The 144,179-nt window shown below is 37.0% G+C and overlaps 1 pseudogene; it reads left to right on the forward strand.

Annotated features, from left to right (window-relative positions):
• Positions 1 to 8,096: 8,096 nt before the first annotated feature.
• Positions 8,097 to 103,382, forward strand: LOC149168875 (ABC transporter G family member 39-like; annotated as a pseudogene).
• Positions 103,383 to 144,179: the final 40,797 nt, after the last annotated feature.

The raw sequence follows: 144,179 nt of genomic DNA on the forward strand, positions 1-144,179 counted from the left end.
AGACTCTCTTCATACGTAGGAATTTCCACCTTTGGTTTTCCTCCTACTTTCGCCAACATCTTGATAACTCTGGTAGTTTCATTTTCCTCCTCTTCTTCTTCCTCAGAAGATTCTTCTTTAGCAATGTCAGCTTATTTATCAGGTGTTCTTCTCTGAGCAGTTTCAATTGTTTCCATTCTCGTACGCAGACTCCGGATCTCTTCCAGCAGAACTACATTTGCTTCAGGTCTTCCTTGACCAGTGCCAACTCCTCTCCTCGGTGGCATGTTTACTGCAATCAATCTTAATCTTTGTGCTCTGATATGAAGATGACGCAGCAGGTTGGTGAAAAAAAGGTTATGTATTCTTATAGAATATTGGTTACTTTAGAACCAATTAGGTGGTCTCAGCAGATTCTATTCGTGGCTAGCTTTACACGGAGGGTCTCCACTTTTTATTTAAAACTTCGGTACCACATTAATTTTGGCTTTATAAATAGCGCTTCAATACACACCGTAGATCTCTTCACTATCAGATCCGACAGTCAATACTCAACTCGATCAACAAAACCCATTGGGATCACTCTGTGTCGTAGATCTATTCTTTCTAGATCCAACGATCCTGACTCAACCCGATCAACAAAGCAATCCGTTAATCCTCCACTGTCAATCAACTACACGCTAGATCCAATGGTTCACAAGGATATCGGGTGAACCACTTGCACAGAGAATACTCACCCGATAAGGAGGTTTTCTCTCTCCACTCGAGTGCTATGTGTCACTTGGTTAGTGGAATCGGGTGACTCCCTTGAAATACCACTTACAACTCTTTGTCTGCCCAATAACCACATTTACTATTTAAAATCCGCCTTTCAAATATAACCACATGCATTAACTCAATACTTAAGCAAAGCGCTTAATCAAGGGTTTTAGCGTTTAATCGCAAAATTAACCCTTAACACAAAATAACCATGATTTATGAGAAAATACATTAAGCACTGAGATTTTTCTTTAAGGCATGAAATTAAAGGAAATACCTAGTTAACTATCTGAACACAAATACACAGAGTAATTGAGAGTCAACACGAGGAATACTACAAATACACGCTGAATCAATTTCATTAATATAATATCTGTTACAGAGTCTTGGCCCTCTCGGCTCAGTTACAGCGATATATTGACCTCTGTCTCAATCTCAAACCCTCTCTAACACTCAAACTCTCGCCTCTCACTCAAACCTCTATCATCTCAGCTTGGCTAATCTTTTACCATTACATTTTTCTTTCTTTTATGAGTCAAACTCTATTCTAACTGCACTAACAACTCGATCTCTATTTTGATCAATCTAACAATCAAATCTCTATCTTTAATCTCTATTACACACCTATGCTAACAACTTAGCCTTAGTCTAAAATAAGGCAATTTCCTAACTATTACAATAATGAAGTAAAACTCATCTTCGAGAGATCCAACCCTCTCTACTAAAACTGACTTTTTGACCACTCAGGTCATGAAATTCAACTCTTTTAGCCACAACATGTGAACAAAAAATCACATTGCTGGCTAAGTCCAGATGCTCCTACATCAGACTCTCAGGGAAGAAAAGAATCGTCCCTTAGACTTTCAGGGTTTACTCCATACTTCTGAAATTCTGCTGTTGTCAACCAACTAGCATCCTCCGTTGGTTTTCCTTTCCATTTGACTAGATATTGAAAATAAACATGTCCTATGGTTCTTTTGGTTACTCCTTTTTCTAAGACAACTTCCACCTCTTTCTTAACTGTCTTTTGCATTTGTTCTTCCCAGTTCAAAGTTTGAACTTCATCTTCTGTAGTCTCCTCCTATAGCTCTGTCTCTGTCTCTTTGTATGGATACAAATCTACAACATTGAAGATAGGTGATATCCCAATCCCTTCTGGCAATTCAATTTCATAAGCATTACTTGAAAACTTTCTTATAATTCTACATGGTCCTATCTTTTTCATTTTCAGTTTATTGTAAGTCTTAGCAGGAAATCTTTCTTTTCTCAAATACACCATCACTAAATCTCCCACTTGGAATTCCTTCTCTCTTCTTTTCATATCTATTCTCTATTTGTATTTGCCACTGCTTTCCTGCAATCTGCCTTTGACATCTTCTTGTAGTCTCTGCATCTGCTCTGCAAACTCTTCAGCTTTTTCACTTCTGATCTCCTGTTTACCCAAATCTCTGAGCTCATACACACCTCTTGGATTCATCCCAAAAATAATCTGAAATGGACTCATTCCAGTACTTCAGTTTGGAGTGTCATTATAAGCAAACTCAGCCTGAGCTAGTGCTAAATCCCATTGTTTAGGACTTTGATACACTAAACTTCTCAATATGTTCCCCAAGCTTTTGTTTACTACCTCAGTTTGTCCATCTGTTTGAGGATGGTATGCTGAACTGAAACTAAGGTTAGCTCCCAGTTTCTTCCAAAGAGTTCTCCAAAAATGCCCTACAAACTTTGTATCTCTATCAGACACAATACTTACAGGCAATCCATGTAATCTTACAATTTCTGAAAAAAATAGATTAGCAATATGTGTTGCATCACTAGTCTTCTTACATGCAATGAAATGTGCCATCTTAGAAAATCTATCTACCACAACATAAATAGAATCATTCCCCCTTTGAGTTTTAGGTAAGCCCAAAACAAAATCCATGCTAACTGCATCCCATGGTCGGTTTGGTATTGGCAATGGCTGGTACAATCCTGTATTTTGGCTTCTCCCTTTAGCATGCTGACATATCTTGCACTTCTCAACAAATATCTTAACATCAGTCTGCATCTTTGGCCAATAGTAAAAAGCATTTACCTGTGCAAAGGTTTTGTCTTGTCCAAAGTGACCAGATAATCCTCCACTATGTTTCTCCTTTATTATGTTTTCCCTCATAGAACATTTGGGAATGCATAACTTGTTACCTTTAAACAATAAACCTCCTTGGATAAGATAATCTAACCACTGACTTATGTTATGAACTATTGGATTTTGAACTGTTGTATAGATATCTTTGAAATCTGCATCATCTTTATACATTTCAACCATTTCTTCAAATCCTACAACACCAACTTTGAATTCTTGCACAATAAAACTTACCCTACTTAAAGCATCAACAACTTTGTTCAACTTACCACTTTTATGCTTTATCACAAAAGTAAAGCTCTGCAAAAACTCTAACCACTTGGCATGTTTTTGGTTCAATTTTGGCTGGTTATTTATGAATATCAATGCATGATTGTCAGAATACAATATAAACTCCTTTGGTAGCAAATAATGTCTCCATTTCTTTAAGGCTTGTACAATAGCATAAAATTATTTATCATAAGAAGAATACTTCTTCTTAGCTTCATTTAGTTTCTCACTAAAGTATGCTATTGGTCTCTGTTCCTGACTCAAAACTGCTCCAATTGCAACTCCACTAGCATTTGTTTCAACTTGAAATACCTTTTCAAAATCAGGTAAAGCCAAAACTGGTTTCTCTGTGATTTTCCCCTTCAGCAACTTAAAATTCTTGTCTGCTGCTTCTGTCCACTTGAATGGTTGATTAGTCTCCTTGATTGTTTCAAGAATTGGTGCACAAATCTGACTAAAACCTCTAATAAATTTCCTATAAAAACTTGCAAGACCATGAAAGCTTCTTACCTCAAATATATTCCTTGGAATAGGCCAGTTCCAAATTGCTTGGACTTTCTCTGGATCCATTTTCAATCCTTCTTTAGAAACTACAAATCCCAAGTAAATTAATTCTTCCTTCATGAAACTACATTTCTTCATATTTATCAGTAGTTTCTCTTTCTGCAGAGTTCTTAGAACCAACTTAAGATGCTCTAGATGTTCTTCTTTACTTCTACTAAAGACTAGAATATCATCAAGATAAACAATAACAAACTTGCCTGCATATTCCTTCAAGACTTCATTCATCAATCTCATGAATGTGCTAGGTGCATTAGTGAGTCCAAAAGGCATCAATAACGACTCATACAACCCACTATTTGTTTTAAATGCAGTCTTCCATTCATCTCCTTCTCTAATTCTTATTTGATGATATCCACTCTTCAAATCTATTTCTGTAAAATACTTTGACCCACTCAAACAATCCATCAAATCATCCATGAGTGGTAAAGGAAATCTATACCTGATAGTGATCTTGTTTATGGATTTGGAATCTGTACACATTCGCCATTCAACTCCTTTCTTTGGACTGAGTACTGTTGGTACTGCACATGGACTAAAACTCTCTCTGATTAGTCCCGTATCCATCAATTCTTGCACTTGTCTTCCAACTTCTACATTCCCTTAAGGAGTTAGTCTGTATGCTGCTTTGTTTGGAAAAATTGCTCCTGGTATTAGATCAATATGATGACTAATACTCTTGATTGGTGGAAATGCGTTTGGCAACTCATCCACAATAATATCAGCAAAATCATTCAACAAAGTTTTGATTTCTTTAGGTAAATCATCTAAGTTTGTGGAAGTCAAAATTACCTTAGGTCTCCCTATGACAGAAAAATGCATTTCTTCACCTTTTTCAACCTCTTGCAATAGCTCCTTTCCACTCATCAGCATAACACTATTTCCAGGTGCTTCCTTGTCAGCTTCATCCTTCAATGGCAGCAGTGTATGTTTATTTCCATCCTTCTCTAGAGTATAAGTATTTTTCCTCCCATCATGAATAGCTCTCTGATCAAACTGCCAAGGTCTTCCCAACAATACATGGCATACATCCATTAGCATTACATCACACAATACCACATCTTTATAAGTACCAATCTGTATCTCTACCTTGCATTATTCTGTCACAATGATCTAATGTCCTTTGTGCAACCATGACACTCTGTAAGGAGTAGGGTGTAATGTCTTTACCAATCTTAGCTTGTCCACCATCTCTGTAGAAACAAGGTTATCAATGCTTCCACTCTCAATTATCACTTTACAACATTTACCTTTAGATTTGCATGTAGTTTTGAATAAAATCTTCCTCTGAGCCGGTTCTCCAATATTTTTCTCTGCTTTAAGAAATAACCTTTTCAACAACAGGGATTCTCCTACTTCATGTGATTCTTCCTTGTTTGCAACTTGAGGTTTTTCTTCCTTTTCCTTAGCCACATTCACATTCCTCTGACTTGTTGTTTTATTATGAGGACAATCCCATGATCCATGTTCCCATTCTCCACATATGTAACTCCGAATATCTCTTCCTCCACCTCTTCCTCTAGGTGCACATCTTCCTCTATTAAAATCTCCCCTCTGTGGTGGTCTACTACTTGAATTTCCTACTTCATGCTGGTGTTGCTGACCCCTTGGTCTGGTAGTTCCTCTACCTCTTACTGAACTCCTTCCTCTATTCCTCTGATTCTGTTTTCTCAACATCTTCTCTTCTGCCTTCAACCCTACTTGATAGGCATCTTCAATAGTCTTTAGACTCAGCAAGCGGATCTCATCTTGGAGGTCGTACCTTAAGCCATTGATATATCTGGCTACCTTCTCCATGTCATCCTCTACATGTCCTGCTTTAATACTCAATCTATAAAATTCTTATGTATATTCTTTAACAGAAATTCCTTTTTTCCTTAAATTTTCCGATTGTTTGAAAAGATTTAACTGATAATCTTTAGGCATAAATTTAGCTTTCATTTTACTCACCATTTTATCCCATTGCTTGATCCTGGAATTTCATTTTCTCGTTCTGGATGTTTGTAATTCATCCCACCAAATAGCTGCATGACCCTTCAATCTGGTAGTTGCAAACTTCACCTTCTTTTTGTCATTAGCTTCCTCTTCATAGTCAAAATATTTGTCCAATGAACTGATCCAATCCATTAGCTCTTCTGCATTGAGACTCCCTTCATACGTAGAAATTTCCACCTTTGGTTTTCCTCCTACTTTTGCCAAAATCTTGATAACTCTAGTAGTTTCATTTTCCTCCTCTTCTTCTTCCTCAGAAGATTCTTCTTTAGCACTGTCAGTTCCTTCATCAGGTGTCTTCTTTGAGCAGTCTCAATTGTTTCCATTCTCGTACGCAGACTCCAGATCTCTTCCAGCAGAACTGCATTTGCTTCAGGTCTTCCTCGACCAATGCCAGCTCCTCTCCTCGGTGGCATGTTTACTACAATCAATCTTAATCTCTGTGCTTTTATACCAAAATGACGCAGCAGGTTGGTGAAAACAAGGTTATGTCTTCAGATAGAATATTGGTTACTTTAGAACCAATCCGATGCTCTTAGCAGATTCTATTTGTGGCTAGATTTACACGGAGGGTCCCCACTTTTTATTTAAAACTTCGATCCCACATTGATTTTGGCTTTATAAACAGTGCTTCAATCCACACCGTAGATCTCTTCACTATTAGATCCGACGATCAATACTTAACCCGATCAACAAAACCCATCGGGATTACTCTATGTCGTAGATCTCTTCTTTCCAAATCCAATGGTCCTGACTCAACCCGATCAACAAAACATTCTGTTGATCCTCCACCGTCGATCAACCGTGTGCTAGATCCAACAGTTCACAAGGATATCGGGTGAACCACTTACACGAAGAATACCCACCCGATAAGGCGGTTTTCTCTCTCCACCCGAGTGCTACGTGTCACTTGGTTAGTGGAATCGGGTGACTCCCCCGAAATACCACTTACAACTCTTTGTCCGCCCAATAACCACCTTTACTGTTTAAAACCCGCCTTTCGGATATAACCACGTGCATTAACTCAATACTTAAGCAAAGCACTTAATCAAGGGTTTTAGCGTTTAATCGCAAAATTAACCCTTAACACAAAATAACCACGATTTATGAGAAAATACATTAAACACTGAGATTTTCGTTTAAGGCATGAAAATAAAGGAAATACCCAGTTAACTGTCTGAACGCGGATACACAGAGTAAACGAGAGTCCACACCAGGAATACTACAAATACACGCTGAATCAATTTCATTAATATAATATCTGTTACAGAGTCTTGGCCCTCTCGGCTCAATTACAGCAATATATTGACCTTTGTCTCAATCTCAAACCCTCTCTAACACTCAAACTCTCGTCTCTCACTCATCTTAGCTCGGCTAATCTTTTTCCATTACATTTTTCTTTCTTTTAAGAGTCAAACTCTATTCTTACTACACTAACAACTCGATCTCTATTTTGATCAATCTAACAATCAAATCTCTATCTTTAAGCTCTATTACACACCTATGCTAACAACTTAGCCTTAGTCTAAAATAAGGCAATTTCCTAACTATTACAATAATGAAGTATTACTCATCTTCGAAAGATCCATGAAATTCAACTTTTTTAGCCACAACATGTGAACAAACAATTACATTACTGGCTCCTCATGAATTATATTTATTCAATTATAATACCTAAAATTAAAACTATAAATAATAACTAGAATTTAAAAAGAAAACATCATGAAAAAATTGACTTTTAAATTTTTCCTGATTTTTTAAATATTCCAATAAAAAATATTGTCCTATATATTCAGACTACAAATTTATTTATAAAACCCAATGCTAAATATTTCTTAATTATTTATCTAATATTCTTTAATAAAAATAAATTATATTTATTCCATTATAATACCATGTTATTATCAAAGATTCCATTCCATTCCATGTTATTAAAAATAAATAAATTTATTTATAAAACCTAATGCTAAATATTTCTTAATTATTTATCTAATATTCTTTAATAAAAATAAATTATATTTATTCCATCATAATACCATGTTATTATCAAAGATTCCATTCCATTCCATGTTATTCAAAATAAATAAATAAAATTGGTTGGATTATCAAAGATTCCATTCCATGTTATTAAAAATAAATAAATAAAATTGTTATTAAAAATAAATAAATAAAATTGGTTGGATTGTCATGGTAACCATCGTACAGAATCTTCCTATTCACACCATCCGATAAGTCACATCAATTGTTAATGAGAATGAAACACTTGTTTTTGAGAATGAATCACTCCGCAGGTACGTAACGGAAAGTTGATTTGACATATTAATATTAGCTTGCTGTTAAATTGAGCAGCTAGATGCTCAATTTTTCATGGCCTCGTCCCCTTTGTAGCTCACAGGAATTGCAGGAGGAAATGGGAAGCTCTGGCAGATCAGATTTGTTTGGAGGCAGCGATCCAGTCCTGGGAGCTGGGAAGCAACTAATTGAGAAACTCCTGGGAGTTTCGGAGCAGGATAATCAAAGCTTTCTGCTCAAACTTCGTCGTAGACTCGACAGGTTTTCAATATTTTTTAAAAAAATTCTGAATATTATACTCATCTATTTATATAAATTAGTGTTTTTTTCTTCTCAAAAAAATTAACATTTTACATTTTTTTGCTTTTCCCTTTTTCTGCAATTGACTCGACAAGTTTTCAATATTTTTTAAAATTTCTAAATATTATAGTAATCCATTTATATAAACCCGTGGTTTTTTCTTCTGAAAAAAATCTAACATATAAACCAGTGTTTTTTTCTTTTGAAAAAAAATCTAACATTTACACTCTTTGCTTTTTCCTTTTTTCTCGAATTTGCTTGAGTTTGTTGTGCCCGTATTTATGTGTAATGCCATCATCTTGTGCTTGTGGTACTCAGAGTGGGAATTATCATACCAGAGATTGAGATCCGTTTCCAGGATTTGAATATTTCTGCTGATGTTTACGTTGGCAGTCGGGCATTGCCAACCTTAATTAACTGGACTATCAATTTAATAGAGGTAATATGTTCAGATTAAATATAAATATGTAGGGTTTGACGAGTAAAATCAGATGGTTGATTAATTGTTTTTTGAAATAATTTTAAAAAGTTGGTTATTTCCCGTCTATGCTTAAACAAAGCCTTTAGAAAATCCACTCAAAACTTTCTAGATTTCTTATACTTGTTTTTAAAAGTTTCCTGCACTCTATACACAGTTCTTATCAGTTATTTATGGAAATGACTTGACACATTCTGAGATGATTCTTTAGCCATCATTATGGACAAACAAAACTTTTAAAATGTCTACTCTAAACTTCGAGCCTTTCTTACATTCTATACCATTATTTCTTAAAGTTTTATACATTTTATATAGTTATTATCAAATTTAAATAGTTGATTAACCATTCTAATCTCCAAAATTCAACATAGTCTCAAAATTTATAAAATTTAACCAAACAAAATTAAATCAAAGGAAATAAAAGAGGAAGAAAAATGGAAGGAAAAGGCTTCTATTGATTTAAATTTTTTTATTTAGTTCAAAGATGCTTCTTTTGTTTTATATATATAATACAGTTAATTTTTAGTTGTATTATAATTTTTTGTATTATAAATAAGTTAATTTATTTGAAAATTAATTATAAATATTGTTCTTTATTAATATTTTGAATTTTTAAATATAATATATATATTTTTTAATTTGTAAAATATGAAAATATTAAAATAAAAAATAAATAAATAAAAGTAAGAGGTTTGAAAATAACTTACTAAAAAGAGGAAGAAGAATCGAAGCAAGAGGTTTGAAAACAATTTAATAAAAAAAAGAGAAAAGGAAAAGTTTTCTTATTTAGTTTAAAGATATTTTATTTATTATCTAATTATTATTTCATTATAATCAAACTAATAATAAAAAAAATTGTTTTGAGGAAATCCAAAAATTTACTGAAACTAATCCAAACAAATCTGAAGATTGTTTCTGTGTGCTAGGTTCTTCAACCTTTGCCATTAGGTTTTTTATTAATATTTATAATTTTTAAATGTAATGTTTTTTTTTTTAATTTGTAAAATATGAAAAAAGATAATAATAAAAGATAGAGGTTTGAAAATAACTTAATGAAAAAATGAAAGGAAGAAAAATAGAAGCAAGAGGTTTCGAAATAAAATAAAATAAAAAGAGGAAGAAGAACAAAAAGAAGAAGATAGCGTTTATTATTGATTTAAATGTTTTTATTTAGTTCAAAGATATATTATTTGTTATCTAGTTATTTTTTCATTATAATCAAAATTAATAATAATAAAAAATATTGTTTTTGGGAATACAAAAAATTAAGTGTAAAGATAGACTCACTAAGAATTATGTACATCATAAAGAAACTAATCAAAACAAATTTTAAGATTATTTCTGTGTGTTGGGTCATTCAACCCATCCATGTAGGTTTTTTATTAATATTTATAATTTTTGAAAAAAAAAAATAAAGAAAAATAATTAAAAAAGGAAAAAAAGAAGTTGAATAATAGAAGAAAGACGTTCCAAAACAATTTAATTAAAAAAAAAAATAGAAGAGGTTTGAAAATAATTTAATAAAAAAAAATAGGAAGAAGGAAGAGTTTTTTTTTGTTGATTTAAATGTTTTTTATTTAGTTCAAAAATGTATTATTTGGTATCTAGTTAATTTTCATTATAATCAAGACTAATAATAATAAAAAATATTGTTTTGGGGAAATCCAAAAATTTATCTAGAGATAGACTCACTAAGAACTATGTACATCATAAAGAAACTAAGCGAAACAAATTGCAAGATCGTTTAATTATCTTGGGTACTTCAACCCCTTGAAGTAGGTCCCAATAGGGCTTGTGAAAGAAGGCTTAAATGGTAGTATCAACTTGTTATTCCAAAATTTTCCAAGTCCTTGCTATCATTAATAATCCTTCTTTGGAAAGGTGGTCGGCATCCTAATTCCTCTCCCTATAAATGTGAGAATAAATGAAAAGATTAAAGAAATTTTTTATTAGCATTGTTTCTTCTATGATAGGATAGACAAAGACTTTACTATAGTCTTGAATGTTATTTAACCAGTCAATAATCAACATGGAGTCCTTGAGTACTTGGATTTGTGTGCAACCCTTGGCCAAGGGAATAGAAGCAAGTTTTTATGACTCGAGAGTTCGGTCATGATGTTAGTTTCACAATACAACCCCATTTTAAGTATGAAGGAGTGTGATTCTAAGAGGTACATGATGAATCCCCCTCCACAGTTCTGCCTTGTATTGCAATATGCACCATCAAATAAATCCCAAGGAAAGGAATGATTAGGATATTTCGTTAAGATTATTCTGGGGGACCCCTTTTTCTTGAAGGAAATGTTCTAGAATAGCCATTTCCTTCAGATCAATATGTTTGGGGATAAAAGGCGTGTCTAGGAATATGGCTCTATTCTAGGCCAACTACACACCTTAGCATAATATCAAGGGGAAAAACTTAAAAGCATGACAAGGTAGATTTGAGAGCCAATTCCTCTAGGCCTCCCTCCATGCTCTCCCCAACCCACACCTGAGAATGACCAGTTATCTATTTTCATACTTTTAGACCTACTAAAAGAAAAGGGAATTCATCATGATATGTTTGGTTGTTTCTTCGTCATTCTTACACAGGGAGCACCAACTAGGCCCAACTATAAATATCTTCTAAACGATGTCCCCCATAGGGGCTTTATTTTCCATCAAGCATCAAATAAAATGTTTGGATTTTGCAGGACAATTGGCCTTCGAGACTACCTTCCACCACCACTTTGTTACAACGTCATCTCTCACAACTATGAGAGAGATATATCTAAGCTTGGGGGTATAAAGGCTGAAGGGAGAGATACTCCAGGAAAGTTCGTTTGCTCTATCAATTAAACTAATGTGACTAGCTAATAGGGCATTGATGTAATCATTCCATGCCTCCCGAAAGCCCTTGGCTAGTTTCAAATCCTTTATTGAGAGCCATCCTTAGCTCCAAATTGATGTGGTGGTTGGATTAGCAATGAGTAAGAGTTTGAAAATTCCTCCATCCCTTAGATTTTCAATTAGAGAGAGAGGGAGGATATGAATGTGACTACTGCCAAGCCAAGGAAGACCTATGCACACCCCATATCCCCTGCCCACTTTCCATGCCATCTTGTTGCTAATGACATTGAACGAATTGAGGACAACTCTCTAGATCATAGAAATATTAGTACGTGGCATGTCTTTCTGTTTGTTCCACTCTTCCATGGGACTAAGAGTGATATACATATGAATGACAATACATGTCCAAAGGCTATGGGTAGAGCTAAGTCCCCACCCACACATGGCTGCCAAGGATTTGAAGAACTGAAAGATATTATTTATGTCGTAGCCTTCTAAGAGCTTTGGCATAGCAACATTTTCCCATTTGACCCACAAAAGAACACCATGATCTTTTTTTCCAGACCAAAAGAGATTAAAATGTGTCTTCTGATTTTTTTCCAAGACAACTTTGGGGATCTATGCCATAGACATCCAATAAATATGGACAACTTCTAATACTGATTTAATCAGAACTAATCCAGCTTCTTGGAAAAGCCATTGAAAGGGCCATATTTTTAGTCTTTTCTCAATATTGGTGATAAGCCAGAACTTGTCCTCCTTACTATAACAATTAGGCCTAAGGTTGAACCCAAGGTACTTCAACCCTTCCTCCAATGGCTTGATTGTGAAGGAGAGAGTTTGAGATATATGGCATGTCTCCCCTTCATCCATATTTTTCATTGAAATGGTGGATTTCCTAGTGTTAATTGGCATGCTAGTGGTTTTCCCATATAAAGAAAGGATGTCTAACAACTCCCTCAACTTTCTTGGAGGGCCATAGCAAAAAATGTGAATGTCGTCAACCAAAATAAGGTGTATGATAGAAAGGATTACTTAATAAGTGTTCCATGGAGAACACATACCCTCTTTTTCTTTGTCAGTACTAGTCAACTAATTCCTTCTGCTACTAATAGAAAAATAAACAGGGATAAGGGATAACCCTTACACAAACCTCTAAAGAAGAAGCTTGAGCTACTGATTAGAACAACAAAAGAAACACTCTAAATACAATTCATCACCCAAGGCACAAAATACAAATTGAACCCCACATGGATCATGAGGAGTTGTAGATAGATCTATTTGACCTTGTCAAAGGATTTTGACAGGACAATTTTGACAATGGCCCCTTTCAAATTCAAAATTTTCAAACTGTGAAGACCCTCCTATGCAACAACTATAGCTTCATGGATCTATCTCCCTTTCAAGAAAGAAAATTGTTCACTGGAAATATTGCACGAAAGGATGGGCTTAACTCTCAAGGAAATGATTTTGGAAATGACCTTATGAATGACTTTAAAAAGAGAGGTTGGGAAAAACTCATCAAGAGATAAGGGATGGTCAACTTTGGGGATCACAGAAATGAAGGATGAATTGAATACTAGAAACATGCATTGCTCCCTTCTAGATTCTTCAATCACCTGAAGGAGATATTGACCAATAGTATTAAACCACTCAAGACATAATTCAATAGCTCAACCATCGAGACCCAAGTTTTAATTTGTCTAAAATCTACGTAATACAATTTTTAATTCTTCTTCATATGCTTCGTCCATGATAGCCCTATTACCACCATCTTCGACCAACCTGGGGAAAATCTTGCCAACCCTTATATCTTTTGCAATTGAGGCACGAGGAGGGGCACAAAAAATATTTTCAAATTGACTCTTGCACAATGTTGTTAGGCCTTCGAAGTGTGATACTTAAGAGCCATGAGGATCCTAAAGGCTCGAAATGGTGTTCTACATTTTCCTCCCCTTTGCATAGGCCTAAAAAATTTCCTTTCCTCATGAACACTAGCCAGCTAGATGGATCATCTTTAAGCATCAGTCCTTTTCATTTTTAGCAAGTAACACTTATTTCCAGCCTCCCAACAACATGAGAACCTCTCTCGTTTCAGTGGAGCTGAATGGTAAGGGGGTTAGAAAACAAGGAAGTACCTATAGGTGTTGGTGCCATGGTGACAAGATCTAGAAGTGACTCCCAATGCTCCATGTGCATCCTCGTTTTGTAGTTACCATCAACATCCTTTCCCTTGAACATAGGTTGAGTGACAACATTGTCTAGTCTCGGAGGATTAGTCATGCTAGGTTCCCTATCATCAAAATCCTTGCTATTAGATAAGAGTTATTTTTGAGAGAGTGATAGCTTACATTCCTTGAGTAGATGCCCATATTTATGGCACTATCTGTAGTGGAAAGAAATTCCTTCATAATCCAGATTTTTTTCCTCTTTGATTTTAATGTCAATATCCTCTAGTAGCCCCTTTCTAATATCGATGTTGACGAGGATGCGTGAAAGCCATGTTACTAGTTTCCAAGTATGAGGAGTTGTGGTCTAAGTAGGTTCCCACAGAGTTCCCCATATCTTGAAAGATTATGAAATCCCAGTAATGAGGGGGGAGACCAAGGAGACGCACCCAAATTAGCGCTAAATCTATTTGTTCCATTTTTTTCATCGAAGAGAGGAATCTAGAAGTTGAATAGAATAGGGATTGCGTCAATCGTCCATACCTTTTGTTTTACCATTAGAGCGTCAACCGATTCCTAGCAAATATGTTTAGTCTAACCTTGAGCTAACAAAACCACCTTTGGGGAACTATTAACAATGGGAATTATATCCTTTTGTACCCATTATATTAGTATTAGGGTTGAAATGAAAAATATCCATCCCCTTGCCCGCCCACCTGACTAGTGATTTCTCAGACATTTCTTCCACTTTGTGCATGGCAATGTCTACTCTAACACCAGATAAAATCGACCTCTTCAATTCTTTTTGACCCCCTAATGGTTGTCTCCTAACCCACTTTTTGATGTGATTTTCCTTCTGAGTCCATGAAGGGTTTCTTCCTTGGAACCCTAGTGTCGATAGCTGCACTGGTCAGCTCTGCTTTTGCATGTGGCACAAGGACATCCCATAAGAAACTATCCAAAGACTGCAAGATCAAAAGCTTCAGGATGGGTAGAGTTGCTGGGAAGTCCCATGGAAACAATAGGCCCTTGCCATGTCTGTTTCCCTCTCAAAACCCTAGAGATATTGAGGAAAGATGAACGTCAAGCTCATAGTTCGGAAGGGGAGAAGGAGAGAGTGACTATGACGAGTGAATGGCTTCCAATGAACCCAAAGACAACTCTGCCATATCCTCACTCCATACTGCGAGACCTAAAAACTTAGATCCTTGTAGTCCTGAACCAAGCAGATCAACTCCCAAGGTTTGGGTCTCCAATCCTCCAGTCGGTGTAAGTTTCCCGATTTCGGGCTAAGGCAGGACTATAGTGGAAATGTCTGACTCTCTCCATACCTTTGAGCTATCAAACTTGTGGCATTAAACAAAGAACCAGGAATTGGTCTAGATTTGCTGTGGACCGTCTTCTTCTGGTTCATAATTGACTAATTCTTCCTCTTCCCTAGAATGCCTTGAGTTGGAAACCAAGAGATAAATCATTTGCTGGTTGACCTAACTGTGGTGAAACCGAAAACAAAGGTTGAAAAATAAGGACAAGTGGCGTTGAAGACTACAACGATGTGCCATAACCCTAGAACGCAACCCGCAACTAGTGTTGAAAGTTTTTAGGCTCACTGCGCCTTCAACACTGAAGCCCTAGGATCCTTGCGAGTTCTCAATCCCGAGACATTGCTTTTTATTAATCTTTATAATTTTTAAATATATTGATAAAAATTTAATCAATATTATATATGATATATGATAACGTTATCTCATATATATTAGGATCCTTGCTAGTTCTCAATCCCTAATCCCTAGACATTGCTTTTTATTAATTTTTAAATATATTAATAAAAATTTGATCAATATTATATATGATAATGTTATCATATATATTACGATCCTCGCTAGTTCTCAATCCTTAAACATTGCTTTTTATTAAATTTTATAATTTTTAAATATATTGATAAAAATTTAATCATTATTATCTATGATTTTAAAATAATTTTGTGGGATGTTGACCGTAGGATGCTTTGGGAACGCTTCGGTTGAGAAAGACAAAGAAGAAAAAATTAACAATTCTTCACAATGTCAGCGGTATCGTTAAACCCGGCAGGTAAATATATATCTTGAAAGATTTTTAAGTTGAAATTTATGCCGATGCTCGAAGCTCTGGGCTGATCTGTGGTTTGTAAAATTAAAATCATGAAGATTGACGCTGCTTCTTGGGCCTCCTGCCTCGGGCAAGACTACTCTGCTCTTGGCACTTGCCGGAAAGCTTCAAAGCACTCTAAAAGTAAGTATGCTTCCAAATCTCAAGTTCATGGTGTTATATTTAATGAAGGAGATTGAATTTATTTTGTATGAGGTTTTCGTTCAGGTTGAAGGAGGAGTTACGTATAATGGACATGCCCTCAACGAATTCGTGCCAGAGAGGACTTCTACTTACATCAGTCAGCATGATACCCATATGGGAGAAATGACTGTTAGAGAAACTCTGAACTTTTCGGCTCGTTGCCAAGGCGTTGGTTCAAGATATGGTATTTATTTTTCTCACTATGGTTGATAGCTATGGATTTAGAGTTTAGGTTGATGGTAGATTTTTTATCTAAATGATCATTCACTCCCATTATTTTTAATAAAACTAAAATATTAAAAATAAAAATGATATTTTTTTCACTAATACATAATATAAAATGATTAGATTATCTTTAAGATTTTAATGTTATTTTGTTATTTTTTTAAAATATATTTTATGTTTTTCACATTATTGATAATAATTTAGTTGTAGAATTATTATTATTACTACTATAATACAACAATGGTAACAATATGAATTCTTATATATTTAATTATATAAATTCTTATATATTTAATTATATAAATTTCTATATGTTTGTTATCAGTGTTATTGTATTTTAGAATTTAGTATGAGGAAATGTGTATGAGTATGTCAAGTCTCTAATAAAATAATAATAAAAATAAAAATTATATAAATAAAATAACTACAATACAATTTAACATAAAAAAAATAGAAAATCTGATTATTTTTTTATATCTCTTTTAATTAAGTATTTCTAAAATAAACATATCCTATAAATATATTAAAATCTTCAAAGACATATATCAAAATTATAATATTTGAAAATATTTATTTAATTTAGTTTTATTATAAATTTTATTATCATTTCATGTAAAAATATCATTTAATTTAATATAATATTAATATATAAATTAATATTATTATTATTATTTAACAATTTTGGATTAATAACTTTAAAAATTTAGATAACAGATTGGAGTTATATAGATCTAAGTTAGTGTTAAATATTTTATATAAATTAAAAATGTGCAGACATATACAGATTTTTATCGTAATCTGTCTCTTTCTATGTAGAAATATTTTCATCCTAATCTGTGTCTTTCTATGTATCATTATAGAGTTGTCTGTAAAATCCAGAATATCATAGAGTTGCTTATAAAATCTAAAGTATTATTGAATCGATAATCAATATAAAGAAATGCGATTGTTGATATACTATTATGAAATGGTTTGTTGATAAAATCTATACTAAAACTTCACTACGTTATTACAGATCTGCATTTTTGCAAGTTGGTAGAAAATCTCTATATTTATGTGAAAATATCTACATCTGTGTTTTATGAAAATTAGTTATACTTCCAGCTTTTAATTTCTATGGATCTTTACTGAATTGGTGTTGTCTGCAGATGTGTTGGCTGAGCTTTCCAGGAAAGAGAGAGAACAAGGAGTGACACCAGATGCCGATATTGATGTTTTCATGAAGGTGTCAACTTCAAAAATATGCAGTTTTGCATTAGTTTAATAGGTTTTAATGAAAAATGGTGGAGCTGATATAAATACCATGAACGGTTGAATATATCTATGCAGGCAACAGCAATAGCGGGACAAGAAACCAGTGTTATGACGGACTATGTTTTGAAGGCGAGTAAGCTTTTTAAAACTCTCGATACTAATGTGAATATTTCTAAAATGGGAAAGTTTATGAGTAGTTTATGAAATTTCTAAAATATTTAATTATGTCATTAACAATTAGACCTAATCAAATGGAGTTGTCTATAATGTTGTTTATAATGTGATTTTTTGGAGATTTCGGTAACAGAATCCAGCAGAAGAAATTGAAGTTAAATCTTGATTTGTTGCAGTTAAAATGGTTTTTTAACTGCATATTTAGATTCAGCACCCTGGAAAATCTCTGGGACGCTTTCATTGTGCAGAAACTAGCTATCAAACTTAAGATTCCAATAAATTCCTGCAAGATTTCCACCAGAAAAACCGGCCAGAAAACCTTTCAAAAAGTCTCGTTATAGACAACTGCTAATCAAATAGTATGAAATCTTTCTTTCAAATTCATCATAATTATAACTTCATGAATAATATCTAAATACTTGGTCCAGATACTGGGGTTAGACATATGCGCGGATACGATGGTAGGAGATAATATGCGGCGGGGCATTTCTGGAGGTCAGAAGAAAAGACTGACAACGGGGGAGATGATGGTGGGAGGTGCCAAAGCTTTTCTGATGGATGAAATTTCGACAGGGTTGGACAGCTCTACCACATTTGAGATTGTCCGATACTTCTCCCAGTTCGTTCATATAATGAGGGCGACAATGGTCATTTCTCTTCTGCAACCTGCCCCTGAAACCTACGAACTCTTCGACGATGTAATTCTGCTGTCAGAAGGTTATATCGTGTACCAAGGACCTCGCGAATTTGTTCTGGAATTCTTCGAGAGCATGGGATTCAAATGCCCCGAAAGGAAAGGCACCGCAGATTTCTTGGGAGAGGTAGTACTCTAACGTTCCAACTATCAATAGAATAGAGTAGACCATCAATTTGACCTCGCCATTTTTAATTAATTAGATATCTTTACTATGTACTTATTTGTTTATAGAAGTAAATAACTGGTTCTTTCTTTCAACGAGTTAAAAAAAAATTCAGACCACTTCCTCATTTTTAACTCATCTTTATGTCCAATCATTTTTAACATATCTTTCTGCAACTTTATTCTTTATATTCAATTGCTTCGTTATGCACTAAATGACTCTTAAATATTATTTTGTCAAAACGTTATGAGTCTTAGTTAAATCTTTTTAATTTTACATTGAAAAGTACTCTTTTAAAATTATATATATATATATATATATATATATATATATATATATTCAATTTCAACACACAAGACTAGCCATCTTCAAAATTTATTATGGCAAGATGGTTTGGATCAGAGCAAGGGGATAGAGGAGGTTGAATTCACAATGAATATGTTTTTTCATGTGAATTAATTATATATATATATATATTCAATTTCAAATAATCAATTATTATTAGCAATCTTCAAAATTAACCATGGTTTCCATACATTTAAGATTCTCCTTATCCACCACTGACCTCTCCATAGACTGACCAATCCGTGATGAATCTCCCACCTATTTTATTAAATTTGACTCATGAAATCTATGATTTCATTGTGATCATCTTGCTAAGACCAATTGAGTTGATCCGAGGAAATACTATGCTGTTGAATGATACTAGCATTGTCTTATGGCGAGGAGGCGTTCACCACTGAGGGAACAAATTGAGAGAATGGCTGCTCCACTGTTTCTCCATGGCCCTTCTAATTTTGCTGCTGCCGCATCTGAAATCCCCTTGGCTCTATTCCTCGACACGCCCAACCTCCCTAGAGATGCATATTCAATCCCCACTTAACGTTTTGCCCAAGAGAGGAATCATCTCTATTGCTCCAGCTATTTTGATTAAACAATAGAGGATGCACCAGGGAAACCAATGCAAACCACCGCAAAAACCACCCAAACTTGCAATATAACAATCGCTACACTGTGACTTAGTCTGTGTTGGGTATTTTTCAATGGGGAAATACCAAAACCAACTAAATAACCAACACAGAGACAATGCTCTGTTTCCACTGTTCTAGGATCTTTGCACAGGAACCTCTTAAAAGCAAATAACTCATAACAGAGTATTACACAGCCATAAAAAACATTTCTATTGATTTAAATATAAAGCCTCAAACAACATTCATCCTCTTTGCTGAGAGGGATTTACCAAAACTTACATTCACCCATCAAAACTCTGTTTTCACCTGAGAAATTAGGGTTTACTGCAGTAAAACCCATTTTTACATTTGCTGGTGTAAAACTATTTTTACACATACTGCTGTAAAAATATTTTACACATACAGTAAACTTTACATTGCATTCACAATCTCAAAAAATATTTGAGCGCTCTTTTTCATTTGCATTTCAATGCAAATCCAACCAAAAAAAAACTTACTCAAAACACATGCGCTTCACTTCGTTTCTTTTCTCCATGCACTACTGTGCATTTTCTTCTTTCACACTACACGCTCTTCATTACAATGAGCAACTGGCAACTGGTTTTTATGCAATGGTGTGCATTTACAAAAATCGCACACTGTGCGGAGCCACCACATAACACCATTACATAAAAGGATTGTGCGCAGGCACATTACTCATCACCAAAAACGCGCACATCACTATATGCTCCCACAGCCACAATACACCACAAAAAAAAACAACTCCTTACCACACACTCGCTTACATAGCATATATAAAAAACATATAAAAAATATATATATAACGTATGTGCCCATAACCATTTAAGAGGCCCACCAAAAATTACGCAAAGCATTAAAAACATTAACTCCTCCATTCTCGGCGGTCAACCAAAACTTGACTTTTACTTTACGCAAAAAAATTGATTTGATGCAGGCAGGGGAGCAGCTTCGGAGATCGACGATGGAGAGCGAAGAGCCCCATCGGACGGCTGACAACAATATCGGAAGACATCATGTGACTGAACAATACCTCCCGAGAAACTTACGTTGCGTTACGTCAGTGGTAAACCACGTGTCAGCTCCATATTTTCTCGGAGCTCCTTGCCGGATTATTCCTTCATCGGAAAGCTGGTCCGAGAAGTTCCAGGCGTGTATGCTGAACGGATTCTGGCGATGTTGCCGCTGCGTTGAAATTACGATTTCAACACTCCCCTTTAATTTCAACAGCTGGGCATTCAATCTTACCCAAACACTTCCTCACATGGAGGGATTCCCCAACACTGCTGTTACAAAAGTATCTTCCTCACATAGAGGGATTCACCAACTGCTTCTGATGCAGTTCACAAACAAACAAAGTTGTCTTCCTCTTAATAGAGGGATTAACCTGAAACTGTGCTTAAGAGCACCTTCCTCATGATAGAGGGATTCACCATAACAATGTGCTGAAGAGCACCTTCCTCATGACAGAGGGGTTCACCAAACTATGCTAAAGAGCATCTTCCTCTCAACAGAGGGATTCACTAATGACTATGCTGAAAAGCATCATTCTCTTGATAGAGGGTTTCACCAAATGACTGCTTCAAATGCAGTTCCAAAACAAACAATCATTGCACTGCTGTGTGTGCAAACTCATTACATTGTTCTTTTATGCTGCTGCATATTCTTTGCTGCACTGTTGTGCCATCTTCTTTGATGCATCTACCCCACACTGTTGTTTATACACTTGCACTTGTGTTGCTACACTTCTCTTACATTTCTTTGCAAACTCTGCATTGTTGTGCCTTCCCTTTCTCACATTCACACTGTTGTGTGAGAATTCTTTACTTGTGCACTTATGCATGCTTCCCTTCTTCACAATGGGAAAACTTTTCTTCACGCTGCTGCGTGCTCCCCTTCACTCATTACAATCATACTTCTGCTGTGTCTCACTTGCATTTCAGATGCAACCAACACACTCACTGCACTTACATTTACTATTGTAAAGAAAAAAAAATTCTTTTACATGTGCTGCTGTCCATTACCTTTCATTTCTTCAACAAAACTTCATGCTGCTGCATTTTTCATATTCACTGTTGTCCATACCCATAACCATAGACTGTCATCCTTGGGTTTTTATTTGCTGCTGCGTTGCCTCTGCAATTTGCACTGTGGCTGCCTTTTGTTTCATCATACTGCTGTGCCCATACTCTTGGCACTTCATTCTCCACACAAAAAATAACACGGGCTGTTACTTTTTACACCCTTGCTTCACACAATCTTCAGTTTCATTTTTTTTAATTACACAATGCACTACTGTGCAATTCCTTTGGCTTTCTGCTGCCACACACATTCTTATACATCCAGTGTGCATTAAAAATCTGTTGTCCTTGTTTTTCTTTATGCATTTCTTTGCATGTTGCATTGCATACAAAAAAAATATTACATTTTTCATTGCTGTGTGAAAAATTTCATTGCATTCTCAGCCACTGGGCATTTACGTTCTGCTGCGTTTCGCGTTCTTCTCATTTTCTTCTCACATTACATAGAAGGAAACTACCTTCCATTGCTATGCATTTCAATGCATGTGCACCACAAAAAAATTTAAATTGCTGTTCATTCTAATCCATGTGCTCCAAAAAAAAATTCCAAACTGCTGTTTTATGTTCTGTCTTCCCACTGCTGTGAGGGTCTCTATGCTTTGCATTTTTCTCTTATCTCGCTGCTGCTCTTTACATTTCAGCGCTGCCATCTTTTCTTCTTTATGCATTTCTGTGCATATTGCATAAACACAAAGCAAAAACATTGCTGATTTCATCACTGTTGCATATTACCTTTTAGAGGGATTAACGAAAATTTCATTTGCAACTGCTGCGCTGCAATACATCCTCCATCAACAAATGACTGTTAATACAGTTTAGCAAACAAAAAATTACAAGCTCCCCTTTAATGTGTGCTTGTCTTCTTTTGGCAGACTCTTCTCAAAACAAATTTAGATCAGCTGCGTTGCTTAAGGGGCTTTCACACTGTATTTCTTTTCTTCTCCATACTTGTGTAACTTTCTTCTTTTGCATGGGTCTAGCTTGCATAGCAGCCCATCTTAAGTTACAATCTCGTGCCATATGCCCAATGTTATGACACTTGAAACATTCAACATTGTTCATGAATAACATTTCATGATTTCTTCTAAAATTGTTTCTTGGAGATTTTCGGGGACCACAACATTTATCTTTATGAAAGACTCTATAGTCTTTTGCCATATGACCAAAGTTTGAACATGAATAACAATAACCATAAAATGAACTTTGGTACCTGTGAGATGGATGTTTCCTTGATGTACTTCTGAAGCCTTGCTGCCTTGAGATCCTTTGTTGATGACCATTGCATCTTGTCTCTTTGACATCAGCTACATTTCTTCTTGGAGCTGGTTTTCTACTTGGAGCACGATTTCTTCTATTGCAGCCTTCATTTTTCTCCTTGCCTTTGCTGGAACTAGGAGCAACACCATCTCTTTCTGGCTTCTTCACATCTCCTTTGCTTAAAGCATCCTCATCCTTGTTTGAGGGTTCAGCTACATACCCAAGTCCTGATTTATCAAATGGAGATCTGTGATAGCTGAGCATGTCATCCAGAGCTTGAGAGCTCTTCATGATCTTGTTCATCCCTTCAACCTTCTTCCTGAGGAGGACAATCTCTTCTTCTAACTTTTCACATTCATTATTTTTCTTTGCTAGTTGTCCCTCAGTTTCTTCCTTGCTACGAGTGGCTTCAGCTGCTACTACTTTGAAGGAGATAATATCTGACTTCATTTTGGAGATTTCTGCTTGACTGCTCTCCATTTTCTTTTCAGCTCCTTGTGCCTGCTTCTTGGCTTCTTGTAGTTCGGACTTAAGGGAGGAGACCTCTACCTTGTACTGTCCAATCTCTTCCACAAGCTTATTCACTCTCTTGTTTCTTTGCTCAAGTTGACTTGTCAAGGCATCTGCCTGCTTCTTTGCTTCATTCAGCTGATTTGTCATAGATATGACTTCTTCATGATGTTTCTTCTTGCATTGGTCAAGCTCCTTCTTGAGCTTGGCTAGCTCTTCATCCCTTTCCTTTACTTGAAGCTTGATGAGGTCAAGCTTTTCATTCTCAGCTTCTATGATGGGTTCTTCTTGACTCATTGTCATGGTCAGTGCTCCCTTTGCATGAAGGTCATGCAGTCTGTCCCATATATCCTTTGCTGATGAGTATTTTCCTAGATTCCTCTTCACAGAATCAGGCAGTCCATCCAAGATTAGTTTTGCTGCTTGTGCATCATACTCCATGGATTCTTTATCCATCTTGCCATCATCAATCACTGACTCCCAGACTTCAATCCCCTCAGACATTAGGAAAGCCCTCATCTTTATTTCCCATACATCAAAGTTTCCATCAAACTTTGGGGTTTCAAACAAAATGTATTCAAATAAATTGTCTTCTATTTTAATAGAGGAGGGAGACACATTTTTAGCAGGCTTGGAGGCTTTCTTCTTTGACCTTGCCATTCTTATCTAGGCTTCAAATACTTGACTGTGTTTTTTAAATCACTGACTGTTTCTTCAATAATAACTCAAAAACTTGAGAAATACCTGAATCCCTTTGGCTGAAACTTCACACTGCTGGAGAAGCTTTCTGTGCTGCAACCACACCTTCCTTCAGCTTCTTTGAGTCTTCAAAGAGCCTGGACTAGCTCTGATACCACTGTTGGGTATTTTTCAATGGGGAAATACCAAAACCAACTAAATAACCAACACAGAGACAATGCTCTGTTTCCACTGTTCCAGGATCTTTGCACAGGGAACCTCTTAAAAGCAAATGACTCATAACAGAGTATTACACAGCCATAAAAAACATTTCTATTGATTTAAATATAAAGCCTCAAACAACATTCATCCTCTTTGCTGAGAGGGATTTACCAAAACTTACATTCACCCATCAAAACTCTGTTTTCACCTGAGAAATTACTGTGCTGGGTTTACTGCAGTAAAACCCATTTTTACATTTGCTGGTGTAAAACTATTTTTACACATACTGCTGTAAAAATATTTTACACATACAGTAAACTTTACATTGCATTCACAATCTCAAAAAATATCTGAGCGCTCTTTTTCATTTGCATTTCAATGCAAATCCAACCAAAAAAAAACTTACTCAAAACACATGCGCTTCACTTCGTTTCTTTTCTCCATGCACTACTGTGCATTTTCTTCTTTCACACTACACGCTCTTCATTACAATGAGCAACTGGCAACTGGTTTTTATGCAATGGTGTGCATTTACAAAAATCGCACACTGTGAGGAGCCACCACATAACACCATTACATAAAAGGATTGTGCGCAGGCACATTACTCATCACCAAAAACGTGCACATCACTATATGCTCCCACAACCACAATACACCACAAAAAAAAAACAACTCCTTACCACACACTCGCTTACATAGCATATATAAAAAACATATAAAAATATATATATATAACGTATGTGCCCATAACCATTTAAGAGGGCCACCAAAAATTACGTAAAGCATTAAAAACATTAACTCCTCCATTCTCGGCGGTCAACCAAAACTTGACTTTTACTTTACGCAAAAAATTTGATTTGATGCAGGCGGGGGAGCAGCTTCGGAGATCGACGGTGGAGAGCGAAGAGCCCCATCGGACGGCTGACAACAATATCGGAAGACATCATGTGACTGAACAATACCTCCCGAGAAACTTACGTTGCGTTACGTCAGTGGTAAACCACGTGTCAGCTCCATATTTTCTCGGAGCTCCTTGCCGGATTATTCCTTCATCGGAAAGCTGGTCCGAGAAGTTCCAGGTGTGTATGCTGAACGGATTCTGGTGATGTTGCCGCTGCGTTGAAATTACGATTTCAACAGTCTGACTCTCGTGTTGATTACACCTGTCAATATCCCTAATAGGGTTGAAATAACATTGACCTGGGGTGCGCAGAATTCTGAAGTTTCAAGGGTCACACTAATAGTTGGCCAGCGAGGTTCCCCTTTCCAAAAACCCATGCACAAAAAATTCTCATAGCACTCAAGCTCTAATAGCTATGTTTCACTACCCACCAAAAAACCACCAGACTTCCCATCTTCCCTAGTGCAGACATTGAATACAAGCAAAAATACACCTTGCTATACGACCACTCCGCCCAGACATACACAACGGAACTAAATACTATAAGCACAAAATTAACCAGCACAAATTGAACAACTAGGCTGAACAACTAGGATTAAAGCTTTGTACCTTGTGCAATACTATAAGCACAAAATTAACAAGCACAAATTGAAGAAAATACACCTTGCTAGATGACCACTCCGCCCAGACATACACAATGGAACTAAATATTATAAGCACAAAATTAACCTGCACAAATTGAACAACTAGGCTTAAAGCTTTGTACCTTGTGTAATACTATACTCACAAAATTAACGAGCACAAATTGAACAACTAGACTTAAAGAGTTGTACCTTGTGTGTATAACCTACAACAACTTTGTAATCAAATCCATCAATATTAGAGTTTGTCTATTTCTCAAAAACTCTCCTACCGCGCAACTCAATTCCATGTTTCCAATCACCCTCACTGTGGAACTCTTGCTCACTATGGGGCTCATGGAAAATTCCTCTCAGATTTCCCCCCTCTACCACTAGGCTGGGACATGAAGCCTTAGATTTCTCCGCACCACTTGGCATACAAACGTACAAAATTCCATTTAACTTCCCTCCCATTTTACACTGATACATTAGCCATCATGATTAACTCAGGTACGATGAAAGATCTTACTAGTTACTCATTTACAAATCTTTCATAATGAAACTCATGACCTGGAACATCAGGGTCCAGGAATTAAAAGGAAACAAAGAAATCTTAGCAATATAATAAAAGAATAAAAACTAGACATGGTGTTTATCTAGGAAACAAAATGTTCAATAGATAAAATCAGAGAGATACATAGCAAATGGCTTATTAAGTATGAGTATCTAGAATTTAAAGTAGACAACATGATAGGAGGGATTCTCACACTCTGGAATCCCTAGAAACTTGGAATCCTGGATGTTGAAGCATCTAGGAACTACCTTTCAATGGTGATCCAAATTTTGTGTGATAAGGGAATATATATGATCACAAATGTCTATGGTCCTCAAAAGCTTGAAGACAAACTCAGGCTTCTCACCTCACTGGAGGAGTTAAGAGAGAGACATCCCGTTATGCCCTGGATTTTGGGAGGGGATTTTAATATGATCATATCTCTTACAGAAAAAAAAGGCAGGACTAGAACACTAGGCAGAGACTCCATTGCCTTCCAGAACTTCCTAAACAACATGAGGCTAGTGGACACAGAGACAATAAATGGTACTTTCTTCTAGAACAATAAGAGGGGAGTGGATTCTCAAGTTGCCTCTAAACTAGATAGATTTATAATCTCGGAGAACCTCCTTCTCACTAGCCCTGATTTGACTGCATCAATCCTTCCTTTTGGAGGCTCAAATCACTGGCCTATCCAACTTGAAGCTTCTTTTATAGGCACTCCAAGGAATAGACCTTTTAGGTTTGAAAATGTCTCGCTCACCCACCCTGACTTCATCAATAATATTGGTAAATGGTGGGTGGAAGATTTGCCCGTTCAAGGCACTAATATGTTCCTTCTACAACAGAGACTGAAACACATCAAACTCAGGCTTAAAGAATGGAACAAAAAGGAGTTTGGAAATATTTTCAAAGCTAAAAGAGAGGTTGAATAGAAACTACAAGGAATCAATCAGATCCTTATCACAAATGGCTTTACCAAGAAAGAAAAATGCAAGTTGACTCTCTTCAACAGGAATGGGAAGACATATGCCAGCAAGAGGAGATCTTCTGGAGACAAAAATCGAAAGTGCAATGGCTTAAAGAAGGAGACAAAAACACAAAGTTTTTTCACAAGTCAACCATGGATCACAGGTCACATAACAGGATTTCAAAACTCAAAGACACTCAAGGGAAAGAGCTCAGCACCCACAAAGAAATGGAATGTGCTCTGGTACAACATTTCCAAAGCATAGCAGAGGAGCCTCTCATAGACAGATCACAATCTATCAACAACTTCACAAAGTACATTCCAAAGCTTGTAACCAGGGAAGACAATTACAATCTTAACAGGCCAGTGATTGAAGAGGAAGTTAATGAAATCATCAAAGAAATGCAAAATCGGAAAGCTCCAGGACCGGATGGGTTCAATGTTGACTTCTTCAAATCATGCTGGGAAATAGTCAAACAAGATATCCTTGAAGTTGTGGAGGACTCGAGAAGATCCAAAACCGTTTTGAGGGCGCTCAATGCTTCTTTCATAGACCTATGACACCAGACAAATTCAGACCCAAAGGAGGAAAAACCTATGACACCAGACAAATTCAGACCCATAGCTTTATGCAATGTCGTGTACAAAATTATTTCTAAAGTAATTGCAAACAGACTCAAGCCCCTTCTTCCAACTCTTGTGTCTGAGGAGCAAACCGAATATGTGGAGGGATGGAAAATTCTAAATAGCATAATTCAAGCTCACGAGGTGGTTCATTCTCTCAAAAGAAATAAGCAAGCAGGTATGATCATACAGCTTGACCTAGCGAAAGCTTATGATAAGCTAAGCTGGTCATACATCAGGGAAGTACTAAAAGCGTATGGCTTCGACCACAACTGGATAAGATGGATAATGGCCCTTATTACCTCAACTAGTTTTTCAATCCGACTTAATGGCTCTCCATCCAGAACGTTTAGGCCTTCGAGAGGCCTTAGACAAGGAGATCCGCTCTCTCCTTTCCTCTTTATTCTCATGATGGAAGGATTAGGCAAAGTGATCAAATCAGCCAATGCGGAAGGAAGAATCCAGGGTCTCAAACTAACCCTGAATGGGGATACCTTAACCCATCAACAATTTGTGGATGACACTATGCTGCAGGGTACATCCACGGTCAAGGAAGCTAAAGCTTTCAAACAAATCCTGAACGATTTTGCTATGGCCACCGGTACAGAGGTAAGCCTCACAAAATCAAAAATTTTCTTTTTTAACACTGATATTGCTATTCAGAGAAATATCACTAGAATTCTCGGCTTTCAAAGAGATCAACTACCCTCCAAATATCTCGGAATACCTCTCACTGATGAACCTCTAAGTAAGGAAGTTTCGGAGCCAGTGACTAATAAACTGGAGGACAAAATCAGGAAATGGACAAGTAGATCTTTGAATTTAGCAGGACGGCTAGTGCTCACTAAGGCGGTCCTGCAAACCACCCCCATGTTCATGTTTTCAGTTCTTCCTGCTCCAAAAGGAGTTTTACAACACATCAGGAACATCCGAAGAGATTTTCTTTGGGGCAAAGGGGAAGAGAAAAATAAATGGGCTTTGGTAGCTTGGGAAAATCTCTGCAAACCCAAGACCCATGGAGGTTTTGGACTTCATGACCCGGAAACCCTAAGCAAAGTTTTGGGGGCAAAACTTTAGTGGAGATGGCTAAAGGAAATGAGAACCCCTTGGGCCAAGCTCTAGAAACAGAAGTATGCAAATAATTGGCAAGAAAGGGATCATATTCTAATGACAGGTCTCATCAAGGGCTCCCACATTTGGAACAATGCTTGGGAGAATAGAGCCATTGTTCAAAAGCATAGTTTTTGGGAGATCAGAGATGGAAACCTAGCTTGATTTTGGGAGGATAACTGGCAGCAGGAGCCTAACCTATGTAGAGAAGACCTAGTCATTCTCAAGAATGACACTGACAATAAAGGGCTAGTCAGGGTGAGTGACTTTTGGGATAAGACAAGGGACAAGGACAAATGGAGAACATGGAAGGACCTAGTATACAATGAAGAGACCCCTTTGAAGGCCCAGGCAGAAGCTCTTGTAGTGATCCTGGAACAGAGAAAGATTTTGACCTCAACATCTCCTGACCAACTAAGATGGGGAAGAAACAGTGAAGGCAACTTCAATATCAAAGAAGCCAAAAGAATTGCCACTGGGCTTGACTTTCCAAACCCTGATAAGATATGGAAGGACCTATGGCAGAACCCACATTGGATGAAAATCAAACTGTTCATGTGGTTGGTGCAACATAAAAAAATTCTAACTTGGGAAAATCGTAGAAAAATATGTTTAGCTAGTCCATCCAGATGCCAATTATGTGGTCTACAAGAAGAAATGATGGATCACCTACTCAACCTATGCCCATTCACCTCTACCCTGTGGAACTGGGTAACCACAATCTTTAGGCAAACCGACAGGGATGAATTTAGCATCACTGGCACTTTGAAGAACTGGAGGAAGGACTTCTCAGAAAATGAAATAATCAACAAAGCCTGGACTCTGATACCAGGTTTTTTGATCTAGAATGTACGTAAAGAGCACAATAATAGGATTTTCAAGAACAGAATTGGCTCAACCAAGAGCATCATAGCTTAGATTATAAGACAACTTAAAGAAACTGTGAGCAGCCTTCTAAAGCAACCCCTCGAGAACCCTCCTCTAAACTAGGATGCCTAGATACTTTTGAATTTGGGTCTCCAGTTGCTTGTTCCCCTGGGCATAAGCAAGATCATCAGACATACAACAGAGGGGAAGGACTTTTGGCAACCGCCTCCTCATGGCTTTTTGAAATTTAATATAGATGGAGCCTGTAAGGGAAACCCTAGGGTAGCTAGTTTTGGAGGAGTCATAAGAGATGAGCAGGGATACATAAAGTCATCTTTCATAGTCATTTGGGGAATGCCACTAATAATATGGCTGCACTCATGGCCTTAGAGCAATGCCTAGAAATCTTGATTAATCCAATTTACACAATGCCATCATAGAAGCAGACTCTGAATTGGTAATTAATTCGGCCAAAAAGATAGGAAACGACACAACACCAGAAAAGGTATCAAATCACTGGTGGTTATTGCAGGTCTATCAATGTATACAATCCCACCTGAGAGCCCTAAGAACACTTCGATTTGTTCACGTGCGCAAAACAACCAATAGATTAGCGGATCGTCTAGCGAATGAAGGAGTGCTTTGTATAAAAGATAACAAAAGATATGCTTTGGAGTCAACACCCTCAGGGAATTTGCGCGAGGACTGCCACAGACAGGTGAGCAGAGACAGGGAATATTTCCAATTTATGAGAGATAAGTAGTAAATAGACCAATGGAAATAGGAGAAGATGAACCAATAACAAGGAAGACGCAAGGGGTAAACAGTGGGCAGGTTGACAGGCAACCAACCAAAGATGGCAGTGAACTCCAATATCCAACGGATTTCGGGCGGATAGTTGCACGAAGAATATCCCACAAAACAGACCCAAATATTATAAAGCGGTTGTTTAGGACACTCATCGGGTCCGAATGGTAATTTAAAGAGTGGGCATGTTGCCGGCCCGAAATCCACTCTGGACCGTCGGATCGACGAGGGCCAGATTGCATGGCAGTCGGGTCATAAAAACAATCGAGGGCTAATCCACTAAGCAGACCCGAAAAACTATAGAAAGTTGGTTTTGGTTCTTCATCGGGTCCGAAAGGCAATTTATGGAGTGGGCATGTTACTGGCCCGAAATCATCACTGGACCGTCGGATCGTTGAGGGCCAGATCGCACGGTAGTCGGGTAATGTAGCCAATCGAGGGCTAATCCACAGGTTAAGGCTTGTTTTGTAGTCAATTAATGTTTCTTTGTGGGTTGTAGGATATGTGGACCCTCATCATCAAGGGCTGTCGAGCTCTTTGTTGCACGAGACTTATGATGTTTAGTGAACCTAAAATAACCTTAGAACTTTACAAATATATCTTTTGGGTTATGAAGGAAGGCAGGTTTTCCAAAGCATAGCTTTGAGGATGAACAATTCATTGGTGGTTTAAGCATCAATCCTTTTGTAGTTTTGCTTGAGTCAGGTATGGGGTTGTGTCAACCCAACTGTCTGCTGAGTGTTCACAAAGATGGTGTTGTTGTTCTTGGCTCCACTAAAAAAGTGTAAATTATGTATTTTTTCTAGATTAATGGAAGGCTTCACTCTTACTGGATCAAAAAATAATAAAATGGTATTTGACCCATAGGCTTCACCTAAATAAACTTTTCTTTTAGTCTTAATAAATATAAAAAGGTTTGTACAGTGATGTGTGGTTTGACAGTAAGTTTACTTGGGTGAAGCCCAGGAGCCCGCAGTTCAAATCTCATTGAGTACACTGACCTTCTGTGGTGGTAGCTAAAGGGGCAGATTCCCCAATCCCGTCTTGGCGGCACATGAGTCTAGCTCTTGCTAAAATCATAGGATCTTAGTATATTGGCTTGCAGGTAGTTGGATGTACTCCTGGTGCTATAGAGGCAACTACGATGATTGATCCTGGGTCTCCCATATATTAGGGCCGACAGTTACCAATTCACCATGTGGTTATATACATATATATATATATATATATATATATATATCTATATATATATATATATATATATATATATATATATATATAGGTTTATGGAGTAAATATAAAAAGGGTTTTGTTTATTTACCATACCTCTAGTTTATTTATATTTTTATTTATTTACCATACCTATTTTTTGAGTGTTCATAAACCTCTTTATATTTTAAATTTATATTTTGTTTATACATAATAATAATTAGATTGATTTCTAAATAGGGATTAGATTATAAATGTTAAATGTTAAACATTACATGTTAAATGTTTACGTTTACATGTTTATGTGAGATCTACCCCATACTAAGCTATAGAGCGCCTTTTGGTGCAATCATGCTTTCTTCCTTTTAGAAGCAGCGCAAAATTTTAAAACTCTTTGCAGAATTCAGCTTTGACACATTCATGTTGAATCTGGAATGTGATGAGTTGATCTTTCAGTTGCTCCAAAACTTTTACACCAGTATTACATCAGCTCATTCAGACCATGTCAAAACAAGCATGCAAAAGATTGTGTCTCTATTCTTAGAAGGTGATGTTGACATCTGCAAGATACTAAGATCCAAATTGTTGACCATTTGGAGGAAGGAACCACATGGATCACCAATTGCCTATGATCTAGTCGAGAAGTTGGTCAGGAAAAACATAAAATTGCTCAGAAGGGTGCTGACTAGGAAGGAGTTGAGAAGGATTGATGGAGGAAGCAAGAACAAAATCTGCAGCAAGAATGAACTAAGGAGGAGAGGACTATGCTTTATCTGCAAGGGACCTTGGGCCCTTAACCATTCATGTCCAGGTGATAAGGAGGCAACAAGGGCAGATCATGGGGATTCATCCATAGTTGGGTTCACCGGTTTTCAGAAGAGAACCTATGAAGGATCCAAGCAGTCAAGTACAGATGGTGAGCAACAACACCATGTTTTTTAGAGAAACTTGCAAGACAAGCCAATGATAATTAGTCAACTTGACAAAGTACATGGGGAAAGGAAGGAGGGAATTACTCCTGATGATGACGTAGTTGAGTCTATGGATATCTAGGAGAACATCCATAAAGATTATGGTTAATTAGGTATAGATAACAATCCACCAATACATCCATGTTTGACAATCAAAGAGGGTGGACAACTTATCCCCACATGTGGAGAAGGCTAGGAAGAAGACATTCAAGGAGAATCAAATGAGGAGCCAGTAGTAATAAAACAACATGATGAGCATGATCATGCGGGGCAACATGAAAAATATAGTATTCAGGATGAGCCATTTCTGGAGGGTCAACCAAACGTTCAAGTTGAAGTTGTGTTCATGGGGCATCCGGTGCAAACAGATACAGAGACATTCAGCAAGGCACGAGAATTTCCAGTAGAGAACGTTCGAGAAAGGATCATGCATTTCAAGACAAATCTTATGATGTTGAATCAAAGAGTCTGGATAGTCTAAGATACTGTCTTACAAGAGAATAGAAAAAATGAGGAGCTCATAAGAGTATGTGCCAAATCAATGACCCAACTAACTAATGTTGAGGAATGATTCAAGTCCCTCACAAGGCAACAAGAGGAGTACAATTGGGAGTTCCAGAGCAGCCCTCTATAGGTGTACATAAATAAGGCTTGCAAAACTACCAACCCTCCCTTCTACATTGGGAAGAGAAGGGAAGAGTTCTCCAAAAGCATCATCTTGGGTGACCGAGTGGAGCAACATGAGTTAAGTGTCGAGCAACATCAACATAGTAGATTTGAAAGTATTCAACCTTCTCAAGGTGTGGATTGGTGAGAAATTATGAGTTGGTACTCTATTGATGGGTTGATTCCTAGGAGGACACTCACAACCAAGGGCATATTGCAGCTTGGGCCCTTTTGCACGAGCAATGATGGAGGGCTGAGATGGTACCATAACCCACAAGTCCCAGGACTTAGGTGGCATTGGGATCCAGGGGAATCATTGAGGCTAGCATTGGCTGGAGGATTGTTTGGGATCCAGATGAATCTATTGAGGGAAGGATTGGTCGGAGGATCGTTTGGGATCCAGGTATTGAAGGATCCATTCAAGATCACATACCATGGAGGTATGGAATAACACACTAGGTTGTATGGGATCCTAGTAAAAATGCTTATGATTTCAATAACAGCGAATTGCTTGAGGGAAAACAATCTTTGGGCGGGAGGATTTGTAATATTCCCTTTCTTGATCTGGTCAAAATGGATGGAATCTGTCCACGGTATTTTCTCATGGTATTAGCCCATGGTATTTTCCTTCGTTTTTTAGGGAAAATAATAAAATAGGGTCTTTAGAGAGTCCATCAAGCCTATAAAAGGGGATAGAAGCTAAGAATTTGGATCATTCGGGTTTATCTATCTTGTTGTGTTTTTCTTGAGAACTTGGCATGGCTAGTTCCAGTTTGATCCTAGGGACGAAAACCCCGTGGGTGTTATTTTGTCTGGTGGATCCATCTAGGGTCCACGATTGTGCTTCAGTGCATTTGTCTTCTCTTTTGATAAGCAATCGTGCATGCCATTGCAGGGGTTTGAAATTTATTGTATGGGCAAGTACAGTTTTCTTGAGTTATTAATATAAATAAAGGTTGCATTTCCAAATCGAGGGGTTTGAAATTTATTGTATGGGCAAGTACGATTTTCTTGAGTTATTAATATAAATAAAGACTGCATTTCCACATCCGTTTGTGTTTAGTGTTTTGATTACAATTATTTTTAACTAGAACACTTAGATGTGCCACATCGGTTGATTATTTTGTTGTTTGGGATATTACATACTAACGTAAAGTCCTCAACCAGGGACAATGTATCCTCACAACTAAGAAAAGAGTTGTGATCCATTAACATCATGGCCCAATGGTGAATGGTGAATTTGATAAATGTTGCTTTCCCAATAGTAAACAAGTACATAAATCACACTCAACACAAAACTAATACACAAACAAATACTCACACACAATAATATCTAACTTAATCCTACTCTATGTATATAGTAGCAATTTAATCTTTGGAATTATTCCATTTTATTGGGCCATCTTAGGGATGAAGCCCATAAGGCTCTCATACCAAAAAGGAAATTTGAGAAACATACATAATGCGCAAATTACACACCAAGGGACTTGAGCATTTGAAACTTCCGACTTTCTTGTTTTGAAGGAAGAAACCATTTGAAACTTCTGACTTTCTTGTTTTGAAGGAAGAATTTGACCCTTCGCACAAAAATAAGGATGTGGGTGATAAAGAGGAAAAGTTAACTATCAATCCCCGACGAGATACACCACTTGAATATGCACCTCCTATTCGACCAATTCACCGTGCGTCTAGGGCTTTTGTTAGGATCACAAGTCGAGTAATTCCTGTGTTTTTTAAATTTAAAAGTCTTGTAGTAAAAAAAATTTGTTTCGAGGATGTCATCTAACCGTTAGATGAAGAAGTTTAGTCCACACAACCCTAATGACAGGTAACATACAAACTATAATAAAGGACTTGAGCACCAACATTACCATTACTTTCCCTAACGTCTCCACCAAGATTCGCCTCTGGCTATTCAATAATACAGATACCATGTTTTTGATCAATGCCTCACCCAATGTCAAAACGTGAGATAAGGAATTCACCAAAGCTCTTGTTGATGATCGTGCCACTCTTTAAACTTACAAAAGCGGCCCCTACCTAGTTATCAAAAAAATTTGGACTTCACCTGTCAAACTATTGCTGATATGTTGAAAGGGAAAACCGCTGAACAGATGCGTGAGCTTTTCAACATTCGGAATGAAAATTAATCGTTAAACCACTCTGCAATGGGAAGGTACCTCAATTTTTGCAATTCGCTTCCTTTTAAGTTTAACTTTTTTGCACATAATTTATTTTTTTATTTTTTTTTTCAGAGAGAAAATCAACATATGGCCTAGGCTGGAATATTACGGCATAGCCATTACAAATCTTCCTTTTAAGTTTAACTTTTTTGCACATAATTTATTTTTTTATTTTTTTTTTCAGAGAGAAAATCAACATATGGCCTAGGCTGGAATATTACGGCATAGCCATTACAAATCAAAGCACCGTCGAAGGCCAAAGCCAGCAGATACGCGGGGTCCACAGACTACCACCCCAGGATTCGATCGCGGCTGGGGACAGCGAAAGCCATCCACCCCAGCCGGTAAGTCATGCACGTCGCGTTGTATATAGTATTTTCGCACTTTGACTGTTGTTGCGATTTAATGCAATGTTATGTTATTTTACTAAAAGAAAATACTTATCCGATTTAAGGTAAATTTAGTTAGGTTCAAATCCACTTATAGTTAAGATAATTAATTAGTTTTTTTGTTTTTTAATAACTGATTAGTTTCTAGTTTTGACATAATTTGGAGTGTGTGAAATCATAAAATAAGGTAAATTTAGTTAAGTTCAAATCCACTTATAGTTAAGAAGACAAATCCTAAGCCCTGAAAATTTACTAATAATTACATGTCAAAGATAACAACTAGTAATTAGACCAATAGTAAACCCTAAAATTTTTCTAGTAATTACATTTATTATTCATTTATTTTATGTTATTCAATTAGTATTAATATTAAATTATTAAATTAGTATTAATGTTAAATGATAATATAAATAAATAATTTTAATATTAAATATTATTAATAATATTAATATTCAACCATATTCAATTCATCCTTTTAATTGACCTTTCAGCTACATTAAATGGAACTAATTTATTTAAAATCTTAATATAATTAATATAAATAAAAACATTATTTTTCATATTTAATAATAAGTGGTGTTGGTGTTGGTGTTGTCACATAGTGAATCGGTAACTGCCAAGCCTAATCTATGGGAAACCCAAGATCAATCCTCGTAGCTGCCACTATAACACCAAGAGTACATCCAACAACCTAAAAGTCGGATATACTATGTTTCTATGATTTTGGCAAGAGTCGAGACTCAGTAGCTGCCAAGACGATCATGGGGAATCTACTCCTTGAGCTGTCACCACAGCAGGACACTGTACTCAATGAGATTTGAATTTTTATTAATGTTAAAAGATTATTTCCATGGGGTGTAGAGCCCATAGTAACAAGGGTAGGATATACTAAGTTTCTATGATTTTGGCAAGAGTCGAGACTCACGTAGCCGCCAAGACAGTCATGGGGAATTTACTCCTTGAGCCGTCACGATAGCAGGACACTATACTCAATGAGATTTTAATTATTATTAATGTTAAAATACTATTTCCATGGTGTGTAGAGCTCATAGTGACAGGGTCGTCTGTTAAGTCATTATGTGATGTAAAGGTTATTTTTTAAAATTTCTATGGGAAAAATTCTAATCATCTTAAAGAGTGTGATCCTTGAGTGATTTTGAGAACTTAGATGCCTCTCCATTAAACATGCCACAAATTTAGCCTCAAATTACCTAACAAACAAAAACTATATATTAAAATATATATTCATATTATTATTATCAATATTAAAATTTTATATTATTTTATAAATAAAAAATATAATTTTTTAATATTTATAAATATAATAACTAATATTAATTTCAACGTTAATATATTAATGTTAATATTAATCTCAATATTAATATATTAGTGTTATTTTTAATATTAATACTATTGTTATTGTTAATATTAATAATAGTAATATTAATATATAAATATTATATATTAATGTTGATATTGATATTATGATATCTTTTAATATTTTTTTCCAGTGGAAAAAGCTGTAACCTTTTATTAAAAAATGAAAAGTTACAATTGCAGATGCATTAAGCATTTCCTTAAGCTGCCCATTGGGCTCACGTGCTTTCGCACTCTTCACGGTAATACACAACTAGCGTGCAAAAAATGAAAAAAGAAAAAAGAAAGAGGAGAAGAGGGAAGAAGGGGAAGAAACAAGGAAAACTGAATTTGGCCTTCAGGTTTTCCTTCCTTTTTTCTTTTCGACCTTGCGCCACTCTCCTTGAGTAGGCTCGATCGAAGCTATTACTAACTGTGTTTCTACTCTCTGCGAGCCTAGTTCCTTGTCTGAATCTGAAGAATCTGATTGGTGAAGTCGTTTAATCCCTCCCATGCTCTGATCTTCGGTTGTCTTTTCTGCCTGATTTGGATAGTACTGAGGAGTCTTGTTTTCTGATGTATTTTCCTTCTGGTTTCCCGTTGCTCGGGGTGCTTCAACATTCTCCGCAGGGGGATCGTCTTCTTCTGCTTCTGATTCTTCAGCCTCTGAGTTGAGATGGGTGAATTCCCATCCTTTCCTCTGCTTCCCTTTCTGCTTTCTTTTACTGTTTACTTTCTTGGCTTCTGGACATGTGCTTTGCAAGTGTCCTGTTTGTCTGCACAACCTACATCTGAAGGCGGTATTTTCATAGTCTAGTACTTGCAGCCAATCTTGTTGTTTATAGATCAGCCTTATATTATCTGGCAGCCCTTTACTTAGATCTACTTCCACACAGATTCGTGCGAAAGTGAAGATCCTTTCGTCAATCCTTTCTAGATCTGTTTTGATGTATTTCCCTATGCTGTTCCCGATTCCTTCCAAAACTCTTTCACTCCAAAAATGAAGGGGAAGGTTATGAAGGCGTACCCAAACCGGCACTTTTGTTACAGTCATTTTGTTTGGGTCAAAATCTCTGAACCATGGGGTCATGAACAGCCCCGCGGTTCCCCAGAACCAGGGCCCAGCACTGATGATAGTGTCTCTTACCTCCTTTGATGTAAATCTGACTATGAAAAACCCTTTGGAACATAGATGAATGTCGCATTCCATGGTCCAATTGGTAAAGATCCAGTGAAATAAGTCCATTGGTTTTGGCCAGAAGCTGTTGAAACGGCAGATTAGAGCTTGTGATTCATAAGACTTAACGTAGTCATCAAGCCCTGTGTCCTCAATATTGAAAGCTGGAGTTTGTCCTAACTGGTCAACTATATAAGGCCGGGGTGTATATCCACCTTGATCTGGGGAGGATCCTGATTCTCTGTTGCCTTGGAGAATGTTTTTATAGGATGGCGCTCCCTTGGGTTTGTGCTGGGGTGCTGTTTTCCCCTTGTCCCCTCCTGAATTGCTTGGTTGTCCCTGAGATGGGGCCCCTCCTCTCAGCCTGAGATTCAGTACAATGGTTTCTCCAGAGCTAATCTCGTAACTCCCCAGGGTTCTCTCGTCCTGGAGGGACCACCTGCCGCTGACTAAGTGTTGGGTCCGGCCAGGATAGCCAGTGGAAGTACAAATTTGCTGCTTTAGCTGCGAAACAGTGCTATCTGCACTTACCCAAATTAAGAGAGATTTCGTCTCAGGGGTTTTAATAAAGATCTGAAATCGATTTTTAATTACCTTATATCTGCATTTTGGCTGAGCTCTGTCTGAACCGGTGTCTTTGCTGGCTGCCAGATATTCCGGGTGTGTGCGTTCTTCCAGGTCTTGCCTCCTATTGGGTCGATCTGCTGCGTGCTCTCTGCTCAATCGATGCCCATTCCCGCCGATCTGCTGCCTGGGATCTTGAAACTTACTCCAAAACGTTAGATCTGGCCTGGATCTGTAATATTTGAGGCCCATTTCGAGTAGATCCGGCCCAGATCTGCAGAGATTGGGCCATGCCGTTATGTGATGGGGCAGATCTGCGTCATGCAGTCCCCCATCTTTGCATGCAAAGGTCCTGAGCGGAAGACCAAAGTTGGCGTGAACAATCAGTCCAATCCCAGGCGATTTGCCACCTTCAAAATGGGTTATGTACCCAGAAACGATTGTTATGTTCAGATCTCTGACCTCGTGCTCCTTCTCGAGCTTCGCTTCCAGATCCTTCTCTGATGCGTCTGTCTCAGCAAGAAAATGATATTTTGGGCGGAGGGAAAACGCTGTGCCAGAGCCGTCTAATCTTTTCCAGGCGTTTTTCCGCACCGCAGAACCCTTGCCGGCACCTCGAAAGGAGTCTGGGCGCTCCAGCTCCATGCTCTTGAGACCGGTCCTGATGAGAGCAGAGGCTGAGGCCAGCCTTGCAGCGCCGTCTCCAACCACCGCCGCGTCTGTGGTTCCATTAGCAGCGCAGGAGAAACCCTCGTCGGTGGCCATCTCGCGTTCCTCTCTGATATCTTTTAATATTAATATGAATATAATACAAATATAATACTAATAATATTTCTTATATAATTCTAAATATAATATTCTTGACGATGATGGTGGTTAACGTCTGCTGAGATCAAACTTTGGTCTATCAGACCTAAAGAAGCAAATTATTTAGTTTGATTTAAGATTTTATTCCTATGCTCAAAAAGCTTGGAGAGAAGTCTCCCAAGCTCACTGTAATTTTGACAACGTAAAAGGCTAGGAAGGTCAGTATTGCAACAATGATTTTGAAACTGAGATCTAATGTGGTTGTACGCGAGGCACTATAAGAGGAAGTGATTTTCATCTTCAGTGTTCGTATTCTCACAGAGATGGCAGAACCTTTCCATCCATGGTGTTTTAGGAACTGCCCAATGAACTGTTTCACTATGGAGCTCATGAGAATTCGTTCTAATCTTGGCTATATTAATTTTCTTCTTTGAGCTAGTTAAAGCAGAGAGATATTTTTGATCTTCTAGGGTGGGGTTGATGACCTCCTTATAATATCTTAATTTTATTTTAGCTACTAAATCTTTCTCACACCACATTTTTTCTTTGAACTTAGAAGTAACAATATTTTTAATATTATTAATGTTTTGCAATGCAACATTCTCGTCGATCTCCCAATGGTTTAACCAGGCCTTGGTGTCTTTATACCAACCTCGTTTGAGCCTTAGGTGGTTTTGGCTGGAATTTAAAGCTAGCTTAGGAAGTCTATGGTCTCCTATGTTATTGAATTTGTGCTTGTACAAGAGAAACCTAGTCATAGCTAGGCTCTCGATAGGGGAAAGACCCACTTCTATAAGGAGAATAGGATAGGGTGTGTTGATTTTAATTTTGAGGCTATACGTTATAAAATGCTTCTCGATTTGCCCAATATTTCTCCAAGATTCTCTAGAGATGCTACAACCCCAAACCTCACATCCATATAAGATAACCAGAGTGACTAAAGTTTCAAAGTGGAACTTCTTTCTACCCACATTACGAGGTTTTCCATTTTACAATTATTTTCAAGACCAAAATAAACTTTCCATCCCCCATTAATCCTTTTATCATTGCTATAGTTCCAGTTGAGCTTGTGATGAATATCGATTCCTAGGTACTTGTAGGAAGACACTTCCTCCAAGTTACTATTGTCATACATAAAATTAGCGTAAGTTTCCTTCTTGGATTTTATAATCATAACTTTTGTTTTGTTAGTGTTAACAATCATACTCATGGTAGAGCGAAAATCCTTAAGAAGTATAAGTTGCTTATCAAGATCAGATGAGCACCTTGCGAGAAAAACAATATCATCAGTGTAGAGAAAAAGGATAATGACTATCCCAACTAAAATCGTGCTAGCACATCCCACTTCCTCTAAACAACCTTCTTATTATTAATATGGACTAGTATTAAAATAAAACATTGTTAATATTAATAAAAATCATATCTTTAATATTAGTATTTATTTGAATGCTCATATTAATAATATTTTCTTACATAATTCTAAATATAATATTCTTATTATTGATATGAACCGGTGTTAAAATAACACATCGTTAATATTAATAAAAGTCATATCTTTAATATTAATATTGGTATTAATATATGTTAATGCTACATCTATGGTTAAGTCTTCACACATTTTTTTTTAAATTATCATTTTTAAAATTTAATATTATTTTTTATTTAATATCTATAATATTTATCATCTTTAATATGATAAGAAATATTAAATGTATTTATGAAGCATGTTTAATGTTTTTTTTTTTAAAGTTAACATGGTACCATTCATATTAAATCAAGTTAAAGCCTGTACAGACATACATTGGCCTCAACCCGCCCTGAAGGGAAACCGGGTCTGTTGGCCATCTTAAGTTTTTAATTGCCATCCAGAAACAAAATTTACTGAGTCTACTTGTCCATGCTAAATATACTACACATTCAAAGAGACTATCACTGTTTCCTATCTGCATTATAAAATATAACAAAAGGGAGAGCAGGCTCTCAGCTTCCTAACTAAGGAGACAATTAACATATCTTGAAAAATCAGTCTGCCATGGCGCCCGACTGATAATCTTCCTCCTTTGCTTCAGGAATAAGCTTCTTTAACTGTTGTTGTATCTCATCAAGCTTACTATCCTGCATCAGAAGGGTTATCTGGAGATTGTTCATCTCTTTCTTCAGGTTTGGGATGCCTTGGGCCAATTCTGCCATCTCCATAGCCACCTGTTCCATAGCTTTTGCTAGCAGCCTCTTCATTACCCAATACACATGGAGAGCCTGCTTGTACAGGGACATACGTCCTCTAGTATTTCCTGGGTCTGGCAGCAGATACTCCCAGTCTTCCATTTCAGTTTCCGACTGTTCCTGAGTCGCCTCCTCCTCCAACTGCTGGATTATCTTCCTAATATCCGCATTCGTTTCTTCACTATACGCCCTCTCCGCATACTGAACCTGTCGCTTCATCGTCTTCCTGCCTCGTCTTTTTCCTGCCGGTGGAGGGAAGCTCCGCTCCTGGTTTCCCGCTTGACGTCTTCTCCCTTTTCCTCTATGACCCCTTCCACGTCCTGCGCCAACTTTGTTGCCCTCCTTTACCTTACTTCCCTGACCAATTGCGCTTGAGGGGGATCCCATACAGCCTTCCTCTCCTCTCCCTCTGGCTTTCTTTTCTCTAATGTCTGCCTCTTCTGGTTGCATGTCCTCCAAAGGTCTCCCTTTCCCCCTTCCGCTCCTCCTTTTCTGCATTTGACTGTCCTGTTCTGGGTTGTGCGCCTCCTCCATGCCCACCTGGTTCTGTTCCTTTTCTTCCCAGGAGTCTACCGTATTGCCTTCGGTCCCCGAAGGTCTTCCTCCCCTGCTCTCAACCGTCGCAGTCATCCTCATTCTTCTCTCTGTTATCTTGCACTTAGTTTTTCTAGGGACGGGAGGTCGACCCCGCTGTTGTTCCCTCTCTGCTTTATCTCTTGCTCTGGTTTCCACCTTCTTACCCTTATCTCCGCTCACACCGAGGGCATTAACTGCATACCTACCCTTATGCCTCCACCCGTATCCGCTTCCTCTCCCTTGCTGCCCTTTCTTGTGCTGCTGCACCACCTCCCTCTATCGCCTGCATTTTCCATAATAACCCACTCCTCCTCGGCTTGCCTTTGTTCGAGCTGACCCTTGTCCCATCATTGGAGCGCCATCACTTCCACCACCTCTAGCCTTCATAGTTCCCTCTCTGCTGCTCTTTGCAATTATGCCCAGTCTTCCAACTGTCCTGTCCACCTACAATGCTCTCCTTGTGCAAGGTGGCTTATCATAGCCCCCCTTGTCCTCACATTAATCTCCCGTTTCGCCGCCTTAGTCACCCCGATCAGGGATCCTTGGTACTTCTTTTTATCAATCTATGGATTCATTACTGCCTTGAGTGATTATTAGGTTGAGAGTCTCCCATCTAGGTTTGTTCATGACTATTGGCCAGATGCTATCCACCTTTCCTTCCTGTTCTTTGCATCCCCAATTTGCCAGGAAGTCTGCTGCTTTATTTCCATCTCGCTTAACATGACTAATAATTTTGTATTCAATACGTTTCAGTATGTTTTCCAAGTCTTGAATTATCCCTGCCGTCCTCCAGCTCTTAGCAACCTGTTCCCAATTCCTCCCATTGTTGAGATTCCTAAGCATTTCAATTACTATCTGCGAGTCACCTTCAATCTCCAGGTTCATGTATCCATTTCTTATTGCTATTTTAATACCTTGGTATACAGCCATCATCTCTGCTTCATTGTTGGTCATTATGCCTCCTCTGTCTGCGTACACCCATCTGGTGCATCCCTTATTGTCTCTGAAGATACCACCAAAACCTGCAGGTCCTGGGTTTCCTTTGGAAGCCCCGTCAAAATTCAGTTTAATGAAGTTTTCCCCTGGATATCTGAACTGCGCATGGCTCTGTATCTGCGGTCTTTGGTGTCTTTCCTTCTGGGGATACATCATGTTGTAATCTATATTAAGGTTGGCTAAGATTCGTCCCTCCTCAGGATTCGTCTTCCAATCCTCCTCCTCCCAGGTCTCAGCCAGAACAGTTTCTCTTATTAATTTTTGTGTTTTTTCCCAAATCTTTTCTGGTGGATTGTTTTTGTCCTGGAATATCCTTTGATTTCGCTCTTTCCACAGAAGCCAGATGACGAAACCTACAGCTAAACTCCATGTTCTCCTTACTACAGAGCATGAAAATTGACCCTTTCCCCATTGAAATATGGTCTGCTTTATATCCATAGGGTCCCTATTAGATTTTCCAAAGAGGTTCCTGACCTCATCCCATTGATGCTGGGCAAAGGGGCAGGAGTTCAGGAGGTGTTCCTGAGTCTCATTCTCCTTTTTACATAGGCTGCATCTGGGGGGACCCTGGAAGCCTCTTTTCTGTAACTTGTCCCACGTCAGGATTCTTCCTTTCCCTACTAGCCATGCAAACACTGTTACTTTCGGCCACCACTTATTCCTCCATATTTGTTTCCAATCTAAGGCTTCCTCTTCTCCTTCTTGTCGAGTGGCTAAATAGTAAGCTTCTTTGACTGTAAAGGTTCCTCTTGTAGATTTTCCCCATCTGAGAATATCTGGTCCCGTTCTATTTTTAATTCTTCTTGATTCCATCTCTTTTATCAGTATCTCTTTCTGGTCTTGATCAATATTATCATCCCATTCTTCAGGTTTCCTCCAGATTCGCCAGGTCTCATCTAGCTCCTCTTCTTTCCAGTAATCTTTAACAACCTTTAATCCCTCCATTACTGCCTTCTGATAAGTGTTTTGCAGAACTTGAATATCAACCATTCTATCCCTTTGTTGCCATGCCTCCTCCCAAAATTTAGCTATACTTCCGTTCCTGATTTCCCAGAAGGCATATTTGCTTATAATATCTCTGTTCTGGCTTGCTAGGTCCCAGATTGAAGATCCTTTTGGGACTTCTTCCACTCTGAGGATACCTTCTGTTGTTGAGGGCATGTTATATTTTTGAGTCCATATTTGTTTCCATATGTCATTTCCTCCCCTCATCCACCTCCACCATAGCTTTGCCCCTAGAACTTGGTTTAAAATGCCTGGGTCCCTGAGACCAAGTCCTCCTTTATCTTTTTGTTTGGATATACCTTTCCACGACACTAGGGCCCATTTTTTTTCCTGTTTGGGTCCTCCCCATATGAATTTTCCAAAAATTTCCTTCATTTTTGTGCAAACTCCTTTGGGGGCTGCCATCACCGATAGAGGATATATTGGAATGGCCTGGAGAATTGATTTCAGGAGCACAAGTCTTCCTGCTATATTTAGCGATCGGAAGGACCAATTCTCAAGTCTGTTCTTGAGTTTGTCTATTGTTTGTTGCCAGTTTTCTATTCTTATAGGGTTTAGAGCTAGTTGATTTCCTAGATACTTTGTTGGTAGCTCTCCAGATCTAAAGCCCAACGTTCTGGTCAAGTGGGCTTTGATCGGCTCTGGGGTGTTAAAGATAAATGTGCATGATTTGTCTTTATTAATTTCCATCCCCGAGGCTTCCATAAACAGATCCAAAATCCTTTTTACTCTCTTCACTTCCTTTAGGGAGACCTCACAGAAGAGCATGATATCGTCTACGAACTGCTGGTGGGTGATAGGCAAGTTGTTTCCCCATAACCTTAGTCCCTTGATCTTTCTTTCCCTCATCTCTTTTTTGAAGTATCTTCCCAGACCATCTGCCACCATAATGAACAAGAAGGGAGATAAGGGATCACCCTGTCTTAATCCTCTAGTGGCGTTAAAAGTCATAGTTGGCATCCCATTCAGCAGAATAGAGAAGTTAGGCGTTGATATCATGTTGTAAATCCAGTCTATCCATCTGTTACTAAAACCAAATGCCCTGAGAGTTTCCTTGAGGAAGTTCCAGTTTAGGCGGTCGTAGGCTTTTGACAGATCCAACTTTATCATCATTCCTCTCTCCTTTTTTTGTTTTAGAGAATGGATCACTTCCTGGGCTACTACCAGCCCATCTAGGATTTGTCTCCCCTCCACAAAACCAGTTTGTTCCGGGGAGATTATGTTAGAAAGAATTGGCTTCAGTCTTTTAGCCATCAAGGTAGCAATAATTTTATAAATTACATTACAAAGGGCTATTGGGCGAAAACCTTGGGTGTTCTCAGATTTAGCCGATTTAGGAATAAGAGTAAACAGGGTAGAGTTGAGACTCGGCCATACCTTTTGCTGTCTACGAGACTCCTCTACCACCTCCAGAATATCTTGTCCCAGGAAATGCCAGCCTGCTTGATAAAATTCCGTCGTAAATCCATCCGGTCCTGGGGCTTTATTTTTCTTCATTCCTTTTACTATTTCCTCCACTTCTTCTAGCGTTGCTGCCCTCATCAAAGCTTTATTTTGGTCTTCAGTTATTATCTTGGGAATTTCATTGCAGATCCTTCCTATTGCCTCATCTCTATTGGCTCGTGGCTCTGTCAGCAAATCTTTGTGATACTCAACTAATACCTGTTCAATTCCTTCATGTTCTGTTATTCTTTGCCCTTCTTCGTTTAAAATAGAGAAGATTTTGTTCCTTTGCCTGTGTTGAACCATGGCTTGGTGGAAGAACTTTGTGTTCCTTTCTCCATCGCGGAGCCAGTTTATCCTGGACTTTTGTCTCCATAGAATTTCTTCCTGTTTTCTCCGTTCCTCTACTTGACTAATCAGTATTCCTTCTTCTCTGCTCTTCTCCTCGTTTCGTCCTTCTGCTATAATTTTCTGTTGTAGCTCTTCCATTTTCCGCTCTAATCTCTGCTTCTCCATTAAAATGTTCCCAAACTCTTCCTTGTTCCATTTTTTGATTTTCCCTTTGAGTTCCTTGAGCTTTAGCTGAAAGGTATGCATCTTACATCTCCCTCTTTGTTGACTCTGGGTCCACCATTCCTCTACCTTCGGCATGAACTGATTATTCCTGAGCCAGAAGGCCTCAAACCTGAATGGGCGTTTGTAGGGGTTCTTCTTAATATCTATCTCCAATCTAATAGGCCAATGGTCAGAACCCATGGTGGGTAGAATCATTGCCTCTACGAATACATCCCTGTTTAAGATCTGTTCTGATACTAAGAATCTATCCAGTCTGGATGCTATTTGATTTCTGCCTCCCCTTCTATTGTTCCAAGTATGGACCCCATTTATCGTCGGAATATCTACCAATCTTTGCTCTGTTATCATTTCATTGAAAGCCTCCATGTCTTGGTCCGGTCTACTTACTCCTCCTCTCTTTTCTCCTAAGGTTTTAATCATATTAAAGTCTCCTCCTACAATCCACGGAATCCCAGGGAAGATCCTGTGGATAGTTTGCATGTTTTTAAGGAAATTTTTGCGTTCCCTTGGGATGTGCGGGCCATAGACTCCGGTGATGAGTATCCACTCAGAAGACCCTATCATTCTGAATGAACCTGAGAGGATTCGGGGGAGGCTGACCCAATTTTTGAATTGCACCTCCTCTGGGTTCCACAGGATTGCCAGTCCTCCAGCTGTGCCTGTCGCATCTTGACCCATGACCTCATAGTGTATCTTATATTTTCTCATTATCTCTTCTAATTTTTGAGAGCTGATCTTCGTCTCTTGGATTATCATTATACTGGGTTTGTCTTTCTTCACCCTATCCTTCAGATACCTCTATTTTCCTTTACTGTTGAGACCTCTGATGTTCCAGCTTGTGACAATCATTTATAACCTTTTGGATGGTTGTTGAAATACCTCTGAGAGAGGTATGACTCTACCTAAATTTACCAGAGTTTCCCCTACCACCTGAATAGTTTCGCTCATTGGCCGTCTTCCTCTTTTCCTACCTCCTTTGCTAGAACTGCCCGTTCCCATACTCTGTGTTCCCTGCGTTCCTGTTTGTTCCAGTTGACTTGTCAGAAGGGTTCCCTTCTTCTCCTTGTATTTCTGGAACATCTCTTTGTATAACTATTTTTGCTCCTCCGGGATGAACCTCTCATCCAAGTTCTTCCAGTCCTGTAACAACCTTTTCATTACTCACTCCTCATCATTTCCACTCTCCTTTTGAGGGTCAATCTCCATCTGCGACTGTTCTATTGATATATCTGTGTTCCCCTCTATCCCTTCTTTTTCCATGTTTCCTTGGTTTGAGTCTGTCTCCTTTGTATCTTTGGTAGAATCCATAGGTTCTTCTGCGCTTTCTTCTTTTTCCATCTCTCCTTCTTCTTCCTGGAGGATATTGAACTTGTTTTGACATTCTACTGGCGCTGTTTTGGCGGTTTGTGGCCTTCTTACCGTTTCTTTCCCGGGCCTTCTTTTTATTGGGATTTCCTGGAAACCCTCCTCCACTCCTTCTGTGTCTTCTGTCCTTCTCCTTTCTACTTCTTCTTTCCTTGATGTTTCCTCTGCAACGTTCAGTGGGCATTGTTTAAAGAGATGGCCATATTCATGGCACCTTCTACACCTGAAGGGTATATGTTCGTAATCCATCGGTTGTTGCCATACTTCATCATGGTATTCTAACTCTATGTACTCTGGCAGGGGTTCTGATATGTTCATGTATACACATATCCTAGCATAGGATGTGTATCTCCCTCTCTTTGTGGTCTCTGCTACTTTGACAAATGACCCTATTGTATTGCCTATTCCTTCCAGGATCTCGGGGTCCCAAAACTCTATTGGTAAACCAAACAATCTAACCCAGATGGGTGCTGCCAACATCTTTTCTTGATCTGGATTGTAACAGTCTTCCCAGTGCCTCATGAATAAACCAGCGTTATTCATGAAATACGGACCCCCTTCAAAGGTTCTTTCCTTGTCCTCTAGATTAGCAAATATCACTGTAAAAAAGCCCTTTGCCCCCAGCTTCAGATCTATATGTCCTTTTGGTTTCCATCTTTGTTGTATCCACTTTGCCAGGTCTTTTTCAGCCGGCCAGAACCCCACAAACTTACATATTAGGGCGTGGTCCCTCATGTAGCATCTATACTCTTCAAGTTTGTTGTTCGGGATCACAAACCTCGGCTTTTTCAGGGCTCTGGGAAGGCATCTGCCTCCTAATCTTGTTTGCCATTGGTTTCCCATCACCGGCGCATCCCTACTGTCTTCCTTTGATTCTCTTCGTAGTCCGCTTCCACTTGCTTCTCCCGCCATTACGTTCTTGTAGGAGGGGATCTCTCCCCTCCCTGGATCCCCTGCCATGGCGCCTTTCAGTTCCTCCTTGATTTATGAACCTACCCTTCTCTCTTTTGTGTTGTTGTTGGCTTGGTTGCGCACAGGATGCTCGTCCCCTGCCCTTATCTCCACTGTTGCTTCTCTTTCCGCCTCTCTGTTGTTAACCCTAATGCTTCAGAAACCCTCGCCAATTCCCTGAACTCGGCTCCCTTCGCTCCATCCAAACTCCGAAGCATGTTTAATGTTAATGTTTATATTTATTATTAAATTATAAATAACTATAGTGACCATGTGGATTATGGCTAAACTGTTAAACTAATTACATTATTAGCTCAAATGAAAATTAATTGAAAATGTTATTTTATCGTAGTATCATATTATAAAGCTAATATTGGAAGTTGATTGCAAACAAAACAAAAAACAAAAAAAAGTGTTGTAAAACTACTATGACAACAAATTTTCGGACAATGTGATGAAAAAAAACCAATGCCTTAGTTGTGACAAGAAACAAAAATAGGCATTGTATTTGTATGAACAAAAACCATTATCAAAATGTCATGCACTACAAAACTAACATATCAATGTTGTTGTGCAAAAACAATGGTGTCAAACTACTATGAAAATAAATGTTGGGACAATGTGATGAATGACATCAGTGTGGCCTAGTGACAACTAAGCCAACATTACAATTGTCATAAACAAAAATGATAGACATTTCTTTTTTATGAAGATTACACATCATCATAATGTCACATTACACAACTAATATCACAATGTGGTTGGGAAAATGAAATCACAGGAATATGCTATGGAAAAATGAAATTCCACATCACATTGTGCTTAACAAATATATCTGTCACAAGGTGACATTACGAAATTAAGAGCATAATGTAGTTGTGTAAAAAAACATCATGTGAACCTACTATGAAAATAAATGCTTAGACAATGCCAAGAAAAATGCCAGCATCATGTTCCGACAAATGAATTAACATGGCAAACCCACCAATGCCACATTGTAACAAACAACTATTTATCCATTGGTGCAATGAGACAAACATTGTTCACTGTCACAATGTGATCAACATTGTCACATTGTAACATTACGTTGCAATTTATCCAATTCCATGATGTGACAAACATCGTTTCAATGTGACATTACAAAACCAATAAACAATTTATCCAACAATGTGACATTATCACAATTTATCATGCGTCACAATGTAACATTGCAAAACTAACAACATAATGTGGTTGTCTAAAAAAATGTGTGTGAAACTGCTATGAAAATATATGCTTGGACAACGTGATGAAAACATCTAGCATGACACGATGACAAATGGCCCGATGTGACAAACAAACAAATGTCACATGTGACAAACATGTTGTGACATTGGAATGGTGCAAAATTTATCCAATGTCACAATGTGACAAACATTGTTCAATGTTGCAATGAGTTGAACATAACTCAACGTAAAAATGTGACATAGTCCAACCATGTTCAACCACGGGGAAACATGTCTAAACACAAGCATCCATGGTTTATCATAGATGACCATATTCAACCATAAAGAACATGGAAAACCAAGCTCCCATGGTGAACATGGTAAACCATAATCAACATGTCTGACCATGGTCATGCATGATCGAAATGATAAAACATAGTGAATTATGTCCAACTATGGTCACCATGGTTAACCACGGTAATCACAGGTGAAAATGGTTTGCAAAGTTCAACCATGCTAAAGGAGGGTCAATGATAAGTAACATATTCAACCAAGGTCAACTATGGGATAACTTGATCAACAATGGTCAATCATCTTCAACCATTAACATAACATTAATGTAACATTAACATTAACATCACTATAATGTCAACCATGGTCAACGTTAGTGTAACAATGTAACAATTGTCAACATTAATATTATATTGTTAGATTAATGTCACATAAATACATTGTTATATTTATGGTTGACCATGGTCAACCATGCTAAAAAAATGCTTAAACATAGTCATCTATATTTTTACATTAAAAAACCATGTTCAATCACAGTAAAGCATAGGTGACCATAGTCAACCATGCTCAAATAAGCTCAGTGATGGAAAAACACAGACAAGTTCAACCATGGTCAAACCATCTCAACTATAGCTAACCATGGTACCCATGGACATACATACTTCATTTAGTCAACATGGCTAGCCATGTTTGACCATGGTTTAAGAGCTCAACATTTTCATGCATTATAAACTATAAACATCCATAGACAAATGGTAAACCATGACAAACTTGTTTAAAGGATGCTTGGCCATGGTCAATATGGCCAACATAATCAACCATGGTTAGCCATATTCAAGCATAGGCCATGTTAGCCCTGAGATGTAGTGATACTATTTGGAAGGCTAAAAGGAAGGAAATGGTCAGTTTCGCTGTCATGGAGAGGTTCCCACACGGTCCATCACCCCACTTTTCTCACTCATCCACTCCCATTCTCATTCACTCATGGCCTAACCCCACCCTCACATCCTAACAAAACCCACTTTCACCTTGGCCCTACGTAAATTAACCCATTTCACCTCGAAAACCTTACCTTTTCACTCATATGCCCCCTTGCATGCTTCTCGAGGTCATCTCATACCTTCGTGTTTCCCGTCATCAATCTGTCCACTGATCGGACAGTTCGCACTTCACCCAACCGACATTACATGCTCGATCAATCATCACTGTTAGATCACTTCCGCCAGATCTAATGGCTATCGCACATATCGCTCAGGAAACAAGCAAGAGGGATACCCACCCGATAAAGGCAATTTCCTCTCTCTCCTCCGCTGTTATGTGGCACCTGATGAATGGAATTGGGCGGGCTCCGACCTTTACCACTTACCGCTCAATGACCACCCAATGTAAGCCGTTCCCGCTTGGGTAAAACCACTCCCAGGTGTTATATTTTGAGCACCTCCTCCACCCAATAGCTGTCTGATCTACCCATCCAAGATCTGATGGTTCAGACTTATTCCACTCCTGCCATGACTTCAGGCCTCCGATGATTGATCTCCTCCATCCATCTCTCCCGATCCCACGACCTTTGTTCATAATCACCTTACTTCATCCTCCGCCGCCCGACCAACATCCTGACCGTTGATCCATCCCATCCAACGGCCCATATGCACCCGTACCCCAATTCCCATCAGTCACCTGGGGAGTAAAGTTGTTGGCTCTGTCAGTGTTTGTGACAATCAGACAATTGAACTGAAATAACGGAATACATGGTCGAAAGGGGAAAAACAATAGCACGATGCAACCGAACTAATAGAAATGATCGTGGAACATCATAGTGCGTGCGAGCCACCTGACAACGTAGTGAAATTACCAAAATTTGATTACCGTGTTTGTTAGAAACAGAGCCCCTGTGCTCATGTTTGTCTGGTTATGGCATCAAGTAGTTAGAAGCTAGAGGGGATAGATTAAGACATCTCGAGCCCTAGAGAGCCTGAGAGCATTGTAAAAAGCTTATAAATGGTTGAAAGTTAGAAGGCATAAGGGTTCAACTTTTGGAGACTGTGGATGCTCTGTTCCTTCGGCGTCTCATCTTCATTCCAGTAATACAAGCTTCTTTTTTTGTTACATGTTCAATTCCCATTTTATCCTCTGTTCTAAGCTTGCAATTGAATAGGTTATTCACATTTTCTTCTGTATCTAATGCCAGATAACTATCATCTTATCTTTGCGTTGATAAATTAGATTTGCAAGCTTCATTTACTTCCTGTAACTAGTCATTCATATGTGTTTATGAATGCATCTGCTGGTACAGTCAGTATTCTCCATCTATTCACTGAATCTATAAACTATTGAGCATTAGTGGTCTAAAGCCTTGTCAACCGGAGGGTGTTCATGCATGTCTTGAGTGAAAACAAAGTTGAAATAGTCATCTGACTTGATCTAAACTATCATCCATTCCAATAGTTCGAAGAACGATACTGATGATTTATATGTTACTAGGCATCTCTGCGCTATGTAGGTTTTAACCCCATACAGAAATTACCTACATAAGAATTCTAAAACACATAAAATAAACAATGTGAGAGCATAACACATAAAACACATATACACAGAGATTTCCCCTGGATCCCAAAACTAGGACTACCAGCTTGATTTTTCATTATGTTCCTTTCAATGTTACAATACATATTTGTACAAGCCGAAGCATCGAATATCATGGACCGAAAACCATTGCATCCAAAACCATGGACCGAAAACCATCGCGTCCAAAAACATGTGCGAAAATCATGCACAAAACCATAGGTGGGTCTGCCCAACCTAACATAGGGTCCAAAACCAAAATTTTCCGGGGCGCTACCCCGGTCCCCATAAAGTGGGGTTACAGGTACACCTCAAACCCCCTATTAACTACATGGAAAGAATATAACACAACCCAACATTCTCCCACGTATTGTTTTCTTTCCACAGGGGGCCACAAGAGAGCTTAGTCATTTTTCTAGCCTTGAAATGCCCTTTGTCTCTCTACACTAAGAGAACTTCTCAGAGCTCATAGATTTTGTCAATGCATTTGCAGTATTCTTCAAAGTGTCCACCTTTACCAGCAACACCTTTTTGTCTTCTATCATATCCCTCACAAAGTGATACTGAACATCAATGTGCTTTGTCTTTGAATGATATGCAGGATTCTTTGCCAAGAAAATTGCACTTTGGCTGTCACAGTCTATCCTTATAGCTTCCTGTACTAACCCCATACTTGAACACAATCTCTACAACCAAACTGCTACCTTTCTTGCACGAGTGGCTGCCATGTATTCTACCTCTGCAGTTGATAGTGCCACTACAGATTGTTTCTTACTCATCCAATTGACTGCACCTCCAAATAGGTAAAACACATACCCACTCGTAGATATTCTCTTATCCAGATCTCCAGCCCAGTCTGCATCAACAAAGCCATGAATATCCAACACTCTATCCAATCCTGGTCTTCCTTGGTCGCACAAACCATAATCACTAGTGCCACGCAAATACCTGAAAACCCACTTCACTGCTATCCAATGCTTATTTCCTGGTTTTGACATAAACCTGCTCAATACTCCCACTGCATGTGCAATGTCTGGTCTAGTACAGAGCATTGCATACATTAGGCTACCGACTGCACTTGCATATGGAACACGGGACATGTCCTCTTCCTCTTCTTATGTCTTGGGACACTGTTCAGCAGATAACCTCACACCTATAGGAATAGGAATCTTCACCGGTTTACTATCCTGGATATTAAACCTCTGCAGTATTGTCTCAACATACTTCCTCTGGTTTAACTAGAGCTTCCTCTTTGCCCAATCTCTTTTAATTTCCATGCCCAAAATATAGTTTGCAGCACCAAGATCTTTCATGTCGAATTTGGAGGACAATTGGGTCTTCAAATCATGGATAATTTCTTTGTCATTTCCAACTAGCAACATATCATCCACATACAAGACTAGTAAATAACATGGTCACCAATTAATTTAAAATACACACAGTGATCCGCTTTACTTCTGGTGAAGCCAAATCCCTGTATAAATGTATCAAATTTCTGATACCACATCCTTGGTGACTGTTTTAATCCATACAGAGACTTCTTTAACTTGCATACCAATTCTTTCTTACCCTTCACCGCAAAGCCTTCAGGTTGCTTCATGTATATTTCCTCTTCCAGATCCCTGTGAAGAAATATTGTGTTCACATCCATCTGTTCTACCTCAAAATCAAAAGCAACAGCAACAGATAAAAGTAATCTAATAGAAGTTACCTTGACAATAGGAGAAAAAATATCACCAAAATCAATTCTCGGCACCTGGGAATAACCTTTTACTACCAACCAAGCTTTGTATTTCTCCAACTTTCCTTCTGCATTTGTCTTCTTCTTGAACACCCATTCGCTACCAATGGGTTTCCTTCCAGTCGGCAACTCCACCAGATCCCAAGCCTCATTTTTGTGCAAAGATGCCATTTCATCAACCATGGCCTCTTTCCAGAGTTTTCCATCCTCTAAATCCACTGCTTCCTTCACAGTTCTGGGATCATCATCAGTAACAGAAAAAGAAAAATTTGAACAGAAAGTAGATGGACTATACCTTTCTAGCTGCCTTCTTTCTCGAACTGATCTTCTCACAGCCAGAGTTTGTGGCTCTTCATCTTCTGATTCCTCCTTTGTTGTAGAGTCTGATTCTTCCTCCTTTAGCTCAAACTCTATCTTCTCAGGTTCCTTTGGTTGGACTTCATGTTTAATAACATCTTTTACCTCTCTGAACACCACATCTCGATTGTACACAACATTCCATGTGACTGAGTTCCAAAGCTTATAACCTTTTAAACCATCCTTATACCCAATAAAGATGCACTTTTCAGATTTACTATCCAACTTGGTTTGTTTCTCCTTTGGAATATGTACATATGCATCACATCCAAATACCCTCAGATGTGAAAGAGAGGGTTTCTTACCAGTCCATACCTCTTGTGGAGTCTTCTCCTCCAACGCTGATGAAGGTGACCTGTTGACCAGGTAATATGCAGTATCCACCGCCTCTGCCCAGAATTCCTATCCTAACCTGGCACCACTGAGCATACTTCTTACCATTTCCATCAACGTCTTATTCATTCTTTCTGCAACTCCATTTTGCTGAGGTGTATATGGAGTAGTCTTCTGTCATGCTATACCACACTTCTTATAGAATTCTTCAAATTCCTTGCTGCAAAACTCTCCACCATTATCTGTCCTCAGCACCTTTATCTTCTTCTCTGTCTGATTTTCCACGAGAGCCTTAAATTTTTTAAACTTGTCAAAGGCTTCAGATTTCTTCTTAAGGAAATATATCTATGTATTCCTTGAGAAGTCATCTATAAATGATACATAGTACATAGACTTACCTAGTGATGGAACCTTCATAGGTCCAAACACATCACTGTGCACAAGTTCTAATATTTGTTTCACCCTCTTACTACTAGAGGGGAAACTCACCCGATTCTTCTTTCCATATACACAATTTTCATAGAAATCAAAATCCATAGAGCTATTACTCATACCTTCTACCATACCTTTACAATGAAGTATTCAAAAGCCCTTCTCTCCAATATGTCCAATCATTTGATGCCACAGCATGGTATTCTCTCAAGAAACCACTAGATCTTCTACTCCACTTTCAGGAACCACAGAACTATTGCACCCATTAATAACAGTGCTACCTTGCAGCTTGTATAGAGTTCCAATCCAAACTCCCTGCATCAATACCAATGCTCCCCGAACTATCTTGTAGGTATCCTTCTCGAACACTATTTTTACACCTGCATCATCCAGCTTGCTTATAGAAATCAGATTTCTGGCCAATGCAGGAATATGCAGAACACCTGGAAGTGTTCTAACTCTTCCACCTTACAATTTAACTTTACTTTTCCGCGACCAACGATTATAGCCTTCCTATCATCCCCTAAGAAGACATCGCCACCATCATATTTATCATATTCGCAGAACCACTCTCTGTGGGGAGTGAAGTGAAAGGATGCACTCGAGTCAATCAACCATGCCTCATGATCTACATGTGTACTTACATCCCCACCTTAATCTGAGGTGGTTTTCCCCTCTGCAGAAGGAGCATCATCAGATCTCTTTCCTTTGTCAGGAGCTTTAGATTTATAGTCCCTTTTGAAGTGCCCTTCCTTTCCGCATTTCCAGCACACCACCTTTACAGGTTTTCCTAGAGATTTAGATCTCCCTCTAGATTTAGACCTCCCACTTGATGACTTATTTTTGTTTCTCTTCTAGGACCATCCTCGTACAGACAAGGAATCACCATTCTAGCTCTCCATATTTTTCCATCTCATCTCCTTCGTCAGCAAGTCTAAGACTATTTCATCAAACTGCAAGGCAGTTGCATTGCTACCTATTGCAATAACCAGATTATCCCATGAATCTGGTAGAGAACAACAAACTGATGCACTTATCTTCATCTGAAATTTTAATATCAACATATGCTAATTGACTTACCACAGTATTAAATGCATTTAGATGCTCTGTCACCGAGTCCCCATCTTTCTTCCTTAGGTTATACAGCGTTTTTCGCAGGAACAATTTATTCACCAGACTTAGATTGGTACAAAGTCCCTAACTTGTCCCACAAAGCCTTCGTCGTAGCTTCCCCAGATACATTCAGCAATACTAAATCTGAGACACACAATCGTATTGTGCTCTTTGCCTTCCGATCCAACTTTTTCCATTCTTCATTGGACACTCCCGTTGGTTTAGTACCTGGATCTACCGCGAACCACTGATCTTTATCCACCAACAGATCCTCCATCTTGAGTTTCCACAACTCAAAACTCTAACCATTAAATTTCTCGATCTCTATCTTTCCACTACTCGCCATCTTCTTTCACCACTAGAATCGATCTCACAGATTTCCCACTGAATAGGGTCTACCACAGGCCCGAGCGAAACCCCTCAGCAGCAAAGGCATCCCCTTGAAGCCAAAACTCCTCTGATACCAAATGTAGGTTTTAACCCTATACAGAAATTACCTTCATATGAATTCCAAAACACATAAAATAAACAATGCGAGAGCATAACACATAAAACGCATATACGCAGAGATTTTCCCTTGGATCCCAAAACCGAGACTACTAGCTTGATTTTTCATTATGTTCCTTTCAATGTTACAATACATATTTATACATGCCGAAGCATCCAATACCATGGAACGAAAACCATCGCATCCAAAAACATGTGTGAAAATCATGCACAAAACCATAGGTGGGTCCACCCAACCTAACATAGGGTCCAAAACCAAAATTTTATGGGGTGTTGCCTTGAACCCCATAAAGTGGGGTTACAAGTACACCTCAAACCCCTATTAACTACGTGGAAAGAATATAACATAACCCAACAAGCTACAACCTAAGAGAGCTTCCCGGAGTGCTAACTTAATTGGCGCCGTTGCTGGGGAGAAGAGACTGAAGCTCAACTTCCCTGGGGGATGATACAGATCCAGCTTTGATGATAGACAAAGCCTAGACACTATTTGGGTTGTAATCATATATCTGGTGACTCTACTAGAGGACGAACCTCTTGGCGACTCCACTCCATAGTTTTGGCTCAGTTTGTGAGGCATACTCTAAGAAATCCTCAGAGGCCACGAGATGACCCAGTACATAACCCTAAAAAAATCATCAAAGAAAGAAAGATGTTGCAGAAAGGAGCATCAGGTTCAGGTAGTTCTAAACAATATTCTATATCTCTTCAAGAAAATCATGTAATAGAACAAATACATGTTGAGAGTACAACATCTAATACTTGCAGTGAAGAAAAAATCTCAGAGACTCATAGAGCTCCTTATTCTTTAGGTTATACTTTTGTTGCAAGCCCAAAGGAAACCTCTCCTCCTATCAAGCATACTCCTTTAGTCCTATCAGTCACTCGTCAACCCTCTGTCATTCAGACTTCCAGTACCCTTATAGCCATCACAGCTATGGCAGGACCGCAAGCACCTACCAAAATGGAAAGAATCATAGCTGCTAGGTATGGACCCCTAGTACTGCCCACTCCTTTGAATTCCATGCCTACTAGAGAATATCAGAAGTATAGGCCTAAGTTCACTGGGATAGAAGGTGTTACAGCTGAGGAACATCTTGAATCATTCTATAGCTATGCTGATAACCTGGACATCAGTGAATATGATGTATGGATGAGAGTCTTTGTCTAAAGCCTAGATGGAGAGGCTAGAAAATGGTTTAGAGAACTAACCCCAAGGTCTATAGCATATATTGAGGCTTTAGATGATGCATTCCTAAAGTGTTGAGGGGATAAGGAGGATCTACTCTACTACCACATCGAGTTAGGAAACTTAAAGAGGGAAAATGGTGAGTTGTTGTCTGATTTTAATAAGAGGTTTAACCGCATGTATTACCACCTCTGCTAAACTCACCTGTGCCAGTGCCTTTGATTTTGACTTCTGTCTACTATTGAGGGAGAGACAATGTGCTACCTTGGCTGATATGCAGGATGTAACCTTGGAAGTAGAATCAAACATCATGGCTGCAGAGAAGCTCAAGGGGAATGTTGATAGAAGGATACAGAGGGGCGAATCCTCATCATCATCAGATCCTAAGATAGATAAAATGACCAAGATGATACAATCATTAGCCTCTAAAATCTCCAAATTAAAGGTTGAGCAGCACCTTGGGAAAGGAAGAGTTCCTAACACCTTTGCTCCTAGAAATCCAAATCCATATAGAAGAGCTAATGAGCAGTTGTTGATTCTGCAAAGAAGCAAAGATGCTAATGAAAACCAAAGGGTGAAGACCCCTTTTCAAAATGTAGTCATGGAAGAAGAGTAGTTTGAAGAAGATGATGAGATCCATTGTATAGAAGACAAAGGCAGTGCCTCCTTTTTCACCTCAGCTGCCTATGAAAAGTCATTATTCAATGACTAGATCAACCAAGAGTGGGATGGTGAAGTTGTTCTACAAACTGATGATCGACATAGATATGATCTAAGGTCGAAGATGAATAATGCCAAGGAAACTTCTATTCAGAGAGTTGTTGTCCCTATGGTACAGCAAGCTAAAAAACAGAAACGACTAGCAGTTGATCCCATCATCCTCAAAGCTCCAGCTCACGAGGTAAGAGGCCTTGACAAGTCTCCTTCTCCTTTCAGTTTTAAAACAGAAATTCAGAAGCTAAGCATACCTATACCTTTGATTGAACTAGTGAAGAATGAGTCCTTCAAGAGATCTATCCTTGACGTCCTTGAGCCTAAAGCCATCCAAGCCTCCACTGATGATGTAAATCTGCAAGACGACGAACCAGCTATTGTTCTCAACCCAATGATTGAAAATTGTGATGACATCTCCCCATCATTCTATGTCTCTTTGACTATTCATGAAAAAATCCTCCACAACTACCTTTTGGAAATAGCAGCCAACCATAATCTAATGCCTAAGGCTATCATGGATGAGTTGGGTCTTGACATTACCAAGACTTATCATGACTTGTTTTCTTTTGACTTTAGAAAGGTGAAATGTTTGGGATTAATCAAAGACCTATCCATCACTTTGTCTCAGTTGCCCATGAAGAGCATGATGATGGATATTGTGGGAGAAGATGTACCCCCCAATTTTGGCATGTTTCTTTCCATAGGTTGGATAAAGAGATTAGGTGGAACATTGCAAAATGATCTATCCTATGCTACTGTCCTAGATTTTGGAGGTGAGAATAGGAGATTATACAGAGAAGCTCAGTTGGCTTATATCATCAGTGATGAAAGGAATCCCACTAATCATTCCATCTATACTATTGACACTGATTTTGGAGCCTGTATCCTTCAAATTGAAGAATCCCAGTTGGCCTCCATGCAGCTCAGGGAACTGGTTTGCCAGATCACAGAGGAAGAAGGCCCACCAATTTGGGACATGTTCTTTGATGGAGCTTGCTCTAAATAAGTTGTAGGGGCAGGTGTAGTCCCCCACATGAGAATGTATTCATTTATCTTTCAAGTTAACTTTTCAGGTCACAAAAAACATAACAGAGTACAAAGCCTTGATATTGGGCTTAAACGCTACTAAAGAAATGGGCATCAAAGGTATGAAGGTGTTTGGAGCTGCAGACTTTATCATTTAGCAGGTGAAAAAAACTTTCCAAGAAAAGCATCCGAGGCTAAAAGCATACAAAGATGAGGTATGGAAGATCAAGGGTTCTTTTAATAGTTTCAACATTTCTTACATCCCTAGAATGAAGAACCAGCTTGCTGATTCCCTCGTTGTGTCTACTAGCACGTTTATTCCTCCTTTGCCTCCTAAATTGACTTATGAAGTTCAGGTGAAATATAGACCATCTCTGCCTGACAATGTAAAATACTAGAAAGTTTTTGAAGATGACGATGAAATTAATAGGCTTTTATAGGTCATTGATGAATATTCTGAAATGCACATTGACCAAGAAAATGAAACCATTGAAGAATGCAACCACTCCAAGATAAAGGACGAGATTGGTCAAGATAGCATTGTTCAGCTGCCTAGTAACCATATACCCAAAGGATTGGTGCCCCTGGAAACGTTGTTTGATCGTAATGATGTACCTTATAAGCTTACCAAAAAAGAAAATGAGTTTGTTGTTCATAGATATAATGTAGGTTGTCTAGCCCATCCAAAGTACATAAATCTGTCCACTCATTTGTCTTTTGTCCAATTTTCCGAGTATTGCACCCTGATCAAACAATTTGCTGATATTTTTGCGTTGGAGTACAGTGATCTTAAGACCTATGACACCAACATCATCCAACATAAGATTCCACTAGAGAAGAACACCATCCATTTTAAGCAGAAATTAAGACCTATCAGGCCTCTCTTATTGCCTTTGATTAAAAAGGAAATCAAGAAGTTGTTGGATGCCAAGATCATAGTTCCCCTAAGGTATTCAAAGTGGATAGCTAACCTTGTGGTAGTAAGAAAGAAGAATGGAGAAATCAAGCTTTGTGTTGACTTCAGGAATCTGAACAAATGCTCTAAAAAAGACAACTACCCCCTGCCTAAGATGGAACACTTGCTGCAAAAAGATTTAAGGGCTAGAGTTATGTCTTTCTTAGATGGATTTTCAGGTTACAGTCAGATTGTTGTACATCCAGAAGATCAGGAAAAGACCGCCTTCACTACTCCTTGGGACAATTTCATGTACTCTAAGATGCCTTTTGGACTGATGAATGTTGGGGCTACTTTTCAAAGGGCCATGGACATAGCCTTTGTGGGAGAGAAGGACAAGTTTGTCCTTATTTACCTTGATGACATAACAGTCTTTTCCAGCAGTCATGAGGACCATTTGCAGCGTTTGAAGAAGGTGTTTCTAAAGTGCAGATGGTTTGGAATTTCTATAAACCCAAAGAAGTCACAGTTTTCTCTAAAAGAAGGCAAACTTCTAGGACATATTGTTTTTGCTGAAGGTGTAACAACGTAAACTTTGAAACAAGAACTGATACTGTTACCCGTTTTGTAGAGATAGCAAAAAAGTGACCCGATTTCGAAAAGGGGCGATGCAAAACACACATATTCTTTTTAGAGCATAGTTTTTGGCACTTTAAATAACCAATACGATTATCCGTTACGTAGGGGTAGTAAAAACATGACCCAATTTTGATAAGTGGTGATGTAGAATATACTTCTTTCTTTTCGGAACATATGTTTTACACTTTAAATTTTCTTATGTATCAAATATAAATATTTGTTTTTAAATGTTAGTGATTTTCATGCTGATTTCGAAACGCATTGATGCAACGTTTGATGCAGTATATCTTTTTTGTAGAGGACTTAGGTTTCACACTTTAAACTTTATTATGTCTAATTTTTTTGAAATTATGATTACTTAACGAATTTTCAAGTTGTTTTATTTTTCTTTTTTTTTTTAAATACTGATTACTTAAAAAAACAAATATAAAACTATATATAAAAATGACAAAAAATAAATAAAAATTATCTCATAAACCATAAAATAATTTGAAAAAAAAAAACAAAATTTTTAAAAAATATATAAAATAAAAAAATAAAAAGAAAAAAAAAAATAAAAAACAAACAAACATTAACAAAAACTAGAAATTTAAAAAAAAAAATTTAAAAACAAACTAGATTAAAAAAAAAAAAAAAAACAATTTTTTTTTTTTAAAACTAGTAAAATTAATATTGCTAAAGTTGCTTAGTTCCATCATCGTAAATTTAGGGAAGCTATTGAAATTGAAAGAAGGCCTAACAATCTCAATAAAGATGACGGCTCGAAGATCAATAGCTGTTGGATCCCTGCCCTTTCTTCCTAGTCTTTCTTTTCCTTCCCCTTCATTTTCGTGTTTTTGTTGTTCCCCTTGGAGCCTTGTCTTTTCCTTCCTCCTAGGGTTTCTCCTTCTTGCTCTATGGTTTTCTAATGGTCCTTTTCCTGCCCTTCTCCTTCTTTATAATTTGTGTCACTCTTTCTATTTATTTTTTTTCCTCATAGATATTAATAAATAAAATCTTAACTAATATTCTTTATTTTATTAAATAACCCCGACCCACCCATTTATTTATTTATTTATTTTTTTAATTTAATTTTCTAAGGTAGTTTATTCCTTTAGGTATATATATATAATATTATCTTTTATTTTTTTTTAACTGAATATTATTTTATTCTAATAATTTATTTATTTATTATTTATTATTTTATTTTTTATTTTTCAACTAACTTTAAACTTAACCTCATATTTAATAAAAATAAAAAATAAAAATAAAATTTTTATAATTTTAATAGTTATATACTAATATTTATAATTTCTATTTATCTATTAACTAGTTAATACTTTTAACGATTTATTAAACTACCAATTTAATTAAATTTACTTTAGACATATAATTTATTTATAGGTAAGGTCCCTATTTACACTTAATTTATAACTGGTTTGTTTGACCTTGGTCCCTAGTCGAATTTAGACGTTGTCCTAGTTAGCCGTTGGAGGCTCTGCTCAAAGTATTTAACTGGGAAATATAGATCTGATTTTTCAACTTGTCCTGACAATGAACCACACTGGTTGGTTCGAAACGCGTCGACAATGATTTTCTGAATGTGATTTACGCCGAAATTTCTTCTTATAATTGTTATGGATCACAGAAGCCTCAATTCAACCATTAAAAACATTTAAAAAAAACTAAAAACAAAAATAAACACAAATTATAAAACAAAAAACTAAGAAATTTTTTAAAATATATGTATCTTTTCAAGTTAAAAAATAAAAAATAAATAAAAAAATTAAAGTTTAAGAAAATATGTATTTTTCATTTAATAAGCTTTATCTCTTTAATTTAAAAACAAAAAAATAAAATTTAAAAATTTAAAACTAATTTTTTAAACCATGTTTTTATTTCAAAAAAAAATTAACAATGTTTTTTTAAACAAATTTTTATTTTTATTTAAAAAAAATTACATTATTTTTTTAAACTATATATATATATATATATATATATATATATATATATATATATTCCGTCCCCCGGCCGCCCGTGGTGGCACTACTGTAGGCAAAGGGGCCTACACGCAGACCCCTTTGCCCACAGCCGCGCCACCATGGCCGGTCGGGGGGCAGGGAGGGGATTCACCTCCCTGCCCTGGCCCTCGGCCGCCCGTGGTGGCACAACTGTGGGTGGAGGGGGAATCGCCTCCTCGCCCCAACCCCCAGCTGTGCCACCACGGGGGCCAAGGGGCAGAATTTTTTATTATTATTATTATATAAAATAAAAAAAATTCATTTAAAAAAATAAAATAATATTTTTTTTAAATAAAAATAAAAATTTGTTTAAAAAAACATTGCTAATTTTTTTTATGAAATAAAAAAATGGTTTAAAAAAAACAGTTTTAAATTTTATATTTTTGTTTGTTTTTAAATTAAAGAGATAGGACATATTATAAATGAAAAATACATATTTTCTTAAACATTCTTAAACCTTTTTTTTTTTTTAACTTGAAAAGATACATATATTTTAAAAAATTTCATAGTTTTTTGTTTTTTTTTTTTTTCGTTTTATAATTTGTGTTTATTTTTGTGTTTTATGTTTTTAATAATAATTTTACTAGTTTTTTAATTGTTAATTTTCTATTTTTTTAATCTAGTTTGTTTTTAATTTTTAATTTTATTTTATTTCTAGTTTTTGTTAATTTTTTATAAATTTCTCTATTTTTACTTACCTAATTTTATATATATATATATATATTTTATTTTGTTTTTTTTTTTCAAATTACTTTATGGTTTATGAGATAATTTTTTTTTTGGTCCTTTTTATAATTGTTTTTTTTAAGTAATCAAAATTTAAAAAAAAAGAAAAATAAAACAACTTGAATTTTTTTTTTTAATGTTTACAAGATATTTTTTTTTTTTTGCCATTTTTTTTAAATATGTTTTTCTTACTATTTACTTGTTTATAATTTTAAAGTTTTTTTTTTGTTTTTTAATTCCTATTTTTTATAAGTTAATTTTGTTTTTTTCAACATTTTTATGATTGATTTTTTTTTTTTTTATATGTTTGATTGTTTTTGTCTTTTTTATATGTTTGATTTATTTATTTACTTTTTTAATTTATGTTTTGTTATTTTTTTTTAACTTTTTTCTATTTTGTGTTTTTTCATTTTTTAATTTTATTTTATGTTTTTATTATTCTTTTGAAATTTTAATGTTTTTCAGGGTCATGATAAAATCTTTTACGCGATTATTTCGAAATGTTGAAATTTTACCCTTGAAAAAAATGTGTTATCCCAATGTCAATACTTATCATTTTCAGGGTGTTTTTTTGCAGAAAATTTACCTTTGAAAAAAAAAAGGTGTTATTCGAACATCAACACTTTCTATTTTGAGGGTGTGTTTTGGACATTTTTTGCACAAAAAATTGGTTTTCACTGCCATTTTTAAAACATGTTGAAAATTTACTCTGAAAAAAAAAAAAAAAAAAAAAAAAAAAAAAAAAAAAAAAAAAGGGTGTTATTTGAGCATCAACACTTTTCGTTTTTAGCATAGTTTTTGATGTTTTTACGGGGTTTTTTGGCCAGAGTTCATGTTCTGAGTTTATAGTTCCTGTTTCAAAGTTTACATTGTTGTGTGAAGATCGATCCAACAAGAGTTCAAGCAACTCAGACATTGTCCATCCTAAGGTCAAAAAGGGAAATTCAATCTTTTTTCGGTAAAATTAACTTTATCAAGAGGTTTATTCCAAACTTTGCAGAGCTAGTGAAGCACATCACTTCCATGCTGAAGAAAAGATCAAAAGTAAAATGGACAGATAGTGCAAGAAGCTCTTTTGAAGCAATCAAACAAGCTATCATGGAAGCTCCTACTCTAATCAGCCCAGATTATACCAGGGAGTTTTATATCTTCACTTTTGCCTCTTATGATACACTTGCAGCCGTTCTATTGCAGAAAAACAATGAAGGTGTAGAACAACCTGTGGCCTTTTTCAACAAAACTCCGAGGGATGCTAAACTAAGGTATGACCATATTGAAAAACAAGCTTCTGCTCTCATAAAATCCTTAAAGGCATTCAAAATTTATATTCTGCATTCCAAAGTGGTTGCGTATGCACCTTCAACCTCAATAAAAGATGTCCTAACTCAGCCAGATATTGATGGAAAGAGAGCTAAATGGATTGCAAAATTCATAGAGTTCAACATAGAGGCGAAGCCCACCAAGCTTGTCAAAGGCCAGGGCTTGGCTAAGCTTATGGCTGAGGAAAATTACAATTTGTTAGACATCAATTGCATGGGTTCAAATTTAGGTGGTGAGTGGACAGAGGAAGCAACAGAAGAGCAAGAGCAGAATCAGTTTTTGGCTTAAAATCTAGCCACTTGTGAATGGTATTCCGATGTAGTTCATTTTTTGCGGAAGCTAGAAGTCTCTCCAGGGCTTAGCTCAAGTCAAGCCCGGGCCATTAAGCTCAGATCAACCAAATTTTGCATTAATAAAAACTTGTTTTATTGGAAAGACCCATCAGGGATCCTCTTGAGATGTGTAGAAAAAGCACAATCTGTGGAATTCATGCACTAATTCCATTCTAGCATCTATGGAGGGCATCATTATTGGAAAACCATAGCCCACAAGATCCTGAGAGCTGGGTATTATTGGCCTACTCTGTTCTCTGATGTATTTTCTTTTGTGAAGTCTTGTGACAAATGTCAGAGGTTTGCAGGAAGACAACAACTAAAATCTCTGCCCTTGAAGGCAGTACACGCCAATGGCCCCTTTCAGCAGTGGGGCTTGGACTTTATAGGTGAGATCAATCCACATTCCAGTGGCCAGCACAAATGGATTTTGGTATCCACTGATTATTTCACCAAATGGATTGAGGCTATACCCACTAAAAATGCTAATCATCAGGTTGTCATAAAGTTCTTGAATGAGAATATTTTATTGGAAAGACCCATCAGGGATCCTCTTGAGATGTCTAGAAAAAGCACAATCTGTGGAATTCATGCACCAATTCCATTCTAGCATCTGTGGAGGGCATCATTATTGGAAAACGACAGCCCACAAGATCCTGAGAGCTAGGCATTATTGGCCTACTTTTTTCTCTAATGTATTTTCTTTTGTGAAGTCTTGTGACAAATGTAAGAGGTTTGCAGGAAGACAACAACTAATATCTGTACCCTTGAAGCCAGTACATGCCAATGGCCCCTTCCAGCAGTGGGACTTGGACTTTATAGGTGAGATCAATCCACATTCCAGTGGCCAGCACAAATGGATCTTGGTGGCCACTGATTATTTCACCAAATGGATTGAGGCTATACCCACTAAAAATGCTAATTATCAGGTTGTCATAAAGTACTTGAATGAGAATTTTTTTACTAGATTTGGTTGCCTCACCAAACTAATCACTGATAATGCAGCGGCTTTCAGGGGAAAAGAATTGGTGGACATGTGTGAATCCATGGGCATTCAATTGGTGCATTCTACCTCATATTATCCTCAAGGAAATGGCCTGGCAGAGTCATCTAAAAAAAGTCTTGTAAGTATAATCAAAAAATTGCTGGAGGACAACAAAAAGAGCTGGGATTCCAAGTTGAAGTTTTCACTGTGGGATGACAGAGTTACCAACAAGAGGTCCATAGGAAATTCTCCATTTAAGCTGGTTTATGGCATTGATGATGTTTTTCCTATCCATCTAATTCTCCCTATGGCCAAATTCTTGCAAGAGGAACAAGACGAAGAAAATGACATGGCGAGGAGAATGACTAACTTGGTTGAATTACAGCAGATCAGAGAACAACTGGTTGAGAGGTCAAGAATTCATCAGAAGAAGATCAAAGAAACCTTTGATAGAAAATCAAAGAAACCTTTGATAGAAAATCAAAGATGGACAACTTCCAGGTGGGTGACTGGGTTCTCAAATGGGATGCATTGAAGGAAAAGAAGGGCAACCATGGTAAATTTGATGCCTTATGGACAGGACTGTTTGTCATTGCTCAAGTTCAGATGAACAATACTTTCATTCTGCACAATTTGGAGGGGGAAGGTGTTTTTGATGGCCCAGTCAATGGCTGGTTTTTGAAACTTTACTTCACATGAGGCTTTAAGGCCTTAATATTGTAATAGGTTTTTCAGCTTTTGTTTTTTATGCAAATAAACTCCATGCCCAATGGAACACTAGGAGATAAGTTTGTTTTGGTTGTTACTGGAAAGGCAGTGGTCTACAGTTCTTGAAACCTCACAGGGAGGCTTTCATCCCCAGAAGAAGCCAGTGTTAGCCCTGAGATGCAGCGCTGCTATTTTGAAGGCTAAAAGGAAGGAAATGGTTAGTTTCGCTGTCGTGGAGAGGTTCCCACACGGTCCATCACCCCACTTTTCTCACTCATCCACTCCCATTCTCGTTCACTCATGGCCTAACCCACCCTCACATCCTAACAAAACCCACTTTTGCCTTGGCCCTACGTAAATTAACCCATTTCGCCCCGAAAACCTTACATTTTCACCCATATGCCCCCCTTTGCATGCTTCTCGAGGTCATCCCATACCTTCGTGTCTCCTGTCATCGATCTGCCCACTAACTGGACGGTCCGCACTTCACCTGACCGACATTACATGCTCAATCAATCATCACTGTTAGATCACTTCCACCCGATCTAATGGCTATCACACATATCGCTCGGGCAACAAGCGAGAGGGATACCTGCCCGATAAAGGTAGTTTCGTCTCTCTCCTCCGCTCCTACATGGCGCACGATGAATGGAATCGGGCGGGCTCCGACCTTTACCACTTACTGCCCGATGTAAGTTGTTCCTGCTTGGGTAAAACTGCTCTCGGGCGTTATATTTTGAGCACCTCCTCTGCTCGATAGCCGTTTGATCTACCCATCCAAGATCTAACGACTCAGACTTATTTCGCTCCCGCCACGACTTCAGGCCTCCAACGATTGATCTCCTCCATCCATCTCTCCCGATCCAACAACCTTTTTCATAATCACCTCAATTCGTCCTCTGCCGCTTGACCAACATCCTGACCATTAATCCATCCCATCCAATGGCCCATATGCCCCCATACGCCACTTCCCATCAGTCACCAGGGGAGGAAAGTTGTTGGCTCTGTCAGTGTTTGTGACAGTCGGATAATTGAACTGAAATAACAGAATGCATGGCCGAAAGGGGAAAAAACAACATCACGATGTAGCCGAACTAATAGAAATGATCGTGGAACATCACAGCGCGTGTGAACCACTTGATGGCATGGCGAAATTACCAGAATTTGATTATCATTTTTGTTAGAAACAGAGCCCCTGTGCTCATGTTTGTTTGGTTATGGCATCAAGTAGTTAGAAGCCAGAGGGGATAGATTAAGACATCTCAAGCCCTAGAGAGCCCGAGAGCATTGTAAAAAGCTTGTAAATGGCTGAAAGTTAGAAGGAATAAGGATTCAAATTTTGGACACTGTGGATACTCTGTTCCTTCAACCGTCTCATCTTCATTCCAGTAATACAAGCTTCTTTTGTTGTTACATGTTCAATTCCCATTTTCTTCTCTGTTCTAATCTTGCACTTGAATAGGTTATTCATGTTTTCTTCTGTATCTAATGCCAGATAACTGTCATCTTATCTCTGTGTTGATAAATTAGATTCGTAAGCTTCATTTACTTCTTGTAACTAGCCATTCGTATGTGTTTATGTATGCATCTACTAGTACATTCAGTATTCTCCATCTATTCACTGAATCTATAAACTATTGAGCATTAGTGGTCTAAAGCCTTGTCAAGTTGAGGGTGTTCATGCATGTCTTGAGTGAAAACAGAGTTGAAACAGTAATTTGACTTGATCCAAACCATCATCCATTCCAATAGTTTCGAGAACTATATTGAAGATTTATATGTTACTAGGCATCTCCGAGCTACAACCTAGGAGAGCTTCCTGGAGTGCTAACATGCCACATGGTCAATTATCAACATTAATGTTATATTGTTAGATTAATGCCACATAAATATATTGTTATATTTATGGTGACCATGGTCAACAATGGTAAAAAAATGTTTAACGATAGTCATTCAACTATATTCAACCATGGTCACCATGCCCATACATAATTAACTTGGTCAACCATGGCCAGTCATGTTTGACCATGGTTTAAGAGGTCAACATTTTCATCCATGAACTTGTTTAAAGGATGCTTGGACATGGTTGATGTGGCAAACATAATCAACCATGGTTAACCATGTTCAACCACAACCCACATGGTCAATTGTGAACATTATCGCATTATATTGGTATATTAATGCCACATAAATATATTATTATATTTGTGGTTGAAAATGGACAACAATGGTAAAAAAAATATTAAACATAGTAATCTATAGTAATACGTTGAAAAACATGTTCGCTAACAGTGAATCAGAGGTGACAATAGTCAACCATGGCCAAATAAGCTCAATGATAGGTAAACATACTCAATATGGTCAAACATGGACAACAAGTTCAACCATAGTCAAACCATCTCAACTATATTCAACATGGGTCACCATGGCCATATGTGCTTTACTTGGTCAACCATGACCAACCAGGTTTGATAATTGTTTAAGAGGTCAACATTTTCATCCATTATCAACTATAAACATCCATAAACAACATGGTCAACCATGATGAACTTATTTAAAGCATGCATCACCATGGTTAACATGGCCAACATAATCAACCATGGTTGACCATAGCCCACATAGTCAATTGTCAACATTAATGTTACATTGTTAGATTAATGCCACATAAATCAGTTGTTATATTTATGGTTGACAATGTCAACTATGGTCAATGATAGTAAAAAAAAGATTAACGATCGTCATTTATAGTTATACGTTGACAACCATGTCCACTCATAGTAAAACATAGGCAACCATAGTCAACCATGGTCAAATCAGCTCAGTGATGAATTCTCACCATGGTGAAACATGGAAAACAAGTTCAACCATGGTAAACTAAGGTCAACCATAATGTTCTCCTTAATCTGTGGTCAACCATGATAATCATTGTCAATCATGGTAAATTAAGGTCAAGCATGGTAATCATTATCAATCATGTTCAACTCACACTATGCATGGTCTACCTTGACCAACATGGTTAACCCTCTTCAACCATTGTCAACATTGTCAACCATGCTCAACCCTGTCAACCCACTTCAACCATTAATGTAATATTATCATTAACAACCATGACCAATAATAATGTTACATTGTTATACCATTGTAATAATAGTCAATCATGGTTAGCCATAATATTTCATCTTAATCTTTGGTCAACCATGGTACTCATTGTCAATCATAGTCAACTGAGGTCAACCATGGTTTTTCTTGATGAACAATGGTCAACTCTCTTCAACCATGGTCATCCTCATTAACCATGGTCAATTCTTGTCAACCCACTTCAACCATTAATGCAAGCAATAATGTAACATTAACATTAACATTAATCTAACATCACCCATTATCAACCATGGTTGACAATAGTCAACCATGGTCAACACTTATATAATAATGTAACAATGGTCAAAATTAATTAGCATTAATACATTGTTATATTAATAGTTGAGAACGGTCAACCTCATTGACCATGGTTAATTATTATCAACCTCGGTTACCTTTGTTCAACTTTAGTCAACCTCATCAAACATGATAATATTCATCAACCCTCTTCAACCATGATCATACTCATCAACCTTTTTCAACTATGGTCAACCTCATCAACTCTTTTTAACCATGATCAACCATAGTCAATGAATCCACCCCATGCATGTTGGTCATTAACTAGCACAACCACACTAGTAAGTGTGGTTAATATATGCCTATCAGCAAGATTTTCCACCTTTTATACACCAATTGGCATATGAAAACAACAACGATAAACATATATCAACGACATTTACTAATATATAATTATACTTTTACAAAATGAATAATACGAATATATAAGGGTTATGGGTCCATCATTTTATTTTAATAAAAAATTTATTGGAATATGTTTTGATGAGTGAAACTGGAAATATAGAATGTGGAGTTTATATTAAGGTTTTATATAATTAATAATAATAATGTAGAAGTAATAATGAAAAGTAAGCGTTTCTTTACGTTTTGATTTAAGACATAGTAAGTTCAAAAGATAGAGTACTTATGATTTGAAGGCTAAAGCAGGTCTGTGTTCAGATTGCATATTCTCGGAGAGGTCACTCTTCTTTCACCAATAAATCTAATGCAGCAATTTAATATCTTTATTTTGTCGTAAAATGGATTTGCATTTAGAATATTCATAAATAAAACAAATTAAATACTTTCCAACGTACAAAATGTGGTATAATAATATATAAATTAAATACTTTCCAACATACAAAATGTGGTATAATAATATATTTTTTTAATCTGGTATAACAATAACTTTTTTCTTCTTCTGGCATAGGTGACTTCGCGGAAAGACCAAGAACAGTACTGGAGCAGGACACATGCATACCACTACGTTTCGGTGAAGGATTTTGCAGATGCATTTCAATCTTTTCACGTAGGGGTCAATCTAAATTCAGAATTGTCAGTTCCATACGATAAAAGTAAATGCCATCCTGCGGCTCTTTCTACAGAAAAATACGGTTTAAGCAAAGCAGAACTTTTTAAAGCATGCTTTGATAGACAGGTTTTACTCATGAAGAGGAATGCCTTCATACATATATTCAAATTCTTTCAGGTGGTAAAAAATGGCATGGCAAGATACATAATTTTGTTTAGATAATCTTCGGCAAAATCACATAATCAAGACGCGTTTCGAACCAATCATTGTGGTTCATCGTCAGGACAAGTTTGAACTTGTCCTGAGGATGAACCAACTTGTCCTGACGATGAACCACACTGGTTGGTTCGAAAGGCGTCGACAAAAGATTGGTTATGTGATTTTGCCGAAGATTATCTAAACAATATTATGGATCACAGAAGTCTAAATTCCTTAAAAATACATAATGTTCTAGCAACTGAAATGCATTAGATTTTCATTCTATATTTCTTAATTCTCAAAGGGATTTATTACATCTTTTATCAGATAACTATCGTCGCTTTGCTGATTATGAGCATTTTTTTCCGTACAAATATGCATCAAGGACATCTGGACGATGGGCAGCTGTACTTTGGGGCGATATTTATGGGTCTCCTCATGAATATGTTCAACGGAATTGCAGGAATGGCGATGACGATTGCAAAACTTCCGGTGTTTTACAAGCAGAGAGATTTCATGTTCTACCCTGCATGGGCATACTCGCTTCCAATATGGATTACTGAACTTCCTTCTTCGTTTATAGAATCTGCAGCGTGGGTATCTCTTACGTACTATACCGTTGGTTTTGCCCCCAGTCTAAACAGGTAAAATATTCTTCACGTTCTTACTTTTCCATACTTCGACAAGTTCAAATTTTGTAATTTGTATCACAAAATTTTTGTAGTAGCTTTTGTTATGAATTCCAAAATATTACAGACCAAATAAAAATGATCTCTTAACTCTAAAGTGTATTTTTAAACATCTCTCATCTGATTTATAAGTTAGTATGCAAGATTTTTTGAACTCTTTGTCTTAAATTTCGTCGCCAAATTTTACAAAAGGCATCTAACACATGAAATCCGAATTTAACGAGTTGTTATACAGGTGTTTTCGACAGTTTTTATTGTACGTCGCCCTCCATCAAACAGGTGTGGCAGTCTTTCGCTTAATAGCTGGTCTGGCACGGGACCTTATAGTTGCAAGTTCCGTAGGTGTACTCGCGCTCTTGGTGATGTTCCTCTTTGGTGGATACATTATATCCAAAGGTATTTGTTTTTGAAAACTAAAGAGATTATCTGTGCAGCCAGGGAAGCTACTGGTGCTGAACTTTATGAGGTTGAACTTTCAGAGATGCATGAAATAAAGTACAGTACAGGAGAAGAATAAATCAATTAAATAAAGTAGGAGAAGGACAAATTAATTTAAGGTTTGAAATGTTTTCGTCACAGAGCTACAAAAATATTTCAGACAAAATTGACATAAATTTTAAAATCCAACGTTTTATATCATAATGTTCTCTTTTATGTTTTGTATTCAAAATTATGATTTTTTTTAAATATTATTTTTTATGATAAAAATTATAATATTAAATTAATTTAATTTTTTACAAGAGTTGATCCGGCAACCTCATGAAAATGTAAATGTAAAGTGTTGTGAATTTGAGGTTTTATGTTCAAATCCTAGACTGCTTACCCATGAGCCTTGTACCCATGAGCCTTGCATTGTGGGTTGGCTTTGTAAGCTCGTACCCATGAGCCTTGTATTGTGGGTTGGCTTTGTAGACTAGTGGGTTGGCTTCATCCACCTAGTGGTATATCACGCTGATCTCGCAACCTCATGAAAATGTAAAGTGGTGTGAGTTTGAGGTTTCATGTTCAATCCTAGGTTGCTTACCCATGAGCTTGTTGGAAGTACTACACACCTACATGCAGACTCTTAGTTAGAGCATGGGACTACATGCAAGATTTCTTTTGCATGATTTACTCCTTCTTTAACTCCGCAACTAGTTAGTTCTTCTACGTGATTTAGTCCCTGATTTGCTCTTTCTTTAACTCCGCAATTGGTTAGTTCTTCTGCATGATTTACTCCCTGATTTGTTCCTTCTTTCACTCCACAACTGACTAATTCTCTCCGAAACTTGTTGTAGGTGTTGAGTCTTCTCATTGATCACCACTATGGTGCATTGCCTTGGAATCTTCACCCAGTAATGCTATATCATGAGCATTGTAACCTATTTTCTAATGAATCAATCTTTTGTTCTTTCGATTTTCTTTTAGTTTTTTTTCTCTACAAAGTTGTGTGTTCAACCTTTATTAGCTATATTCATCTGTGCAGGTTTTCTAACACATTTACATGGTATCAGAGCCCACGGGTTGCTAGATAAAAGGCACACCAGTACTTTATTTTGCAAGTATTACAGCTTGGAGATCGAAGATCGACAGAGAAATGGAGTTTCCTAAAGCATCGATCCTAACACCGCACAACTATCATGAATGGAAGGACCAAATGGCTCGATACCTTCGTCAAAAAGGGTTGTACAGGATTACCATGGTTGCAGAAGTGGAACCCACTTCAGCCATAGAGAAATCCAAGTACTTCAACACGATGGATGAGGCCCACAGATCCATATGCATGTGCATCTCTCTACAGTTGCAGTTTCATATATCTGCCTGCAATACTCCCAATGAGATTTGGAAAAAGGTTGAAGAACTCTACAAGAAATAGGATGAGATGAAAGGACATCTGCTCGAAGTGGAGCTGCTGTCATTGGATCCATGGAACTATGATAGAATTCAAGACTTCTTCACGAAATATAATGATCTATTGCTGTAACTCAAGGGTTGTGGAATTGACAAATTCAAGGAGGAGAGTCGCCAAATTCTCTCTATTATGTCAAAGCTCAGACCGGAATACTCCGTCTTTGTGTCTACATTTCATTCAGTAAGGCTCACAACAGGTAAATCCTACACTATGCCTTCTCTCAAAGAGTTCATGGAGTCCCTTACTTTTGAGCAAGATAAACTCATTGGCATGGGGAAAATCAAACCTCCAAAAGCGCATGCACTTGTTGTGCATGATGGCAGCCACAATAAAAATCACAGATCTAATTCAAATCAGAAAAATTAGCAGCAAAAAGACAAGGGAAAAGCGCATTCCCATCCAAAGAAGGAAGGGTACACCAAGCCCTTCAATGACTCCTCTGGCTCGAGAAATGAGAAAGGGAAGAAAGGAAACAGATGCACTTACTGTCAAAGAGGATTCCATCCAGAATCCTCTTGCATGAAGAAAAAAATTGACCAAATGGCAGAAATACTTCAGAAGCACAACCTTGGGGATCACATCCCTCAGGGCGCCAAGAAGAAAACTGAGGATCCACCACACGGGAAAGGTAACAATTTTCATGCTTTAGTTGCAATTAATTCTTCCCCTAATGCATGGATTATAGATTCTGGTGCATCACATCATATGGTTGCTGCAAAGGAAGTCTATTCCTCTTTGGATGCATGCAAAGACCTCCCATCCTCATGGGAGATGACTCACCTATTGAGGTCACCGAAAAAGGTAGAGTGGAACTTTTACACGGAATCTTTGAAGATGTGCTTCATGTTCCAAAACTTTTGGTAAACTTGCTTTCAGTTTATCAGATCACTTATTCTGACACTCGAAAGAGAGTGGAATTCACTCCAGATGTAGTGAACATATATGACCTACATAGCAACGCCAAAATTGCAACCAGTGAGGTAAACAATGGAACCAGACTGTATACATTTTCTGAATTTATTGAATCTGAATCCTTCTTATTGCTTACACATGTTGATGATAGTAGTAGGCTTTGGCACGAGAGGTTTGGTCACTTAAATTATAGGTATATGCAGCAGCTAAGCAAGCATGAGATGGTGGAAGGCTTGCCAAATATCAGTTTCTCCAAAGGAATTTATGAAGGGTGTGTCCTTGACAAACATCCTAGAGAAAAGTTTGACACCAGCAAGACTCACAGAGCATCCTCTCCTCTAGATTTGATCCATAGTGATCTCATGGGGCCTTTTCTTGATCCTTCCATCAACAAAGCAAGGTATGTGCTTACATTTATTGATGATTTCTCATGGTATACTTGGGTGTATGTTCTCAGGAACAAATCTGAAGTTTTTGCGCACTTTGAAGATTTCAAAGAACTAGTTGAGACACAGTCATAGAGAAAGATCAAAGCCCTCCGTACAGACAATGGGGGGGAATATGTTAACACAACAATTAAGAACCTTTGCCTTCAATCCCGCATACAGTTGCAGTACACAGTTCCATACACTCCGCAGTAGAACGGAGTTGCTGAGAGAAAGAACCGATCTCTCAAAGAGATGGCTTCTTGCATGTTGAATGCCAAGGCACTGCCTCATAAGCTATGGGCTGAAGCACTTAATTGTGCTAACTACATCCAGAACAGATCTCCTCATAGGTCTGTCAAGGATTAGACCCCCTTTGAGGCTTGGAGTGGCACTAAACCAGAGGTCACCCACTTCTGTGTTTTCAGCTCCCGAGCATGGGCCAGGATCCCCTTTGAAAAGAGGAAAGCTCTTGATCCACAGAGCATTGAGTGCATCTTTGTTGGATACCCTGATGGTGTGAAGGGATATCGACTCTTGATTTCCTCTACGGACAAGCTCATCATTGAGAAAAGTGTCAAATTTGAGGAAAGTCTCTCGCATGCACCTCAATTGCCACATGCAGACACCTTTTATCTACCTCATGTCCGAGATGATGACTCAGTACACTCAGATGTAGATACAGAGCATGCAGATGCAGAGACAGAGTCTTCAGATACAAATCCAGTGCATGCATATGATGATCCACATCCAAGCCCAGATCGGGCTTCCAGTAGTGAAACAAATTCCCCTGTCATAAATCAGAGAACAAGGAGTTTACATGAGATATATGCACAAGACCACTCAGCTGCTAGAAATCGTCTTATGGGGGATAATACTGATCTGCAGAGGACTAGCTCAGATTTTATTGAGCCTCCTCTTGTCCTCACTGCCACTAAACCATCGCCATCCTGGCATTGTCATTTGGTTCAGTCTTCTAATCCACAGTCTTATGTTGAGGTTGCTGGGCATCCATCTTGGGAGTTCGCCATGGAGGAGGAGTATAACTCCCTCCTCGAGAACGAAACTTGGGATCTGGTTCCCCTTCCTTTAGGAAGGAAACTTGTCTAATGGAAATGGGTCTACAGGACCAAGAGTGCTGCAGATGGGCAAATCACCAGACGGAAAGCAAGGCTAGTAGCTAAAGGCTTCCAACAAGTGCATGGCATTGATTATGACGAGACCTTTGCTCCAGTAGCAAAGATGGATTCCATATGCCTTACACTTGCCATTGCGGCTGCCCAGGGATGGGAAGTACATCAGATGGATGTGAAGAATGCCTTTCTTCATGGAGACCTATCAGAGGAGATTTACATGGAGCAGCCACATGGTTTCATTCAAGATTCATCTTTGGTCTGCAAACTGAAGAAATCTCTCTACGGCCTTAAGCAGGCCCTAAGAGCTTGGTATGCGAAGATGGATTCTTTTCTCTTATCACAAAACTTTGAAAGATGTAAGTCTGATCCGAATGTTTACATGCTCAGGACACATGATTCTCTTCTTATCTTAGTTTTGTATGTGGATGATCTCCTGATCACCAGCAGCTCGGTTTCATCCATTGCTGCAGTCAAGAGGGCCTTGCATGACAGGTTCTTGATGATGGACATGGGTCCATTACACTTCTTTCTTGGTCTTGAGACCAGCTAGGATGCCACAGGCATCAAACTCTCTCAAGTTAAGTATGCACGGGATCTCCTCAAGAGATTTCACATGACTGACTGCAAACCAGCACCCCTTTTCTGTCTGGGGTCTTCCTTGAGGATAGAGGTGACACTCCATTAGTTGACAGCACTCTCTACCGATAGCTAGTGGGGAGCTTATCATACCTCACCCACTCCAAACCAGATCTCTCATATGCAGTAGCCGCAGTTTCCAGATACATGCAGGAGCCGCATGAGCTAAACTGGAATGCTGCCAAGCGCATCCTCGGACATGTGCAGGGCACCATCACCTTCGGGATTCATTATGCAGTGGTCATTACATTGAATCTCCTTGGCTTCACTGATTCTGATTGGCAGGGCGACAGTATTGATCACAAGTCCACCTCCGGATATTCACTTAGTCTAGGGTCTGGCCCTATCTGTTGGTCGAGCAAGAAGCAGGCTGCTATTGCTCTCTCTTCAACTAAGGCCGAGTATAGAGGAGTAGTCAACATCACCATTCGGGCTCTGTGGCTACAACACTTCCTCACTGAGTTGGGCGTCCAGTTCCACCAACCCATTGTCATCTGGTGTGACAACCAAAGCACTCTCAAATTTTGTAGGGATCCAGTACAGCGGCAGCGGACGAAGCACATAGAGATCCATATGCACTACATCAAAGACTTAGTACATGATTAGGTCATTGATTTGCAGTTCTGTCCTTCAGTAGAACAAACTGCAGACATCTTCACCAAGACATTCACTGAGTAGAAGTTTCGCTCTCTACGCGATTGTCTTGGAGTGAAAGACACAATTGCTTAGCAACTGTCTTTTCTTCCTCTTTTCTTTTGATTACATTGTATTTTGAGGGGGGGTTTTTCCCACAAGGTTTTCCCTCTTTCCTCAATTTTAGTACAAGTTGCACTGTATTTTGGGTGACCTTTGGCCTTAGTTGCCAGGGCCCATTTTCTATTTTTCCCCATAGTGGTGTTCAGGGGGGGTGTTGGAAGTACTACACACCTACATGCGGACTCTTAGTTAGAGCATGGGACTACATGCAAGATTCCTTCTGCATGATTTACTCCTTGATTTGCTCCTTCTTTAACTCCGCAACTGGTTAGTTCTTCTGCATGATTTACTCCCTGATTTGCTCCTTCTTTAACTCCGCAATTGGTTAGTTCTTTTGCATGATTTACTCCCTGATTTTCTCCTTCTTTCACTCTGAAACTGGCTAGTTCTCTCCGAAACTTGTTGTAGGTGTTGAGTCTTCTCATTGATCACCACTATGGTGCATTACCTTGGGATCTTCACCCAGTAATGCTATATCATGAGCATTGTAACCTATTTTCTAATGAATCATTCTTTTGTTCTTTCGATTTTATTTTAGTGTTTTTGCTCTGCAAAGCTGTGTGTTCAACCTTTACTAGCTAGATTCATCTGTGCAGGTTTTCTAACACATTTACAGAGCCTTGTGCCTTGTGTTATGGGTTGGCTTCATCCGCCTAGAAATATATCAAACTGATCTCACAATCTCATGAAAATGTAAAGCGTTGTGAATTTAAGATCTCATGTTCAAATCTTGGACTGTTACCTATAAGCCTTGTGTTGTGGGTTGGCTTCATCCACCTAGGGGTATAGTTGATAGTAAGAAAATTGACTTTCCTAAAAAGTCGCACTTCTACGGTTTTAAAGTGTTGGTGCTCTACCAACTAGGGTGTCCGTAAACCTTTTCTTTATTGTCCTCGCAAGTTTCCAACATATCTATCTTATCCAACTGTGAACATCTCTCATAATCTTCCAGCGGATCTTGTGCTTTTTCCATTGTCCCGGAAAACACCTCACCTAAGAGCATTTCAATATGAATACATTTTTTCAAAGGTTTGTTTAATTATATAAATCCCCACGCCTTTCTTCAAGGACTGGAACATTTGTTATGGCCGGAGGAATCTCTCTACATCAATTTGTTCCATTCATTGGTAACTTTCAACACCTTTCCTTACTATCAAAATTGTAACCACTTCTCAACCAGAGAAATTTAGTTGATATTCCTCATCCGAGGACTGGAATCCACAACTCCACCCATTCTTCCAATCATCGATGTATGCTCGGTAACAAGAAAAAAAGTATTACCCATTCACAACAACAACTATGGCCATTGACGTCCCCAATGCACCAAAAAGTTGTGTAAAGAACCACTTAATTCAACACGACCTCCATCTATAGAATAAAAAAGGGACTGAAGCCTATCGGACTTCAGAATACGACGACCATGACAGGTGCCATCAAGCATCCTCACAAGAATCATAATATCTTTCTCATTTTCTATAGATGGCTCAAGTGGAAGAGAAGTTTTTTCTTTTTTTACTGTGAGTTCTCGCTCTGGCTTCAACCAACGTCATCCCCGAATCTCACAACTTTGACCACACCTTGGTCAATGGTTTTGGTTTCTGCTTCACACTTGGATGACACATCCCTTTAACCAATGACTTTCTTCTCTTCAGACCTATGGCAACCTTCAACAAATTGTTTCTCTTCCACTTACAATAAATTCTACAAACACATACATGATCCTTCTCTCGGTCCACTTAATCATAGATTGTGTTTAATCCTTACTGAGTTTAATCCTTACGAAGGGTTCATTTCCTCATTTCTTACCACCCAATTCTGCAAGTATCTACTTAAAACAAGATGAAAAGTATTATGGTTGATTTCACATGCTCATAGTCAAATCATATGGACCAATACATTCCAAATCGATGCCTAAATTCATCCGTTACATGGTTATTCTGAATTCTCATTCCATTATTCACAAACAAGATCACAAGTATTATGGCTAATTTCACATGCACATAATCAAATCATATGGACCAATACATTCCAGATATATGCCTAAATTCATCCATTAAATGGTTATGCTGAATTCTCATTCCATTATTCACATATCCATTGGATTATATTTATCATCAACAAAAAGTAACTCACACACAATGGACATATTCCTTCATTCAATCTTGTATATACAACTTTACTAAGAATTTTTTTTTGATATATCCTTTCTCTATGGCCTTATTCCTCATGCACATGGCCATTAACTTTGTTCTTAGGCTTACAATGATTAAATACAAGTTTTAGAAACAAAGTAAATTTTCCTAGATCCTTAAATCACTCCATAATTTATTCCCTAAATCTCTCATGTCTCAAAAAATAGATTTATTAGACAAAAATTTTACCTATTTAATCACATCTGTGTAAGGATCACATCATCTTATCCAAGCTTATCTTCTAGACTATGAACCATTTAGTTCTAAAACTCATGAAATATACCAACTTAAAAAATACAATGTATTTAAATAGAAGAATATGAATTTTCTCAAAAGTCAATACCCCTTCTTGAAGCTTTGTCCTTCAAAGACTTAATGGCTAGGGAGCTCTAATTCTCTTGCATCATACTCTCAAGGTATAAAAAGCTCATGACCTCCTCGTCATGTGTCATCAATTTCTGAATCCTCCAAGATCCCAAAAATTATGTTGTAATTGTCCATTCGTCCCCTTCATTAGCAACCACAACTTGTCAATTTCTTCATCTAACTTTTTCCTTGATTGCTGAAACTTATTTTCATCTCTTACTTACTGCTGCATAAATTTCTTATGCATAAGAGTTTCAAGAGTCTTACCAAATTCTGGTTTATCCACTTTCTTCACTATATGATGCTTATGCTTTGTTGCTTCCTCATTATTGTCTTCCAATACAATTTCCTCTTCTTCTAACTTTAGTTTTACATATTGAATATGCACCCTTTGATTTTCAAATTTCTCTTATAAGAAATTCAATTCCTCAAACAGATAAGTAAAATTATCTTGAACTTATTTGTAGCCTCTATGTCATATTCAATATTTGCGTCCTTTGCTAGCCATTCCTCTAAGAGCTTTGTGTTTTCCTTGAAGCTTACATCTCTTTTCTCTCTCATAAGACATTCATCATCCCTTACGAGCATTGCATTCATATGTTGTTCTTCATCATTGTCCTCCTTTTGGTTGTCTTCCTGAGCCAATTGCATCTTGTTCACTTCCTTCATCACATGTTTCTAGTAAATTTTTTCTTCAATGTTTTGTAAAGGCACTCCTTCTTTACTTGTAACAAAATTCAGATTCTACTTTTCCTATATGATTCTCTGTACTGTAGATGGTTGTCCATCTTCATCAAAAATTACACCCATACACAATTTATTATATTTAACATCATAAGGCTCAGTGGCCTCGTTCGATACTTCAAACATCAATCCTCATGTTGATCTGAACTTCAACAATAGTCCGTGAGACTTGTAGTAAGTTTCTCATTCTCATCATCATACTCTTTAAGGATATCTCCTTACTCTCGTTCAGGTAAGTGAATATCTTCTTCCTTCAGTGACCTCCATTTAAAATTAGCTCCTTTAATTTTCCCTCTTTTCATCCAAGCATTCAATCTACTCTTCAAGCTTCTCCTCAACTTCCTTGCAAATAATTTCATTATAGGCCACTTGACCTCCTTCTTAACATTTCATCCACATCAATAGCTTTTTTCATTCTCCTATAGTAGTATTTTCATTACGCTGAGTTTTTTTTTAATATTAGTCAAATTCCTCTTGACTCATCCTTTTCTTTATGCCATTTTATTTGGCATCGTCTTTTCTTCTATTGTGGCTTCTCCTTGAACACATAACATCACTATCAATAGTCATATTCCTTCTTTCTTTGTGAAATTTACCTATCCCACTTGTAGACTGCATCCAAGACTTTGCAATAATAAGTTACTTCTTAACCTATTACGACACCTCACAAAGCTATCTTTGAACCTAGTTTCTTGGTTCTCTCCTCTAGAACCTCTTGATCTTCTATAATCCTCTTAGGCTTCTGTAGATCTTCACTTCCTCTGAGAACATTCATTTTTCCTCCTTTCAACCTCAACTAGAACTTATAAAGGTTTTTTTCCACAATTCTTCAAGAACTTCCTCTTTTCTTGGTTATAGTCCTCCTCCTATAATCATTCTCGTCACTACCACCTATAATCAACAATTTATTCCTTCAATTAGTTGAAAAAAAAAGACCAAATTACTTTTGGTTCGACCTCATGCGAACATAGATTATTGCTATAGTTCTCCCCAATCCTTTTGCTAGCTCTACTATTGCAGTCATTAAGTGTTCTTCCCCATTCAAATAACACACCAATACCTTCTACCCAAAGTAGCTATTCTCCCTGTATCCTCAAAGAACATCAATTTTATTCTCTTTCTCTAGGAGCTCAATCCATGCAATTATCAATCTAGATAATTTTAGAAAATACTAGATTATGTAAAAAGTCTAGAAAATTAAGAATTTTAACATAATCTAGAAATTCTATAGATTTCTTGGACTTAGACATTACATTTTGATGATACCAATGAGATGCTTTTGCATGAGACTCCTGACGTAAAAATAATTCATGGACTCTTGTTCATGAATCTGCTTATGTTGGCTATACCTTTAACCATTGTTGTTCATGTTTCAATTGCAGGTACATTTACTACAATTTTCTCCTCCTAGGTTCCAAACTTTGTTCTATCGTTGTCCACTTGGTTCATTGTCATGATCATCTTCAATCACTTCTAAGACTTTCTGTTGCATAGAGAACATCTTCTATCCATTATTTCTTTTGATATATAGATCCACTCTCTCGGATATCACATTTACCGAGAGATATTACTTCTATCGCACCTTCAACAAAATCTAATATGCCTATCTAAACACACAAGGATCTATTTCCTTCTCACTCTACACATGATTGGATTTATACCGAAACCCAAATTGAATCTTCCAGATTTGATTCAACTTCACTCTATCTAGAAAGGGATTTCTTATGCTTGTTTCTTCTACAAACACCTACATATACAAATTAGTTCCCAACTCATCTCCAATCCTTCACATAGGTTCTACTCTCTGTGTATGATAGATATCCTTTATCTGTCATCAATTCCAATCATGCATACAAGACTAGAATTCATAATGATCTCAGATTTCACACAGAGTGTGAGATACTGCTAATTCTAGGTTTTGTACAAACTATATTTTTTCCATTAACACAGAGATGATACAATTAACATGAAATTATATTTCATTCCATTAAAATCAGTACATATGATTCTACACAGAACTTGTCGTTCTCTTTATCCTCCATGGTTTGATTTCACATTCACTTGCCCATTTGCTTCACATTCGCTTTTCCCTTAGGCTTACAATGATTAAATACAAATTTTAGAAGCAAAATAGATTTTCCTAGAACCTAAAATCACTCCATGATTTATTTCCTAAATCTCTCAAGCCTAGAAAACTGGACAAAACTATTACTTATTCATTCTTATCTCTATGATATCACAACCTTTAATCCAAGCTTATCTTCTAAAATATGACTTATCTAGTTCTAAAATTCCTAAGATATACCAACTTGGAATATACATTTATTTACATAAAATAATATTAATTCTTCTAAAAAAATCAAGACGTGTTATTGAAGCTTTGTCCTCCAAAAACTTAATAGTTTAGATTCCAAAATATTCTGGAATATACAATCTAGTTAAGCCATGCGTCAATTTTTACACTTTATATTTGAATATCACAAATTTGAAATCCCAATGAAAACAAAAATCTAATCAAACTTATTTAAACACAAAATCTTATTCACAATCTTTTAACACAAAATTTTCATCTTTTACTTACTAGAACTAATATCTTATTCACAATCTTTCTAAACAAAATCTTCATCTTTTGATGATGATGATGATGGTTAACGTCTATTGAGACCAAACATTAGTCTATCAGACCTAAAGGAACAAATTATTTATTTTGATTTAAGATTTTATACCTATACTCAAAAACCTTGTAGAGAAGCCTCCCGAGCTCACTAAACCTTTAAACCTTTGATTTTACCTCCCTCTTAAAACCTTTAAACTTATTAAATCTTGTTGTATGTAATTTAACTAAATCCAAATTCTTTTTACTGCTCTCCTAGCTGTGGCAACGTTTAAACTTATTAAAATCATAATTTCTCTCATTTTAAACAAAATTTTTCTGCTTCAGCAAATAAAATCCAACTCTTTTTAAAGTTCTTTTCATTTTACAAATTTTAAATTATAATATGGTTTCAACTTGTGCCAAACAGAGGATATTAAAGTGTGGTGGATATGGGCTTATTGGTCGTCCCCTCTTGCTTACGCTCAAAACGCCATTTCAGTAAACGAGTTCCTGGCAACAAGGTGGCAGGTGGTGTGACATTACTTTATGCAACATCTTTACCGGAAGCAAATCACTTCGCCAGCTAAAAACAAAGTTAATTGAGTTTGTGTTATGTTCTAATGCAGTCAAACAACATCGGAGTGAAATTGTTGCAATCACACGGACTTTTTACCAAAAGCTACTGGTATTGGATTGGAACTGCAGCGCTAACCGGGTTCGCTGTTATGTTTAATATCGTTTTCACACTTTCATTGCAGTACCTGAACCGTATGTTATTTCGACTCCTTTATTTCCCAATAAAAGTTCAAACATGTAAAACTTTATCCACTTTCAAAACTGTTTGAAAAAAATAATAATAATAATTTAATACCTTTATTGTGCTTTGCTATTCTCCAATTTTACAGTCAACTAATCATTTACATATATGTCGTTGCAGCCATTGGAAATCCGCAGGCAATAGTTACGGAAGACGAGTCAGGAAAAAAACAAGAAAGGGAAATGCAAAACCTTCCGGCAGACAGTTATATTTCATTGTTGAAAGATGATGATCATGAAAACCAATTTTTTGGTAATTAATATGTGAATTATTTTTTTAATTAATTAAATTATAGATTTTAAGAATGTTTTGAAATCTGCCCAATAAAAACAAATTTAATTAGTAAAAAATAACATTAATAGGTTAAATTCCAAAATATTTCCTAAATCTACTGGGCAACAAAGATAAATGCTTTAACTTCATATTATTTTGTAGTGAAAATAAAATTTTTAAAATTTTCAAAAATGATATTCGCTAACAAAATAAAATAAGAAATTCAAATCTGAAATATCCTTCAAATCTTTTTAACAAAAAAATCTTTACCCTTTCACCTCCCAAAAAAACCTTATATTTCACAAACAAATCACCCATGACAAACAATTTACTCTTCAAATTCCATTCCATGAGCAGTACTAAGAAACAGCTTCATGCAGGGCCGTCGGGGAAAAGAAGAGGGATGATTTTACCTTTCCGACCATTGTCATTGGCATTCCACAACGTCAACTACTATGTAGATATGCCTGCAGTATGTTCTCTTGCCCAACATACTCATAACTTTAAACATAATTTAAAATGGGATTTCGATTTATTAATTTCATATTAAGTTGAAGTTATGTCGTTTCATGAGTTTATAATATTAAAGGTTTTTCATTTTGACTTTTTTTCTCAATGCAATTACAGGAAATGAAGAAGCAAGGAGACACGGAACAAAGACTTCAGTTATTGCGGGACGTGAGCGGATCATTCAGGCCTGGAATACTCACTGCATTAGTCGGTGAAAGCGGCGCCGGGAAAACCACACTGATGGATGTTCTTGCAGGGAGGAAAACTGGAGGATACATAGAAGGATCAATTACAATCTCTGGATATCCCAAGAAACAGGAAACTTTTGCAAGGATTTCTGGTTACTGCGAACAAACTGATATTCATTCACCATATATTACAGTTCATGAATCCCTCGTTTACTCTGCTTGGCTTCGTCTTGGCGAGGATGTAGATTCTGATACAAGAAAGGTACTTTAATATGTCCACACAAGTTTGGGTCAATTAATTGAACCATTAGTTTGTTCATGATTATGAACAATATTTGTGTGTACGCAGATGTTTGTGAATGAAGTAATGGAACTTGTAGAGCTGAATAATTTAAGTGGTGCTCTGGTGGGATTCCCTGGAGTAAATGGTCTGTCTACGGAACAAAGAAAGAGATTGACAATAGCAGTTGAACTGGTAGCAAATCCTTCAATAATTTTCATGGACGAACCAACATCCGGACTGGATGCAAGGGCTGCAGCTATTGTTATGAGAACAGTTCGAAACACTGTTGATACTGGACGAACTGTGGTTTGCACCATTCATCAGCCCAGCATTGATATATTCGAGGCCTTCGATGAGGTATTTTTATGATATTAGCAAGACGATGGACAGCACAATATTGATAGCTTTTTACTCTAAAATTTTAAGAGAAATTTTATTTAGCTTTAGGCCATTTTTTCGTATAGTACCAAAAAAATATAATTTTTTCTCGTGGAAATGCAGCTGGCGTTGATAAAACGAGGACAGATGCTTTACGTTGGACCTCTTGGTCACCAATCCCAAGCACTTGTGGACTACTTGGAGGCAATTGAAGGTGTACCGAAAATTACACCTGGTTACAACCCTGCTACATGGATGTTGGAAGTAACCTCTGTCAGTTCATCAATTCGGCTTGGAGTTGATTTTGCAGAAATCTATAGAAACTCATCCCTTTACCAGTAAGTTATTGTTTCGGTGTTTTCTTAGTTTTGGCTTTTTGGTTTGCGAATTAGGTTATATAATTGTGGCTGAGTGTGATCAGTGTGATAAATTCTAAATGTGTTAGAAAACCTGCAAAGATGAATTTAGCTAGTAAAAGTTGAACACACAGCTTTGCAGAGCAAAAATACTAAAAGAAAGTCGAAAGAACAAAAATAATTATTTATATTCAGAAAATATAGGTTACAATGCTCATGATATAGCATCATTGATGAAGATCCCAAGGTAATGTGCCATAATGGTAATCAATGAGAGGACTCGACACCTATAGCAAGTTTCGGAGAGAACTAGCCAGTGGTGGAGTGAAAGAAGGAGAAAATCAGGAAGTAAATCATGCAGAAAGGATCTTGCATGTAGTCCCATGCATGCATGGACAGTCAAAGGCGTCAATCTTGTGAAGATTCCAATGTTGAAGCCTTGCATGTCAATGAAGGTTCTAACTAAGTGTCTGTATGTGCCAGTAATGAAGGTATTAGGTGTGTAGTACCTCCAACACCCCCTCTGAACACCACTATGGGGAAAAATAGAAAATGGGCTCTGGCAACTAAGGCCAAAGGTCACCCAAAATACAGTGCAACTCGTACTAAAATTGAGGAAAGAGGGAAAACCTTGTGGGAAAACCCCCCCCTCAAAATACAATGTAATCAAAAGAAAAGAGGAAGAAAAGACAGTTGCTAAGCAACTGTGTCCTTCACTCCAAGACGATCATGCAGAGAGTGAAACTTCTGCTCAGTGAATGTCTTGGTGAAGATGTCTGCAGTATGTTCTGCTGAAGGACAAAATTGCAAATCAATGACCTGATCATGTACTAAGTCTCTGATGTAGTGCATATGGATCTCTATGTGCTTCGTCCGCTACCGCTCTACTGGATCCCTGCAAAATTTGAGAGTGCTCTAGTTGTCACACCAGATGATAGTGGGTTGGTGGAACTGGACGCCCAACTTAGTGAGGAAGTGTTGTAACCACAAAGCTTGAATGGTGATGTTGACTACTCCTTTGTACTCAGCCTCAACCAAAGAGAGAGCAGTAGCAGTTTGCTTCTTGCTCGACCAATAGATAGGGCCAGACCCTAGACTAAGTGAATATCTGGAGGTGGACTTGCGATCAATGTTGTCGCCTGCCCAATCAAAATCTGTGAAGTCAAGGAGATTCAATGCAGTGCCTATTGCATATTGAATCCCGAAGGTGATGGTGCTCTACACATATCGGAAGATGCGCTTGGCAACTTTCAAGTGTAGCTCATGCGTCTCCTACATGTATCTAGAAACTGCCCCTACTGCATATGAGAGATCTGGTTTGGAGTGGGTGAGGTACAGTAAGCTCCCCACTAGCTATCGGTAGAGAGTACTGTCAACTAATGGAGTGTCACCTCCATCCTCAAGGTGGACCCCAGACAGAAAATGAATCGGTGCTGGATTGCAGTCAGTCATGTGAAATCTCTCGAGGAGATCTCATGCATACTTAGCCTGAGAGAGTTTGATGCATGTGGCATCCTATCTGATCTCAAGACCAAGAAAGAAGTGTAATGGACCCATGTCCGTCATTAAGAACCTATCATGTAAGGTTCTCTGGACTGCAGCAATGGCTAAAGCCGAGCTGTCGGTGATCAGGAGATCATCCACATACAAAACTAAGATAAGAAGAGAGTTATGTGTCCTGAGCATGTAAACATTCAAATCAGACTTACATCTTTCGAAGTTTTGTGATAAGAGAACAGAATCCATCTTCGCATACTAAGCTCTCGGGCCCTGCTTAAGGCCATAGAGAAACTTCTTTAGTCTGCAAACCAAGGATGAATCCTGAATGAAACCATGTGGCTGCTCCATGTAGATCTCCTCAGATAGGTCTTCTTGAAGAAAGGCATTCTTCACATCCATCTTATGTACTTCCCAACCTTGGGCAGCCGTAATGGCAAGTGCAAGGCGTATGGAATCCATATTTTCTATTCGAGCAAAGGTCTCATCATAATCAATGCCATGCACTTGCTGGAAGCCTTTGGCTACTAGTCTAGCTTTTTGTCTGGTAATTTGCCCATCTGCAACACTCTTGGTCCTGTAGACCCATTTGCATCAGACAAGTTTCCTTCCTGAAGGAAGGGGGACCAGATCCCAGGTCTGGTTCTCGAGGAGGGAGTTGTACTCCTCCTCCATGGTGGACTCTCAAGAGGGATGCCCAACAATCTCAGCATAAGACTGCGGTTCAGAAGACTGAACCAAATGACAATGCCAGGATGGCGTTGGTTCAGTGGAAATGAGGGTAAGAAGAGGCTCAATAAAATCTGATCTAGTCCTCCACGGATCAGAATTATCCCCCATAAGACCATTTCTAGCAGCTGGGTGGTCTTATGCATATATTTCACTTAAGCTCCTTGTTCTCTGATTTATGACAGGGGAAGTTGATTCACTACTAGAAGCCCGATCTGGGCTTGGATGTGTATCATCATATGCATGCATTGGATTTGTATCTGAAGATTCTGTCTATGCATCTGCATGCTCTACCTCGACATCTGCATGCTCTGTATCTACATCTGAGTGTACTGAGTCATCATCTCGGTCATGAGGTAGATAAAAGGTGTCTGCATGCGACAATTGAGGTGCATGTGAGAGACTTTCCTCAAATTGGACACTTCACTCAATGAGCTTGTCTGTAGAGGATATCAGGAGTCGGTATCCCTTCACACCATAAGGGTATCCAACAAAGATGCACTCAATGCTCTGTGGATCAAGAGCTTTCCTCTTTTCAGAGGGGACCCTGGCCCATGCTCAGGAGCCAAAAACATGGAAGTGGGTGACCTCCAGTTTAGTGCCGCTTCAAGCCTCAAAGGGGGTTTGATCATTGACAGTTCTATGAGGAGATCTGTTCTGGATGTAGTTAGCACAATTAAGTGTTTCAACCCATATCTTATGAGGTAGTGACTTAGCATGCAGCATGCAAGAAGCCATCTCTTTGAGAGATCGGTTCTTTCTCTCAGCAACTCCATTCTGCTGCGGAGTGTATGGAACTGTGTGCTGCAACTGTATGCCGGACTCAAGGCAAAGGTTCTGAAGTGTTGTGTTAACATATTCCCCCTCCATTGTCTGTACGGAGGGCTTTGATCTTTCTCTCTGACTGTGTCTCAACTAGTGCTTTGAAATCTTCAAAGTGCGAAAAAACTTCAAATTTGGCCCTGAGAAGATACACCCAAGTATATCGTGAGAAATCATGAATAAATGTAAGCACATACCTTGCTTTGTTGATGGAAGGATGAGAAAAAGGCCCCATGAGATCACTATGGATCAGATTTAGAGGAGAGGATGCTCTGTGAGTCTTGCTGGTGTCAAAATTTTCTCTAGGATGTTTGCCAAGGACACACCCTTCGCAAACTCCTTTGGAGAAACTAATATTTGGCAAGCCTTCCACCATCTCATGCTGGCTTAGCTACTGCATATACCTATAATTTAAGTGACCAAACCTCTCGTGTCAAAGCCTACTACTATCATCAACATGTGTAAGCAATAAGGAGGATTCGGATTCAATAAATTCAAAAAATGTATACAGTCTAGCTCCATTGTTTACCTCATCAGTGGTGATTTTGGAGCTGCTATGTAGGTCATATATGTTCACTGCATCTGGAATGAATTCCACTCTCTTCACTGTGCCAGAATGAGTGATCTGATAAACTGAAAGCAGGTTTACCGAAAGTTTTGGAACATGAAGCACATCTTCAAAGCTTCCATGTAAAAGTTCCACTCTACCTTTTCTGGTGACCTCAATAGGTGAGTCATCTCCCATGAGGATGGGAGGCCCTTTGCATGCATCCAAAGAGCAATAGACTTCCTTTGTAGTAGCCATATGATGTGATGCACCATAATCTATAATCCATGCATCAATGGAAGAGTTAATTGCAACTAAAGCATGAAAAGTGTTATCTTTCTCGTGTGGCCGATCCTCAGTTTTCTTCTTGGTGCCCTGAGGGATGTGGTCCCCAAGGTTGTGCTTCTGAAGGATTTCTGCCATTTGGTAAATTTGTTTCTTCATGCAAGAGGATTCCGGATGGAATCCTCAGTGACAGTAGGTGCATTTGTCTCCTTTCTTCCTTTCTCATTTTTGGATCCGGAGGAGTCATTGAAGGGCTTGGTGTACCCTTCCTTCTTTGGATGGGAATGCGCTTTTCCCTTGTCTTTTTGCTGCTGATTTTTCTGATATGAAATAGATCTGTGATTTTTATTGTGGCTTCCATCATGCACAACAAGTGCATGCGCTTTTGGAGGTTTGATTTTCTCCATGCCAATGATTTTATCTTTCTCAAAAGTGAGGGACTCCATGTACTCTCTTAGAAAAGGCATAGTGTAGGATTTACCTGTTGCGAGCCTTACTGAATGAAATGTAGACAAAAAAATGGAGTATTTTGGTTTGAGCTTTGACATAATAGAGAGAACTTCACGACTCTCCTCCTTGGATTTTTCAATTCCACAACTCTTGAGTTGCAGCAATAGATCATTATATTTGGTGAAGAAGTCTTGAATTATGTCATAGTTCCGTGGATACAATGAGAGCGGCTCCACTTCGAGCAGATGTCCTTTCATCTCATCTTGTCTCCCGTAGAGTTCTTCAACCTTTTCCAAAATCTCATTGGGAGTACTCCAAGTAGATAGATGAAACTGCAACTCTGGGGAGATGCACATGCATATGGATCTGTGGGCCTCATGCATGTGGTTGAGGTACTTGGATTTCTCTATGGATGAAGTGGGTTCCACTTCTATAGCCATGGTAATCATGTACAACGCTTTTTGACAAAGGTATCAAGCCATTTGGTCCTTCCATTCGTGATAGTTGTATGGTGTTAGGATTGATGTTTTGGGAAATTCCATTTTTCTGTCGATCTTTGATCTCCAAGCTGTAATACCTACAAAATAGTGTACTGGTGCGCCTTTTATCTAGCAACTTGTGGACTCTAATACTAGATTTGTTAGAAAACCTACACAGATGAATCTAGCTAGTAAAGGTTGAACACACAACTTTGCAGAGCAAAAACACTAAAATAAAGTTGAAAGAACAAAAAGAATTATTGATATTTAGAAAATAGGTTACAATGCTCATGATATAGCATCACTGTGTGAAGATCCCAAGATAATGCACCATAGTGGTGATCAATGAGAGGACTCAACAACTCTAGCAAGTTCCGGAGAGAACTAGCCAATTGTGGAGTGAAAGGAGGAGAAAATCAGGGAGTAAATCATGCAGAAAGGATCTTGCATGTAGTCCCATGCATGCATCGACAGTCAAAGGCACCAATCTGGTGAAGATTCCAATGTTGAAGCCTTGCATGTCAGTGAATGCTCTAACTAAGTGTCTGCATGTGATAGTAATGAAGGTCTTAGGTGTGTAGTACCTCCAACATAAATATGTATTTTGGTCTGTATAATATATCTTTTTTTTAAACAAAAAAAGCTTTCTTTTTCATTGATAGGAATAGAGTACGAGTACATTGACTGTTTTAGATATTTTTCCTTAAACTACGTGATCATTACAGTGAGTATTTAGTCTCGTTCTTGTATAAAAGAGTTACCAAAACATTGCTTCTATTTGAATATTTCCTATCTTATCTGAGAGTAAGACGTTATGATTTGCCATTAATTACAAAATGGATGCTAGTTCCTATACAAATACAACAAAAACCAGTCTAGAGATTACAAGATTTTTTTGTGTAGTTCCCTAGTTGGTGTCGATGCATCCAACATTTATGAGTATGTACTATACGTATGCCGCAAAGTGGTACTTACCTGTCTCTGCGTCGATACCCCTCTTTGACAGAAGATCAACACCCTGGTTCTACTCTCTGTAGATGTGAGTATATGGGATGTTCTAGAAGGTGGCTGCTAGAAGTCTGGTGTGGCTCATCTAGTTGGACAAAATATGGGGGCAAAAGTGAGTATGATCTTTGATCTAATCAATAATACCCTTTGCGTCTCCGTGGTCTCCATGGATGTAAATATTGTCTAGACGAAGCCAGTTTGGGAAGGTGAGGGCTCCCGAAAGTGCAATGACCTCAGCTCTATTGTTAGTCCCCCTACCACCCTGCCACCAAAAATGGTAATAGTGCCCTAGTTCAAGAGTGATGACCACTCCACAACAACATCTCCTCTATTGACATGCTCCATCAAAGGATCCTTTGGGGTAGAGTCCCTTAATATTCTTATGAATGTTCTTCCTCAATTTTATAACTGTCTTCTTTAGCCCCATCTTTGAAAAATAAGTGATGACCTTCCTAATTGCCTCCCAAGCCACTGGGTTCTTGTTTTCAAACGGCTAGGCGTTCCGACTACGCCAAATGGCCTAGATGATATAGAATGGGAGAGTTTGATATTAAGCTAATCCTTTGTCCAATAAGTGATATGGGGTTCCAGGACAGTCAAGCTTCAGTAAATCCGTTACCCCCATACCACACCTCCCTGGAAAAAGTGCAAACGGTAAGAAGGTGATTTATCTCCTCCTCCTCTAACTAGCACATAGGGCAGAAGCCAGGGCCATGAAAGTTATTCTAGATAAGAATCCTATTATGAATTGCGAGCCACCCAAAAACAAAAAAAATTCTTAAAAATCTCCCACCCAACCTAACTTTGAACTAGAAATTAAAGAGGAAATATTTTTCTGTCACTAGAAGATTGTCGTAAATCTCTTTAACTTTGGGGATTCCATTCTTCGTAGGGCCTTGCCGCCGTAAACAGTCCACACAAACACCAACATTATATAAATTAGTGAGATATCACTCCCATTCAATAGCCAATTCGCCCAACAATCCAATATCAGTGGACTGCTTCCAAGAAGGGTAAGCTATGAGCCGATGGTTCCTATTGGCAATGTGAGAAAAGTTTATGATTTTCTTTTCTCGAAAGTTGGTGATGAGGGCATCTGAGAGGGTGTGATTGCCGCCGAATCCCTTTAATGAGTCCAACCCAACCTCCACCAGTCTACCGTCCCCAATAGACCATCTCATGAACCCAGCAACCCGTGACAATTTTTCGACATGCTCTTTCAAATATAAGATGCACAAATTGTCGTTTTAGCACCCATCCTTGTCCAGGTCGACAGGGTTTGCCCCTGCATATATTTATCTCTGATGATATTCCCCCATGACGTTTGTAGCCCTCCAAAGGTTTTTTATGATCAGGGCATGGTTGAAGTTGTGTGTGCATAGAATGTGCCATCCTCCTTCGGCAGTCGGTCTAGCAATGGCCTTCCATCGGACTAGGTGTATCTTCCCCTTTAGCTTTGTACCCGACCAAATAAATCTAGCCATGAGCTCATCTATCTTATGACAGACCTCTATGGACAGCAGAAAAAGATGCATCCAGCACACCGATAAGTCGGTCTAGCAATGGCCTTCCATCGGACTAGGTGTATCTTCCCCTTTAGCTTTGTACCCGACCAAATAAATCTAGCCATGAGCTCATCTATCTTATGACAGACCTCTATGGACAGCAGAAAAAGATGCATCCAGCACACCGATAAGTTCTGAAAGAGAGAACCGACTACAGTCAATCGACCCCCTAATGAAAGCCACTTATTAGCCCACCTAGTCAATTTCCTGTTATATCTCCATAAGCCAGTCCCAATCAAGGTTGCAGTATTTGTTTGCTTTTAAGTGAAAACCCAGGTAACGAATGCCAGCATTTAAGTCTGTAACAATAATATAAATTGAATACTTTAATTATGAAACATCTATGTAAATTACACAATTTTGAAATTTGTAATTTTGACAAATATTTATTTCATTTCCAACAAAATTAGTCTAAAATTAAACTTCAAAATGCCCCAAACTTAAAATAGGTAAGAGCACTGCTATTGTTTGTCTTATATAGTGACGTTAAAATTAAGCTCCAAAATGCCCGAAACTTAAAATAGTTAAGAGTACTGCCGTTGTTTGTGTTATATATTGACGTTATAAGATTTTTATAATCGATATTAGCTTCTGTGCAGACGTAATGAAGCTCTAATTCAGGAAATTAGCAAACCTGTTCCTGGCTCCAAGGATTTGAGCTTCGAAAGACAATTCGCTCAACCCTTTGCAATTCAAACCATGGCTTGTCTATGGAAGCAGCATTGGTCTTATTGGCGAAATCCTCAATACAACAGCGTTCGATTCTTCTTCACCTTGGCCTCTGGTTTGCTTTTTGGCACCGCTTTCTGGAGAATGGGCCGGAAAACGTAAGCATTAATTTCAGAACCCGAGAGCATAAAGTTTAATAATATCAATTCTAATTAACCTAATATCTGTTATTATGTATGGGTGGTTGTAATTTTTTTTACAGACACAGGCAGCAAGATATATTGAATGCAATGGGATCCATGTTCGCCTCAATTCTCTTCCTAGGCTTCAGCAATGTTGTCTCTGTACTACCAGTGGTCGATGTCGAAAGAACAGTCTTCTACAGAGAAAAGGCAGCGGGAATGTACTCCCCTCTGCCCTATGCCCTTGCTCAGGTAAACACTCTTTCATGTACTTTGTCATTATTTGAATTTGATATCTACGTAGCTAAACATTACTTGAGTTTGGTATGACAAACCGGATACTTTAATAAACTCTAAAATAGAAGTGAAGCGAATTGCACTAATTAACTTAACTAAAACTAATTATCATAGCTAAACTAATTAAGTAGTGGTTGAAATTACTTTTTCCAACCTGATATAAATAGAAAATATTTTGAATATAATTTAGATGGTGGAGTTTATGTAACAAGTTTCGTGGAATTTTAATCGTGAGATTTAAATTTTCTCAAACTTAAAAAAAATTGAGGTTCTGTCAATCTCATCAAACTTTATAGCTATTAATAAAGTCCATAGATCAAAACTCTTAACTTTATGTAGCAACTCACGCTGTAATTTATCCTTCAGCTTGTCGGTCCATGATAGCATTTTTTATGTTTAGTGATATTGATTTTTTACTATTTTATTTTATAATTCATTTTAAATTAATATATCTGTATATATAGATGGACTTTGGTGAACCTCATAAAAAAGATTTGAACTCAAACATAACCTAATTATTACCTAATTATGGTAGAAGCTAAACTCACCCAAACCATGTGACACTCCCTGGAATTTGGAATATTTAAAAAAATTGACTAAAATATTCTAAAATCTACAAATATGAAACTACATTCAAAATATTCTAAAATCTACAATTTAGTTACCTTATTAGCCCATTTGCAATTTTGTTAGGTTACTAACCAGAATAAGTAGGAGCATCTTTATCTCTATTGTTGATTTGCTAGAACAAGTAAGAGCATCTTTATCTAGATTGTTGATTTGCTAAATATTAAATACTACTAATTATTTAAATAATTAACCCATCTAATTGTAAAATATTTAGTTAATACTATTAATTATTTAAATAATTAACCCATCTAATTGTAAAATATTTAGTTAATGCTATTAATTATTTAAATAATTAACCCATCTAATTGTAAAATATTTAGCTAATAAACTCAAAAACGTATAGTAAAATTCACACCTTGCTTCTCGCTCCTGTGAAAGATGATTAAACTCGTTCAGCGGATGGTGAAATTGTGTTTGGATTGGTCAGGTTTTGATCGAAGTACCATACGTATTTGTACAAGCGGTAGTGTATGGCGTGATCGTTTATGCGTTGATCGACTTCCAGTGGACAGCCGCCAAATTCTTTTGGTATTTTTTTATGTTCTTCTTCACGCTCCTTCACGCTCCTTTACTGCACATATTATGGGATGTTGACCGTGGGTCTCACTCCGAATGCAACCATAGCTTTAATTCTCTCCTCGGGCTTTGTCGCAATGTGGATGGTTTTCAGCGGCTTCTTCGTTCCACGCCCGGTGAGATGCACTGCCTATTTATTTTGTATTTATTGGGTTATGTCATATTGTAGAATTTTATAAGGTAGATTTATATATTTTGGAAAAAATTTTAAATCATACACTAAATTTATTATAATTAACTTGCTTATTGTTGAATTCAAACAATATCATTCTTAAATCCGTAAATTCGCAACTGAAAACTTTAGATAATCCAAATCTACAATAGATTAAACTCATATCTTTGGGATCAAGCCACTCGCTCATATTCAAGTTTATTCCGCTGGAAGGCTTTATTTTGTGACTGTTATAGCGGATTCCAGTGTGGTGGAGATGGTATTATTAGGGTTGCCCATTTTCATGGATTCTATTGTTGGGAATCTTTAATAATTCTAAACAGAATAAATGAATAGAGAATAATGCTCTGTTTTTAACATAGGGGACAACCAACTGTTACAAAATAAAAGGATCTTCCTTTTAACAGAGGGATTAACACAAGAACGCTTCAGTTTCAGAAAGAAATTTCACTCTATCTCTCCTTGCAAATTTTACACTCTTGTCTTTGCACTGCTGTGCATTACCAAAAATACTCTGTCTTTGCACTGCTGTGCATTACCAAAAATACTTTGTCTCTGCACTGAGAAAAATAACACTACTGTGTGTAATAAAAATTCCTTACATTAGCATCGCTGTGTGTAAAAATTTCTTACTTCTTTCATTCGCGCGCGCTGCTGCTTCCCCTTTTGCATTACATATTCAAAAAAAATTATATTCACGTTGCTGCATCTTTCATTACATTTCATATTCTTCAAAACAGGGCATAACCTGTTGTTTTACTTGTGCCATAAAAAACAAAAAACTACTCCAGTGAGTTTACAAAAAAAAAAAAAAATTAAAAATTTTACCTACATTCACCAACCACAATACATTTCTTTAATTACTTCAGCATGGAGATATATTTTGTTTATTATTAACCGTGGATTTTACTCCATGTTAATCCTATCGCTGTTAGCAATATCGCACGACCCTTTCTGACTTAATTTGGCCCGCCGGGGAAAGTTGTACTTGCAAAACCATTCAGGCACGTGGCAGCTGTTGATTGTGATCGCTGCCCTTAGAGAAATACCACCTTTCCATGAACGACGGTGCGGGGAATCCTCAGGCGGTTTTCAGAAATAAACGTTGCAGTTGAAATTAGTATTTCAACACTCCCTTTTAATTTCAACTGCTGGGTTATCAGTGATACCCAGACATTTCCTCAAAAACTCAAAACTTTTCTGCCCCAATGGTTTGGTCAGAATGTCTGCAACCTGCTCCTGAGTTTTGCAGTGTTCTAAAACAATTTCACCATTGTTTACCAATTCCCTGATGTAATGAAATTTTGTGTCAATGTGTTTCGTTCTCTTATGAAACACAGAATTTTTGGATAATGCAATAGCTGAGCTATTGTCACAAAAAATCACAGTTCCTTTAGCTTGCTCTTGGCATAAACTCCTTAACATCCTTCTCATCCAAATCGCTTGACACGTTGCTGCTGTCGCTGCCACATATTCTTCCTCTGCTGTAGACAACGCTACAATAGGCTGTTTTTTAGAAGCCCATGAAATGGCTCCTGAGCCCATGTGAAAAACATAACCGGATGTGTTTTTCTCCCCTTTGCTATCCAATTTCTTCCTTAGTTGATCTGGAATGTGTGCATAAGCCACACATCTAAAAAATTTCATGTGGGTGACTCATATCTTTGTCCCACTCCATGCTTCTTACGACACTCTGTTCATGACTGCTTTTGTATGGAATCTATTCAAAATGTACGCTGCACAGTGTACATCTTCAGCGCAATAATCATTTGGCAAATGCTTTGCCTTTAACATACTCCTCGCCATATCCATGATTGTCTTATTCTTCCTTTCGGCAACTCCATTTTGTTGCGGAGTGTACCTAGTGGTAAACTGCTTATGAATTCCATTTTCTCTACAAAAACGTAGAAATTCTTTGGAAATATACTCACCTCCTCTATCAGTTCTTAGAACTTTGATATGCAGCCTACTTTGGTTTTCTACAAGTGCTTTAAAATTGCAAAATCTTTCAAACACTTCACTTTTGTTCTTAAGGAAATAAACCCAAGTTTTTCTAGTACAATCATCAATAAATGTTAGTATATACTAGCTGCTTGCAAGTGATGGAGTTTGCATCGGTCCACATAGATCTAAGTGGACAATCTCTAAGGGTGCTTTTGCCCTTATGCTTTTGCCAGATGGAAAACTTTCTCTGTGTTGTTTCCCCAAGATACAACCTTCACAAAGGCTGTTTGGTTTCTCTATCAATGGTAATCCTCTTACCATTCCCTTTCTATTCAACAAGTTAAGACCTCCAAAGTTGAGATGTCCAAATCTCAAGTGCCACAACCAATTTTCATCTTTTGGTTCGCTTTGGAAAGCCTCTTGTGTCACTGCTGTTATTTCTTCTTCATTTTTTAAATCTGCTTTCATTATGAGAGGGAACATCATGTTCCTTGTCATCTTCACTTCAGTAATACATTGTTTGCTGGGCGTTTTATCTATGATGGTGCATACATCATCCACAAAGAAAACATTGTACTCCTTTTGAATAAGCTGTTCGACACTGATGTTACATTTCATTCCAGGAACATAATAAACCTCTGATATGGTTTTCTTTTCACCTTTCTTTGTTAAGACATTTACTTATCCTTTTCCCATAACAGAAACTTTATTATCAGTCCCTAGTGTGACTTGTGACTTCACACTTTGATCTAACATAGAAAACAGGGCTATGTTTCCTGTCATATGGTTGCTGTAACCAGAGTCTAGAAACCATACATCTTCACTATTTTCTTCAGCCATATTACAGGCTAAAAACAAATTATCTTCGCTGATATTTTTTCTAGTGAAATTTTCACTAGTTCTATTACTCATATCATGTTGCTTCTTCCTACATTCATTTGCATAATGCCCAGAATTTTTACAATAATGACATTGGACATTGGCTTTATCATACCTTTGTCCTTGAGCATGATGTTGTCTACTTGTTGGCTGCTGCCTTGGCCTTGGTTCTGATTTGGATTGCTGCCTCTTCCTTGAGCATTTGTTGGACTGTTTCTTCCACCTCTGCTTTGGTTTCTGCCTTTTCCTCTCTTGTTTCTTTTGCCTTGACCTCTTCCTCTTCCAAAAAACATCTGAGTCTTAAAGGCATGTTCTAGAGATGAGCTTTCATTTCTACTCAATCTCTGCTCATGTGTCATCAGTGATGCATGTAGTTCATCCACTGAGAAGTTTGTGAGATCTTTTGTCTCTTCTATGGTGGTGACAATCACATCGAACCTTGAGGGTAGTATCCTCAATAGTTTCTCCACAATCCTCCTTTCTTCAAGAATATCTCCATGAGACCTTATCTGTGTGACTAGACCAATCACATGTGTGAAGAACGAGTCAATATTATCTGACTCCTTCATGTAGAGATTCTCAAAATTTCTCCTCAGCAACTGTAGTTTTGCTGTCTTCACTTTCTCCATGCCTTGATAGGCTATCTTGAGAGTTTCCCATGCTTCTTTGGATCTCTTAGATGCTGTTATCCTTGGAAACACACTCTCATGCACTGCTTAATACAAAAAGTAGAGGGCTTTAGAATCCTTCTTCTTATTGCTCTTCAACAGATCTTTCTCTGCCTGAGTTAAATTATTAAACTCATTTTCATCTACTGGTTCTTCAAAACCATCCTCAACAAATTCTCATAAGTCTTGGGAAACAAGAAAAGCTCTCATAGTTATTGCCCAATAGTCATAGTTTTTCCCATTAAATTGTGGGAGCTGAGTATTACAGATGCCCATACTAGTGCTGGCTCCAGCTATTCTTGCACTCTTAACTATGATTCAAAATACTTGACTGTGTATTTAAAATAACTGACTGTCCTCAACAGTAACACAAAAACTAACTTGAAAAATACCTTGGATTCTTTCTTGACTGAGTCTTCACTATGCTGGAGAAGCTGCTGCAATAAGAAATTCTTCCTTTAGCTTCTTTGACACCTTCAAAGAGCCTGGATAAGCTCTGATATCATGTTGGGAATTTCTGATAATTCCAAACAAAATAAATGAACAGAGAATAATGCTCTATTTTTAACTCAGAGGACAGAGTTTTTCACATGCACAAAAGAAACTTGTATTCATTAATAAAACCAACTGTTACAAAATAAAAGGATCTTCCTCTAACAAAGGGATTAACACAAGAACGCTTCAGTTCCAGAAAGAAATTTCACTCTGTCTCTCCTTGCAAATTTTACACTGCTATCTTTGCACTGCTGTGCATTACAAAAAATACTCTATCTCTGCACTGAGAAAAATAACACCACTATGTGTAATAAAAAAAATTCCTTACATTCGCACTGTTGTGTGTAAAAATTTCTTACTTCTCTCATTCGCGTGCTGCTGCTGCGTATTCCCCTTTCGCATTACATATTCAACAAAAATTACATTCATGCTGCTGCTTCTTTCATTACATTTTCTTCAAAACAGGGCATAACCTATTGTTTTACTTGTGCCTTAAAAAACAAAAGACTACTTTCGTGAGTTTACAAAAAAAAGCAATAAAATTAAAATTTTTACCTACATTCACCAACCACAGTACATTTCTTTAATTACTTCAGCATGGCGATATATTTTGTTTATTATTAACCGTGGATTTTACTCCACGTTAATCCTACTACTGTCATTAATATCACATGGCCCTTTCGGACTGAATTTTACCCGCTCGGGAAGTTGTACTTGCAAAACCACTCAATCACGTGGCCGCTGTTGATTGTGATCACTGCTCTCGGAGAAATACCACCTTTCCATTAACGGCCGTGCGGGGAATCCTTAGGCTGCCTATTTATTTTGTATTTATTGGGTCATGTCATATTGTAGAATTTTATAAGGTAGATTTATAAATTTTGATCGTAAATTTTGGAAATTTTTTTAAATCATACACTAAATTTATTATAATTAACTTGCTTATTGTTGAATTCAAACAATATCATTCTTAAATCCGTAAATCCGCAACTGAAAACCTTAGATAATCCAAATCTACAATAGATTGAACTCAGATCTATGGAATCAAACCACTCGCTCATATTCAAGTTTATTCACCTCGAAGGCTTTATTTTGTGACTGTTACAGCGGATTCCAGTGTGGTGGAGATGGTATTATTGGTGTTCCCCATTTTCATGGACTCTATATGGATTGATAGAGTCTCAATTCGGGGATAACTCAGAAGAAATGGTGATGGCCGATGGTAGAAAACAACAAGTGAACAAATTCCTGAGGAGCTACTTTGGATATAGGCACGATTTTATGGGACCAGTAGCGGTTGCTACGATGTCATTTGCAGTCTTGTTTGCACTAATCTTTGCCATCAGCATCAAGATTTTCAATTTCCAAAAGAGATAACACTAACATCATATTATGAATTTCCAAACAAGATGCAAAAATCATTATATTTTGTTTTGCTGTATTGTTTGCAATAATTCTTTTGAACTTGGCGAGATGGAAAAACATTATATTATGTTTTTGGTCACAAAAAATGTGAACCAGTGTTGTAGATATTCGACGGATCAGGCTGCTATGTCGGTTTAATATCCTTTTTCTTGCCCATTCCAGGCATAATTATAACCGTCTGTGTATAAGTCTTAAGTATGGGTTTTAGTAATGATAGGCAAATAATTGTTGTGGCCGAAGAAAGTTACTTTTATGTTTTGTTTTTAATTTATTAAGTTTGATTGTTATTTAATTTGATTGCAGATTTGGGAAAATATTTAAAATTTTAATTTGATTGTGCATAGAAGCTACTAACAATATCTCTCTATACGTCCTATCATTTCATGATCTGATATGGCTACATAAAATCTTTTCTCTCCATGTGCATATGATCCTCTATATTCAGCCATAATTGACGGTCCCCATATGCAGTGCTGTATTTTTTGATGAATGCATATAATATAATCATAAAGCTTTTTTTCGTGCTGAAAAAAAATATTTAAAATTTTAGAAATAGAAATCATGTCCATTTAAAAAAACATAAAAAAATTTAAAGAAATATTTAAATATTTTCAAAATTTGCAATCGAAATCTTATAATTGGACTCTATTTTGTGTTATACGAAATAGTGAAACTAGGTGTGTAGACCTTTTGAATTCTCAATGTGCCACTGTTGTTTGTGAATGGGCAAAATATGCATACTTCATAAGTTTTAAATAATTTTCAATATTAAGCTCTAAATCATATTCAATGTTAATTAAGTGGATTTTGAATATGAAATAATTGGTTTTAGTGTAAATTTTATTATTTTAGAATAAGATTTTTATAATTTTAATTTAATTATCAATAATTATTACATGGATGGTAAAAGTTTAATCTCCATGATATATTTTAAAATATTTTTAGTAGTAGTTATATATCAAAAGTGGACATTATGTCAAAAGTAATTATGCTTTATCTTTTTAATTAAATTGACTAATTAAAAAAATGTATTATGAACTAAGATTATATTTTAAATGAGTTGTGGTTTTTTAGGCACATGGTATCCATAAGCCATAGTATTAGTCCTGATATTGTAACAAAGTCTTTTTACATATTAAAAATCTCTATGGTTAAGTGGGGTGAATCTTCATTAAATCTTGCTACATGTTTTTTAAAATGTATATATGTTTACCTTATATCCTAGCACAACCATATAAATTAAATGGTTTGTAAATTCTTATAGTACCATTTCATAATATACATAAAAAAACACTTACTTTATTATACATCTCTCATTGCTAAGATTAAAAGATTCATAAAAAAACTAACTAAATTCTAACATTGTTTTAAATTATTAATAATTATAAAAATGATTAACATATAAGTTAAACATATGTACATTTCAAAACACATGGAATAAGATTCTTAATAATGCAGATTTATTCCTAATTTACCATGGATATTCTTAATCTGTAAATAGGTTTTATTACAATACCATGGCTTATTAATACCAACAAGTTGAGGAAACCATAACTCACTTCGTATAACATTTGTTTACATGATATTATTTTATAAATCTCAACCATTGATTTGTGTATACTACTATTAATTTTAATTTTTTAAATTTTGATATTATCATGAAGTAAGTATTTTGATGCTTATAATTAATTGATATCTTTTTTATGTTTACCGACTATTTAATTCTAATGGCTATCCTAGTTTATGTTCTGAGAGAGAAAAAGAAAGAATATCCTTAAAAACAAGATCTTTCCACATCATATTTGGGATATACATTTTAGCCAATTAAATTAATTTTTAGAATTAAAACAAAATATTTTTAATATCCACTTTTTTTTTTTGTAAATTTGGTAGGACCTTTCTATTTCATCATCAAAAAGGCATATTACATCCAAATCCAAAAAGTTGGGTGGCCCCAACCTGCCCAAAGGGAAACTAGGTTTGTGGGCCACCTAACAGCATGATAAGCCATCCAATAACAAAATGTAATAAGTCTGGTCATCCATGCCAAATAAATCTTGTTGTCCTTAAATTGTCTTGATTCTGAATAACTTAAAGCATCACTATAAACATACTAAACTATACTAAAATTTTGCATAAACAAAAAAGAAAGACCGAAAGACCAACCTCAAGCTAATCATCTTCTGCTGACTCAACTAGAGCAGGTTCTTTGGCTCTAGATCCAAGGAGCTTAGTTTTGTTGGACACCTAATCCGTTAAGGGTTGGTGTGGAATGTGAATAGTCACCAGAGTCCAAGAGACCACTTGGTATATGAAGACCAAGGATCACAAGGAAATGTATAAAGGAGCTTAGTTTTGTTGGACACCTAATCTGTTAGGGGTTTGTGTGGAATGTGAATAGTCACTAGGGTCCAAGAGACTACTTGGTATATAAAGACCAAGGATCACAAGGAAATGTATAAATGTGTAAATATTTGTGAATAAATTTATCTTACGCTTATCTTCATATGTTGTCCATTATTTATGTGTTTGTTTAAGATGGTATCAAAGTTGCAGGTGTATTCCTACTCTGCATATTTATTGTGAGCCACTAGTTTTGTGGCCTGCTGATATGGTCTGATTACTTGGTTATTTTAAGAGGGTTTGTTCATTTTGTTACTTATGACAACTTGAAGTAACACCCCTTCCTACGTAGACCTCCTCACGACTTCGACATTCCTATCTTGTCAGATATGTTTATTCTTATGCTTAGGCCTACACATCTAATACTTTAACTTCCTAGTTGTTGAAGCATGACTTGTTGTGAGTAGAATGTCGTTGAAGCTTTGGGTTAGATTGTTGAAAATATCCTCCTCAGTGAAGGTTGAATGATTGGATTTATTATGTGCATTGGAGTGTTGGATAATGTAGTTGTTATTGTGTATATAAGCAATGAATGTGCATTGGTCATTCTTATTAAATGCTGGAGGGATTACAAAATAATTGGCATTGTAATCAATTTAATACTATTGTGAGTCTGCATAGGGAGAAGCATAGTTGTGTGTGTCCTTGCCTCAATATAGACTGTAACATCCCTATCTTCCTGTCGATTGACTGTCCCTCTACCCAACAATTATTTCGATGGTGTCAAAAATGTTCCTTTTTATTCCCTGCTCTTACAGAAACTCATCATGCGAGGTTTCATTCATTACTATCTGTAATAGTTCCCTAATAGTGCCAGATTCCTGCCGAGGTATCTCTTGGCAGAAATTAGAAAGGAAGGCATGATCAACCTGGATTTGCTCAGAACTATTGGTGGATAAATATTTTGGAGAAAAAAAAACCCCAGTCGTGCACGTTGGAAACACTCTATTGGGAGTGATAGGCATATGATGGATCGATAACAGTGTTTGTGGGGTCGTCTTGATGGTCATTTCCTAAGCATATTTTTTATGCATTTTTTGAGGCATAAATATTTTGAACTTTACGAAGATCGTGTGCTCTCTCTGTCAGCCTAGCCCATGCTTCTCTATATGTACATTTGAGAAGCATTAAAGCTCTGGATGTCGATGTCGTGGAATTCACTTACAATGGCCATTGCTGGTTTGGCCCATGTTAAATAGTGCATGGTTTTGACAATAGGTACTTTGAGGTCGTGAACTTTTTTGTTTCATCGATGGTGAGCCTATGAAGGTGCATTGCAATCATTTCATTGCATCCCATATTCATATATTCTTGATGGTATTCATTTCGTGTTCTCTAGTTTGATTGTCCTTCTCAACAATGATTCTATCTTCGGTTTGTCTACCCCAACAACTGAAGAAGCTACATAAAGGATCAAAGGGTCTAAACAAAACAAAAGAAGTTTCATTGTTTGTTTCCATGATGGTGTGGTCGACACTCTTGGTGAACGTGCAACATGTTGAATATTCCAATCATAAGTAATTGCTCCAGTGTGGGAATCCTTTGAATGAAGATTTGTTATAAGTTATACATTGCATTGTTGATCTTTCTAGCATGCGTGATATATGAAATATAGTTTTCGGCAACCAGCGTTGATGCAATTGACTATATTGCTTTGCATCCAAAAGTTATGGAGTGAATGAATTCGGCTACACACAAAGACGAACTAACTATTTCCATTTATGAGTAGAGCTTCAAGGTTTGCATCATGTCGATACTTATTGTGGATTTTTGGTGATGTAAGTCCCTCATTTCACCTGTTGGAATCCCTTTATTTGAAATATGTGTGCTCTAGTTCTATGCGTTGGAATTTTTAAAGGGCTACATATGGAAAGTGGCTAAAATTTTGAGATGTTTCTTATATTAATTGTGTTAAACCAATAAGTTATATGGAACTTCATACATAGTCATATATTATGTTCGATCTTTTTAGATTCTTCTTTTCCTTAGCGTAGTACAAGTGATTGGATTAAGGGAGCGTTGGTGGTTGCAAATTATTGCAGAGGTATGCCCAAACATGATGCAATAGGGGGGAGTACATGCAAGTTGGTATGTACATTATATGCATTATATTCTTTGTGTTGTTGATTGTGTTATATTGGAGTTTGGAGTTTAGCGCTGAGTTCCTCATTGTTTTACTATTTTTTGAGGTTGATTTGCTGAAAAATGGTTCTAATTGGTGAAGTATTAGAGTTCCTCAAAACCTTGATATAATGTACTATTGAAGACACAATAAAAATCAACGAAGACAATCTTGCTGATATTCAAATATATCTACAAGATTCACACAAAAAGATAGAGTTTTTGCAACTTGAATCTCAATTCTAGCAAGAAGAGCTACAACAGAATAGACATCATTCTAAAACAATTTTTTTCAAAACATTAAGACCGACTCCCATCAGCAACAAGAAATTGCAGATACGGTACCCATTTCAGGAGCATATGTACAAATAGATGCAGAAGTACAACTTGCACTTCCTAATTCAATCATCATACCTTGGGAAGAGATTGTTAGCAATATGCAAAGAACATGTCTTGGACATGACAAGGATGTGTCCTTTCATATTCCGGACTATTCCAAGCCCATAAAATTTCAAAATGTTGGATTCCTTCATGATAGTTCATCTTCACCTACTCCGGCTCTTCTTCCACAGCAGCCACAATAAAATTTCACATGCCAACATTGTGACAGAGTTGGCCATATGAAACTCATTGATTTGATCTTCATCTGTGTGAGAATTGTTGTTAGCATAATCATCATTCAAACAAAGGATTCAGAAACAAGATTCCTGCAAGAACAAATATTCATCTTGGATGGATCACTACTTGGCAATGGGCTTCAACAACCAAGAATATATTTCAATCATATGTCAAAATTTCTCCTAGAGTATTAAAAAGTCTTGCAGTTGAGTTTTCTTCATCTTTTCACCTTGTATCTGATGGGGGGCAATTTATGGCCATATACAAGCTTCAAAGCTACATCAAGCAAGCATGAGCCACAATCTGAGCCACATCTTGAACTTGATGCCTAAGTCTACATCAAGAGACAACCATTCCTAGATTCAGAGTTGTTGCCAAAGACAGAGAAGACCCTAAGCATTTCTTTGGTTGGTTTCCTTCCTTAAACCACAGAAGGTTAAAGGTCTCCCTCTTCAAAGCATTAGGGGCACTTCTTCTAGTAGAACACTTCAAATTCTTTCTAGATTTGGAAGAGTTTTTGGAACAACACTAAGCGTTCTAGGTTGAGACCCCAATGGTCTCCCTTTTCAAAATAATAGGGAGCACATCCTTTAACAAAAGACTTAAACTTCTTTCGAGATTTAGAAGTGTTCTAGGAACCGCACTAAGTGTTCCAGTGTTGGTAGTCATCCTTAAACCATCGTAAGTTGTGAAGTCAAGTTTTGTTAAAATAGCAACAAGAAATCCTAATTTAATTTTTCCTTGAATTAAATTAGGAATTATATCGAAATTATATTCTCATAGCTACTTGTAATAGTTAATTAAGTTCATTTGACTTAGTTGGCTCAGTAAATTCGAGTTGGAAGTTTATATAGAGTCATGTAGAGTGATTTCTAAATTTTAGGGGTCCAAGTTGATTTATTTTCAGTTGTAATTAATTAACTCAGTCTAACTAAGTGAAATTTAGTTAAACTAGTTCAAACAGTTGGAGGAACTAGTAGGAGGTCTAGTAGTGGGAACAAGCACTAGTGCAACTTCAATGCTCCACCAGTTAACTGAATATTCACTCATAAATAACTCATGCATGTCAGTTATGAGGAAGGCCTAGTTGAGATTAGATTTTAGGGACAATGTACTATCAGTTGTATAATTTTCTGAGTTGTACACATGATGCATGCAATCAGTTGAGGGCCTATGGATGGATTGCGCAGTTATGGAGAGAGAATTTACTAATTAAATACGGGCTAATTCTATCAGGAATTGCACAAGGAAGTAGGGTCTTGGAAGGAAGCAAAATTGGCTAAGTGTTGGCTTGACTTAGTTTGTGAAGTAGAGAGATAGATTGTACTTGTGAAGGAATTGTTCGGGTTGAACAAGCATTGTGTTTCCTTCTCATATATTTTGATTAATGCAATATATATAGTTGGGGTTTTGAGTAGTTTCTTTCCCCAGAAAAATATTGTGTTATGTGCAACTGAAATTCTTACTTTTTTGCTTAGTGTTTTCATCGACCAATTTTTTTTTTCCGCTGATGAGTAGAGTAGATTCTTGTCTTATGTTTTAGCACATCACATAAGTTATTGAATCTACAAGTAAAAATCTAAAATGGTATCAGAGCTGAAGACATTATTGAAGAGGATAATTCAAGTTTGTTGTGCAGGTGAAATCAAATTTGCAGGTTCATACTTCAGTGTCAGTAGTATGTCATTATACGGTTTGAGACATGAGTATGCTCTGGAGGGAAGCTCGAATTACATAGCTTGGAAGGACATGATGGAGGAAGTGCTGGAAGAAAATGGGTTGAAGGAATTCATAGATCATGATATTTTTAAGCCTACAACATCTGATCGTAAGATCTAACTGAATGGAAAAAGTGTGTGGAAAAGTTAAGAAGGATTATCCTAGAAGGAGTTCGAGATCATATTGTCTCAAATATCCACTGTAAGGAAAATCCATTTGCAATGTGGAAGGAATTGACATTCCTGGTTCAAAATAGCAGTGACCATAGGAAGTTGACACCGAAGGACAAAATTAGAAATATCAATATGGAGAAGGGTGACTCTATTCCAAAGTACTTGACCAAGTTCACCCAAGATTGCGATGAGCTTGGAAGTGTTTGGATTACTGTTGCTGAAGATGATTTGGTGAGCTTAGTACTCCTAGGACTTCCCAAGAGCTGACACAGTTACCAAGACTCAGTTAATGGGAGGGAGAAGCTACCAGAGTGGGAGTGATTGTGGTCTGACTTGATACAGGAAGAGATTCAGCGAAACATGACAAACAAATCCTTATCAAATAATGATGATGAGGAGAATTGTGCCTTAGCGGGTCAGGAAAATAAAGGGAAGGGGAAGTCATCCCATTCCAAATCAGATTCTTGTCAAGACGACAAGAAGAAGGACATGTCAAAAATCAAGTGTTTTCACTGTCACGAGTTAGGACATTTCTCCAAAAAGTGTCCGCATAAGAAGGCCGGTAAGAAGCCTTCAGGAAGAGCGATAGGTGAGGCTATTGCTTCACAGTTCGAACTGGATTTTACCCTCATCGCTTGTATGGTGTCATTGATGATGGGTAGTGTGTGGTACCTGGACAATGGAGCTTCATTCCACATGACCGGTAACAAAGATCTCTTCAGTAACTTGGAGGAGAAGGATCTCCATATGCATATCGAGATGGGTGATGATGGGAGGTATAGCACTATCGGGATCAATACAATTACCTTTGTGAGATCTTATGTATGTTCCTAGTTTGAAGAAGAAATTGTTTTCTATTACCATATGGGAGGATAGAGGCTATGATGTGATATTTAGTAAGGGAAAGGTGTTCCTTCATCACATAGCCATAGGAAAAATAAAGAGGATAGGGGTTCGAGTGACGAACCTCTACAAATTGGAAGTAGAAGATTTTTCCGCCTTGAGTACTGTTGAAGCCCCGAAAATCGGGTCGACAACAAGGGGGATACCCGCCCGATCCAGACCAACCTTGGTTGGCAGCTCCTTATCCGTTTGATATAGCGGGTCCGACTGGGGATAATGGGACTAGTTTCCCAATCTAAGGGTGTGTGTGTGTGCAGAGTTGGATGATGTTGATCTAAGAGTTCTAATCTAAGCTACTTTAATATAATTCTATGCTATTGTAATATAATGAAAACAACACATCTAATCTATGCTGACCCGGGATGTATTTCTTCTATTATGCGATCTAAAGAGATTTCAAATAATAACTGGTAATAAAGATCATTCAGCTATCATAAGAATGGAAATCAATGAAGATGAACCACTTTGCATAAAAAGTTAGGCAAAACAGTTGTGAACATCATATCGCATAATAAGTTATTCATATATCAAACATAAATAAATGGCTCCACCGTACAAAAGTGCCAAATGGTAACTCAAACATTCATTAAGAATATAAGCAGAAATGGTCAAGAGATAAAAGTACCATTTATGACTGGTCCTACTCATAAGCTTCAAGCAACAATTATTTATCTCTCCTTGTTCTAATATCTACCAAGAGTACAGAAGTGCAACATCAGTAGCAGATATCAAATGCAAACATTAATAAACCTTGATCCTTTAATTCATCAAAACCTCCTCTGAGGGTGCAAAAGTGCATGTTCTGAGGACAAGTTTTTGATAAATTTCTAGACCCTTCTCTAAATGCATGAGAAGGGTTTAAATATTGCTAACTAAATAACTTAATTACATAAATTTAGGATATAGTTTAAATGACCGCCCTTTATCTAAGCAAACTTATTTCTAAAAATTGAATCTAATTCCTAACTATTTCTGCATTTGCTCCTTAATGTTGCGAGCATTCAACATTTGCCTAGGAAGAGTCGGCTGGTTGTTTTTTGCTTTTTCTTGGGCTACACAAATAGAAATGGCAAGCGCTGGCACCACTTTTTAGTAAACTAGAAGATATTTTTGGGAATCATCTTCTGGCTGGGCGAATTTACTGCGTATATACTTGGTAACAACACAAATTTCTCTCAAATTGCTTCTTCTTTTGCTATCTCGATTTCTGGACTCGTGGATGACTAAGGAAATTAGGAACTTTGCTTTCTGAACAATTTTCTTAGCGATGTGAGATTAGCGCTAGGTGCTAATCGTGCATCGAAAACTGCCTCCGTTCTTTGATCCTGGCCTTTCTGGTGCGTTTTCCTTCATAAGCTTCAGAATTTTGTAAACATGTTGCTTTTGTGAGCTTTTGAGCTTGAGTGTTGAATCGCCTATTGATATCAGCATCTGTTCAGTAATACTCTGAAATCTGCATTTCTGTTGCATGCGGTATCTGTTTATGAGGACATATGTTCTCTGTTCTCTGAGCATTGACGCTTTCCTTTTTTCCTTAGATGTTTCCTGCACATTGCTTCATGTTGTTTCCTGTTTTTCATTCCTGCAGTTCATGCAAAGGAAAAGAGTAATGATAATAAATTTTGACACGAAAGCTCTAAGCTCTACGAATGTATAAAATCATGACACTCATAGTGAACTGACTCTTTGAAAAACACAAAACTATCCTTCATGAATACTTTGGCATACATTCATTAATTTCCTTTAAGGCGCGTGCCTAATTTTTGGTTTAGGGACAACTTTTCTTGAATGCTGAGCCGAGGAAAATTTGCGATGGGTGATTTCTGCGACTCGCATCGCAGCATCGTGGATCGCATTATCAAGATGTGTCATCGTAGAGTTTCTTGATCAGTTTATCACAGAATCGCGTCATCGCATTTATCGCAAGATCACAGCATCGTGCTTATCGCAAGATCACAGCATCGCGCTTATCGCAAGATCGCAGATCGCATTTATCGCAAGATCACAGATCGCATTTATCGCAAGATCGCAGATCGCATTTATCGCAAGATCGATGCAAATTTGTTAAGTTATTGTGTGCTGCTTATGCGATGTTGCGATATGCGATGTCGCATATCGACCATCGGCGATTTCTTAAGATCTTCATTTATGGGCGCTTCTTAATGTATGTGATGCGATGAATTTCGCGTCGCTTCTTTGCAGTTTTTTATTGTGCTCATAAAGAAATGTTTTACTCTTCTCCGTGCGATGTATTTTTAAGGAGTATAATACAAAAACTTTTTATAAATTTTTTTGAATTTTTTACTAAGGCTCCCCACTTGTTTAGTGTTATTGCTAATGCTAAAGAAGGAGGGGGGTTGTTGGTGGCCACAACAATGGCGATTCACTTGGAAGAACCAGTTATCTCTACTTTTCTATTGATTTTTTTTTTTAAACTTCCAAAACGGAAAAATTTTCATAAATCTAAACTTTGTTATGGACAGATAGAGTACATTATGCCTTATTCTATCAATGATATTTTGTTTCAACCTCTTTCTATTCTAATTGTTTGCTTCCTCAGGCTTGTCCTTGTATTTATATTAGCCATTGTTTGGTCTTGTAAAGATAAAATAAAGTCTTCTCTGTGTGCTAGCTTTAAAATATGCTCGTTTGTCGTAGGTAGAGCCTCTGCTGCCAGCAGGCGTCCATAGCCTCGACAGGGTTACCTATTACCCAGCAATGATCCTTTATCCTGCTTAAGGTTATCTACAACCTTCAAAGAAAAATCCACATTGACACTTTTTCCTTTTTTTTATTCTTAAAGAACAATGTCTTGGTTTGGTAGCCAAATTATGACACAGTAATTCACTTGATTTACACTTTTGCTGAACAAGCTGGCTCGTGATGAGACCCCTTGTATTTTGATTTCAACAATCTTGAGTCATTGCCCTGTTTTGATGGACAATGTTTGGAAAAGTCAGCAAAGTTATATCTATGATCATGATAAGCCGGCTCGTGATGAGACCTCTTATTCTTTGAGATATAGTGTTTCTTGGATTGTCCCTCTGAATGCTGCGATTTTCTTTAACAGGGAGGAAATCATTGCTTTCCTTAAGAAAGCTCTGGACGACAATAATAGAGTTTGAAAACAGCAGTTTTACAGAGAATCTTTATTTTGTTATTGATACCTTTCATTGTGCTGATATAAAACAATTTCTTAGCTAAAGGTTTCTTTCATCAAATTTTTTGAAGTTGAAACTAGTATCATATCTAGGGTAGAGTTTTTAACTATATCTGTCAATAATAAAGATCAGATTTTCAAAAATTTTCTATTTATACAAGCGAAAAGCTCAAAATCTGAAAGAGAATTGGTGTCTTTTCGTGAATACCAGTAGTAACCATTTACAATTGGTTTTATTATGAAAAAAAGAAAAAGAAAAATAAAGCTATTCTACAAAATATAAGAATAATCTTGTATGGAAAATATATTTTAAGGATTTGTCCATTAACAGGAAAAGAATCCCTTCTACCTGCTAAATCCTGTAAGACAAACGTTGATGGACCTATGACTTCAACAATCTGAAAAGGACCAAGCCACATCTTTTGAAATTTTGTATGTTTGCCCTTTTCTTCATGAGCCTTATCCCATTTTAAAACTAAATCTCACATCTGAATTTTTTTTTGGTCATTATGTTTGAATCATAAGAGGATTTTATTAGCGCTTGATGATGAGCATGGGTTTTCTTAGCTTGTTATCGTTGTTCTTCTAATTTAGTTATTTCCATTTGTCTTAGTTGTATGGAGGAAGTAGGTACTTCATCAATGTATTGTATTAAAGACAAAGAGGGAATGACTAAGTGAGTTGGAAGAACCACTTCTTTCCCATAAACTAAATTAAAGGGGGAAGTGCCGATCGAAGCTTTTTTCATTATTCTATCTGCCCATAAAGCATTTACCAAAGCTTTATGTCAATTCTTTTGGTTCTGGTCAATTTTTCTTTTAATAATCCTGATTAGGTTTTTATTTGTTGACTCAGCTAACCCATTACCTTGTGGATAGTAATTGGCCGAATATTTTAGTTTGAACCCTCTTTTAAGTGCAAACTCAGTCATTGCATTTCCAGAAAAGTATGATGCATTATCAAACATTAAAGCCGTTGGAAATCCAAACCTAGTGATTATAAATTGATCTATGAATTCGATAATATTTTCAGAATTAGCCGTCTTGAGAGGAACTGCTTCTACCCATTTAGTAAAATAATCTGTTGCCGTGAGGATGTATCTATGTTGCTTAGAAGAGTGAGGAACGATCTCACCTATTATGTCCAAGCCCCACTGATTGAATGGTTGCTCGATGTTTACCGATTGTAGTGGCAGGGATGGCTTCTTTTTTCTTCCAGTAGTAGTTTGGCAGACTTGACATTTCCTTACATAACTGTGTGAATCTTTGAACAGCGTAGGCCAGCAATATCCTGCACGTAAAATTTTATGTGCAGTAGCATCTCCAGCATAGTGTCCGTATGCTAGTCCATCGTGGAGTTCCTGCAAAACTTTTTCAGCTTCAGTTTTTTCAAGACATCTAAGAAAAATAGAATAATAATTCTTTCTAAAAAGAATATCATTTATAAGCTGATATTGTTTAGCTTTCAATCTCAGAGCTCTTTTCTTAGTGTGATCCAGGTGTGATGGAGCATACCCATTCTTAAGATAATAAATGATATCAGCATACAATAATTTTGCATCATTTAGGCTTACCTCATACATTTATATCTCTTCGGATGAAATTTCAGAGATTTGTGATGCTCCAGCCAACATTTTGCAGAAGCCTTGACCTCTTACAATGTTTGCTAGTTTGATCTCAAGGTCGTATTCCTGTAAAGCAGTGATCCAATTTGCTCTTTTCTCACCCATATCCTTCTGTACTAAAAGATTTCTTACCGTTGGGAACGGTACTATGATCTTAGTATGGGGTTTAAGTAAGGAAGGTCTGAAATATTTGACCGCTTTGAAAACATCATAGGCCTGTTTTTCCACGTCTGAATAATTGAGTTCAGCACCTTGTAAATTTGAGCTAAAAAACACAATTGGAGCTTTCGCTTTTTCTTGATTTGCTTGAGTTAGAATCACAGCATATGATTTCTCTGAGGCAAATGTGTATAAAACAAAAGATTCTGAAAAATTTGGGGTTGCTAAAGATGGAGCATTAATAATAGCTTGTTTGATCAGGTTGAATGCTTCATGTTCATCTTGACCTCATTTGAAATTTGAATTCTTTTTAATCATGGTTTGCAAAGGAGACACAATTCGTGAAAAATCTGGGACAAGTCTCTTTACAAAATTGATTTGACCAAGGAAAGATTGCATGGCTTTTTTATTATGAGGTAGAGATATTTCAGAGATTTCTTTGATTCTGTTAAGATCAATGTGAATACCAGATTTTGACACTATGAATCCTAGAAGTTTTCATTCACTTAATGCGAAAAAAGATTTCTTTGGGTTAAGTGAAATCCCATACCTTAAACATCGTTGAAAGATTTGTTTTAAATGTTTGAGATGGTCGCTTCGCTTCTTGGAGTACATTGTTATATCATCCAAATAAATTACTACAGATTTATTGACTAAACCCTTAAATGTGATGTCCATGGCTCTTTGAAATATAGCACCGGCATTAATCAAACCAAATGGCATCTTCCGATATGCATATGTGCCCCATTTAGTTCTGAATGTGGTTTTCAACTGATCATCGGGATGCACCAGCACTTGATTATATCCTGAAAATCCGTCCAAGAAAGACATCAGTTCTGAGCTTGCTACTGCCTGTAATATCTGTTCCATAGGTGGAAGAGGAAAATTGTCTCTTTGACAGGCTTTGTTAAGATTCCGAAAATCGATACAGATTCTAATATCTCCGTTTTTATTTCTAACGGGTACCATATTGGAGACCCATTTGGAATGTTTGACGGGGAAAATTATTCTGGCTTTTAATAACTTATTTAGCTCACTTTTTATCTGATTTTCTAAATTGGGGTGGATCTTTCTCAGTTTTTGTTGGATAGGTTTTTCGTTGTCAATCATAGGAATAGTATGCTGAATGATAGAAGTGTCGTACGTCTTCAGCTCATCGTAATTCCACGCAAATTTTTTTTTATATTGTCTCAAAAGACGAATATACGCTAGTTTTTCTTCAGGGACTAGGCCGATGCATAGATTAACGTTTTGTGGTTTATCATCGGTTCCTAGGTTTACTAATTCGTAGTTCAGAGTTGAACTGTAGAGCTTTGAATTGGTATAACTTTTAAACCAATTTTTCAAATCGTATAAGTCTTATAACTTAACCACCGATTTAGGTATAGCATTATCAGTGCTATTTTGTTGTATCCGTCGATCGTGATGGTCTTCGTCAATTATCTGATTGGAGTAGGATCCTTCAGAAGTGAGGAAATTTACAATATCAGGATCGTCATTGAATACTCTCCAATTTGTAATGTTGTCAGGGATGGACGGTCTAAAGATTAATTCTATTGAGAATCTATCTGGACTAAAATCTTCGGAGGGAATAAGCCTAGAGGCTACGTTAGCCAAAAGGTCTACTCTTGCGTTTTGGATTCTCGGGATTGAAGAGATATTAAATGCTATGAAATGCTCAGTCAGATCTTGTACTAAAGATTGATATTGTTTTAAATGACCTGATAAGCAATGTATAGTGTTACGTACCTGTTTGACGATAATCTCAGAGTCTCCGAAGACTTGAAGATACTTGACGTTTAACCCGATTGCTTTGTATAGGCCTTGCACCAAGGCCTCATATTCTGTTGTATTATTTGTGCAATTGAATTCGAGTCTGCATGTAAGCATGGTCTTGTTTCCTTTTGGACTAATCAGAATGCATCCTGCTCCTGCTCCTTCGCTAGATTTAGAGCCATCGAAATATAATTTCCAAAACAAAGATGTATTTACAGGTTCATTTACAAAATTAACACACTTTGAACTATTAGTTTGGGAAAAAATTTCGACTTGGGATAAAACTGAATTTTCTAAGTAAGGTGATGTGTGCGCATTGAAATTACCGAGAAAAGAATCTACCGAGTAATTGCCTATGATACTGCTGTTATACGATACTGCTTCATTCTCTCCCTCTAATTCTGTTACTATGTACTTCTGGTGTAACTCTCGTTCAACCTTTATTTGATTCGGTTTACCGTTGTAGGGTAACCACATGTGCGACCAGTCGGTTGCAAAGTATCCATGGAGTTTCTCGGACCAATCCCTGCTAAGAATTAAGCCATATAATTCTGGGATATCAGCCACTAGAATGTCAATAACCTGACATACCTTCAGGTTAGATGACAATCTTATGGTTACTTGATTAATTTCACCAATCACTTCGACTTGAGATCGATTAAGCTAAACTATGCGTACTGCAGATTTTTGTGGTTGAACATTTAACTTAGTACATATTGATCTGGGTAAAATATTCGATGAAGCACCAAAATCTACCAAACAATTGTGCACATTTTTATTGAAAATTTCATAAGTGAGAAGAAATGGGAGAGTGTGAGATCTTGACCTTCCTCCAATCAAGGCAATATCATTTGGATCAATCTTATTAATCGCGATAGTTGGAGGTCTTCCCATGTTGTGGGAAGCTTGAGAGAGTACAGCGGTAGGCAAAGGTATAATAGGCACGACATGTAATTATTGCATCATTATCTTTTGTTGATGCTTCAATTTGCTCAATTCATAAAGGGTAATATTAGCCCTAGTCTTTTTCATGTCACCAATAATATTGTACTCCATTTCATCCGACACTATCAGTGTTTTTGATGGAGTTGTTTGATCTGCTCGGACTGGGCTAGATTGAGTCGCTTTAGTGGTTGTTTTCTTTGTTGCGACTTTATCTTTTATTGTAGGGCTTTCGCTCTTCTGCTTAGGGGTAGTTTGGGGAGGATCAAGCTGATTTCTGCTTCGTGTGCTAACCGAAAATACTTCTTGATCTTCTTCTTGTGGGAGGATGAAATCCGACATTCCTTGTAATTCCACAACTTCTTCGTCAATGGTCTGCCCTTCAGTGGCACTTTCTTCTTCTTCCTCTTCCTCAGTTTCAGCATTGGAGATGGCATTGGGTGGTTTTGCATCCGTTGAAGGATCTCTTTTAAAAGCTCTGTAGGGTTTTTTTAAAGAAGTTTCTACTACTTGTTTTTTTATGTCAACCATCTCATTAGACATGGTCTTTAATACTTTCTGCAATCCTTCCAAATCGAAAGGGTCTTTTGTTTGTTTCTTCTTGGAGTCTTCCTTGAAGGTGACTTTTTTAGACTTGCGTTCCTCTATCGCGGATCTCTTTTCCAGGGCTATTACGCGTTTCTCTACTACTATCGCCTCTGTCATGTTTTCAAATAAGGTTGTTTTATTTGTTCTATCCACGAAGATTGCTATGTTTGATGGTAAAGCAATAATATACCATTCACATCGTACTTCTTCTCTGGGTTGGGAAGCAGTGGGAATTTTGTTGAGAATTTTATTGAACCGTAAATCAAAATCTTTGATAGGTTCTTTAGCTTGGGCCTTAAGATTGGATAGGTCATTGATTAACATTTCCGTTGATCTGTCATCACCAAACTTGATAAGGAATTGATTCTGGAAGATATCCCAACTTGTGATAGACCCGGAGGGTAATGAAAAATACCATGACCTGGCTATCCCTTGCAGTGTATATGGAAAAAGCCGAACAACAGCATCTTCGTTAGTAACTCCGTTGAGATTGATAGAAAGCATGGAATTGTTTATGTGTTCTTCTGCTAGAATGCCTGCTTCTGGATTGAATTTGGGCAGTCATTTCTCAGGATGGGCTGGTATTTGACTCAAGGGCGTGGGCATTAAAATTGCCCCAGGGTTGTTCCATGGAGACTGGGCCATCGTTGAGCTGCTAGTAGAGAAAAGTGCAGAAGATGATCTCTGTGGCTGGGAAGATGAGGATACTATGATCGTAGATGATTGAAGAGGGGTTGTGGGAGTTCCGGTAGACGGATGGATGATGGTTTGGAATGGAGGTGTGGGTGGTTGACTTCGCTGTGAGGTAGTTGAAATGGGTGATGTAGACGAAAGAGTCTCACTGTCAGACTCTTGTGGTGTTTTCCTCGCTCTTTTCCTGGAGGGAAGAGGCAACTCAGTTGGCTGGATGCCAAATTTTTCACTCTTTAACCTGGTTAGGGGATGAGCAGGATTGTACCACAAAGTCACACTGCTTTGAGATTTATCAGACCTCTGAGGAGAAATGGAAAATCCCTGAAGTTTGTGAATCAAAGATTCAACTCCAGGAGGTTTAATGGTAGATTGGTCTGAAATATCAGGGTGTGTAGTAGCGATTGATACTCGAGTGACTTCTGACTCTGGATTTAAATATACTGGAGAAGTCGAGGGAGATGATGAGGGCGTTTTACTCTCAGAATGGTATTTAGATTTTGATTTAAGTGCCATTCATAGTTCAAGCCCTCCTTCTAGCGCCAAATATGTTGAAGCCCCAAAAATCGGGTCGAAAACAAGGGGGATACCCGCCCGGTCCGGACCTTGGTTGGCAGCTCCTTATCCGTTTGGTATAGCGGGTCCGACTGGGGATAATGGGACCAATTTCCCAATCTAAGGGTGTGTGTGTGCAGAGTTGGATGATGCTGATCTAAGGGTTCTAATCTAAGCTACTTTAATCTAATTCTATGCTATTGTAATCTAATGAAAACAACACATCTAATCTATGCTAACCCGGGATGTATTTCTTATATTATGCGATCTAAAGAGATTTCAAATAATAACTCGTCATAAAGATCATTCAGCTATCATAAGAATGGAAATCAATGAAGATGAACCACTTTGCATAAAAAATTAGGCAAAACATTTGTGAACAACATATCGCATAATAAGTTATTCATATATCAAACATAAATAAATAACTCCACCGTACAAAAGTGCAAAATGGTAACTCAAACATTCATGCAATAACATATAAACAACTAAAAACTGTATATCACTCTAAGAATATAAGCAGAAATGGTCAAGAGATGAAAGTACCATTTATGACTGGTCCTACTCATAAGCTTCAAGCAACAATGATTTATCTCTCCTTGTTCTAATATCTATCAAGAGTACAGAAGTGCAACATCAGTAGCAGATATCAAATGCAAACATTAATAAACCTTGATCCTTTCATTCATCAAAACCTCCTCTGAGGGTGCAAAAGTGCATGTTCTGAGGACAAGTTTTTGACAAATTTCTGGACCCTTCTCTAAATGCATGAGAAGGGTTTAAATATTGCTAACTAAATAACTTAATTACATAAATTTAGGATACGGTTTAAATGACCGCCCTTTATCTAAGCAAACGTATTTCTAAAAATTGAATCTAATTCCTAACTATTTCTGCATTTGCTCCTTAATGTTGCGAGCATGCAACATTTGCCTGGGAAGAGTCGGCTGGTTGTTTTTTGGTTTTTCTTGGGCTACGCAAATAGAAATGGCAAGCGCTGGCACCACTTTTTAGTAAACTAGAAGATATTTTTGGGAATCATCTTCTAGCTAAGCGAATTTATTGCGTATATACTTGGTAACAACGCAAATTTCTCTCAAATTGCTTCTTCTTTTGCTATCTCAGTTTCTGGACTCGTGGATGACTAAGCAAATTAGGAACTTTGCTTTCTGAACAATTTTCTTAGCGATGCGCGATTAGCGCTAGGCGCTAATCGCGCATTGAAAACTGCCTCCGTTCTTTGATCCTGGCCTTTCTGGTTCGTTTTTCGCCTTTAGCGCTTTTTCCTTCATAAGGTTCAGAATTTTGTAAACATGCTGCTTTTGTGAGCTTTTGACCTTGAGTGTTGAATCGCCTATTGATATCAGCATCTGTTCCGTAATACTCTGAAATCTGCGTTTCTGTTGCATGCGGTATCCGTTTATGAGGACATATGTTCTCTGTTCTCTGAGCATTGACGCTTTCCCTTTTTCCTTAGATGTTTCCTGCACATTGCTTCATGTTGTTTCCTGTTTTTCATTCCTGCAGTTCATGCAAAGGAAAAGAGTAATGATAATAAATTTTGACACGAAAGCTCTAAGCTCTACGAATGTATAAAATCATGACACTCATAGTGAACTGACTCTTCGAAAAACACAAAACTATCCTTCATGAATACTTTGGCGTACATTCATTAATTTCCTTTAAGGCGCGCACCCAATTTTTGGTTTAGGGACAACTTTTCTTGAATGTTGAGCCGAGGAAAATTTGCGATGGGTGATTTCTGCGACTCGCATCACAGCATCGTGGATCGCATTATCAAGATGTGTCATCGCAGAGTTTCTTGATCAGTTTATCACATAATCGCGTCATCGCGTTTATCGCAAGATTGCAGCATCGTTCTTATCGCAAGATCGCAACATCGCGCTTATCACAAGATCGCAGATCGCATTTATCGTGAGATCGCAGATCGCATTTATCGCAAGATCACAGATCACATTTATCGCAAGATCGTTGCAAATTTGTTAAGTTATTGTGTGCTGCTTATGCGATGTTGCGATATGCGATGTTGCATATCGGCCATCAGAGATTTCTTAAGATCTTAATTTATGGGTGCTTCTTAATGGATGCGATGCGATGAATTTTGCGTCGCTTCTTCGCAGTTTTTTATTGTGCTCATAAAGAAATGTTTTACTCTTCTCCGTGCGATGTATTTTTAAGGAGTATAATAAAAGAAAAATTATAAAAAATTTTGAATTTTTTACTAAGAGTCCCCACTTGTTTAGTATTATTGCTAATGCTAAAGAAGGAGGGGGGTTGTTGGTGGCCACAACAAGTACTAAAGAAGATAATGTGCGGATCTGAGATATCGATGAGTTGTGGCATAGGATGTTGGGTCACTTGCACCATGGCACTTTGAATATTATGAAACAAATTTCTATTGGTCTTCCCAAGGGTACACTACAGTAGGTAGACACATGAAAAGGGTGTACATTGGGGAAGTACACCAAAGCTTCCTTTCATGAAAAATACAGTAGAGCACAAACGATCCTCGATCGAGTTCACTTAGATGTGTGTGGACCGTTCACGACAACATCCACGACCGAGCACAGGTATTATGTGATATTTGATGATGATTTTTCTCATAAGTGTTGGATCTTCTTAATGTAGAAGAAAGAGTATAATTTTTCTAGTTTTTTTGAGTTTAAATCACTTGCCGAGAAAGATATTGGAAGTAAATTTAAAGCTCTAAGGAGTGATAACGGTGGAGAGTATGCATCGATTGAGTTCAAAAACTTCTGTGCGTCAGAATGAATTTGACAGGAGTTGATAGCACCTCATAACCCACAGAAAAATGGGGTAGTTGAAAGGAAGAACAAGAATGTTGTGGGAGTGGCACATGCGATGTTGCATGATCAGGGCCTACCATTACACTTATGGGTTGAAGCATGCACACAACTATTTATTTGTAGATCAGAAGCCCTCATCAAATTCTCGGGGTGAGTACATCAGAAGAGGCTTCTTCAGGGAAGAAACTAGATGTGGCATACTTCAGGATCTTTGTTTCATCATTCTACTACCATGTTACCAAAAATGCACAGAAAATTCTAGAGCCAACAACATAGTTGGGCATATTTGTGGGGTACACTAATACACCTCACAACTATAGGGTGTACTTGCCAACCAACAAGATGACAGTGGTTCGCAGAGATGTAAAATTCAATGAAGAGAAGGCCATGAGATGTTCCCTTGAGAGGGAGCTTCAACTACATGTGGTTGAGGAGATTTTAGCTCCTAAGGAGGAACCTCAGGATGATGTGGAGAAACCACATGCAAAGGAGCAGGGAGTGGAGACACCCACTCTTGCAGTGTCTTCCATAGATGGGAGAAAGCACACTAAACAGGCTGATAGGTTATTGCATGATTCTAGAGAGAATGTGGGAGCACCCACGTCACAATGCGGGTAGAGGAGGTCACTAGAGAGGTACACTGGCTACATGGATTTGATGAGTGGATGTGTAGAGATTAAGTCATCCTCTTTTGAGGAAGAAGTGAAGCAAGCAATTTGGGTTGATGCCATGGTTGAGGAGTATGACTCCATTGTCAGGAACAATGTTTGGGATGTGGTCCCAAGACCGACAGACAAGTTAGTGGTGAGTTCTAGATGGATTTACAAGGTAAAGCAAGCAATGAATGGTAGTGTGGAGAAACACAAGGCTAGGGTTGTGGCCAGTGGGTTTTCGTAGGTGGAGGGGATTGATTACGATAAAAAAAATTCTCATGTTGCAAGGTACTCATCAATTAGGTCCATTATAGCACTGTCAGAGTGGATGGGTTGGAAGATACATCAGATGGATGTAAAGAAAACATTCCTCAACGACATGATTGAGGAAGAGGTGTATATTGAGCAACCTAAAGTATTTTAGACCTTCAACAGAGAGTCGCATGTGTACCGACTCAAGCTAGTGTTGTATGGACTGAAACAAACACCCCATTCTTGGTAAAATAGGATCGGTAGCTATTTCACTAGGTTTGGCTACACCAAAAGTGAAGCATATGTGAACCTTTACCATATTATGGTTGAAGGTAAATTGTTGATTATTGTGTTATATGTCGACGATTTGATTCTAACAGGTGATGATAAGCTGATCAAGGCTTGCAAAGAGGATCTTACAAGACAGTTCGAAATGAAGGACTTGGGGTTCATGCAATACTTTTTGGGTATGGAAGTATGGCAAGGTGATAAGGAATTGTTTGTCTCTTAGGGAAAGTATGCCAATGAGATACTCAAGAAGTTCCACATGGAGAGAAGTAAACCCACGGAAACTCCTCTAGTTGGTAACTGGAGGAAGGAGGATGCTACTTTCGGTGAAGTAGTGGAGGCTATTATTTATAGGAAGCTTATTGGTTCACTCATGTATTTTCTGAACACACGACTGGTCATGTGTTATGCAGTTAACCAACTTAGTCAAGCAATGGTTAAGCTGACCAAGCTATATTGGAAGGCAACCAAACATGTGTTGAGATACCTCAAAGGAATTACTCAGTATGGTCTTTGGTACAGATGGATACAGGGAGTGAAGCTTCAAGGCTTCACTGATGTAGATTAGGTAGGGAGTCCATCCTATATGAAGAGCACATCAAATGGGATCTTCAGTATTGGTTCAACAATTGTTTCTTGGTACAACATGAAACATAAATCAATTACACTTAGTTCAGCAGAAGCAAATTACATGGCTTCTAGTCAAGCAGCTTGTGAGGCTATCTGGATGAGGAAGATTCTGGTTGGTTTGTTTGGTCAATAGATGGATCCAATAGTGATTTACTGTGATAATCATAGTTGTATCAAACTCTTCGAGAATCCAATTTTTCATGATCGGTCAAAGAATATTGATATCTGGTATCATCATCTCCTAGATTTTGTGTAGAGGAGAATTATGTTGTTGGAGTACATCCCCACAGAGGAATAGGATGCAGATATTTTGACAAAGTCCTTTTCAAGATGCAAATTTGAGTTCCACATAGGCAGGATCGGGGTAGAAAATAATCCCTTTCTTGTTGAGAGGGAGTGTTAAAAATACAACAAGAGATCCTAATTTAATTTTTCATTGAATTAAATTAGGAATTAAATCGAAATTCTATTCTAATAGCAACTTGTAATAGTTAACTAAGTTAATTTGACTTACTTGGCTTAGTAAATCCGATTTGGAAGTCTATCAAGATTCATGTAGAGTGATTCCTAAACTTTGGGGCTCCAGGTTGAGTTCTTTTGAGTTGTAATTAATTAACTTAGTCTAACTGAGTTAAAGTCAGTTAAACGAGTGGAAACAGTTGGAGGAACTAGTAGGAGGTCTAGTAGTGGGGACCTTCCAAGCGAAATAGATGGAAAACTAAGAACTGAACCAGACCTGTCTGCCATAAGAAAATAAGAGAGAAGGAAGAAACCCCCAGAACCCAACATACATCATCTTTTGTTTAGGACGAGAGCTGAAATTATAAGTTGAATCATTTGCATGCCAGAGCCTTAGGGTAGCCAACTCAAAATTAATAATAAGCAGACTTGAAGGGAGGTCTTGAGGCCATAAAGGAAAATAAAAAAGATCCCAGGGGTGGCCATAACAACAAAATCATCTCAATCCCATACAAGACAGATAAATACCAAAAACGATAGACATAGGAAAACAAAATACCACAACCATTGCTTCCCTTGTTGAAAATTCCATTAACAAAACCACATAAACCACCTTCCAATCGGACCAAATTGCACCAGAATCTCTCATTATGAAAGCCAACAGACATATATAACAGATCATAGGGACACATGTGAAGAAACTATGAGCATACCCATAAACCTGAGTTGGGATCGGCTGCAACTGAGCCCACTTCCAGGGAAAACGCACCAGCACGTCCGTTTCCTCGTCACCATGCTGTGTGAACTAGAGCCAAGACAAGAGGAGAGAAAAATACATAAACTTACTGAACTGACCACAAAGAAAATTGATAATTCATTCCCCATTAATGGCCCTACCACCTTCATTTACTTGTCAATATCCAAATTTTATTAAAATTATTTATTAAAAATATATTTAAAGGCATATTTATAATTTACAATGTATATTATAATTCAAATAAATATGTAATTCTTATTTCATCATTTTTTATTTTTATCTTTTAATCTCAAAACTAAATCAATAAAAATATTTAAAATTATGAAAAATAAATACAATTTTAATAAGTGTTGCAGGGTAACGTAGTCCTACCACTAAATTTAATAAAAATATTTAAAACTATGAAAAATAAATCACAATTTTAATAAGTGTTGCAGGGCAGTGTATTCCTGCCACTGAGATTAAGGATAATGTTGCTACAAAATTTGCATATAGAAGCTACTAGCATGATACATATAAAGCATACTATGAAATATTTAAATAGATATTAGTATAATATGGAGAAGATTAATGTATATTTTCAATATATTAGCTAAAAAAAATGATTATTCTATGAAATTGTTTTACAAAACACAATTATATTCAAATTTGTATAGTAAAGTTTGACAATTTATATTTTCCCCCAAAATAAAATATAATCTTGTAATTCAATAATGAAATAGTAACTCTAGTAAGAATTGTTCGAATTACATTTAAATTATGTGCATATACAACTAAATAGATGTCGCATTCATATAGATATGAATTACAAATTATTTAGTACAATGCACAATTACATAATGTTGATCAATTTGGTATGACACTTAACATGATACTAGACTCTTACCCTAGCAAGGACTAATATTGTGAAAATTATGAGGGATTTTTCTTGGGATTTTTTATGTAGAAATTATGGTGTAGATTTACAAGTTCTCATGAAATTTTAATCAAAAGCATAGGAAACAAACCTACTCTATTGCTCCGCAGAAAGTAATTCATAATCTAGAACTAAAATCTCAGACATGCTATAAGAAATAACACACATGCGAAGAAGATTTTTCCTGGGGAAAGCAATATGCTAAAAACCCCAATGCGTGCTTGCACTAATACAATGAATAGATACGTATTACAATTGCTTTTCTCAACTGAGCATAACTTTCAAGTGAATAACCTATCTCTTTACTCACTGAGAAGATTTGACGTAGACTTAGTCAAATTTTTCCTCTACTTGAGCTCTTATTTCTTTGCTCTATTCCTTGAGAAATTAGGCCCCTATTATTTAAGAATTTCTCCAAAATTAATTGAGCAATTTCTTAGCCTGGTCAACTGATTGCATGCAACAACTGTAGACTCAAGACCAGTCTACAACTGATGTTACACTACCTTGGAATCTCCACCAAGCCTAAGGAACTTGAATTCTCTACATACACTATATATTTTGGGATGACTGATCAGTTAACAAGATAATCATTGAGTTTGACTGAAGTCTCACTGCACAACCGAACTTCCACTAGTTCCTTCAACAATTAGAACTAGTTTAACTAAAAACAACTTGATATAAATAACCCACGAGGGCTTCACTCAATGAAACTATGACATATCATTTGCATTCATGGAATAATAAACAATACCTTTAATTTGACTAAATATTGGAAAATGCCTTTAAAAATCACATTATTTAACCCCCTACCAATATGAACCCAATACACCTTCCCAATTAAAAAAATCCCTACTTTCTCTAGATATTGCAGGTATACATTTTTTCATTAACATTTTTTATACCCATTTATACTTTTTCATGAACTTTGAGCTCCATTTTTTATACCTACCAATATAAAAACCCTTTACCCTATTATATGCTCAATATATTATGTTAATTTTTCCTCAATATATATCCCCCAATATGAATGCACATGGTATGGTATTGTTCCCCCAATGAAGCCCTTGTGATCTGATTTTGATTTCTAGAAATTGGCAATCACACATGCTTAACTGAACTCTAACACCTCCAACTCGAATTTACTGAGTAAACTAGGTGACACAAGCCATATCACACAATTTAACTACATCCAAGTTGTTTGTTGATATGGAAGTACAAACTTTCTCAATTTAATCAAGGCAAAATCAAATTGATAATTTTTTGTTGCATTTTTCAAAACTCGCTCTCAGCAAGAAAGGGATTATCAACTAATCCTATCCTGCACCTATGGAACTCAAACTTCCCTCTTGACAAGGCCTTTTTCAAAATGTCAGCATCTTGTTCCTATGTCCGAATCTACTGCAACAACATTATTTGCCTCTACACATAGTCTTGCAAATGGTGATACCCGATATATATATGCTTGAAAAACATGATTCTTGGATAGCTTGATGCAAATCTAATTATCACAATATATGACAGTTGGATCCATCATATGAACAAATAATACAAAAAGTATCTTTCTCATCCAAATCACCTCATGTGCTACTTAACTTGCATCCATGTATTATGCTTCTATCGAACTGAGCGCCACATATATTTTCTTCCTACTATACCAGGAAATCATTGCGGACCCAACACTAAAAATTCCACCTAATGTACTCTTTTGGTATGATGGACTCCCCGCCCAACCTGCATTTGTGGAGCCACATAGCTTCACTCCCTCTATTTGTTTGTATGATAGTCCAAACTAGGTAGTGCCTTTGAGGTACCATACAACATGCTTAGCTTCCCTCCAAAATAATTTGGTTGGCTTAACCATAGCTTGGCTCAGCTGGTAGACTGCATAGCACATATTTGGTAACGTGTTCACAAAGTACATCGGTGAACCCACTAGTTGCCAATAAATGGTAAAATCTTCTTCTTCACCTGAAGTGGCATCCTCCTTACTCCAATTAGCTTCTAGAGGTGTTTCCATGGGCTTGCAACGCTCCATGATAATTGTATCATCTCATTTGCATACTTTCCTTGAGAAATAATTTCCCATTACCTTACCATACTTCCAATCCGAGGAAGTAGTGCATGAGACCCATGTCCTTCTTTCAAATTCTCTTAAAAGGTCCTCCTTGCAGGACTGATCAGTTTCTCATCACTAGTTAAAATTAAATCATCAACATATAAGACAATAATGATCAATTTACCTTCTACCAAGATATGATAGAGGTTTGCATCCGCCTCGCTTTTGGTGAAGCCAAAATCAGTGAGATAGTTATTGATCCTCGTGTACCAAGCATGGGGTTCTTGTTTGAGACTGTACAATGCTCACTTGAGTCTGCACACATGAGACTCCAGATCAAAATTATCAAAGCCTTCTGGTTGCTCGATGTACACCTCCTCCTCAATAACTCCATTGAGAAATGTTGTTTTTACATCCATCTGGTGGATCTTCCACGCCATTTGTGCAACCAGAGAAATATTTGATCCAATGGATGACTACCTTGCTATAGGAGAAAATTTATCCTCATAGTCAATTCCTTCAACTCGAGAGAACCCCTTAGCCACAAATTTGGCCTTGTACTTCTATATGCTTCTGCCTGCTGCCTTCTTAAGCTTGAAGATCCATCATGAACCCACAACTGATTTATCTGCTAGTCTTGGGACCAATTCCTAAACAATGTTATTTATAATGGATTCATATTACTTCACCATTGCATCAAACCATACAGGTTTCTCTACTACTTCCTTGAAATATGATGGCTCAATCTCTATAATCTCAGCCATTAGAGTCATGTAGTCAGTTTACCGATCTAGCAACCTTCTCTGCCTGCACAAATTTGAAGGAGCACCCGCATTCTCCCTTGCATCCCGCACAAGTCTCTCAGCTTCCTTGGTCCTTTTTCTTCCTTCTATAGATGATTATGCTTGAGTGGATGTCTCCACTCTTTTCTCCTCAATATGTGGCTACTCCACAACTTCTTGAGGTTCCTCCTTTGGAGCTAAAATATCCTCTTCTGGTGGGATCTGAAGCTCCCTCTCAAGAGAGTACCACATCGCTTTTTACTTATCAAATTTTACATCCCTTCGAACAACTTTCATTTTGAGGAATGAAAAGTATACATGGTAATTGTGGGGAGTTTCTGTGTAACCCACAAATACCCCCAATTCTACTATTGGCTCAAGCTTCTTCCTTGATTCTTTTGGATACATGGCAGTAAACAGAGGCTCTAAAAATCCTAAAGTGCAACACATCCAAATTTCTCCCCGAGAAGGCCTCCTCCAGTCTAACCATGCTCAAAATTTGATGACGACTTAGGTTCTACAAATAGACTTCTAGGTTGCATGCCTCAACCCACAAATGCAAATGTAGGCCTTGGTCATGCAACATCACGCTCGCTACTACCATAATGTTACACTTCTTTCTCTCAACCACCCCATTCAAATGTGAGTTATGGGGTGTTGTCAACTCTCATTGAATGCCTTCTTTTGCGCAAATTGTTTTAAATTCATTCAACATGTACTCACCTCCATTATCACTCTTCAAAGCTGTCACCTTCTTTCTGGTTTATTTCTCAACTAGCGCCTTGAATCATATGAACTTAGAGAATGCCTCATATTTCTTCTGCATGCAGAAGATCCAACACTTCCATTAGAAGTTATCAATAAAAATGAAAAAATATTTGTGTCTGGCACTATAGACTATCAAGAAAGGTCTAGAAACATCAGAGTAGATCCTTTCTAGGACTACGTGTGCTTTGTTGTCCCGATTATGGAATGTGGATTTTGTCTACTTCCCCAAAGTACATCCTTTGTATACATCCTGCTACTCAATTTCTCCTTTGGGGAGGCCTATGGTTATCTGTTGCATAATATTTAGGGTGCCATGATGAAAATGGCCAAGTCTTTTGTGCCAAAGTTCACCGAAATCACGAGTCTACACCTTCTCCGCCTCTGTGATTAATGCAACATAGTTTTCTACATCTAACTTATACAAGTTCTTCACATGAACCCCAATATGTTTCACCTGTCTTATGGCTATGTGTCTTAGGAATTCCTTTCCTTTTTTGAAGATCACATCATAACCATGGTCTTCCAAAACTACAACAAATATGAGATTTTTCTTTAGGCCCAGAATGAACATGACATCCTTGAGACTAGGGAGGGAGCCTGACTCCCTCTGAAAGGTGACTATACCAACCCCTGTTGCGTTATACCTTCCATTGTCGCCCATCTTGATGTGCAACTACAAATATTTTCTTCTAGGTCACTAAAAAATTCTCTACACCTTGTCATGTGGAATGATGCACCTGAGTCCAAGTACCACATGCTCCCCATCATTGTGCTAGCCATGCATGCAATGAGGTTAAATTCAAGCTTGAAGTCTGAAGCCAAGCCTTCATCTACTACTCCTCTTGAGGTCTTCTTTATTTCCTTTTTATGTGGACACTTCGTGGCATAGTGCCTGAATTCATGACAATGGAAGCATTTAATTTTGGAAAAATATTTCTTCTTCCCCCCTTGGCTAGACCTTGGTTTGGATTGAGATTTCTTCCCTTTTCCTTTCTTTTCCTTTCCAACCAATGTAAATTTTTCTTCATCCTCACCCTGGATGAATTCTCATCTCTTGTATTCTGCCTTATTTCCTCCTGTACCATATTAGACCATAAGTTCTCCCAATTCGGTAGTTTCTCCCTCTTGTTCAATGAATCTTGATAGCTATGCCATCTATCGATAAGGCATGAAAGGGCTAGGCTTACTTAGTAATCTTTAGAGACATTAACACTGACCCCGAAAAGTTCATCACAACATTGAGTGAACCTGCTCAGATACTGTGGAATAATGCCATTCTTATACATCTTGATACTTCGAATTTTATCCTTGAGCGCCAACTTCCCGTGGTCGCTATTATTCTCAAACAATTATGTCAGTGCTTTCCACATTGTGAACGGAATTTATTTTCCGTGGATATTTGAAACAATGTGATCCCACACTCCATATAATATTATTCTCCTCGCCTTGGCGACATATTTCTTCAACTGAGAAAGGTTATGAGCATCAGAGTCCGATGTTTTTGCAACATCTGTCTTGATGCATTCTAGCAATCCATTTTTGTCCAATACCACCTCCATGTGATCCTTCCATGCAATGAAATTACAATTTCCTTCCAAGGCATACTCTAACCTCAACCCATTGAAGGTCAGATGCTTCTTAGCTCTGAAGAGATCCTCCTACACTGAACTTCAAATTCGAACCTCTTGAGAAAGAACTTTGAAATTCATGTTCTAATGTGAATCCTTCTTTGATACCATGTAGAAATTATGGTGTAGATTCACAATTGCTCATGAAATTTTAATAAAAATCACAAGACACAAACCTACTCTACTACTTTGCGGAAAGTAATTCATAATATAGAACAAAAATATCTAACATGTAATAAGAAATAACACACATGAAAATAGTATTTTTCTCGTGGGAAGCAATATTTTAAAAACCCCAATGCTTGCTTGTATCAATATGATAAATATAGATGTATTACAATTTCTTTGCTCAACTCATCATAACCTGCAAGTGAATAACCTATCTCTCTGCTCACTGAGAAGCTATGAGCAATTCCTCTACTTGAGATCCTATTTCCTTACACAATTCCTTGAGAAATTAGGCCCCTATTATTTAGGAATTTCCCCAAAATGGATTTCACAATTCATTAGGCTGATCATCTGACTACATGTGACATCTGTACACTCAACAGTAGTCTACAATTGATGTTACCCCACCTTGGAATCTCCAGCAAGCCTACGTAACTCAAATTATTTTCTCACGCAAGCTATTTTTGGCTGATTGATTAGTTAACTGGATGACCACTGAGTTTGTTTGAAGTCCCACTGCACAACTAACCTTCCACTAGTTCCTTCAACAGTTAGGACTAGTTTAATTAAAAACAAACTGACATAACTGATCTTGATTGCTACAAATTAGCAACCACACATGCTTAACTAAAATCTAACTCTTTCAACTCGAATTACTGAGTAAATAAGGTGACACAAGCCATGTCACATAAGTTAACTACATCCAAGTTGTCAGCTAATATGGAAATATGTTTTTTCTCAATTTTCTCAAGGTAAAATCAAATTGAGAATTTCTTGCTACATTTTTCAACATGTTTTGGCCAATATTCAATCATTGACCATCTCATAACTTTTCGATGTTTTGAAAAAGAGATGAAGAAACAATATTTAATAATGCTTCTTTGTTTTTTGCTAAAAATGATCATACATTGTCTAATAAATTTAAAAAATAATTGAGAAAGTAGGAAGTCAAGTAGAGTGAAAAAGAGATACTTTCTAATTATATGAAAAGTTTATTGTTTGACTTATAGACTTATATATAAATTAGTTAAAATATTGAATCATAAAAAACAAAGTATGCATATAAGAAGTTATGTTTTTTTATTGTGGTGATTTTTATATAGAGATTTGTGAATAGGCTTTAGTTCATTTAAGATCATTTTCACATGTATATGGGAAAAGAGGAGTATAAACTTCTAAGATCATTTGCCCATAATAAATTTATATTAAAGAAAAATAAATTTTAAAGATAATATATTTGTATTAAAACAAAATATTAAATATAATATTTCAACGATATTACTAATGTTTATTTAAATTGTGATCATCCATGTAGTTCTTTATTAATAATTATAATTTCAATTATGTTAATTGAACTTATCCATATTGTATACGTATACATAGCATGCAATATAAATCTCAAATAAAATAAAATATGTTTCTCTATAATTTACAAATTTATTAAGAACAAATATTATAATAAAAAAATTTACTAATATTACACCATTTTTAAATGATTGCCTATCAAGATTTACCTCTTTAAATGATATTCTTGGTAAAATATGAAAATATATAATTTCTTCCATTAAATCTATTATGATCTAAACACACCATTAAACTTTTGACCAATGTTCAATGATGGCATCTATATTGTAGTCCTACATCTGATGAACTAATATCATGAAACCCACGAACTAATATCATGAAACCAATGCAAATAGATGAAACTTTGTCATGGAAGCTATCACAATAGATTAGCTAATATTTGGAAAATTATCAAAATTTTGTTATAGGTAAGATAAAATCGACTTTTTAAAACTTTTCCTTCTTGTACCCCTATGTAGAAGGATAAAACTTGTAACATTTTACAAACTTTAGTAGATAATTAATACATTTTTGAGGAATATTAAGAATATTTACAGAAGATTAAGCTCTTTTTTAATTTTAATGAATATTTTACAATGTTTTTTTGTAAACTTGGCAGGTCTACATCTTCATCATGTCCAATATATCATCTTGATTAGGGTAGGGAATTGAACTAGTGATGCAGGAGCATCTGGACTTAGCCAGCAATGTGATGGTTTGTTCACATGTTGTGGCTAAATGAGTTGAATTTCATTGACCTGAGTGGTCAAAAGTCAGTTTTGGTAGAGAGGGTTGGATCTCTCAAAAATGATCTTTACTTCATTATTGTAATAATTAGAAAATTGTATTATTTTAGACTAAGGGATAAGTTAGCATAGGTGTGTAATAGAGCTTAAAAATAGAGTTTTGATTCTTAGATTTATTTAAATAGAGATCAAGTTGTTAGTGCAGTTAGAATAGGATTTGACTCATAAAAAGAGAAGAAAATGTAATGGGAAGAGATTCGCTGAGTTGATTGAGAATTGAGTGAGAGGTGAGAGTTTGAGTGATATATAGGGTTTTGAGATTAAGACAGAGGTCAAATAAATTGTTGTAATTGAGCTGAGAGGGACAAGACTCTATAAATTCTATTATGTTGAAGAAATTGATTCAGTGTGCATCCGTGTGTTAATCCTGGTGAAGACTCTCGTTTAGCTCTGTGTATCTGCGTTCTGAAACTTAACTGGGTATTTTCTCTTTTTTCACACTTTAATTGCAAATCTTAGTGTTTATGTGTTTATAATTAATCGCGGTTGTTTAGTATTAATGGGTAATCTTGGAATTAAGTGTTAAAATATTTATTAAACATTTTATTTAAGTTTGATTTAATGCACATGGTTTATATTGGAAAAGTGGGTTTTATCAGCAAAGGTGGTTATTGGGCGAAGGAAGAGTGGTAAGTGGTAATTCGGGGTGGTCACCCAATTCCATTAACCAATCGACAGGTCGCAATCAGGTGGAGAGAGAAAACTGCTTTATCGGGCAGGTAATCCCTGTACAAATGGATCACCTGATATCGCTATTAACCATTGGATCAAGTGCGCTTTGATCAATGGTGGAGGATCACTAGATTGTTTGGTTGATCAGGGTGAGTGATGACCATTAGATTTGGAGAGAGGAGATCAACGACATAGAGTGATCACCAAATTGTTTTGTTGATCGGGGCGAGTGATAACAGTTAGATCTGGAGAGAGAAGATAAATAGCATATAGTGAAGTGCCTGTTTAAAAAGGGAAAGTCAACGTGGGACCACCATGTTTAGGGGAAAAGTGGGACCCTCAAGATAAAGTAAGATACGTACAGAATCCACTTGAACGCATCTGATTGGTTATAAAGTAACCAATAGTCTATTTTTAAGACTACCACCTTATTTCGATCAACCTCCTACGTCATTTTGGTACCAGAGCACAGAAATTGAGTTTGACTACAGTAGACATGCTGCCGAGGAGGGGAGCTGGCATAGGTTGAGGAAGACTTGAAGAAAATACAGTTCTACTGGAGGAGATTCGGAGTCTGCGTACAAGGATGGACACAATGGAGACTGCTCAGAGGAGAACACCTGATGAAGAAGTTTCTAGTGCTGCAGAAGAATCTTCTGAGGAAGAAGAAGAGAAGGAAAATGAAACTACCAAAGTTATCAAGATGTTGGCTAAAGTAGGTGGAAAACCAAAGGTGGAAATTACTGTGTATGAAGGGAGTCTCAATGAAGAAGAGCTAATGAATTGGATTAGTTCATTGGACAAGTATTTTGACTATGAGGAGGTTGATGACAAAAAGAAGGTGAAATTGAAGGGTCATGTAGCTATTTGGTGGGATGAACTACAAACATCCAGAACAAGAAAAGGAAAGTCCAAGATCAAGAAATGGGACAAAATGGTGAGTAAAATGAAAGCTAAATTTATGCCAAAAGATTATCAGTTAAATCTTTTCAAACAATTACATAATTTAAGGAAAAAAGGAATGTCTGTTAAAGAATATACAGAAGAGTTTTATAGATTGAGTATTAGAGCAGGACATGTAGAGGATGACATGGAGAAGGTAGCCAGATATATCAATGGATTAAGATATGACGTACAGGATGATATTATATTGCTGAGTCTGAAGACCATTGAAGATGCCTATCAAGAAGGTTTGAAGGAAGAAGAGAAGATGTTGAGAAAACAAAATCAGAGGAATAGAGGGAAAAGTTCAATAAGAGGTAGAGGAACTACCAGACCAAGGTTACAGCAACATCAAAATGAAGCAGGAATTTCAAGTAGTAGACCACCACAGAGGGGAGATTTTAATAGAGGAAGACTTGCACCCAAAGGAAGAGGTCGAGGAAGAGATATTCGGTGTTACACATGGAGAATGCGGACATGGATCATGGGACTATCCTCATAATAGAACAACAAGTTAGAGGAATGTGAATGTGGCTGAGGCAAAGGAAGAAACACCTCAAATTATAGAAAAGGAAGAATCCCTTGAAGTAGGAGAATCCCTGTTGTTGAAAAGGGTATTGCTTAAGGCAGAGAAAGACACTGGAGAACCATCTCAGAGGAAGAGTTTATTCAGAACTACATGCAAATCCAAAGGTAAATGTTGTAAAGTGATAATTGATAGTGGAAGCACTGATAACCTTGTTTCTACAGAGATGGTGGAAAATCTAGTATTAGTGAAGGCAATACACCCTACTCCTTACAAGTGTCATGGTTGCAGAAAAGACATCAGATTATTTTGACAGAACAATGCAAGCTAGAGATACAGATTGGTACTTATAAAGATGTGATATTGTGTGATATAATGCCAATGGATGTATGTCATGTATTGCTAGGAATACCTTGGAAGTTTGATTGGAAATCTATTCATGATGGGAGGAAAAATACTTATACACTGGAGAAGGATGGAAATAAACATACACTGCTGCCATTGAAGGATGAAGCTGAAAAAGGAGCACCTGGAAACAGTGTTATGATGATGGGTGGAAAGAAGCTGTTGTAAGAAGTTGGAAAAGGTGAAGAAATGCATTTTTCTATCATAGGGAGACCTAAGGTAATTTTGACTTCCACAAACTTAGATGATTTACCTAAAGAAATCAAAACTCTGTTGAATGATTTTGCTGATATTATTGTGGATGAGTTGCAAAATACATTTCCTCCAATCAGGAGTATTAGTCATCATATTGATCTAATACCAGGAGCAAGTTTGCCAAACAAAGCAGCATACATATTAACTCCTCAAGAGAATGCAGAAGTTGGAAAACAAGTGCAAGAACTGATGGATAAGGGACCAATAAGAGAGAGTCTTAGTCCATGTGTTGTACCAATAGTACTCAGTCCAAAGAAAGGAGGTGAATGGCATATGTGTATAGATTCTAGAGCCATAAACAAGATCACTATCAGGTATAGGTTTCCTTTACCATGCATGGATGATTTGATGGATTGTTTGAGTGGGTCAAATTATTTTACTAAAATAGATCTGAAGAGTGGATATCATCAAATAAGAATTAGAGAAGGAGATGAATGGAAGACTGCATTTAAAAAAAACAGAGGGTTGTATGAGTGGTTAGTGATGCCTTTTGGACTCACTAATGCACCTAGCACATTCACGAGATTAACAAATGAATTCTTGAAGGAATATGCAGGCAAGTTTGTTATTGTTTATCTTGATGATATTCTAGTTTTAGAACATAAGCATCTTAAATTGGTTTTAAGAACTCTGCAGGAAGAGAAACTACTGATAAATCCGAAGAAATGTAGTTTCATGAAAGAATAATTAATTTACCTGGGATTTGTAGTTTCTAAAGAAGGGTTGAAAATGGATCCAAAGAAAGTCCAAGAAATTTGGAACTAGCCTATTCCAAGGAATATATTTGAGGTAAGAAGTTTTCATGGTCTTGAAATTTTTTATAGGAAATTTATTAGAGGTTTTAGTCAGATTTGTGCACCAATTCTTGAAACAATCAAGGAGACTTATCAGCCATTCAAGGGGATAGAAGTAGCAGAAAAGAATTTTAAGTTGCTAAAGAGGAAAATCACAGAGAAACCAGTTTTAACTTTACTTGATTTTGAAAAAGTATTTCAAGTTGAAACAGAGGCTAGTGGAGTTGCAATTGGAGCAGTTTTGAGTCACGAAGAGAGATCAATATCATACTTCAGTGAGATATTAAATGAAGCTAAGAAGAAGTATTCTTCTTATGATAAACAATTTTATGCTATTGTACAAGCCTTAAAACAATGGAGACATTATTTGCTACTAAATGACTTTATATTGTATTCTGACAATCATGCATTACAATTCATAAATAACCAGCCAAAATTGAACCAGAGACATGCCAAGTGGGTAGAGTTTTTGCAGAGCTTTACTTTTGTGATAAAACACACAAGTGGTAAGTTGAACAAATTTGTTGATGCTTTCAGCAAGGTAAATTTCATTGTGCAAGAATTAAAATTTGGTGTTGTAGGAATTGAAGAAATGGTTGAAATGTATAAATATGATGCATATTTCAAAGATATTTATACAGAAGTACAAAATCCAATAGTTCATTACAGAATTCAGTGGTTAGATTATATTATCCAAGGAGTTTTATTGTTTAAAGGCAACAAGTTGTGCATTCCCAAATGTTCTATGAGGGAAAACATAATAAAGGAGAAACACAGTGGAGGATTATCTGGTCACTTTGGACAAGACAAAACCTTTGCTCAGGTAAATGATTTTTACTATTGGCCAAAGATGCAGACTGATGTTAAGAGATTTGTTGAGAAGTGCAGGATATGTTAGCATGCTAAAGGGAGAAGCCAAAATATAGGATTGTACCAGCCATTGCCAATACCAGACCAACCATGGGATGCAGTTAGCATGGATTTTGTTTTGGGGTTACCTAAAACTCAAAGGGGGAATGATTCCATTTATGTTGTGGTAGATAGATTTTCCAAGATGGCACATTTCATTGCATGTAAGAAGACTAGTGATGCAACACATATTGCTAATCTATTTTTTTCAGAAATTGTAAGATTACATGGATTGCCTGTAAGTATTGTGTCTGATAGAGATACAAAGTTTGTAGGGCATTTCTGGAGAACTCTTTGGAAGAAACTAGGTGCTAACCTCAGTTTCAGTTCAGCATACCATCCTCAAATAGATGGACAGATCAAAGTGGTAAACAAAAGCTTGGGAAACATATTGAGAAGTTTAGTGTATCAAAATCCTAAGTAGTGGGATTTATCACTAGCTCAGGCTGAGTTTGCTTATAATGACACTCCAAAATGAAGTACTAGAATGAGTCCATTTCAGATTGTTTTTGGGATGAATCCGAGAGGTGTGTATGGGCTTAGAAATTTGGGTAAATAGGAGACAAGAAGTGCAAAAGCTCAACAGTTAGCAGAGTAGATGCAGAGACTACAAGAAGATGTCAAAGGTAGATTTCAGGAAAGTAGTGGCAAATACAAACATAGAGTAGATATGAAAATAAGAGAGAAAGAATTCCAAGTGGGATATTTAGTGATGGTGTATTTGAGAAAAGAAATATTTCTTGATAAGACTTATAATAAATTAAAAATGAAAAAGATAGGACCATGTAGAATTGTAAGAAAGTTTTCAACTAACGCTTATGAAATTGAATTGGCAGAAGGAATTGGAATATCACCTATCTTCAATGTTGCAGATTTGTATCCATATAAAGAGACAGAGATAAAGCTACAGAAGGAAACTACAAAAGATGAAGTTAAAACTTTGAACTCGGCAGAACAAATGCCAAAGACAGTGTAGAAAGAGGTGGAAGTGGTTTTGGAAAAAAGAGTATCCAAAATAACTAGAGGACACGTTTATTTTCAATATCTAATCAAATGGAAAGGACAACCAATGGAGGATGCTAGTTGGTTGACAACAGCAGAGTTGCAGAAGTATAGAGTAAACCCTGAGAGTATGAGGGATCATTCTTTTCTTCCTCGGGAGTCTGATGCAGGAGCATCTGGACTTAGCTAGCAATGTGATGGTTTGTTCACATGTTGTGGCTAAATGAGTTGAATTTCATTGACCTAAGTGGTCAAAATTCAGTTTTGGTAGAGCGGGTTGGATCTCTCGAAAATTATCTTTACTTCGTTATTGTAATAATTAGAAAATTGTATTATTTTAGACTAAGGGATAAATTGTTAGCATAAGTGTGTAATAGAGCTTAAAAATAAAAATTTGATTGTTAGATTGATTAAAATAGAGATCGAGTTGTTAGTGCAGTTAGAATAGGATTTGACTCATAAAAGAGAAGAAAATGTAATGGGAAGAGATTAGCTGAGATGATTGAGAATTGAGTGAGAGGCAAGAGTTTGAGAGATAGATAGGGTTTTGAGATTGAGACAGAGGTCAAAGTAATTTCTCTAATTGAGCCGAGAGGGCAAAGACTCTATAACTTCTATTATATTGAAGACATTGATTTAGTGTGCATCTCTGTGTTAATCCTGGTGAAGGCTCTCGTTTACCTTTGTATATCTACATTCTGAAACTTAACCAGGTACTTTCTCTATTTTCACACTTCAATTGTAAATCTCAGTGTTTATGTGTTTATCATTAATCACGGTCATTTAGTGTTAATGGGTAATCTCAGAATTAAGTGCTAAAACATTTATTACGCATTTTATTTAAGTTTGATTAAAGCACATGGGTTATATTAGAAAAGCAGGTTTTATCAGCGAAGATGGTTATCGGGCGAAAGGAAAAGTGGTAAGTGGTAATTCGGGGTGGTCACCCGATTCCATTAACCAATCGACACGTCGCAATCGGGTGGAGTGAGAAAACCGCTTTATCGGGCAAGTAATCCCTATTCAAGTGGCTCACCCGATATCGATATTAACCGTTGCTTCAAGTGTGCTTTGATCAATGGTGGAGGATCACCGGATTGTTTTGTTGGTCGGGGTGAGTGATGACCACTAGATCTGGAGAGAGGAGATCAACGACATAGAGTGATCACCGAATTGTTTTGTTGATCAGGGTGAGTGATGACCGCTAGATCTGGAGAGAGGAGATCAATGGCATAGAGTGAAGTGCCTATTTAAAAAGGGAAAGTCAAGATGGAACTGACATGTTTAGGGGAAAAGTGGGATCCTCAGGATAAAGTAAGCCATGTACAAAATCCGCTTGAACGCATTTGATTGGTTATAAAGTAACTAATAGTCTATTTTTAAGACTACCACCTTATTTTGATCAACCTGTTGCTTAAACTAGTGACTTCACATCAAGGAGTACATTAATAGAGCACCTGATCATCGTCTATCGAAGACCCAGTTGACGAATATTTTACAATGTTGGTTAACTTACAATTGGTGTTTCTTAACTTATAATTGTACTACAAATTTTAAGAGGATTAAAGCACAAACAAAAGTACATGTAGCTTGTTGTTTTTGTCTCTTTAATTCTTAATTTAACTCTTGTTATAATTTTATGCTTATGTTTTTTTTTTATAAGTTTGGCAAATATAATAATAGGTTTTAAAGCAATAAATAAATAATTACAAGCTTAGACACAAGTCTGAAGCCAAAATACATGAGATATTATTAAAACATATGAAGAGTTGGACTAGTTGAACAAAAAATGTAGTTTTGTATATCAAAATGTAATTTTATCTCATCGTTACTTTAGCTATTACTTGTTGACACAAAAAACATAGCTTGTGCGTTAGGATGATACAGCGCACTGAAAAATCAAATATACTCTACGATTTTCATTTACCTATGAGGAAATATTTTGTTCGCATCAACAAGTAATTCTTCTACATCTTAAGAAAATTAAAAATTGCTTACAAATTAAATTAATTTAACTAGTCCAAGAGAAGCCCAAAATAAAATCTGTAGAAAATTTGCATGTAAATCAAGAAACTTCATAAATCTTAATAAAAACAAAATCTTCATTCAAATCATGAACCTACATAAAAGTTGTTAGAAAATCTCAAAAGATTAAAAATCTTGTCGATGTTAAAAATGATTTGCAATAATAAAAAACTATAAAAATATAAAAATAAATAAATAGAATTTAGATAAAGAAGATCCATGATAAAAATTATTTAATTAAAAAATAAATTAAATAAATGAAAATTAGATGAAGAAGTCAGGAATTAAAATTATTTATTAAATAAAACATGACTAGAAAATTATTTTGTTAACAAAGGTTTGCAAAGGAATACTATAAATTAAAATGTAGGCATATTGGAAATAATACTGGTAATTCTTTTGAAAAATATTTACAGTGAAATGTTTCCAAATTTTATTTAAAAATGTCTACAAATACATAATGCTTGTAAATATTAAGAATATATGTATGGTTCTTGAAAATTAAAATCTCTACGGAAAACAAATGCATGCCTCCAACAGCCAAGAAGAATACAAAATGATATACACTTTGAATCCTTGTAGTGAAAGACTAATGGGAAAGCGCCAAGGTAGGGAAATATTCACTAATGAACAAAATCAAACTCTTACCATATTACATATTAAACATAATGTTAAATTCTACATTGACTATAAGCATCCCTAAAAGTTAATTTCCAAATTTTCCGACCAAGATCGCACTTCCCATTCACAATTATTTATTAGTACCGATATAATTTTTTGACGATTCTTGTAAACTTTGTTTCGTATTCCTATTCATGCCCTGATAAGACTTATGTGAGTTAGTTCAAATCCATTGGTCTTTTGTGTTTTCTGGCTATGCCATCTTGTGTATCACAAGGAAAATATCCATGTGTTGTGGAAGGCTATCAATGAACGTAACAAAACCAAATAAATGATTACATTTACTAAGTTTTGTTTTGTTTTGTTTTAATTCATTTTCTCTTTATTTCATTATCTTTATAAAAACAAAATTATCTTTACAATTTTTTTGAATATATATTTCTCTAATTTAACTTTAATCAAAAGTAATATGAACTAATTTGATTTGAAAAAATAATATTTATTTTTTAATTAAGATATTTTATTTATTTATTTCTTTAACATTCTAATAAAGATATTTTAACTGAACACAACCATATTAACATTATGTTATGTTGGTATTTACAATTAGTCAATACAAAGAGTTAGTTAAAAAAAAATAGTTTGAATTATTGATTTTTTTATTTTATTAACGTTATGTTAGCACTACTACACCAAGAGCACTTTTAAGACAATTTTTTAAGAGAAAATAAATATTTAGTCTTAAAAGTCACTTTTAATTTTAGTTATTATACATTAAATTTTAATATCAATTGAATTGTCTTAAATATAAAATTTAAGAAAAAAATGT

Source organism: Pinus tabuliformis, chromosome 4_2 (genome assembly GCF_031772625.1).
Source record: "Pinus tabuliformis cultivar Carrire ecotype Pingquan chromosome 4_2, CPIR1, whole genome shotgun sequence".
Classification (NCBI taxonomy): domain Eukaryota; kingdom Viridiplantae; phylum Streptophyta; class Pinopsida; order Pinales; family Pinaceae; genus Pinus; species Pinus tabuliformis.